At 39.1% G+C, this 144,179-nt stretch overlaps 2 pseudogenes; both read left to right on the forward strand.

Moving 5' to 3' along the window:
- The first annotated feature begins 11,514 nt into the window (after positions 1–11,514).
- LOC149222476 (U2 spliceosomal RNA) lies at positions 11,515–11,670 on the forward strand (annotated as a pseudogene).
- Positions 11,671–30,424: 18,754 nt separating this feature from the next.
- On the forward strand, positions 30,425–106,353 carry LOC149222477 (uroporphyrinogen decarboxylase 1, chloroplastic-like; annotated as a pseudogene).
- Positions 106,354–144,179: the final 37,826 nt, after the last annotated feature.

The raw sequence follows: 144,179 nt of genomic DNA on the forward strand, positions 1-144,179 counted from the left end.
CGGGCCTGAGCCACAACCTGGCATACTAGATTCAGAGTTGTAGCCAGAAACAAAGATGCCCCTGAGTACGCCTTTAGTTGGTAATCTAGGAAACTTCCTCTAGCAGAAGACTTCAGCTTCTTTCCAGTTTCGGAAGAATTCCAGGAACAAAATAGAGAACACTTTCTCTAGCAGAAGACTTCATCTTCTCGCCAGTTTTGGAAGAGTTCCAGGAATTCCATTAAGCATTCCAGAGTTGTTGGCCATCCTTAAACCATCACAGGTTGAGACTTCCCTTTTTAGGTTGAAGTTCTCCCTTTTATTCGGGGTGAGACCTCCCTTTCATGGTTGAAGGTTTCCCTCTTCAAATCAATAGGAGCACTTCCTCTAGCAGAAGACTTTAGCTTCTTTCCAGTTTTGGAAGAGTTCCGGGAACTACACTAAGCGTTCCAGTGTTGGTGGTCATCCTTAAACCACCGCCCTTTATACCAACATTTCAGAGAGCACATTCAGCCTAGTGCTGCCATGCATTTTTGCACATTTTGTATTACAGCTCTCTTCTTGGACTCATACATAACCCTTCGAATTAAGGGGGGGAATGTTGGACACCTAATCCTCAATGGGTTAGTGTGGAAGCCGAATAGACAAAAGGAGTCCAAGAGACCTTGGGATGTGAAACCCAACGGTCACAACATGTACTATAAATGTAAATCATTTGTTAATAAAAATGCATTCTCATGTTTTATCCTTCAGATTATTCTTGCTTCCCATGTGTGTTTAACATACTCCCTCATAGAATTAGAAAACATTTTCTCCTTATCATTGACTTTTGGTACCACCCCAAATGAATTTGTTGAAAATAGTTGTTATTGATGTCAAAGGTTGTCCAAATGAAAGATAAAATTACAAGGTCAAATAAAAAAATTTGAGACCTTTCTATCGATATGTGGCATACCTCCTAACTCCTCATGGTTGAGGAGAAAATAATTTTTGATTGTATTCATGTATATATTCATATATATTGCTAGTTGCACAAGTCAGTCTAGCAAGTGGACAAGTCGGTACGAAGACAACTTGACCCCCCACTTGTTTGGTATTAAGTGAGGAATAAGGTCTGAGACAAACCATAAATCCGAACTAATGGAGGGAAGTTGAGTTTGACACAAGAACCGAGCTAAGAAAGGAAAGGACTTAGTTGAGACTAGGTCAAGTTTGAGGAGTAGAGAGTACACTAACTTAGATAAAGGAAGTCGAGTTGAGGAGGGTTTTTGGCATAATCCTTGGGAAAGGGTTTCGATATGTTTTTAAGGCCTGTCGAGACCAAGTTTCGGTCCTAGTTAGGAGGTTGGGTTTTATCCTTGTTTATGGCCTATTTCTATTTAGGATGAGTGTTATTGAGGAAGCCAAATGCTGATAGAGGTGGAGTTTTGTTCTGGATGAGAGGTTGACTTTTCTCAAGGAAGCCTTTTGCATGCTAGGTATAAAGCGAGGTTGATCCCTATGCAAGGCCAAATCCTTATGTAGCAGGTTGAATGAGCCTTGGAACAGGCCCAAATTAGCCCTCTTAATGCAGGTCGAAGTCTCTCTTTGTTGCAGAATGAAGAAAAACTTTGTTGCAATGCTCATCCTAGGTTGAGACATCATAGGTGTTACAAGATAAGTATAGTTTGTTATTACAACAACTTGGATGTGGAGACCATAGTGGGGATTTGAATTTGTTTTTGGTTTGGCTTGGGAATCCATACACAATTCTTGAGAAGGATCACACTTAATACATATTGTTGCATATTTGTGAGAGAGTTAGTTTGAGAATCCACACCTAATCTTGGAGTAGGATACAACCTTTAATTGTTGGTACAATAGAGTTAGGATGGTGTTCTTAAATGAACGAGAATGCCCCTTTAGAAAGACACAATTCCTTGGAGACATAAGTTACAAATTTTGAAAATCCTGCTACGTGGTATGTGAAGTTTGGAAGAGGATAGTCAAAGACTAGCATAGTGAAAGATCAACTTGTGACCAACACAATGGAATACCAATGTTGTGAAGTAGTTATGAAGTAGCAAAAAGTTTTTTTCTATTCATTTTGACCATGGTAGGCCATCAAATAAAGGAAAATGAGAATTGATATTGATAGGTCAAAGGAACAAATTGAAGAAGTAGGAGAAGTTGTGAAGTATCTTGAAGAAGTAGGTTGGTGCCTACAAATTGTTGAGTTGGTGCTCAACTGAGGAGATTGGATTCTCATGTAGGTTGGTGCCTACAAAGTTGTTGAGTTGGTGCTCAACTAGGGGACTGAAATCTCTTGTAGGTTGGTGCCTACAAAAGTTGTAAGTTGGTGCTTACTTTGTATGAGGAAGTTTACAAAATATTTACAAAGAAAATTTGTATAAGTGTTTCTTATATAATGATCTTTGTTTTATGATTTATGTGCATCAAATGTTTTAAAATCTACAAATTGTTACTTGTAATGAAATATTGATTCACCCCTCCCCCCCCAAAGTATTTCCACCAATTGGTATTAGAGAGAGTTCCTTCAGACAAAGCCTAACAACTGAAAGATAGACCTTAGAAACATAAATGACAAAGTCAAGAAGATGTGATTCCAAACCCCTAAAAGAAGTATCCTCCATAGTTATGAATGCATAACCTTTTAAATAAGATGAAGTCAATTAGTAGATACAATCAGATCTAGAAGTAGGTTACACCATTGATTTTGAAGCAAAATATGTGGTTGCTCAAAAACAAATAATAGGTCTCAAAAAATAAAATACAGGGCTTAAAGAGTAGTTGTGAATCCTTGAAGAGAAAATTCATAAAATTGATGAAACATAAGTTATCCTTGTGAGATTTCAAGCAAAGGAAATAGAAAAGAGAGAAGAAATGTTTTCAAGTTAGTTGAAGAAAAGGTTGAGGATTATAAGAAGCTAGAAGCATAAGTTGATATAAAACATAAAGAGAAAGAGAAATGAATTGAAGAAGTAATATCCTTAAAAATCAAACTAGAAGAAGCAAAGAGAACAAAAGAAGTGATGAAAATCCAACTGAAAGAAAGAGGAGAAAATTGTGAAAATCTTGAAGCATAAATTATCTCATTAAGGATTGGAGTAGACAAGCTCAATACGAACTCGAAAAGTTCTCAAAATTTGAACATCATTCTCAATAGTTAAATATCACCATATGACAAGATAGGTCTTAGTTATGTGGGTGAGTCATCATACAAAAAAATGCAAGCTTTAAGTCACAAAAAATAAATTTGAAGAAAAACCTGAAGGTTATGCTAATATTATTCAAATCCCCAATCATAATGGAAGAAAGGGAAGAAATTAGGATGAGTTTGGAAGAGCTACTACACCAAGAATCTATGATGATGCGTTCAAGGGATCCATAAACAAAACAAGAAACAATGTAATATGAGGCAAGGATCAATAAAGAAGTGAATCTTCTCCAAATCAAACAACTTCAAAACAACTACTTCATCAATGCAATCCTACTAAGCCATGTATCAATCCATATTTCTTGTTCATTGTTTTTCATGTACAAACTTTGGATAAAAAGAAAGGGATTATAAAACCTATGACAAGGATGATTATAAAGGCCATTATCGAACCTCTAGAAGCAAAATTGCATGCGATCAAATAAGAGATGCTAGTGGCTACAATAATAGAAATCATAATTCATTTGCTTCCTTGTTCAATTACAATATATAATGCTAGAAATGCCACAATTTTTGGCATATATAATATGATTGTAGAATCAACATGAGATGGTTTCCTAAACAAACCAAAGAATAAAATATTTCTACCAGACACAAAGAAAACTATACGAAGGTACGAAAGAGAAAACAAAAAGAAAACAGATGCTTTGATTTGGCCGCTTGAAAATTTCGTCGCATTTGATACCATTGAAGTAAGGAAATCCTATAGAATTAGTTACAATGAAGACAAAGTATGGAAGTATGAGTGTGGATGAAAAAAAACTCATGTTAAATTTGGGAGAAAGGAGAAAGATTGCCTGCATAAGAGAAGTGTGCAATGGAACAATAAATGCTACATTGATGACATGGTTACTTGTAAAGATGAGGTGGACAATTTTGTACAATGGTTGTTGAGGTTTATTTCTCATGTCTCCACTCAGCTTGGGTATCACTCCAAGGACATAAACTTTTCCTACTAATGGACTGACCCTTCTATGGTTTGAATCCCAAAATAATACTTTTGAATTTACTCATTTTCTTGCCCAAATTCCAACTATCGTTTTAGAAGCTAGCCCATCTCTTAGACAACCTAGTCATGGTATTGGAAGTGATCTCCTAGGTAATGAGAACATGCAATAATAGCTAATTTGTGCTTGCTTAGTTCAACATTACAATGAATTGGGCTATTAGATATAATAAATCTCAATCATGGAATATGGAACCATTTATTGAGAATAAGATGGATGAAAACTTTAGGAGTGAATATATATTTAAAGAACAATATGGATCAATGCTCATGGTACATATGATTTCTCCTATAATATTTCATCATATTTAAGAAATATGATACCAAGAAAAGGAATTATGCACCATACAAAGTGGTGGTCGCTCAACTACATTGTAGTACCTGAAGGATGGGTGAACTGACACATTAGTAGTTTATGGCATTAGTTTGGAAAAACTTGAGATACTTGAAGGCGACACATGAGGTTTTATATAAAATTTTCAATGTGGGTAGGAGTGTTGGAACCAAGACTAGTCCCAAGAAAAAATTAACCAGGGGTCACTGTTATTTCTAATAGTTCAAGTACTAGAAGTCATGAGTTTGGAGCATTACCCAAAATAATCTCTTCAAATTTCTGATTGTGCAAAACTCAAGTTACAACTTCTTGAAGAATAAGAAGTTGGGCCTAGATTAGTCTCAAGGTTGGTTTTTAAAAGGTAAAATATTCACTAATTATATGATATTAAGTGGGTAAAACAAGAGGATACAACAACTTATGGTAGCACCATAGGGTGCCAACTATGCATATCTCATAATTAATATTTGAATTTTTGAGGTGGTAGATTTAATTTTGAATGTGAAATTTTAATTTAACCTTGCATGGAATACATTTTGTGGATGTTGAAGGCGTTAGTGTATGAAATGCAATTATTCAAGAAAGAAATTAATGGAATACTGTAGTGGTGAATTGGGCATGTTTGCTAAAAAAACCTAAAGCTGGATGGGGAGAACAAGAAGGCCCATGTGTTCTTTCTCTTCATCCACAATCCTCCTTCACAAAAAAATATTGGAATAAGATCTTCCTTTGATGTAGAAAGTAATTTGGATGACAGTGCTAAGTTATTGGAAACATGTAATCTCTTCAAGGGGAGCTTTGTAGATGTGAGGCACTACCAAGGAATGCATAGGCCGAAAGAATTTGATCAGGTCTAGAAAAATTCTTTGTGAATGCATTGAACTTTGAAGCCATAATAGATAAAGATGAAGAGTTTGATAGACAAGGGAAACAAAGATCTAGGCTAGAGAATTGCAATCTCATGATTAAGATAGAGGAGAAAACACACTAGTTTCCCTAGATGGGTCAAATTCTAGTTCCCTTTTGGTTACTACATGGAAGCAAGGCTGCTACTATTTTTATATGTGGGGTTCTTATTGTTGCCTCTAGTGGTTAAACCAAGAAGGTACATGTCCAATATGCATTTGACCCCATTTCAATCCTCTTGGGTTTTTCTTTATTGCTCTGTTTGCATACCAAACATTTTAAGGAAGTGATTGATAGGAGGAAGGTGACAATATCCTCCTCTACTCTACTTCATGAATTGGATAGTGTGCATATAGTATGGTGCTGACAAAGGTGAAAAATGTGCCTAAACATAAGCAAAAGTTGATGATGAAACTGCAACATCCATGACTGGCCAACAAGCCCCAACTTTATTCTTTGAAATACTTCAAATGTCGTTAAGAAGAACAAAGTCAGTAGGAGCAGTTCTCAGTCATAGAAAAAGAAGAACATCAATAAAAAGTGTTGAAAAGACATTGATAGGGGCACCATTTGATATTGATGCGAAAGGGGGGGATAATGAGGATAAGGGGAGCAAATGACAAGAAGTATGGAGAGAATGCAAACAGGGTGAGGAATCACTAGAAGAAGTGATATCAAAGTGTTTCTATCGATAAAAAGGGGGAGATTGTTGGATATAGTTGTTATTGATGCCATAGGTTGTCCAAATGAAGAGAAAATTACATAGTGAAATATCATATTTCGAGACCTTTCCGATGATATATGGCACACCTCCTAACTCCTCGTGGTTGAGGAGAAAATAATTTTTGGATGTATTAATGTATATATTCATATATCCTACTAGTTGCATAAGTCGGCTTAGCTAGTGTGTAGGTCGACCCCAAGAAAACTTGACCCCCCACTTGTTTAGTATAAATAAGGAAACTCATGTGGTTCATTTAGAAATCAACTCAATTGTGTGAGGAATAAGGTCTGAGACATACCATAGATCCAAACTGAAGGAGGAATTTCAAGTTTGACATAAGATTCAAGTCGAGAAAGGAAAGGACCGAGTTGAGATAGGACCAAGCTTGAGGAGCAACAAGTAGATTGACTTAAAGGAAGGAATCCATGTTGAGGAGGGTTTTTGGCATAATATTTGGGAAATGATTTCAATCTATTTTGAAGGCTTTTTGAGGCTCAGTTCTTCATTGTGTTGATGATGAATTCAACTCTATTTTGAGGCTAAGTTTTAATCATGGTTAGGAGGCCAAGTTTCAGCCATGTTTGAGGTCTATTTCTATTTAGGATGAGTGTTGTTGAGGAAGACAAATGCTGGCGGAGGCTGAGTTTTGCTATGGATGAGAGGTTAAGTTTTTTCAAGGAAGCCTAGTTCTTTGTGTTAGGTATTGAGGGAGGCCAAGCCCTATGCCAAGCCGAATCCTTGTGTGGCTACTTAAGTAGGCCATGGAATAGGCCCAAATTAGCCCTCTTAATGGAGGTCAAAGTCTTTATTTGTTGCAAGATGAAGAAAATATTTGTTGTAATGCTCATCCTAGGTTGAGACCCGAGTAGTGTTGCTATCCGACTATAGTTTATTGTTACAACAACTCAGTTGGGTGACCAAAGTGGGGATTCACATTTGTTTTTTAGTATGCCTTGGGAAGCCATACCTCAGTATTGGGTAAAACACCACACACACATTGTATTGTATTTTAAGGTGGTTTGAAAATCCATATAAAAGCCTTGAGAAGAATCACACTTAATATATATTGTTGCATATTTTTTAGAGAGTTGGTTTGAGAAACCAAACCCAAGCTTGGAGTAGACTATCACCTTTAAGTGTTGTTACAACACAATTAGAGTGGTGTTGTGATAACCCTTGGTTAATGCCCTATTATAAATATCTTAAATCATTTTGTTGTAGTTAAAAAGGCCCGAGGATTGGGACATAGATTCCAGTGCTTGGGGAGGGAGGTTGCTTGAGGAGGCTTAGTTATTTTAAATGCTAATCATGGAGGCTAACTGGTGTGATTTTAATAGGTTGACTATGTTTTTAATTCATCCGGAAAATAAGAAAGAGGCCATGACCCTCTTGGACAAGTCCACAAGTAAAGAAGAGGAAACAAATTCAATACCAAGAATGGGTTGCATTGACCAACAGACTCGTCCTCATCAAAGCACATGATGAGAGGGGGCCTTGGTTGGTTACAATGGCTTAGATGGAAGACATGTGAGACAAGCCACAATGTGGCAATGGCAAACTGAGCCAATGAATCTTGAGGCTGAACAGAGAAAACAAAAAGGGAGGCACGAAGAGGAGAGTCAAGAATTGGAGAGAAAGCAAGTTCGAGAGGAGCATAATAGAGAGAGGAGAATTCCTCATGAGAGGAAGAAGCAAATAAAATGGAAAAAACATGCAGAGGGAGTTCATAGGAAAGGAGAGATCTCTTATGGGAGCCAACTGGTGAACCTGAAAAGGCTTGTTACACAGTAATTTGTCACTGCCTTCCTGTCAGTCACCCTGCTGTGCCAATCACTAAGCTTCATGCCTTCTGAACTGGCCCAAAAACCCATTTTCCTAAAGTTTTATTCATCAGCGCGTCTGTTTTCAAAATACCCGCGATGACTGGCGCTCCATAGTGTATTCCGCGCGCTGCTAGCTCGGAAGGACATCACTTTTCCGTGCTGGTCGCTAGCGCGCCTTTCCCGTGTTCTTCCGCGCTGACATGACTGTCCTAGTTATGTAGACGCGGCGACATCGCGTCAGTTGCCTCATAATCCGCGCTGATCCAGTTTGGGCGAATTTGTTCAAACAACCAGCCTTCCAGATAACTCCAGGCTTGGTTGTTAGCTTTGTGAATGTCGACTCCCTTCTATGGCATGTCTGTTCGACCCTTTGCAACCATTTCGCTCAAGGATAAGCTCATCCTTCCACCCTTTTAGGAGGCTCCTTCTCCTACATATACTTCCACCATTACCATGAGCAGCTAGTTAGACATAGCTTGGATTGTATAGAGCTTATAGTGCTCAGATTGCTGCTACTATAGGTATTTGGTGTGCTAGGTGTGGAAGTGAATGATTGCTTAGGGAAGGTTGTTTTGTGTTGCTTGTGTGTGAGAGAGAGTTGTTTGTCTTGGGAGAATCATCCTCAAAGGTGAACGCTTGAGATACATGCTGACTGGCCCCTCCTGAGAAGTTTACCGACGTCAGAACATTTGGTTGTACTCTTCTCTATTCTGATTAATAATAGATGACTGCTATTATTGTTCCATTCTCATTTGTATTTGCAATGGTTAAATGTGAATTACATCTTTTCTGACTGATGTATGGTTGCTTTTACTAGATTTCACGCTTGCGTTTGTTTCCTCTTCGTGTGTGTAGGTATCTATTCGCGGAGATCGCGAAGGATTGTGACCAGCCAAAGCGAAAGAGCGAAGGCAACATCTCTTCGTCAAACGACAGCGCTGGAATCCAAGTAGGTGCTCTTTATCTCTTGTTTAATTGTAATTAGGAACATGCATAGCAGCATTGTTTGATTGTTGCTAGACCCTTGCTGGGCTAGTAGGGATCGCCTCTATCCGTAGAGGGGATTTACCTCTCCAACAAGGCTTGTTGGTCGATAATCACTGAGAAATGGCTTGCCTAAGGACTGATGAACCCAAAAAGAGTGAATTTCCTTAGCACTGGTGAACCTACTGGGAAGCTTGTGGATTGATGAACCTACTTGAAAGGATAGAGAGACACTCATGTACTTGTGGGGCTAATGAAACACTGGGTGTGGCCCTAGGCTGGGAACACTATTGCTTACACACACTGATGAACTACCTAAAGGTGATCTCTGTACTACCATGGTAGCTTATCTAGTTGATGAACCTTCCCATAACAACATAAAATTCTCCTTATGTGATATGAACAATGACTCTTTGTGTTTTCATGAACCTTGTTGTTGAGTAAATAAAAGGCCTCTATGGTGTAACAACTGAGAGCTATTGAGAATGCCTGGGAAAATGGATTGTGTTCACTATATGTGAGTAATGGTCATGAAATCCTATCTAAATCACTTCCTCAAGCTCTGAATTTGGCTCAGACGTGATTGGAGAAAGAAAGGTTGCAATGCAGACTAATCAAAGGTTGGGTTGCGAGTTGAGGTCTCAATCTCAATTGTCGAGCCCTTCATTACAAGATAAGTGCTCATTATGCTCTATGTGCAAGTGAAATTCACATGTATTCTTGTTGTGCTAATTGAATGTCGTTATGAATGTAAGAAATGTTTATCTCCTTATGTGAACAAGGTGTAATGTTTACCTCTTGTTTTACTAAGGATTAAAAATATTTCCTATAGAAATAATGAGAAATGATGCTTTCTATGTGTTTGCTGAGGAATGCCTAAATCTCTTGTTTATTTATGAGCTTGAAATCAATCTAAATGGCCTAGGTATGAATGATATGGGTGAATCTCCAAGATGATTGAATATTTGTATTGAGATTAAATGCATAACATACCTTAGAACAGACACACACACACACACAGAAGGTGTCTGCCATGGAAGTTTTTGTAGGGTGAAGTTAAAGTGATTCCACCCTTGGATGATGTCACCCAAGTAAATTTCCAAAAGTATACAGGGAGGAAGGCTCAAGTTTTTCAGCCTGGCGTGGGTCATATTTGATTATGGCCATTGATTTCTTCACTTGGTGAGAGCCATTGATTGTCCTGTGTGCCCCAATCCATGATGAGGTGGCATGGCTATGGTGGCAGCTACAAACAGAAAAGTGATGTGGACCCGCTTGGGGTGTGACATGGTAGAGACGTGAAGTGCCACATGGGCACCATCTGGGGACCACGTGGGTGCCATGTGGCAGAGCTAATGGTGTGGTAGGGATTAATGGACTAGACTTTAAATGGCCATATCTTTTGATATGGGGGTTGGATTGAGGTAAAATTTATATTGTCGAACATGTCTCGATGAGACAAATGTAATGACAATGTTTATTTTTGGTTATGAGGAGTTTGAAAAATGAAAAAAAAAATAGACCCCATTTCCATAACAAGACATTAGTGGTTGGGTCAATCATAGTAACACCTTCTTCTACCCTTAATATGGGCTAATGGTGGATGGGGGTATGTTACAAGTGTGATTAAATGAATGAGACTACCCCTTTAGCAAGAAACAATGCCTTAGAGTAGTAAGGTACAAACTATGAGAAACTTGCTCTGTGGCATGTGAAGCCTGGAAGATGACATTGTAAGACCATCATAGTGAAAGATCTATGTGTGACTGATGTAATGGAAGACTAGTGTTGTGAAGATTTTATGAAGAAGTGTAATGTTTATAGTTGTGCATATTGACCGCGGTGGGCCATCAAACAAAGGAAAATGAGAATTATTATTGATAGGTCCAAGGAACAAATTGAACAAGTAGAAGAAGTTGTGAAGTATCTTGAAGAAGTATGTTGGTGCCTACAAATTGTTCAGTTAGTACTTAGTTGAATTGATTGGAGTCTCCTATAGGTTGGTGCCTATGAAGTTACTGAGTTGGTGTTCAACTAAGGAACTAAAATCTCCTCCACATCCTTTATATTTTATTTTCTTAAAAGGATTCTTTATTCCCTAATTTGGTTTCCTTGTACACCATTTAACCTATATGAAATCAAATGTTTGAAGCATATTATATATTATTGTAAAAAAAGACATTCTTTCTCAAATTCAAATAAAATTTGAATATTAACCCCTTTGATTAATCTTATTGCAATTTGGAACATTTTATTAAACGCTTTTACACTTTTTTTCGCACAAAAATTGTAAACAATATTATTGATTCTATATAATTTTTTTATATTGCATGGCACACAATTTTTTGCTTTGCTAAGTGATGTGCGCATAAATAAATGCATGTACATTGTATTATGCACATGATACAACTTGAAAATGTTTCGTTATTTAAACTCAGAGGGACAAGGTTTGGAATCCAAAGCAATGAGGGGTCGTGATCCTCATTAAAGGGGGCTGTGTATTTACATTGTACGTGGTAGGAGAAGGAATAGAAATGATTTATCCCACATGCATGAATGGAGTATCTTTTCTTATCAGTTTATTATCTGATCCGTGGTTCGTAAAACCCCATGATATTAAATGTATTTTTCTAGAGGGGAGGGCCTCTCGGGCGTCGCTTGTGCGTTACACTACAGCACCAGCCTGGCGCACCCCACCAAGCCCAAATAAATAAATTGGTGAATGGTTGATTGGATTGAACTTGGCGCACTCCACCAAGACCAAATAAATAAATTGGTGAATGGTTGGTTCGATTGAACTTGTACGGGGAAGGAAATGAAATTTTGTCCCGCATTCGTCATATAGTGTTGTTTACAGCGCCCAAGTCCCGCAGGCATGGTGTATAACTGCCTTCATGTTCGGTGAATTTCCCTGACACGTGTTGCTTCCTGAGCTCGAAACATGCCTTCTATGTTTGGTGAATTAACTTGCAGTTTGTTGGTCGCTGAGCTCGAAACATGCCTTCATGTTCGGTGAATTGACTTGATACGCCTTCGTTGTTGAGCTCGAAACATGCCTTCTTGTTTGGTGAATTCACTCACGTGTGTCCGTTGTTGAGCTCACTTGAATTGACTCAACGTGTCAGTCGCTGAGTTCATGTGAACTGACTCAACATGTTTTGGCAGCTGAGTTTGAAAACAAACACTTTCATTTCTTGCGAATTGGAAAGTGATTGGATAAGATTAAACATCCTCCACACAGTTTTATCTTAAAATTTTTCTCAAAGTAATTGACTTGACATGTGTTGGTTGCTACCGCGCTCGAGCTCGAAACATGCCTTCACGTTTGGTGAATTGAAAATAAATTTAGGGGATGGGATAGGAATATAAAACTCCAAATTCTTTTATTTTTATTTTTCAATGTCCCCTCATTCAGCGTGCAACCTCCATTTGCAAGACCGTCGCCCTGGCATGTCGGTTGAAAAACCTCGAGGCCTGGAAGAAGGTAAGCCCATTGGAAACGAAGGGTCTCTTTTCGAATTCTTGCAATGATTGATGCCAACTTGCTATTTGCTATTCTTTTTTAGATCCCTTCATTCGGCATTGTGCCTCCATTTGCAAGATTGTTGGCTTGTCTGTTGAGAGGAGTGATGCCAACTTGTTGTTTAGTATTTTTTCTAAGATTCCCTCATTCAGTGTGGTGCCTCCATTTGCAAGACTACTGGCTTGTCGGTCGAGAACCCTTGGGCCCTGGAAGAAGGTAACCTCTTGGAAACGAACGGTCCCTTTTCGAATTCTAGCGATGAGTAATGCTAACTTGCTTTTAAGAGAGTCTTTTTAGGGTCCAAACAGTTGATAATTATGTTTGAATCGTCAATGAGGATCAACGTCCTCACTCTAGCTGCATAGAGCGATAACAATCCCTGAAGTAGAGCACACACCTTTGCCTGGATGCTTTTTGTTGTCCCTAGGCCCCACTCATAGTCAATTTCCCCCTCCCTGCCGAGAACAAGAACAAAGAAATATAGGAACTTGACAATGTGCTTACCCAAGGATAGTAGCATGGAGGAACGGATCCAAGAGGCTATGATCACAAGGAGCCTTCTACGGCGAATGGTAATAACAACAGAAACCCTCTCGAATGCTACAAATAAACTCAACCTCACTTCTAACATGACAGCCGGAGGGGACATGGCGACCAAGGATTTAACCTCCAATGCAGTTGGGGGAAGAGGTCAAGTGTTTTCAACTTGCAAAGCCTAGACCATAGATTACCATAAAACTATAGTGATAAAATTGCCCCTTGCCTCCAAGTCATGGGTCTACGGAGTGTTAAATTCAAAACTCCCCCGTACAAATTAGTGAAGCTAGGCAAGATTAAAAACCTCTGGTGAATAACGATACAAAAAGGAAAAGACCTGTTTAATTGAACAACCTATTCAAATAGAAATGGGGAAACCCAATTAAACAACCTATTCAAATAGAAATGGGGAAACCCTGAAACCCCTGATACGAAAGATATGATAAAAGGATAATTTTATTAATGACTCACAAATGACCCAAAGCTAAGTCAATGAGGATGTGGAAACCCGGAAAGGTGATCTCATTCAAGTCATCCACTAAATTAGAGTTGCTTACCGTGAAAGAAAAACCCTGTAAGGATAAAGGAGTTGTCTATAATGCGACTTTTTGGAGATTCCGGTGACGGAATCCGGCGGAAGAAATTGAGGTTAAATCTTGATTTGTTGCAGTTTTTTTTTTTTCAGAGGAAAAAAAACTATATTTGTTATATTGAGATCATATAAGCTGTCTGATAATTACATGATTACAAGTATGCGCGGGCAATAAGAGGCCATCGAGCATATTGGATGCATAAGCCATCTGAAAATTACCTGATTACAAGTATGCGAGGTCGATAAGAGACCATCGAGCATATTGGACGCATCGTAAGATATACAGACGATGGAGCACAATGGAAAGATATAGATCTTAACAGATGAAAAACAGATCAAAAACATGGAGCGAATAATCATTATATCAGATGGTATGAAGAGATCAAAAAACATTTGGAGCTGCCCAATGGAGAGACCGGCAGCCAAAAAAGAGCCGTCGACAGATGTAGGCTAATCTGGAGGCAAGAAACTAGTGATCATGGAAATGATGGACTGTAGATGAGGCTGGGAGTCCTGGAAAACACAACTGCATCTCCACTTCCAGACGTGCCAAACCGTGAGAAGGAAGATAGCATGCCGCAAGGGTCGCTGAGAAGACCACCAGAGAAAGGCGTCCTTAACCGTGGAGAAGGGAGGAACAGTAAATCCATAGCTAGATGATAACTCGAGCCAAATAGAGGTGGTGATGGAGCATTGGAAAAAAATGTGGATATTCGATTCCAACTCCAGCCGGCAGAAACAGCACTGACTTGGTCCCTGCCATCCTTTTGATTGAAGGACATCCCAGACAAGATTCCTGTTATGAAAGAGAAGCCATCCAAATAGAGTGGACTTGAGGGGGCAACTGGCTTTCCAGAGGATATGAGGGAAAGGGGAGGGATGGGGCGGGATGAGAGAAGAGAGGGCGGAGTAAAGACGTTTAACGGTGATGGGGTGGATATTGGAATCAGTGGAGCAGATGAGGGTGTCGTGAGTCCCCAATTGAAGAATGTTTAGGCTAGAGAAGTGAAGGGTGGCGGAGGACCAAAGTGGTCGAAGGGGGAGGGGAATAAGGAGCTGCAGATCAGTCTTCCAAATGGGCGATAGGGAGGACCACGAATCTATGAGACTTGACCAAGTGAAGATGCCCCTGGAGTGAAAAAAGGCGAGAAGGGCCGGGGAGATATGGGATTCGAGGTTGTACAGAGTAGGGTCGAGAGCAATATAAACAGACGAGCCAGAATAGAATGTCCATTTGAGAATGCTGAACAGAAACCGTTGATTCTTGCGGAAGCAACACCAGATAGGCGATCCATGACATATCCCAAGAGTGGATCTCCGAAGCCAGTATTCTAAATTCCGCCCCTTTAAGTACTTCTGTTTGATTAGTGAAGACCATAGGCTGTTCCCAAAAAAGGCTCTGTGCATGGATTTGCATATTAGAGCGTTGCCAAAACGCCTCATGTGAATAAGCCCCCATCCGCCATTCTTTTTAGGACAGGTGATGAGGTCCATCTTTGCAAGATGAAATTTCGATAGATAGGAGTGGCCTCCCCATAGGAAATTAGCGGCCGTAGATTGAATAATTTTATGAACTTTGGCAGGGAGGACGTAAAGGTGGCCCCAGTATACTGCAAGTTGGGAAAGAACCGCTTGGACCAGGACAAGACGGCCAGCAAGTGATAAGAGTCTCAATTCCCATCTAGAAATTTTGCTATAGAATCTATCAATGAGCCATATCCAATCAGCATATTTGTTATTTTTGACTTTGAGTCGGAAGCCCAGATAAGGGAGACCGTCGGATAGAAGAGCAAGATTGATGCCGAATCTATCCGCTACCCATCGGGCAGTGGCAAGATTGGAATTGTTATGGAAGAGCTTGGTTTTGTCACTGTTGATGAGAAGTCCGGTGGCGGCACGAAACTTCTGAAAGATAATGAATAAGCATGCCCAAGAAGTCTTGCACAGCATAGCAAAAATGAGGATGTCATCAACAAAGAAATTATGAGAGAGGGAGATATTCTTACAGATCTTTACGGCCATACACCTTCCCTGAGAAACAGCAAGATTGATATGCGAGCTAAGAGAGTTCATGACCAGTATAAATAGGAGAGGGGACAGTGGGCATCCCTGTCGGAGGCCTCTTTCAGCATGGAAGAAGGTAGAAGGGATGCCATTAATAATGACCGAGAAGTGGACGGATTCCACACATGCCATGATCCAGCTGCAAGCACGTGGCGAGAGTCCTATTTTTGCAAGAAGAACTCGGATGAAGCCCCAACTGACACAGTCAAATGCCTTTGATAGATCAATCTTGAGGGCAGCCGCGTCAATGTTTTTCGATTCAATGGCATATAAACCTTCTTGAGCAAGGGCAACAGCATCCAGTATAAGCCGGTCCTTTAAAAAAGCATGTTGCTGAGGAGATATATAAGCATTGAGAGTTTTTTTCAAGCGCTCAGCTATAATCTTTGAGATGATCTTATAGAGAGCATTGCACAGGGCAATGGGCCTGAAATCCCCAAAAGTGGATGGATTTTCTATCTTAGGGATTAAGGCAATGAAGGTGGCCGATAGCGCGCTGTTGATGTTCCCAGCTTGGCAGGTGGCATTAACCATATTGAGGAGATCGTCTTTGAGAAGATCAAAAAAGTGAGAGTAGAACTCTATTGGAATGCCGTCAGGGCCGGGACTTTTGTCCTTCTTGAAACCTTTTATGATGCCAGAGAGTTCGACCTCCGTAATAGGCCTGAGGAAGTGATCATTTGTAGCTTCATCGAACATAATGGGGAGGTGGTTAACCGCCCACATCATATCGTAGATATCACTGTGCTGGCGCTTATATTGACTTCTGAAGAATGTTGTGGCCGCAGCAGAGATGTCATGCTGAGAATTGAAGGTATTACCCATCGAGTCATTGATACTCCAAATCGAATTCCTACTTCTGCGCGCGCTGGCAAAACTGTGAAAGAACTTGGTGTTTCTGTCACCCTGTTTGAGCCAAAGGGCTCGACTTTTCAATCTCCATGTGGTCTCTTCTTTTAGGAGCAAATCTTGTTTCTTTTTCTCGAGGGACCAAAGGAGAACCTTCTTTTCAAAGGATAGGCCATCCGAAGGAATGGAGGACGAGATGTGAGAAATTTCCCTCATAATGCTGCTAAGTTCCTTAGAGTCAGATTCTTTTTTCCTGATTTGCCAAAATTTGACCCTTTCCCTGAGGCAGTCGATTTTTTCCCGAAAGGTGAGGAAGGGAGCGTCCTCAGCCTGAGTAATTTGTCCCCATGCGTCCCGGACAAAAGTCTCGAAAGATTGATCCTGTAAGTGCACAGTATTGAACTTGAAGGAGTATCCCTTCCTTTCATTATCAGTGACCCATTCAAGTGAAATGGGCTTGTGATCGGATGTTGTAGCATCTCCGGTTTTGGCAATGGGCATCCCCCAGTCATTGATGATAGAAGTTGACAGTAGGAAGCGATCAATTCGCTTGGCGATGTAAGCATTGCCCAATCTTCCATTGTCCCACGTAGGGGCCATGTTAACCGGAGGGATGTCGACAAGATCTTTGTTAAGGAGCATTCCCCGCATTTTTACTGTTAGACTGTCCATGGGCAAGCATCGACCCCAACATTCCCGTGAGCTGAGCGTAAAATTCAGGTCTCCTGCAATAATGAGAGATGGAATGTCAAGGATGCCTGTGAGGAGAAGAGAGTCCCAGAAGGGGGATCTGTTCTTGTAGGGCGCATATATATTGAGCAGATTGATGGGGCGGGGCCTTCCCCGAATATGTGCAGAGAGGAGGATGCCGGCTTGACATCTGTAAGCATTCGCTTGGACCATCTGTGGGTTCCATAATGAGACCAGACCTCCCGACAGGCCATCAGCACTGATCGCCGACATGTGCCAGGAAGGAAACATTTTCCTGAAGAAAGCAATTGAAGATGAGCTAGAGTGCATGGTTTCTTGTACAAAGATGATATATGGCCTTTCCGCTAGGAATGTGGCTTTCAGAGCCAAGTATTTGGGGGCCATTCCTAAACCCCGGATGTTGTAAGAGACGAGGAAGGTCATTTGGAAGTGCTGCCAGCCTGACCTGCTCTAAGAGGCTGTGAGGGGGAGGATTCAAGAATGGGAACGTCGATGAGGGGAAGATTGATGACACCCAATTCTGTGGCAATCGAGCGTCCTCTAAAGTGCCTGCTTCCACCTCTGGTTTTTTTACGGACAGTAATGTTCTTAGCAGAGGCGGGACTGATAGAAGGGAAGGCAGGCTTATGGATAGTGAGCGGTTCAAGAATGGGAGGGTGGCGGTTGAGAAGATGTTCGATGTCGTTGTCAGGCTCGTTGTGAGGGGAGGAGGCGGGGGAGTTAAAAGGGGTCGAGGAAGGGAGAGTGTCTTTGATTATGGGAGATGGAGGAGATGAGGAAATTTGTATGGGATGGGAGCCGACAACGAAATCTGCGACATTTAGTGGAGGCGGGGAGGGGATCGGATTTTCTTCCGGCTGTTCGGGGATGGGGGGGCAGGAGAAAGCAGCCATTTCCATAAGAGGGGGGGACAGCGGGGGGCTTTTAAAGTCAGCAAGGTTTGGCGTTTCCCCCTTGCTGACATGTTCAGAGGCTTTGAAGGTGAAGTGCTTCCCCGAGAGACTGTCACTATCAGAAAAGGAATGTGGATCTTTGATCTTCAAAGAACGTAGGGGCTTCTGGCGCCTGTATTTGCAGTCGGATTGGAGATGCCCTGTGCGGTGGCATGTGGCGCATCTGAAAGGGATGCCCCAGAAGTCAATTCTCTGATAGATGTGTAAACCTTCCCATATAATTTCTATCTGTTCGGGGTAGCCTCCTTTGTAAGGCCTCTCAATGAGGATCCATGCAATGCGCTTATCCTTTTCCCCTCGTATCCAAGGGTCGACGTAGATGAATTTCCCAATTGCGTTGCCAATTGATTCAAGTGATTCCTGCGTCCAGAGCTCGAGTGGGAGATTGGGGAGCTTTAACCAAATTAAGCAGTGGGAGGGAGTATTCTTTAGCGGGTCGAAACCCATGTACCACCTTGAGAGCGATAGGAAACTCCGTCCAGATACCCACGGTTTGTCCAGCACCCTTTGTAAATCCTCTTGTTTTTGGAAGTGGAATGAGTACCACTCTTTCATCATGCGGGAGATAATGGGGGTGTACCCAATGATGGGCTCCCACGATTTAGAAATCCATGCTCTCATATCCGCTTCAGCGAGTTCCGGGAAGAACCATTTCCCAACAAGAGCGAGTCTCTGGAGGCTGTCAATGCGCTCAGTCAAGGAAGTCCCCTTAATCGTGATCGCCTTTGGGGGAGGGACAATCTTGGCGGGAGCTTTGTGTTTGTGCCGACTTGACAGCTGTTGGTGAGAAGCGTAGAGGGGAGGGTCCCTTAGCCGAGAGGGAAGGGAATCTGACAGAGTGTCTTGCCAGCTAGGATTCCCACTAGCTGCAAAGATGGCCTCTTCAGTTTCAATGGCCGCCGCCAGAAGAGCCTTTGTACCGGGGGAGTCACTTTCTGCGGCCATCCCGAGACCTGAGAGAGATCCCGAAAGGACCAAGGGGAGATCCAAGGAGGGAGCCCCGTACAGACGGAAACTTAAATTGGAACCGTCGAAAAAGACACCGACGGAGAGAGATACCTGGATGGAAGGCGAAGGTTAAAGAAAGAGTAGGATTGAGGTACGGAGAAGTGACTGAGCGCAAGTCCCGACAAGGAATATGCCAAAAACTGACTAGGAATGATCTGGGTGACGTAATGTGACCGCCAAATTCGCAATTCCCATGCAAGGTGGTGAAGCAGAGGGGAGCAGAGGCTGCGGAGAGGAGTTATGAGGAGGTGCCGGAAAGAAAGGTTTTGAATGGGGCCGGAAAATACAACCGGAAAGTTCAGAGCCTCCCGGAGAGAGCGTTAAGCTTCAGAGCAGTTGTTGCAGTCAATGCAACAGCAGCAGCATTGTAAAACTATCCACCATTTCCCAATTCTGATTCTGAAATCTTGACATGGTCGGAAAACGTAAAAAGAGGCTCTAAATTTCTTTACTAGAGCGCATAGCATTATGACTGTCACCCTGGTAGTTGAGAGGAAAGGATGGAAAGAGCCGAGAGGATTGTTCCTCAAAAAACCCCAAGGATTGTTCCTCAAAAACCCAGTAATATTCGAAGACCCAGACGGTAAGAAACCATGGAATATTCAAAAAATTAAAGCTATAACAGGAAGACCTACACATGAGAGCCACTACAGAGAGGAAAAACCTGAAACTAAGCTAGAAAATCACAGCAAAAGGAAAGAGAGCATACCTGGAGTCGCGCAGAGTGAGCCGAGTGCAGCAGGCCTAGCCATGAACCATGAGCGCCGAGAGAATGAGAGGGGAGGCGAGAGCCTCCGGCCAGCAGGACCGGAGGAAGAAGAAAAGCCGAAGAGTGAGGCCGAAGGTTAAGTTATATAGCCGATAGTTCAAGTTGAGGTGAGGGCACGTAGTCGAGAACTCGGTCCAAGAGGGAGCCAAGTGTTCGGAGCTGTGAGTGCGGCTGTTACAGCCAATGCATGTGTTACCAGTGACTGCGAGTAGGACAAAAGACCGGCCAGAAGATTATTGGCCGAAAGAGAGGTGCGGAGCCAATTGCATGGCTTGAGTAGGTCGAGCACTTGTCATAGGCAAAAAAGGTGGCCTGTTAATGGCATATGGAAGGTCGTGGATGGCCAGCGAACGCCATGGCCAGTGCGAGCATCACACCCGGCGCGCAGACTCCCTTGATTTGTTGCAGTTAAAATGGTTTTTTAACTGCATATTTGGATTCAGCACCCTCGAAAACCCCTGGGACGCTTTCATTGTGCAGAAACTAGCTATCGAACTTGCCATTCCAATAAATTCCTGCCGGATTTCGACCAGAAAAACCCGCCGGAAAGACTTTCAAAAAGTCGCGTTATAGACAACTGCAAGGATAAATGTATACCAATACATTGACAAAAAGTCCTAGACATGGGAATATTTTGATGGACCCTGTGAAGGAGAGCCACCGAAGTTGGGGCAGCAAGAATTTCATATTTGGAGCGAGTTTCAAAGAAGCATTCGGAGAGGCTACAAATAACTGGGCAACCCTGATTTCTCTTTGATTGCTGATAGGGCTGGCAACAGGAAAAAGGAGTCTGCACATTCAAATTCTAAGAGAATCGAAGATAGGCATTGACCAGATTAATAGTAAAGTAATTTCCCTTACCCCAGTCTTGGAAAGCTCTTTCCAAGGAGATGAGAGAGAATTTCAATAAAGTTTCTTTTCAACACGTTTGTAGAGTTAGGAGGAAGAAGCAGAGTCCCAACTCTCGGCCACTGTCAGATGCTTATATGACTATCGGATGATTAACACCCAATGAGGAGACTAGCTACAGCAAGTGGCTAAAAACTGCATGACAGATGCTGATAGATCTGCGCTGTTTCATTTTTTTGGTTTTTCCACAGGGAAGATCTGGATCCAAGTTTTTGTTAGGAGAGCCTGTATGACAATTCTTTTTTATGTATGCAGTAATTGGGCTTAATAGCCCCCCTTTTTCCCCTTTTTGGTCAGGCTTTGATATTGAAAAAGAACTTTTCCTCAATGCTCAGGCTCATTGCAATGTATATATTCAAATTTCCCTTTGAAATAGTAAATATATCCTCTCTTCTTTCCCTTGAAAAAGGGGAAGCAGCACAAACAGTGTCCCCTTAATACAACAAACACATCATGAATATCCAACAGTTTACTACAACAAGAAAGAAACGTTTGCCGTATAACGTTTGACAAATAAATTCCGCTGCTACTGCTTGGACATAACCAAACCAGGATCTCTCAGGTAAGAGCCGAAAAAGTAGACTTTATAAACCGGAACAAAAAGTTCAGTTGAGCGTGGTGAAGTGTATATTGAAGAAGAGGTTGTAATTTAGGAAATTGGAGTTGTGGACAAGTCAATCTATCAATGGAATAGTGAAAGGAATGGCATCTGAACAACAAACAGTAACAAGAAGAAGATTAGCACGGAATCGCGTAGCATCCCTCTCCTCTCGGCTCGCAGCAGCAGAGCGCTCCGCTCGTCTCTCAACTATCCAAAGATGTAATCATGAAGTAAGACCACGTACCACGAGATGTCAAAAAATAATTTCCGGTAATTTATTCAACTGGAATTACATAATGTTTGATTTAAAGCTGCAGCTGCTAATTAATTTAACTGGAATTACAGAATGTTTGATTTAGATAAGTCCCCTAGTTGCATAATTTTGATTTGATTTTAGTTTTTGTGTGGAGGCCGCCTCCGCTGACACAAATTATTTGATTTGATTTTAGTTTTTGTGTGGAGGCCGCCTCCGCTGACACAAATTATGACGCGCACTCTCCTCAGTTGGAGATGCTGAGTAGACCCCCCTCCCAAGTGCGAGATGCTGGGTAGAGCCCCCTGCCAAGTGCAATGGAGGTGGCCATCGATCTTTTTGATCATCGGTTGACCCGCTTCCTTCCTTTCCTTCCCTGCATTCTCACTCTCACTTTGAATGTGGGATATATATATCCACCATACAATGTCTTAATCCATCCATAATTAAAATACATTACTGTTGTTGTTAATATTCACACTCAATTGGTTAATTTCATCTTTATTACTATGGGTGGTGTTAAAGAATTTCATCTTTATTGTTATTTTTTTTTAATAATTTCATCCTTATTCTTATTTGTGGTGTTGAAGGATTTTAATTTTATTGTTATTGTTGATAATTTCATTCTTATTATTATTATTTTTGGTGGTGTTAAAGAATTTCATCTTTATTGTTATTGTTGTTCTTGATAATTTCATCTTTATATTCTTCTTCTTCTTGATATTCAGGTTAAATTTGTTAATTTCATCCTTATATTATTCTTCTTGTTGATCATATTCATCCCCAATTCGTTAATTTCATCCTTATATCATTCTTGTTGTTGTTGATGTTATTCACTCACAATTCGTTAATTTCATCCTTATTATTCTTGTTGTTGTTCATCTCCATTAGTGAAAGTGGGTAGGTAACATGGTGCACTCTCAATTCGTTAATTTCATCCCTACTATTATCGTCGTTGTTGATATCCGTTAGTGAAAGTGGGTAGGTAACATGGCCTTCATTAAGGTTCAAACCTTGCTCGCTACTTGTTCTTACCATTGTGGATATGCATCCATGTACGCAATAATTGTTGGGGCTACGTGTAAGATATTGGTAACTTTGGAACGATGTTGTCGAGTAGGCCTTTTCAGCTTTAAAAACAAGTGTCTTTTGTATGGAACGATGTTGTCGAGTAGGCCTTTTCAGCTTTAAAAACAAGTGCCTTTTGTATGGAACAATGTTGTCGAGTGGGCCTTTTTAGCTTTAAAGGAAGCCATGTGCAATGCACCCACTTTAGTAGTGCCCAATTGCACTAAGACTTTTGTCTTGGAATGTGATGCATCAGGTAGGGGTTTGGGAGCTATGTTGATGTAATTGACAAAAACTTGGGGAAGTCCACCTATGAGAAATGCAATCTTTCGCGTAGTTGAGACTTGACACCCATATCTTATTTGGAGGCACTTCCAAATCGAGATCATCGTTACAGTTCGAAGTATTTTTTGGACTATAGGTTACCATCCTTGGAGAAACACAAATGGGTCACTAAGATGCATCAGTATGATTATGAGATTATATACAACAAAGGCAATGAGGAATCTCCTTTACTGCAGAAATATGAGGGGAAAGGATCTCTCTTTTCCTTATCCTTATAGTACTTGGTTGTCGTGTGGACACTTGTCAAGAATGGTTGGATATTGACATGGCAGTTCAATTCATCCAAGTGCTTTAGGAGAATCCAGTGAACCAGTGGTAAACTCAGCGCGAACCTACTCAGGACTTTCACGCACTCACGGCCTCAACAACAGCTTCCTTGCCTAACAACGGCCTTGGCGTCCCTTCGTCCCTTTGGTGAACCTCTGATGAATTTCCTGTGAACTTCGGATGAAAGCTCAAAATTAACTACTACCACAGCAGACAATAAAATGTGCAAGGTATTCTTATGTGGAAACTGGTGTACTCATATTATTGCAGAATGGATTTCAGAATTACAGAGAAGGATTACAGAGAGATTCTTTATCAGAGATTGACTATCTTCGCATTTATCGGACTTTATGCCGTTCACAAGGAACAAGCAATACCGAAGGCTACCTGGCGAAAGATAGGCTCTGCCTCAGAATATGACTAGACTCATATACAGACTCAAAGACTTTCTAAAATGATTCGGCCACTTTAGGTTCTCACCAGTGCCGAGCACATTGATGCACAGGCTCCCAAATCACCTAAGGACTTGAGTTCCTTTCGTAATGCAAGCAGATCAGATTGAATGTCTGCAGTTGCAGAGCAGAAGAGGTTCTCGACACAATGACTCTCTTAGATATTCTAAGACTCGATGCCACAACAATGAGCCTTACCCTCATTTTATAGGAATGAGAGGGACGAACATTACTGTAAGCCATCAGTAGATTGACCGAAAGATGGATGGAATCATTGCTTTCGGGTAACGCCAGAGCGACATCCGCACAAAGATTCCTGTCTGGAAAGCAAATACTACGGAAAAGTTTCCAACCAAACAAAGTGGATGCTTTTTCATTTATCAAAGCCCACGAGAAAAGACGTAACACATAGTGCATGAATTATCTACACAGTGGAGGCTTTAGTACAGCAAAGCCCACGGGAAAGCTGATCACCACTAAGTCCTGGTGACTAGACATCATGATTACACAATGGATGCTTTTTACGGAAAGCCCATGTGAACTGTCAAAAAACTATTAGTCCAGGGAATCTATCTCTTCTATACAACATTTCATCCCAGGGTTTTGTGTATATCCTGTGGACAATCATAGGTTTCCCCAAAACAATTTGATATTTTACTTTAGTTAAAACTAGCCACTCTAAATGTTCTCTCATGTATTCTTCGAGTGAATAGTTTAGATTATGAGATGGTGACCATTCACCTTCTGTCATTTCTTTGACAACTTTGTACATAGGGTGAAAGCATTCTTCAAGACCTTGTTCAATACATAAGTCACAATGATTTTTATGATATTGCTCGTGCCATACTACATAGGGTGAAAGCATTCTTCAAGACTTTGTTCAATACATAAGTCACAATGATTTTTATGATATTGCTCGTGCCATACTGGGTCCATTGCAGTTCTACTGACACCATAATCACTCCACCAATCTCTGAACCATTTGCATTACTGATATCCCTGGTAGTGGCCAACTGTGCTGAATTTCAACTTTGTATAATGTGTTCCTACTTTGTCATCAACATTGAGGAAATCCCACCAAAGTTGTTTATATCTTGCAAAATCATACATGGTATCAGGAAAAATAATTTTTGGGTCATTTCTTGGCCAACGAGCTGCAGGCTGGATACAAGTTGGCCAATGTCCTTGTTCATTCCAGAGATCTCTGGTTCTGTAGATGCAAATGTATCTTTCGTGTATCCCAGTGCTGGGTCCTCCATGGTACCATATGGCAGCAATATCATGAAAATTCTGTTCCAAGGCTTGTTGTGCAATTTTGGCATCTCTCCTTGCTTTTTCATATATCATATCATGAATCCACTTGCTTCCTTTAGGGTACACTTTTCTTTCTGGCACCAAGTGTTGGATGTCAGTGTGGGGTTGCAGGTTGGCATCCAATACTTTCGTATTTCTGAGCTGCCAAGTGGGTCTCCAATTTCTTTTGTACTCCTCCCAATCTTGATTGTCAGGGATTGTTCGTAAGACTTCTTGTCTCTGATTTTGGTCCCACTCAGTGACTATCATCATGACATGATTTCTTTCTTCAATATATTCCCTGTTGAGAAAATCAGGGAGACTGTTTTCTTCACCTTTAATATGCTCAACTTGAAAATCAAAGTTGGAAAAAACTGCTTGCCACCTAGCAAATTTTGCTTCTCCGGCTTTCTTGATGTCTTTTGTCAAAACTTTCTGCAAAGCTGATGCATCAGTTCTTAGTAAAAATGGTTTATTAACAAGATATACCTCAAACTTGCTGATGTAATTCCAGGCTGCTTTGACCTCTTTTTCTATAGTGGAGTAGTTCTATTATGCTGGGTTCCATACTCCAGATGCAAACTGAACAATTTGTTCAATGTCTCCAACTTTCTGCTTCAAAACACCTCCCCATCCAATATTGCTTGCATCTGATTCCACAATCTTGAATGCAAGATCATCAGCAACATATAATATAGGCAAAGTTTTTATCTCGGCTTTAATGTTCTGCACTGCTATTGTATGGGCATTTGTCCATTCTGGTGGGTTCTTTTTCAGTCTTTTATTTAGTATCCTCCTGTCACTTGCACAATCCTGATAGAAGTTACTGACATAATTAAGATAGCCTAAGAATCTTTGCAGTTGATTCTTATCTGTTATGAAATCAGGAAACTTATCTACAAACTCTAATGCATGTTTTTGCAATGAAATTTGCCATTAGAGATTGTGTGTCCAAGAAATCTGATAGTGGTTTGGAAAACTTCTATCTTCTTTTTACTAAGAACAAGACCATTATGCTTGACCAAATTCTTGAAGATACTTACATGCTTGAGATGGTCTTGAATGTTCTTGGAAAATATCAATACGTCATCAATATATACAATAAGCCAGTCAAAATAGGGCGTGAAAATTTTATCCATTACCTTTTGGAATTTGGATGGAGCATTCTTCAATCCAAAAGGCATTACATTCCATTCGTAATGGCTGGCTGGTATACTGAAAGCAGTCTTAAACTTATCTTCTCTGAGATGGCGACTTGCCAAAATCCTGCCTTTAAATCAAACTTGGAAAAGATTTTAGCTCCTGATATCCCTTTGTTTAAATCTCCTTTGTGTGGTATAGGATATGTATCATCAGCTAAAACAAAATTCAAAGGTTCGAAATTTATAACTAACCTTGGGATTCCTCTGATCTGTTCTGCTCTTTTGTTTACATAGAACCCATAACAGTTCCAGGGACTATCGGATTCTCTGATTAATTTTCTGTCAAGGAGCTGTTGGATCTCTTTTTCACAGAGATCTCTATATTCTTTACTCATGGGTATTGCTCGGCTCTTACAAGGCTTATTAGCATATCCTTCCTTGTAAGGGAGCTCAACTGTACGCTGCTTTCTGTGCCAAAAGGCATTGGGCTCTTCAGAGCAACATTCTTCTTCAATTTGCTTTTTCATCTCTTCAATTTTGTTTTTTACTTGGGGAAGTTTGAGTTGTTCTTCTATTCTGAGTGTGATTTTCAGATCTTTTAGATCTAACAATCTTTCTTCAGCTTTCTCCAGATTCTGTACAGTCTGAACCATTGTGGATATTCTCTAGTTAGACACATATGGCAATTCAATCTTTCTTCGAGTTCCTTTTGATGTAGGAACTGATATAAAATATCCGGCTTTCCCATTCCTTAACCTCACTGAGCCATGAGGTTCTACTGCTACTAAGAAAGCATTGCCACGAATACAGTCAATGGGAATGTGCAACTACAAATTTTAAATTGATACAGTGGTGTTCAAAGCATAAGGATGCCTTGGGTACTTCATAACTAAGCTTTTTGTTTTCTAATCCAACCACTTTTCTTTCTGCTGCAATCCAATATTTTGCAGGAATAGTCTTGATATTAAGAATGTTAATTTCTGCGCCTGAATCAATTAATGCAATTAATTCAAACATTTCTCCTTTAATGCAGATATTTACTTTAACATGGTGTTGCTAATATGAGATGTTCATGAGTCTCATTTCTTTGAAGCCAAAATTTGGATCTTTAAATCCTTCAGCAACTTCAATTTGATTATCGTTGTTGTACTGAGCAGTATTCCAAGGCTGATTTTCTTCTTCTTTTTCTTTACTAGCCACTTGTTTTCCTTTCTTCAATTTTGCAATTTGAGACTTCATTGCAGAAATTTCTGTTTTTAAAATGTGAATCTCTTGACTCACTTCTCCTAAAGTGAGATACCTCACTCTGCTAGGTTTTTGCTGATGCCTTTGACATGACTTAGTATTCTTTTCAAAAGAGGCATCAATAAATAAGGATTTCTTACCTGAATCTTTTGCAGTTCTGGACTTGAGCTGGTCCATGAATGCTTTAGTCAGGCGGTTCTTCATCTCTCCTTCTTCCATGCTGTGGATTTGAGCTAAAATCTTCAGCTCGTCTTCTTCAGTAGCAGCCATGAGGACTTTTTCTTTTTGTGGCTTAGGAGTTTCTTCTTCACTAGATTCACTAAAGAATTCTGAATCAGAATCATAGTGAACTTGGCAGGCACATTCTTCAGAATCATAGCAAAGGCATTCTAAAGAATCAGACTCTGAGCATTGCTGCATTTGGGCTTGTAGTTCTTCTTGAGATGAAGAACTGAAAGAATCATATGAAGATTCTTCAAATTGGTGCTATTGAGCTAGTTCTCTAATCACAACATTGGGGCAACGTTCTGTTTTATGTGTGTGAGAACCACATTTCATGCACTGTATTGGTCCTCGGCCTTCTTGCTTGACTTGTTTGCCTTTATGAATAAATGATTCTGATTTCTTACCTCTATTTTTCTTGGACTCTTCACCTTCTGGACATCTGGAAGAAGTATGTCCAGTCTTTCCACATAGCCAACAAGTAAGTTTATTCCATTTTTCTTGTTTGGCAGAATGCAGATGAATATCTGAAGGATTATAGTAATGTGTATTTGGAACATATCTATAATATCCCTTTTTTCTTCTGGAAGCTTGGCCTCGGGTTTGCTTGGGATATTTCTTTATATCCTTTGGATAATTTCTGCGATTTTTGTAGAACATTTCTTTGAATTCCCTTTTTGCTCTTTTCTTCGCCTTTCTCCTTTTCACCAAAGGATCATCTGCTGTTAGTCCATACTTACTGCAAATGGACTTCTTATCTGGTAATCTGGAAAGTTTTTCCAGAGATTTATTAACCTTTGAGTTGGTACAGAGGCTTACCAGGGTCTTTGTAATATGAGCATATATCTCCCCCCATGTATAGGACTCAAAAGGTAATTGGAAGACTTCTTGTAGTCTGATGTAATCTACAAATCTGGATGGAAGTGCTGCAAGGTAAACTTGTTTCCATAACAAGTTCTTGGAATCTTTGACTTCGTAGATTCGCTGCATCCAATCTCTATGGAAGTTTTCATACTGGGACATTTTAAGCACTTTAGATTCATAAGAATAACTTCATTTTTATCTGCAATTTCTGTTTCACTACCACAACAATGTTCAAAAGGATCATTGATGTCAATGCTCCTATCATATTTTTGATAGTGGTGCCATCTGGATTGTGTATGACATCTCCCTTTTCATCCTTTAGAACTTCTTGTTGCATTTGTTCAACAAGCTTAGGAGATGACTCTGTTTCCCACCACCTGAGAAGTGTTCCTGTAAAACATTGTATGATTGTCCTGCAAGCATCAATCTCACTCTTTCCTCTGATACACATGAGTTTATATTCTGTATACATCATATCAATAAGTTGTCGGATTTGACCAACACTCATGCTGTCTATATTCCATTCTCTGTGAGATTCTGGGAAAAATGTGTGAGCTTCAGGAAGCTTACCTTTACCTTCAATGTCAGGTGCTGGATATTTGCTGAACCTATGCTCAAGAGGTTCATAGATGGGAAAGATTTGTGTATCAAGATCTTTCTGTTCTTTCTCTTCTTCTTCCTCATCCTTAAATAAGGATGCAATTGTTATTTTTTCAGTAGCTTCAGCTCTTGAAGAACTGGCTACTTCCTTTGGAAAGAGCGCTGGAAACCCGTCGACAGGCTTGACAGGATCCTACATCTTTATATTTCTTTTAAACAAAAAGGAGTTAGGAACTAGTCTTTTTGGTTTTGACAGGTCCAATTTTTCAACTTTATTTGCTAGACCAGAAATAAGACTTTTAGTTGCATCCAAATGACCAACTAGTTTGTCTTCTACTCCTTCTATCTTGGACAAGGATTCTCTGGTATATGTTCTAATAATAGAAGAATCAAACTGTACATTATTCAAACATTTATTTACATCATTTATTGACACTTGAATAGTATCAATCTAGTCTCTGACTTCTACTGCTTTGGCTATGTTCATTTCTAAGCCTTTGATTGCTGTGTTTGTCCAGTTTATCTGTTCACTAGCCTTCTGTATTCTGCCATCAATGCCTAAGGAATTTTCATCTTTCTGGACCATAGGAATAGCTTTGGCTGCGTGTTGATTTTCTCCAATAACAATTCCTTTAAATGGAGGAAATGTCGTTGAAGTTTCTAATTTTCTTCCATCCAGAGCAGTCCAAGCATGTTTATTAGCTGAAGGGGATGATGTTGAACCAGTTAAAACATTTATGGGAGCAATATTATCCTTCCAAGAGTAAAAGGATATCCATGTATTATTTACTTCCATATATCTTTTCCAATCTTCAGCTAATTTCTGTTTCTCTTGAGGAGAATAAGTCTGATCAAATTCTTCTGCTTGGGGATTAGTGAATAAATCCCAATTAAGCATTGCTTTCATCCATTTGGCACTAATTTCAGACTTAAAACATCCATCCATCAGAGAAAAGAACTTATGCATTTCCATAACAACAAGCTTTTTACAATCATCAGGTACTGGACCAAACCTACATGGTGGTATAAGGCCTTTTGCTTGCTCTAGATATCCTAGACCATATCTAGGCTTAGTTGGTCTCATGAGACTCATCATCTCAATGAATCTTGGATCTTCATCTTCCAAAGTAGTGATCTCATGCATCATGAGCACATGGTCAGACTCTTGTTCATGGGGAAATGGGATGTCTGAGCATTTAGGATTTGGACATGGATTTACAGAGGTTGATGGAGGAGCTATGCCAGATCTGGGATTATGGTTGGCATGGATTGCTGTTTCGGCAAGCGTAAGTAGATTGACACTGTTTTGACATTCTAGACATTTAACTTCTAAAGAGGCAAAATTTACAATCTGTGCAAACTCAAATAAGGAAATATGTTTACAAGAGGAGCATGAACTGGAACAAGCAGTATCTACAATAGAGGGATCTCTGTAATATTTGGACTTTTTACAGGAAATATCAATACCTCGGCGGTCAATAGTGGATCTTCTGGGAAATGATTTGACTGCAAAAGATAAATTTTCCGTAATATCTGTTGAGGTGATTTTCTTTGTGGTGCTTGTTAAAGATACAAGGGTGAGATGGTGAAGAAGTGCCGCCACCGCTAGCAATATCAACCACCATTAGGAACGACATTTCCATGGAATTCACAGTGGACCTTCTAAAAACAATCAACCAATATGTCACCATGGTGTTCGTCAACCACGTTTGCAGATGTGCTCACTTTTGTACCCTAACAGACCCATTTACACCTTTTGTGGTTACCCATGTTTCCATGGACCCAATGTTTAAGTTACATGCCATCACACTTTCCACTGCATTGAATCGAGATCCCGCACTCACCAACAATTTCAAGCAAGATTCGTTTAAACTTTAGGGTACTCAATTGAAAGTGAGTACTGATCGTCATCCCCATAATTAAGCCAGATAGAGGTGGTCAATAAGTGTGTGGAAAGTTGTTTGAGATGCTTTGCCTCAAAAGGGCAACACCAATGAGCATAATGGCCACCCCTTAGAGAATTGTGGTGTAATACCTCTTATCATGATGCTATGGCCAAAATCTCCTCGCAATGGCTTCCTATTTACCGGGCACACCATAGCTACACAAAGTTGACTTCACGCTTCACACCAAAGAAGCCATTCATCGCACACTACGTGACAATTTGGTTTTGGCTCAAAATGGAATGAAGCGACGAGTTTACTAGCATCGCTCGAAGAATGCGAATAGGTGTTTCTAGTTGGACGAGGCAATTAGCTCTGATGTATTTGAAAATATAAGTTCCAAGTCTAGTGATTTCCAATTTTCTCATCTTACCTTAGTTTTAGTGTCATTTATTAGTACAAGGTCTCCATTCTTGAATTGCTTTCTTTTTATATTTGATCATGGCGGGATTTCGGTGCGTCTTTTATTTTTATAGGCATTGTAATGCATGTTGTGAAGTCCTTATATCTATTGGTATATCTTCCATGGACACCATCATGTCAAGTTTAAGAACGCATGTATTTTTTGTTGTTGAAGGCACCGAGTGCCACTGCTTTTTGTCCTTGCGTAATTTTAAATGGAATATGGCATGTTTATTTTTGTGGGTTTTCCCATGTGCTCATAAGAATCTCAAGTCTTTGTCATCCTATTTATCCCTACTGATGTTTCAAATTTTGGTCGGGCTCTTCATTGAAATCTCGTTGGAAGACGCTGCTACTCCTTTGGCCTAAGGGTGACAAAGAGAGCTCTTTATATGTTGAATGATGAATTCTTGCATTAATATCTTAATGGTATGACTTAAAAGTGGGTCCCTTGATAACTTATTATTAACAAGGGGCATCAAAACCTTATAATGATATTCTCATAAATAAACCTACTTGTTGTCTTTGTGATATAGTTCCATTTCTACCCGCTTTGTTCATGTCATAGTTCTACTTTTACGTCAGTCGCTTCAATCATCGTCCTCTCTTAAAAAATGGACCAAAAAAACTCAATTGCCCACATCTCAAATGGTGGCTATGGAAGAAGGGGTTATAATGGGGTCTCATATCTCTATAGAGATCTACCCACTCCTTGAGAATTACGTCAAGTACCTACACAAGTTCTATAGTCTTTGTAACCGAGGGGATTAGCTCGACCAGTTGTCACAAATTTTTTTGGGCATTCGGGTAGTTTTGTGCCAGCAGGTGCTCAGTGTGAATCCCCTTGGGCGAGGTGTACTAGTCTATGCAACGGGGTTACTAAGGAAGTCGTCCACAAATGTGAGGAAGCATCCTTTAGGTTTCCCTAAGAAGTCACCAAGGAAAAAAAAAAGGCATGCAATCTCTGTGCAGATTAGGCTACCACGTTATTACATGGGTGATATGGTTTGGATCATTATATTAATTTCCATCCATCTTGATGCTTTCAGAGTGGGAGAAGTGGAAGAATCAACTCACGGGACCATTTTTACGGGTGGTCCCATTTCGAAAAATTTCAAGTCAAGAACTTCTAGAGCCATTTTCATGCCTTAAATGAACACCTTTTGTGGTCCTGACCTTACTATGTGCCCATATTCCATAATATACATGCCAATACCTTTCCAATGGCGCAAGAATCGCCTCAATCGGAGCTTGTACGAGAAAGTTATGCAGGTCCGGTAATGTCCACCCGAAACCTCACCATGTGCTCATTCGTTGATGCCCAACTTTCATGACCAGGGACACATCTCCTCAAGGTATCATTCGCTCCCAATTGTACAAGTTTCCATGAGTCAATGTGTAGCAAACAACATTCAAAACGACGCACATGTCTTATGTTATTGCATGTCTAAGCTTACTTGGCTATCACAAAGGAACCATATCTACACTATATCCTTGTTACAAAACATTTTGTCACTGTCCCTGTACTCCCCGTTCCTTGATCTTGGAGGATCTCTACAATGAACCCCACATGCTTTGCCTTCATGAAGAAACTCCCATTGTGTCCCTTTTCATGAGCAGATAAATTCCCTTTTGCACCATTTCCTCTGAAACGTATGTTTTGCCTAGTTTACAAGGCTGGCGCTAATAGCCTTTGTCTCCCTTACGCCGATGTGCAGAGATTAGCACTATCCCTAGTGCCGACCGGAGTGACTGAGCTGTGTTCTAGTCCCGCTAGTCCTATTATGGAAAGTTTTTTAAATTAGGAACTGAAGCTTCCAGCTCTAGAAACTTCGTAACGGAAGTCTGGTAAATGGTTTGGTTGGATGGGGTCAAGGATGTTAGTTTGGGCTCCTTTCCCCTATAATGATGGAACTACCTCAAGGGATAAGCCCTTCTTCCATGAGAAGAGGATCCATATCCCATCCATTTTTCCTATATAAACCTCCCTTCTTCCCAAGCACACGCTAGTGTTGATGTTGGTGTGCTTATGTTATTTTGGTTTGGAGTAGACAACAAGCTATTACTAGTTGTAGGTATCTAGTTGTGTGAGGGAGAAGTGTGATTTGGTTTGGAGTGAAGCCTAAAGGGAAGAGCCTTAAAACTATTGTTGATTGAGGCCATTATGGAATGCTAGCAGAAGTGTGTGGGAACCTGGTCTTGTCAAAGGAGGAATGCAACGTCAAGATGAATGGTTGATATCTCTCTTTGATATTAATATATGCAACTATCGAATGATTTCCTACATGTTTTGTAATATTACATATTCATGGCTTAATGTTTCTTGACTTGTTAAGTAAGTTGAATTGCAATTTGTCTATTATCATGTTTGTTGTTTGTTGTTGTTTACTTGTTTTAGGTGTCTGAAGAAGGAAGTGAGAGATAGCTGGAGCGAGCAAGCAAGGACATCATCAAGCAGGATAAGCGGACCAAGAGGTAGGCCCTCTTGTTTGATTCTAACATAAGGAAATATTCCATAGAATGTCTCTGTTGTGGCTAGACCCATTATCGAGCTAGAGGAATTCATTCGTGTCCGCACTTATAATTTTACTTCACCACAAATTGGTGACTCCACTGGGGAATCCCAATCCTTTTGTTTGCCTTGGATTTCATGAGAACTTTTATAGTTCCACGTTTTCCCTTTGGTTATGTTTCTTTTCTCCTGCTTCTTGGTCTGAGTCTAAAGTTCATAGTAGCAGATCTCATCCCTGTTTCAATTTTTTTTCCTTAGCTCCCTCAATCAGCGCGCTTAATTTGCTGACAGTCATGCCAATCAATGTGAGTTGCTGAGAAACAGTCGCACCGATCAGTGTGAGTTGCTGAGAAACAGTCGCACCTGACCAACCTCTAGCGCTTATTGTCAGTTAGGCAGTCACACTAATGCCTGTAAGTGAAGATTAGAGCTTGACCCCAATCTTGGCCAGTGTGTTCTGCTCTTGTGGTTTTGATCCCGTAAGCCTTTTGGATTGTTTTCTCCCTGACTAGAAAGCTACTTTTCATTTGGTTTTGTTTGCTTGTTGGCTTATCATATTTCTGCTTGATTGATTGATTCATTTAGTGGCCAGTGACACTAGGGCATCTAGTTGGTCATCCATTCAACAATTTGTGAACTCAGTAAGTCGGGTTGTAGGTGTGCTTACTCTTTGCATTTTGTTTTTGGTCCTTTTTATGACTTTGACCTCTTTTTGCACAAGTTCGAAAAGTTTTCGTTTGCTTGCCTAAATGTTTCTTTTCCGGCATGGATTACATTGCTTGTCTTGTGTTTGGTAAAGTCAGTGTTTCATTGATCTGAATGAAATTCTCTTTTCATGTTTTCATTTGCTTAAAGAGCTTATTGTCTCAATTTTTTTTTTATTGAAAGATTTTATGCGAAAAGTTTGTTTCGTTGTTTCATGAAAAAGTATGAAATTATAGCTTGTTGCATCATTGTGCTACGATAATTTGCATCATTAAAAGACTAGAATTGCATCAACATTTGAAAAAGGAAGAGAACTTTTTTCTTTTGAAAGGACTAATAGGTAAGTGCTTGTCAGGAAATTAGGAATTATGTTGGGCGCGGGATCCCCCAAGGGCAGTTTTGGGGCTAAAAGCCCATATTTTGGTCAAATTTTGTAATCCAAGTGTAAAGACTCCGTATTTTGTAGTCGCGGAGTGCGTAGATGTTAAGAGTCATAGGGTTGTCTGCCCTTAGTTTGGAAATGTAATGTCAGTTGTAGAAGATCTACCCATGGTCCGCGGACCATGTGATTGTATAAATAGAGCTAAGCTCTAAGTAGTTTAAAGGCAGCAAATCGAACATATAAGAAAGTGATAACTCTAAGCAGAAGTCTAAGTTTTGGGTCGTAGCATAGGTAGAGGCTCTGCAGCTGAGTCTGCAGAGGCCTAGAAGTTTGCAGCTGAGTGCGCGGACCCCTACAGCTAAGTGCGCAGGGCGAGTCGAGTCTGTAATTGTTTGAAATTATCAATAAAGAGAATTATTCTACAATTTCTGCGTCTTTATTTTCTGCTTATGCATCTTGTTATATTGGGTATGAATTTCACTTATTATGCTTATATGATGCGCGAATATATGTAATTGTGTTAGATAAGTGACCACAAGTAAGACCATTTGTTTACGTGGAGCTAGCTAAGATATGTTAATAAGATAAGAAAGACACTTAGCTTAGTCAGGAAGATATCGTAGTTCGCTGCCCTAGCAGCGCGAAAGGACTTCAACCCTTGGTTAGGGCTGTGAGGAAGCCGATTGTACCCTTTCACGAAGGTACAAAAGGGTGGAACAGAGGGTTAAGCAACTTGCGTGAAGGCAGGTTAGCCAAGATAAACTGACATCACAACCATCTCAAGGGTGCGGAAACTTGGTTCCAGCATCTCCCCATACTGCTTCTGGTGAGACTTCAGTTCGCGCTCCATGGGTTGATGCCGAAAGCGCCAGTAGTGTAGGGATTTGTTTGGCTAGCTAACGTTGAACCTGGGTTAGGCCCCCTTAAACCAACAAATTGGAATGCATTTTTCATTAGTTTATTTTGTGAAAAAGTAAGGAAGTGAAAGATCATTTCGTTTTCAGTTTCTTGATTGTTTGCATTTGATTGAGTAGTTTCTACCCTCTCTAGTGTAGGCATTTCATCGAATTGAAAGGGTCTTGTATCATTTAGTTGCATTTAATTTTTTTCGAGTAGCATCGCTAAGACCTGAAAGCTGAAACATAACTCAAGATCAACTTTAAAATGAATTCAATTAACCTAAGGTGCATTTGACATTAACGATCATATCTAGAAGTTCTAGGCTAGAGATGTGTTTCGATGTCTTTAAACCTAGTAGTTGTCGTTAGCTTCAGCATTAGAAAACACTAGTACGGATTCAAGCTCCCTGTACCATCGCGTATTTAACAGGAGACCGTAGTAGGCTAAAATCCTTTTATCCTTAGGAAGCCGAGTCGACTGCCTTGCAAACATGATACACTAAACACAACATTTGGGGAGATTGCCTACTCGTACTTCTTTGTTCATTAGGAGGTATTCTGCAGTTCACGGTTGCCGGGTAATCTTGTTTAACTAGATCATCGAGAGTAGTCATTTGATCTTTTTGACTCATTAAACTTAAAATATCATTCAATCACTTGTCCTTTCGAGCTCATTTCCAATCGAAAGTGATAGAGTTATCTTTGTTTCTTTCGTGAATCTTAAAAAATGAAAGAGCATCATTCTTTTATGCGTCTTATTAATTGATTTCCCACGATCCAAAACACCCTGTTAGTATTTTTCTGAGATCAAACCGTGAGTTTCCTTAAAAGAACATTTTAAAGTCTTGAAGTTAATTGTTTTGTCAACTAAGACAAGGTCATCGTGGCTGAACCACTTGGTTCACCCAATTCCTCTTCCTCTCCTCCGTCTAAAAGATTGTTTGAGGAGTTGTTTCCTAAGTTACCAGAGTCACTTGAGGACCAAGATGTTGAACTCACAATTATTTTGAGTGTTCAACCATTGTCATCTCGTCCTCCGCCTACTTTCGATATTAGGTCATCTACTGATCTTGGCTCGGAATCTTTGGACAACCCCATTTGAACTCTAAAGAACTCGTCAACCACTCACAGTCAGCTTGGACTGGTTATCTACCCTCCAAACCCTCTGTTTGACCCTGTTGTGATATCACCGCAACGTCCTTACAGTCCATACAACCAGCCGAGTGTTCCTTTGGAACTATCCCCTCGTACTTGTTCGACCATTCATCGTCGTTTGTTTTCAAACATGGAACCCGAAGGTGATGCTTCAGTCACATCTTCAGATGAGTCTGAAGTTTCTACTCCACACACTGGTGAGGGGGAAGAATTGCAGTTTCCTCCCGAGGGTTTCCCCTTTTTAGAAGGTATTCCCTCTAGTTTTCCACCCAACTACATGTCTTTGGCGCAGTTGGTTTCAGGTACACCTAGTGCCTCATCATTTTACCCTAATCCTATTTGGGCATCAGGCGCCAAGCCTACTTCAGGTGCGTTCATTATAGACACGAGTTCCCAACAAGCTGTTAGCTCAGTCTCGGTGCAACCCACCGTTTCGAATACTCTTCTATCGTTAATCCCAGTTACCTGTTAGGCACAACCGACAGTTTCAAAGATTGTCTCTGTCACTTCCTCCATCCTTCTAGTCAATGGCCAGGATGTGCCACCGTCTGGGGGGCAGAACCTGAACGTCTCTATGGTGTCAAGTGTAACTAATGTGAGCGGCTCACAAGCTCACATGCTTGGTATAAACCAACCTTCTTCTGGTATTATTTATAACCCTGTTGATCCTACTGGATCAAGCAATGTCTAGTACCAACAGGTTCAGAATCCCATTGGTCCATCTGGATCGAGCAATGTTCAGTATCAGCAGCCCTATGGGGCTCAGGTCCAATACCAAAATCCTTACGTTCCATATGGTTCTCAAGGAATGGTTAATCAACCTTACACCCTCCAATCTGGGCAGTACATCCAGCCTGGCTATGGCCAGATTCAGTTCGGTAATTTCCCGGGCACTATTCAAGTACCCTTGCAACAGCAAGGACAACCTCTACAAAAACAAGGGCAGCCTTTATTACCACAAGGGCAACCTTTTTTGCAGCAAGGGCTCTTTGCACAATAGTAAGGGCAAATTATCCCACAGCAAGGTCAATTGCAACAACTGCAAGGTCAATCCTTACAACAGTTGCAGCAAGTCACGCAGTAGAAGATGCAACATGCTAAGCACCCCTCTCAACCCATGTCCTCACAGGGCCAACCTCTGCAGCCCCAGGAACAAGTTTTGCAACCGTAAGGTCAACCCTTGCAACAACAAAACCAACTAGGGTAGCAGCAACCCCTGTATACATATCAACAAAGCCAACCCTTGCAGGGGCAGGGTCAAGGTCAAGTCCTACAACAGCAGGCTCAAAATCATTATGTCCTAGGTCAACAGGTTCATAATCTTGTCGGTCAAGGGAATTAGGTACAAAATCCCTATGCCCAAGGGCACCAAGTGTATCAACCTTATGCCCAAGGACTGCAGGTCCAAAACCCTCTTGTTTAGGGACAACATATTCATCAGTTGTATGTTCAAGGACAACAGGTCCCATATCCATATGTCCAAGGTCAACATGCTCAACAACCTTTTAACTCGTATGTTTCTTATCAGCAACCTATGGCTGGACAATTCCAAGGTATTCAAGGTCAAAATCCTCCCTATGGTCAAGGTAATCCGCAATGGGGGTAACCTCAGATGCCACATGGCCAAAATCTCCCACTGTGGGGCCAAAATCATTACCAACAGGGATGGGCTCCTCCCTATGGGCCCGCTTATCGACCTCCTATGCCTTTTAACACCAAATTACCTTTCTTGGCTACACTCGAGTTACCAGATTTATCGCACCTTACGAATGATCTGATCCTTCATTCGCCATACTGGCCTCCGGTGCCATCCAAGATACCAAGTGATTGCCCAAAGTTTGATGGGAAAGATAAAGAAGATCCTCAGGCCCATGCAATGACATATCACCTTTGGTGCTCGTTGAACTCGTACGTGGACAATTCCATTCGTCTCTGTCTTTTCCAACGAATCCTCATGGGTGCTGCAGCGAAATGGTACATCGAGCTACCTTGAATTACTTACCATGACTTTAACTCTTTAGCCATGGCTTTCCTCACACATTTTTAGTTGTCGGTTCGCTATGAAACTGACACCTATTTGCTCACATCGCTTAAGCAAGATACTACGACACACATCTTTGATCACATCCATGAATGGAGATGTAGTCGTCGCCTGAAAAAATTTGAGATTGTTGATCAGTTGCTCATTGAATGGTTTACCAAATCATTCGTGGCCCCAATTGCTCGCGATATAGCTATGGGTGGGTGCGTCATTGAAGAGCAGGCCATTGCTCATGCCCAGTACTTGGATCTAGTTTACTCTCAGTCTGGCACTTTATACGAGTTATTACCCAATGCTCCGTGGCCATCATCCGATCCCACAACATCAAAGTCACTAGTTGTACCTCTCGTTGATGGAGTTATTGGTTCGGTATCCCAGACCCCCGCTAAAAGTTCTTCCAAACACAAGTTGATCTCAAATGATGTCCCTAATAGTTCATCCCAGAATCCACCTGGCCCTGGTAAAACCTCAAAGGTCAATGCTGTCCAGTCTACCGTAGCGGACAAATCCTTGAAAGGGAAAAAGAAAGGCAAAGGTAGAGCTAAAGCCAATGCCTCGAAACAGGGTCCCCCCCAAATCATCTATTGGCAAATCTTCACAACGGAAACCTAAGTATCCTTGCCTCATTTGTGAGGAAGATCACTACACCAAGTATTGTCCCCAACGATCTGAAGTTAGTCGCCTACTCAAAGGGACCCTTGCTGTCCTCAAAGAGTCGTTTCTGTCTCAGGAAACCCAAATGGTAGACCAACCCCAATCTACTTCCTCCAGATCTCAAGTGTTCATGATGAGTACGCCTATTAATGTGGCTACCCGATCAAAAGACTATTAAACTCCCGCTTCAGCAGCTGGGAAAGAGAAAGAAGTTGCACCTTCTTCTTCTACCCCGAGTTCTGATATTGAGCACCCTAACCCTGAGTCCACTGGGCAACCACCCTCTCGAGGTGTATTGCAGAAATCCTCGCATAATCCCAATGCCCAAGCTGCTCAACACTACAATATTGTTGAGGATTTGGCTCAAGCGCCATTAGCCACGTTGGCTCTCGAGGTACTCCAAAGCTGCCCATCACAGCAGAAACCTTTGTTGTTAGCTATCAGGGGCATCGATCCCACCGATTCCAATTTGATATGTTTTGATCTAGAGAACCATGTTCCACGACTCCCTCATCAGATTTCCTTTCACATTTAGGTAATCATCAATGAGAAGACCATCCACCGAACTATCATTGATGAAGGTGCTTCCACCTACAGCATATCAACTGCATGTTGAAAGGCTATTGGTTCCCCTATATTGAACCAATCTCCGAACATTTTGGAAGATTTCGATGAGCACGATTTGCGACCCTTCGGTGTTTTACCTAACCTTGCCATCACCTTGGAAGGAAAGACAGTGCAAGTCGAAGTAGAAATTATTGACGCCAATCTATATTATATTCTTCTACTCGACCGAAGTTGGACTCATGCCATGCATGTCATGGCCTCCTTTTTATTTCGCGTGATATGTTTTCCCCATCAAGGGAAGATTGTCACCATTGACCAGCTGTATTTATTTGCCTCTTCCTTCTCAGATGGCAATGTTCCGTACGTCAAGCGCATTGGTGCTCCCTATGAGAGTGTGGGTATAGGTTTTAACTCCGTACAGAAATTACCTGCATACGAATTCTAAAACACAGAAAATAAACAATGCGAGAGCATAACACATAAAACACATATACACAGAGATTTCCCCTGGATCCCAAAACCGGGACTACCAGCTTGATTTTTCATTATGTTCATTTCAATGTTATAATACATATTTATACATGCTGAAGCATCCAATACCATGGACCAAAAACCATCACATCCAAAAAACATGTGTGAAAATCATGCACAAAACCATAGGTGGGTCAACCCAACCTAACATAGGGTCCAAAACCAAAAAGTGGGGTTACAGGTACACCTCAAACCCCATGTGAACCCCCCCGCTACACAATTGGTGCAACGAAGGGGTGCCCCGCCCCCCCTCTAACCCCCCGGTTAACTATGTGGGCTAGTCATGGAAAGAATATAACACAACCCAACATTCTCCCACTTGTTGTTTTCTTTCCACAGGGGTCCACAAGAGAGATTGGTTATTTTTCTAGCCCTGAAACACCCATTGTCTCTCTACACCAAGAGAACTTCTCAGAGCTCACAGATTTTGTCAATGCATCTGCAGTATTCTTCAAAGTGTCCACCTTTACCAACAAAACCTTTTTGTATTCTATCATATCCCTCATAAAGGGATACTGAACATCAATGTGCTTTGTCTTTGAATGATACACGAGGTTCTTTACCAAGAAAATTGAACTTTGGCTATCACAGTCTGTCCTTATAGCTCCCTATACTAAATCCATACTTGAACACAACCTCTGCAACCAAAATGATTCCTTGCTTGCATGAGTGGCTGCCATGTATTCTGCCTCTGTAGTTGATAGTGCCACTACAGATTGTTTCTTACTCATCCAATTGACTGCACCTCCAAATAGGTTAAACACATACCCACTTGTAGATCTTCTCTGATCCAGATCTCCAGCCCAGTCTGCATCAACAAAGCCACGAATATCCAACACTCTATCCAATCCTGGTCTTCCTTGGTAGCACAAACCATAATCACTAGTGCCACGCAAATACTTGAAGACCCGCTTCACTACTGTCCAGTGCTCCTTCCCTGGTTTCGACATAAACCTACTTAATACTCCCACTGCATGTGCAATGTATGGTCTAGTACACACCATTGCATACATCAGGCTACCGAATGCACTTTCATATGGAACACGGGACATGTCCTCTTCCTCTTCTTGTGTCTTGGGACACTGTTCAACAGATAACCTCACACCTACAAGAATATGAACCTTCACCGGTTTACTATCCTGCATATTAAACCTCTGCAGTATTGTCTCGACATACTTCCTCTGGTTTAACCAGAGCTTCCTCTTTGCCTGATCTCTTTTAATTTCCATGCCCAAAATATAGTTTGCAACACCAATATCTTTCAAGTCGAATTTGGAGGACAATTGGGTCTTCAAATTCTGGATAATTTCTTTGTCATTTCCAACCAGCAACATATTATCCACATACAAGACCAAATAAATAACACGGTCACCAATTAATTTAAAATACACACAGTGATCTGCTTTGCCTTTGGTGAAGCCAAGTCCCCGTATAAATGTATCAAATTTCTGATACCACATCCTTGGTGACTGTTTTAACCCATACAGAGACTTATTTAACTTGCATACTAGTTCTTTCTTACCCTTCACTGCAAAGGCTTTAGGTTGCTTCATGTAGATTTCCTCTTCCAGGTCCCCGTGAAGAAATGTTGTCTTCACATCCATCTGTTCTACCTCAAAATCAAAAGCAGCAACAATAGATAAAAGTAACCTAATAGAAGTTACCTTGACAACAGGAGAAAAAATATCACCAAAATCAATTCCCGACACCTGGGAATAACCTTTTTCTACCAACCAAGCTTTGTATCTCTCCACATTTACTTCTGCATTTGTCTTCTTCTTGAACACCCATTTGCTACCAATGGGTTTCCTTACAGCCGGCAACTCCACTAGATCCCAAGCCTCATTTTTGTGCAAAGATGCCATTTCATCAACCATGGCCTCTTTTCAGAGCTTTCCATCCTCTGAATCTACTGGTTCCTTCACAGTTCTGGGATCATCGTCAGTAATAGATAAAGAAAAATTTGAACAGAAAACAGATGGACTATACCTTTCTGGCTGCCTTCTTTCTCGAACTGACCTTCTCACACCCGGAGTTTGTGGCTCTTCATATTCTGATTTCTCCTCTGTTGTAGAGTCTGATTCTTCCTCCTTAAGCTCAAACTCTATCTTCTCAGGTTCCTTTGGTTGGACTTCATGTTTAATAACATCTTTTACCTCTCTGAACACCACATCTCAGCTGTACACAACCTTTCGTGTGACTGGGTTCCAAAGCTAATAACTCTTTAAACCATCCTTATACCCAATAAAGATGCACTTTTCAGATTTACTAGCCAACTTGGTTCATTTCTCCTTTGGAACATGTACATATGCATCACATCCAAATACCCTTAGATGTGAAAGAGAGAGTTTTTTACCAGTTCATACCTCTTGTGGAGTCTTATCCTCCAACGCTGATGAAGGTGACCTGTTGACCAGGTAACATGCAGTATCCACCGCCTCTGCCCAGAATTCTTGTCCTAACTCGGCACCATTGAGCATGCTTCTTGCCCTTTCCATCAACGTCTTATTCATTCTTTCTGCAACTCAATTTTGCTGAGGTGTATATGGAGTATTCTTCTGCCGTGCTATACCACACTTCTTATGGAATTCTTCAAATTCCTTACTGCAAAACTCTCCACCGTTATCTGTCCTCAGCACCTTTATCTTCTTCTTTTTCTGGTTTTCCACTAGAGCCTTAAATTCTTTAAACCTGTCAAAGACTTCAAATTTCTTCTTAAGGAAATATATCCATGTATTCCTTGAAAAGTCATCTATAAATGATATATAGTACATAGACTTACCCAGTGATGGAACCTTCACAGGTCCAAACACATCACTGTGCACAAGCTCTAATATTTGTTTCGCCCTCTTACCACCAGAGGGGAAACTCACTCGATTCTGCTTCCCATATACATAGTTTTCACATAAATCAAAATCCAGAGAGCTATTACTCATACCTTTACAATACTTTTACCATGAATTATTCAAAGGCCCTTCTCTCCAATTTGTCCAAGCCTTGCCACAACATGGTCTTCTCTCCAGAGACCACTAGATTTTTTGCTCCACTTTCAGGGACCACAAAACTGTTGCACCCATCAACAACAGTGCTACCTTGAAGCTTGTATAGAGTTCCAATATGAACTCCCCGCATCAATCCCAGTGCTCCCCGAACCATCTTACAGGTATCCTTCTCAAACACCGTTTTTACACTTGCATCATCCAGCTTGCTTATAGAAATCAGATTTCTGGCTAATGTAGGAACATGCAGAACACCCGGAAGTGTTCTAGCCCTTCCATCTTGCAACTTCAACTTTACTTTTCCACGACCAATGATTCTAGCCTTCCTGTCATCCCCCAAGAAGATATCACCACCATCATATTTCTCATACTCACAGAACCACTCTCTATGGGGAGTGAAGTGAAAGGATGCACCTGATTCAATCAACCATGCCTCATGATCTACATGTGTACTTGAAGAAGCCAAGTACACATCCCCACCTTCATCTAAGGTGGTTTTCACCTCTGCAGAAGGAGCATCATCAGATCCCTTTCCTTTATCAGGGGCTATAGATTTATAGTCCCTTTTGTACTGCCCTTCCTTTCCGCATTTCCAGCACACCACTTTTACAGGTTTCCCTGGAGATTTAGATTTCCATCTAGATTTAGATCTCCCACTCAATGACTTATTTTTGTTTCTGTTCTGGGACCGTCCTTGTACAGACAAGGCATCACCATTCTGGCTCTCCATATTTTTCCGTCTCATCTCCTCCATCAGCAAGGCTGAGACTATTTCATCAAACTGTAAGGCAGTTGCGTTGCTACCTATTGCAATAACTAGACTATCCCACGAATCTGGTAGAGAACACAAATTGATGCACTTATCTTCATATGAAATTTTAATATCAACAGATGCTCACTGACTTACCACAGTATTAAATGCGTTCAGATGCTATGTCACCGAGTCTCCATCTTTCATCCTCAGGTTATACAACTTTTTCTGTAGGAACATTTTATTCACTAGAGACTTAGATTGGTACAAAGTCCCTAACTTGTCCCACAAAGCCTTTGTTGTAGCTTCCCCTGATACATTCAGCAATACTGAATCTGAGACACACAATCGTATTGTGCTCTTTGCCTTTCGATCCAACTTCTTCCATTCTTCATCGGACACTCCCGTTGGTTTAGTACCCGGATCTACCACGATCCACTGATCTTTATCCACCAACAGATCCTCCATCTTGAGTTTCCACAACTCAAAACTCTGACCATTAAATTTCTTGATCTCTATCTTTCCATTGCTCACCATCTTCTTTCACCACCAGAATCGATCTCGTAGATCTCCCACTGAACAGGGTCTACCACAAGCCCGAGCGAAACCCCTCAGCAACAAAGGCGTCCCCTTAAAGCCAAAACAACTCTAATACCAAATGTAGGTTTTAACCCCATATAGAAATTACCTGCATACGAATTCTAAAACACAGAAAATAAACAATGCGAGAGCATAACACATAAAACACATATACACAGAGATTTCCCCTGGATCCCAAAATCGAGACTACCAGCTTGATTTTTCATTATGTTCCTTTCAATGTTATAATACATATTTATACATGCAAAAGCATCCAATACCATGGACCGAAAACCATCGCATCCAAAAAACATGTGCGAAAATCATGCAGAAAACCATAGGTGGGTCTGCCTAACCTAACATAGGGTCCAAAACCAAAATTTTCCAGGGTGTTGCCTCGGACCCCATAAAGTGGGGTTATGGGTACACCTCAAACCCCCTATGACCCCCCCCGCTACACAATCAGCGCAACCCTGGTTAACTATGTGGACTAGTCGTGGAAAGAATATAACACAACCCAACAGTGGGGGCAGGTCTCTTCAAGATTCTGCCTTGATGAGAATTTTTCCACTCCCACCTCCTCATGTTACCTCTGTCAACATGATGTTAGTCAAATCTAATCCCTAGGTCATACCTGCACCAGATCTTGTTGATACTTGGGGAGAGGTTATGCCGCTTAGTCCTGCCAAAGTCAATTACATGGAAATTGTTTCAGCTTCTGCATCCTCTGATTCTCATATGTCGAAGACCTCTCTCGATGCATACTCTCAATCCCCTTGGCTTGGCACTTTGGAATCATCTGATCCCTTATCCGAGACCTTCCTTGCTGATGAAGGTATCATGGAAATCATGTCTCTCAAGGAGCCACCATGGATCGATACTCCTCATCGATCCTTGTTCCTTCCTCGCCCAACAGTGATGTCTACCGTTTTCGAAGAGTCCTCCTCTCCACTGTCTCTTGACATGTCAGTTTATCCTGATATGGTAAAGTTCTTTCAATTGAGGGCACCTTTATCCCTTCATGGATTCATGATTTTCTACCCTTCCTGAGTTTTCACCGATTGTCCTCTGACTCGTAACCCTCCCTCGCCCAGGGGAAATGGGGCCAAAGCCTTATATGAGTTCTACTCTATTATTTGGCTAAGTCGATGCTTACTCGTCAAACTCAAATGTTCTCCTAAGTTGATTGATTACCCGAGTCCCAACATGGACTCCTACCTCAAAAAATACTATGATTAGGTCATCTTGCATGGTTACTTATGTACATTAGTGTGTGATTAATTTTTGTACAGCGTGGTTTTGTGTGATAGTTTTCAAACAACTTTCCTGTTTACTATGCTTTTCTTGCTTTGCATATGTTTGCGACTCCCCACGTTGGTTTTTCTAATGGTGCTTTCCATAGTACCCGAATCCTATCATCCGTGCCATGGGCTATTTATGACCCTAATGGTGAGTTGATTGACCTTTAAGGTATCTGTCTAGGTCACACAACCAACGACATTGCTTAATTGTTATATACCTAGGGGGGATAATATGGGGTACAAAGGGAGGTACCCAAGGGAAGAATGTAATAATGGGATGGGCCATAGTAATAAATAAGGTGGTTAACCGTATCATGAAAGGGACCACAAGTAGTTAGTAATAATGTTACGGGCCCATGGTATTAGATAGATGGTATTGAGGGAACCATGGTAATGACCTATGGTATTGTATGTATGAGGCCTATATAGAGGCTAGAGACTCCACATTGAAAGATGTCAAGGAATATTGTATGAACAGGCATATGGCTTGTGGAGTGTTCTCCTTCCTTAAGGAGTGAATGTATGGTGTTGCCCTACCTGAAGGGTTTGATCTCAATAAAGTGAATCATTTATATCTATTTCTATGTGTTATTTCTTGGGTTTATTTATATTATCATATATCTTTTGGTTAGATCTATAACAAGTGGAATCAGAGCACTTTCTTGGGCAAAACTGGAGAAAATTTTTAAATTTTTGCAGGATTTCTGGGGTGGAGAGTTTGTAGATCAGATCTGTAAGTTTTTGGGAAAAATATGCTAAATCTAATTATAGATCTGGATTTCTTGTGAAAAAATACCCAATTAAAAAAAAATAAAAAAATCGGCCGAATCAGAGTCCGGATGAAGGAGATATCGTTGATCTAAAAATCAGTGGTGTTGTAGACAATTTTTCGGGGCAGCGAGTTTGCGGTGCAGATCTAGATGTCCTGGTGCAAGATCTGCAAAATCTAATTGTAGATATGGATTCTTTGTGAAAAAATACCCAATTTCAAAAAAAATCAGTCGAATTAGAGTCCAGATGAGGGAGATATCGCTCATTTAAAATCAGCTCTTTTTTCAGCGTTTTTGGTGACGGTGAGAGAATTGCAGCGCAGATTTGAAATTCCAGTGTCTGGATCAGGATTTCTATCACATGGGAAGATGTAGAATGGTTGTTCCATTTCCAAAAACAGGTCATAATAGGGATTCTGAGCAATATTGACTGAACTGTGGCCATTTCAAATTTTCGCCAATTTTTTTTGTGATGGCGGGCCTAGATCAGAATTTGAGGGACTTGTATAAATTTGATGGCTCTCATCCAGCCAAATGGCTAGCACAAATGGAGAAATATTTCAAATTGAATTACATCATAGATGATGCGACTCAGCTGAGTGTGGGAAAAATGTACTTGGACCACGAAAGATGGCAATGGTGGCAGTGTCATAAAAAATTCCATCCAAGGACAACTACTTGGCAGATGTTCGCAAAATCTATTTGTGACCACTTTGACCATAAATCTAATTTTGTGGGTCCTCTTACTAAGCTCACATAGACCGACACACAACCTAGCAAATATTTTATTGGTACAGGAAAGAAGGAAACCAAGAAACCTAAAGGGTTATTTTCTGCTAGTATCTCCTTATTGCAGGTTCATGGATTGATTCAGAAGGAGAAGATCATTGTGTCTATAAATCCGAGTTGTAAGAAAAATCTCATAAATGTCAAGTTGGCAAAAAAATTGCAAGTGCCAGTGAACTACATGGAGCACACACAGGTTAATAATGAGCAGGTGCAAGTTTATAAAGATTTGAAGATTTCTATGGACAAGTATGTATTGCATTCTGATTTTTATGCTTCAGATATGGCTAATGAGGATGTTGTTTTGGGATACCCGTGGATGGAATCGGTGGGTACTATAAATATTAACGTGCAGAAGAAATTCTTGAAGCTCTGGTATAAAAAGAAGAAAATTACATTATAGGATATTTCCATCAATAAACAGGTAGAGTCCACGGAGGCTGAAGCAGAAGATGTTCCAGGGACTGACATATCAGATGATGAGCCATTGATGATTGACAATCAAACACAAACAAAGGCTGAAGAAGAAAAGGATACAGGTGTTGATACATCAAATGAGAGCTCAGTGGTTGAAGTAATATTGGAAGATAAGACACCACAATAGGCACCACAACATGCACCAGATAACAATCAGGCTCCAGTAAGGGGTGAATTAAAGAAAAAGACACCGTGGATTAAAACTTCAACATATCATCACCCACATCACCCCGCAAGACAACAACCAACAAGATGACAACCAATTAGCCACAAGGACAACAACCCCCGCAGGACAGATAGAAAGGAGCGAAGATCCACCTACTACACATCAACACAGAAGAGATGCCACGGTCAACTTCCATCTCAAGCGAGCGAGGCACCAGCTAGATCGAGGGTTCACCTTTCTCTTGGATGGCTATATGCACGTGCATGGTACCAGTGGACTACTCTTTTGAGTATATCTTATTATTTGTGTTCTTCACATGTTTCGGGGACGAAACATGCTAAGGGGGGTGGAATGTTATATACCTAGGGGGGATAATATCGGGTACAAAGGGAGGTACCCAAGGGAATAATGTAATAATGGGATAGGCCATAGTAATAAATATGGTGGTTAACCCGTATCATGAAAGGAACCAAAAGTAGTTAGTAATAATGTTATGGGCCCATGGTATTAGATAGATGGTATTGAGGGAACCATGGTAATGACACATGGTATTGTATGTATGAGGCCTATATAAAGGCTAGAGACTCCACATTGAGAGATGTCAAGGAATATTGTATGAACAGGCATATGGCTTGTGGAGTGTTCTCCTTCCTTAAGGAGTGAATGTATGGTGTTGCCCTACCTGAAGGGTTTGATCTCAACAAAGTGAATCATTTCTATCTATTTCTATCTGTTATTTCTTGGGTTTATTTCTATTATCATATATTTTTGAGTTAGATATATAACATTAATACTGTGTGGTCATTGAACTATTTTCAGAAGCCATTGCTCTGGGCATCAGAGAGTTGGTCGTCAACTTGGATTCACAGCTTGTCGTCCTTCAACTCAACGGGCAATATTTCGTCAGGAACCCTCAAATATTGAGAATGTATCTTCGTATTCGTCTATTGGAAAGACATTTTGATTACATTACATATCATCATATTCCTAGATGCATGAATACATTGACATATGCATTAGCTAACCATGTGTTGGATAGACATTTACGAAACATGTAAAAGATAAAACAAACCATTTGTACCATAGTAGATAGTAAAATACAACATATATATATGGTGATAATGTTTGATACATCAGAACACCAAAAAATAATATGTGTGTCTAAAATAACATCGGCGACTCGCAGGCCTCATATATCCATGGCATGCAAGCCTCAAAAAATATGTAAGTGCAGGAACTAATTAGCATGGTGATCATGGTAGCACGATACATCTCATGCAACACGAGTCAGAAATCAGTGGATTTGATCTGAGACTCCCATCGTGTGTCTCTGGTACTGACATGGAATGTCTCCTACTCGAGCATACTTCGAGATACCACGATTTAACCCCTCAAGGTTCCTCGTGATCTCCTCCTTGTTGTCACTCCCTTCCTGATAAGGGGCAATGTTTTGGAGAATTTGGTATCTACGGATAAATACTAATTCCCTATATAAGTAGCCATATCTAGAACAATAGTTTAAAGCACTTTAGCCTTTTCGTATAAACAATAAATAAGACAAAGAAGATGAGAAGACTTACTTGTAGTTCCGCTTTCCTCTTGTCTCCTTTGTATCGATCCTATCGCTCCTTCCCGTACTTAACACGCTTGAGAAGTACCTGTAAACATCAACAGAAGACAAAGAACCATTCAAAGAAAAAGATATATTGAATACAAGTAAATGGAATCAGATACATTCTCACATATAAGCATCATATAATAAGATAAACATATGGGAAAAAGGTTAAAATACTTTATTGAATAGTAGAAGGAATTGCAACCATCAAGTCTGATTCGAAGGCACTCCTCCAACTTGGATCCCATCCACATCACATCAAAAGCATGACAAAATTTGGTATCTACGGATAAATACTAATTCCCTATATAAGTAGCCATATCTAGAACAATAGTTTAAAGCACTTTAGCCTTTTCGTATAAACAATAAATAAGACAAAGAAGATGAGAAGACCTACTTGTAGTTCCGCTTTCCTCTTGTCTCCTTTGTATCGATCCTATCGCTCCTTCCCATACTTAACACGCTTGAGAAGTACCTGTAAACATCAACAGAAGACAAAGAACCATTCAAAGCAAAAGATAATTTGAATACAAGTAAATGGAATCAGATACATTCTCACATATAAGCATCATATAATAAGATAAACATATGGGGAAAAGGTTAAAATACTTTATTAAATAGTAGACGGAATTGCAACCATCAAGTCTAATTCGAAGGCACTCCTCCAACTTGGATCCCATCCACATCACATCAAAAGCATGACAAACTTGTAGCATAACAATAATTGTCTCAAAGTCAATTCTCATAGCAACATTATCTCCTTACAATTCAACATAGTCCAACCCTTGATCACTTAGATGAGTGTTCAATTTATAGGAGGATGAAGGAGGTTATGTCATAAATGGGGGTATTGAATGGCCTTCCATACTTAGAATTAGTTCCATGGAGGAAGGGATGAGAGGATAGGATGCATCTTAACTCATTCCTCATCCATTTTCGAGCTCATAGGAGTTGATAAGTGAGGGAAACTTTTAGATGATTCCAAAAGATAAGAATATTCCCCAAATCCCATGTGAATTTCGCTCAATCTTGCCTAGCGCAAGTGGAAGAGGGCCTAAGTGCTCTGCAGAGCACCCTGGTATGGATTCAACTGCTCTGCGCCGCACCTTTACATGGGCCTACCTACACTGGTCCCTTTAGAGGTCATTTCAGGATGTCTTTAAGTCATGAAGCTGTCTGGGAAGGAGGCATTCAAAAGGGTGACTTGTTTAGGGCATGTAGCAACTGAAATTAAGGTTTGATGAGCCCTAAAACATTGATCTGGATGATGGGAGTGACCAAATGGATCTGTAACAGCTGCCCCCTAAAGCATGAAGTCGAAAACTGTTAATGTCGAATGAAATGCTTTACGATGTGATGAGGAGGTTTCGAAGTGGAAGGTGACCTGAATCAATTACAATACATATATCATGATATTTTGATTTTTTACATGAATTGCTGAGGGAAGGCATACCCATGCTCAACATATAAACTTTCATTGCATGTACACAGACAATCCTCTAGAAATATAGACCCATGATCGGAATGACCATCAATGTAATTCCATTGTACATATGATTTAGTACTCCTGAAATCGCAGCCCAAATGGATGAAACTAGATCCGAGGTCTTCTATCTCATTCAATCGTTCGCTCAAGTATGAGTCTAACCATGTGAATATGGGATCTGAAGTCAAACATGGGAAGACATCGTCTGATTACCAGCTAATGATCTAAGCTGTTAACAGACGTGAAAGAAATCACCAATAATGATAATGATCCTCAAGGTACTGCAATACATTCTGCATGGTGTCAATGGATGATTTAATGTCGAACACCATACGAAGTCTTTCGGTCAAAGGCCAGTGATGTCAACTTATCAGGGGAAGAGAGAAACCTACCATTGATGTATGCAAGCCTCAAGGTACTAGAAGGGTGTTTCTAAGTCAACTTCTTGGATAATGTGCTGATGTCGACAAGAAGTGACTCGTCGCAGGAGGGCCTTGATGTATCCCACATCAATGACACGAAATGAGTGTAATGATTTTGGAGATGGAATCTGACTGATGACACAAGGTTCAGGAATGGCGGTCATGAAAATGAAGGTTTATGGTACTGCAAAGGATGAATTTAAACTAAATGACTTCTCTTGAACATGTCGGCGACACTGAAATGAATTGGTAGAATTGACCCAAAACAAAGTGATGGATGGTATGATAGACCAACGGTATGATAACCATCAAGCTGATAACCCAACCCAAGTAGTCACGGTGATGAAGTGAAAGTGTCATGTTCAAGAGTGACCTGCTACCATAAAGTGATTTACCCCTTTTTCCCTTTTCCCCAGTCATTGTTGACCAGTACCTCTTTATTTTTTATCAAGCTTGAGGAGGATAACAAATGCTTGTTGCATAATTACACCCTTCGGGTGAATCCATCGCTATGTGATGTTTTAATGAGTGTAGCGAAGGTGAAACTCGATGTTGTCTAGATGGACAAGTTTGTCGCTATTTGATGTTTTAACGAGTTCAACGACAAATATAACTCGGTCCTTTTCATGTTTAGAAGTTTGAAAAGGGACAAAAAGAAAGCTCCACAATTTCTTTTTCATTGATTTGTCTCTCAAGCCCAAAAAAACATAAAACAATACGAGAGAGAACCTATTGACCATGTTCGGTCAACGTATTCCTTTTTCGTAGTTAATCTATCTCAGCCTAAAAAAGGATTAAACTTATACTGAGTAGATGTTGTTTCCAATTCGTTAACGAGCTAAAAAGGAAAAGCGCTCGACAATATTTTCATGTTTAGAGAGTCTGAAAAGAGCTTAAAGAGGACTCTAAGGGGGTTTCTTTTTCGTTATTTAAAAGAGCTCGAAAAAGAGATAAAAGTATGCTCTATGGTCAAAGGTACAATTTACAATCAAGCACTTCAAATTCTGTAAGTCAGTTGTAAAACCTGCAAAAAACACCACCAAATGGATTAAAAATACCTGTTTCATAGGTAAAAATAGGTAAATACTACTAAGTGCTCTGCAGAGCACCCTGGTATGGATTCAACTGCTCTGCAGCGCACCCTTACATGGGCATACCTGCGCTAGTCCCTTTAGAGGTCATTTCAGGATGTCTTTAAGTCATGAAACTGTCTAGGAAGGAGGCATTCAAAAGGGTGACTTGTTTAGGGCATGTAGCAACTGAAATTAAGGTTTGATGAGCCCTAAAACACTAATCTGGATGATGGGAGTGACCAAATGGATCTGTAATAGTTGCCCCCTAAAGCATGAAATCAAAAAATGTTAATGTCGAATGAAATGCTTTACGATGTGATGAGGAGGTTTCGAAGTGGAAGGTGACGTGCATCAATTACAATACATATATCATGATATTTTGATTTTTTACATGAATTGCTGAGGGAAGGCATATCCATGCTCAGCATATAAACTTTCATTGCATGTACATAAACAATCATCTACAAATATAGACCCATGATCGAAATGACCATCGATGTAATGCCATTGTACATATGATTTAGTACTCCTGAAATCGCAGCCCAGATGGATGAAACTAGATTCGAGGTCTTCTATCTCGTTCAATCATTCACTCAAGTATGAGTCTAACCATGTGAATATGGGATTTGAAGTCGAACATGGGAAGACACTGTCTGATTACCAGCTAATGATCTAAGCCGTTAACAAACGCGAGAGAAATCACCAATAATGATAATGATCCTCAAGGTACTGTAGTACATTCTGCATGGTGTGAATGGATGATTTAATGTCGAACACCATACGAAGTCTTTCGGTCAAAGGCCAGTGATGTCAACCTATCGGGGGAAGCGAGAATCCTACCATTGATGTATGCAAGCCTTAAGGTATTGGAAGGGTGTTTCTAAGTCAACCTCTTGGATAATGTGCTGATGTCAACAAGAAGTGACTCGTCGCAGGAGGGCCTTGATGTATCCCACATCAATGACACGAAACGAGTGTAATGATTTTGGAGATGGAATTTGACTGATGACACAAGGTTTAGGAATAGCGGTCATGAAAATGAAGGTTTATGGTACTACAAAGGATGAATTTAAACTAGATGACTTCTCTTGAACATGTCGGCGACACTGAAATGAATTGGTAGAATTGACCCAAAACAAAGTGATGGATGGTATGATAGACCAATGGTATGATAACCATCAAGCTGATAACCCAACCCAAGTAGTCACGGTGATGAAGTGAAAGTGTCATGTTCAAGAGCGACCTGCTACCATAAAGTGATTTACCCCTTTTTCCCTTTTCCCCAGTCATTGTTGACCAATACCTCTTTATTTTTTATCAAGCTTGAGGAGGATAACATATGCTTGTTGTATAATTCCACCCTTCGGGTGAATCCATCGCTATATGATGTTTTAACGAGTGTAGCGAAGATGAAACTCGGTGTTGTCTAGATGGACAAGTTTGTCACTATTTGATGTTTTAACGAGTTTAACGACAAAGATAACTTGGTCCTTTTCATGTTTAGAAGTTTGAAAAGGGACAAAAAGAAAACTCCACAATTTCTTTTTCATTGATTTGTCTCTCAGGCCCAAAAAAGCATAAAAAAATACCAGAGAGAACCTATTGACCATGTTCGGTCAACGTATTCCTTTTTCATAGTTAATCTATCTCAGCCTGAAAAAGGGTTAAACTTATACTGAGTAGATGTCATTTCCAATCCATTAACGAGCTAAAAAGGAAAAGCGCTCGACAATCTTTTCATGTTTAGAGAGTCTGAAAAGAGCTTAAAGAGGACTCTAAGGGGGTTCCTTTTTTGTTATTTAATAGAGCTCGAAAAAGAGATAAAAGTATGCTCTGTGGTCAAAGGTACAATTTACAATCGAGCACATCAAATTCTGTAAGTCAGTTGTAAAACCTGCTCAAAACACCACCAAATGGATTAAAAATACCTGTTTCATAGGTAAAAATAGGTAAATACTAATGTTTACTCAATTAATGAACATGAAATAAACATAAAACAAGTTTATTTCATTAAAATAAATAAATAAAAAAATAAATAAAATAAAATAAATACTTATATATATAAATAAATAAATAAAATAATTAGTCATTTGTAAGCCGACTATAAAAGAAGACATCAAAAAGTTTTTTCAATTAACTATTAATAAGCTCCAATATAATCTCATGCTCTCTCTTCTCAAAATACAAATCCCATTGCCCTGATGATGGACTCACTAAGCTAGTTCGAAACATTTATTTCAAAACTGTTCACAGGTTTTCCATAAAAAAATAAAAAATAAAAAAATAAAACAAGTTTTTACCATGTAATTTTTACCATTTGATACTTACCATTCAGTTTTGTGATATGGGCTAGTTTTTAACCTCAAACTTCATCAGCTAATTGCGAGAGATTATATGGACCATTTCTCGTGCCTTCTGGACTAGGTAGGATATCTACCCCTCCTCTTCCTTTTCAAATCATTCTTTTACTATTTCATGCAAGTTTTAGGGTTTTTTGGCGCCTATAGGGTTTGATTTTTTCGCCCTGGGATCAGCGCAGGCTTTCACATCGAAAATTGTGCTGAAGAGCACCCTGATAGAAGGTTTCCTGCTCTTCAGTGCACTGTCTCTGTGCCTGGGCTGCACTGGGCGAGTTTCCCAAATTTGATTTAGCTGTTTGCTCCAAAATTTGTCCTTTTTTTGCATGGAAAGGATCCTAACTAAGCTTATGATTGGATTTCAGGCTTTCATCAAATCAGAATGTCGATTACATGGCGAGAAAGAGAGCATGAAGAACAAGACATGGTTGCCCTAAACAATCTGGGTACAGTTGAGGCCCTAAAAAATTGTGGGTTACTCAAATACTTCAAGTTGTCCGGAATGAGGAAATGAATAGAACTATTGCAGTTCCTTGTTCATGCATGGGATCCAACAGATCATACTTTTCACATAAGGGACAAAATGGTCCCTATTATCATTGATGATATTTACTTTCTTACCGGACTGTCGAGGCGAGGTGACGCCATCTCACTTTCTGGATTTTCCGTGGAGGTGAATCAGTGAGGGATTACATTCAACAATTTTGTTGGCCAGGTACACAGCCTAGCAAGGATGGGAAAATAAACATCAGGGATGTAGGTGATTTGCCTTTGAGAACGATCCTCTTCACAATCACAAAGTTGGTTGGCAGTGTGACACTTCATTTGGCGAACAAATCATATATGCAGTATGCACTTGAGTGTCTAGAACCAAAAGCATTCAACTGGTGTGAGGCCATACTTTCTTCATTGAAAGAACAATTGACCAAGGTAAAAAGTGGTAAGACAGGATTTATGCTATCGTTTGATCTTAATCGCTTTTACCTTAGAGAGAATCCCATTGATGCAACCACAACATGTATTACTAGGTTACTTGGTCCTAGAGATCCACGTATGCAGAGGTGGGTCGAATTGATGGCTCGACATGCGGGTCAGTCAACAATCATTTTTTCCACTACATTCTTCAGTTGGCTCGATCGACAACACCTTGTCATTGAGGAGCATCCATACTCAGGGATGGATTTCCGTGGAGATCAAGACTTGATTCTACCAGTTGGAGCACAATGGGGTGCTATAGGTAAATTGTTTGACCAAAGTGTTTTTGGTTTTTCAAGTTTCTACATGTTTTTGTGTTTTTAACGTTCCAATACTAAACTAAAATCATTCTCATGCATGTAGATGTGGGTACTGTTCGACTTGCGGGACACCAACAACGTGCAAGTGGGCCAACGTGGAGAAACATTGGGAGAGCGGTCCTCCAGGATTTGGATTTGGCTGAGACCTTCGTAGAGTTGCAGGATCACATAGAGGGATTAACCCTTGCTATTTTGGATGTCCGGATTGAGGAGTTACCTATGAGGCTGCAACGCCACACTATTGGTGTTCCTAGCCATTGGATGAGGCTTTTGCGTATGATAGCACAGGCTGTGACCTGTTATCACGAGCATCACTCGGTATACTTAGGATATTTTGCATGCATTTTGAGTTTTTGGGTCAGATGACCAAACTTGTCTTATACACAGATTTTGTAAAAACTTTTAAAACATCTATTTATTTTACTTCTAGATTTTTCTATCGTTATGTGCAAACCTATTCAACTAATGATGTGAACTGAAAATGTCACTTTTACATGTGTCACAAATGTCTATTTAACACATAATTCGCTAGAGAATCAATTAATGTGTTAAAATTTCTGGAAATATGTTGATACTGAATGTATTCAAAATGCCTTTCCAAAATACGAACTCTAAGGAGCATACAAAGAATTGTTGGGTTTCGGATGGTATACACACTTGTAAGTTGTAGTACGACGAGTTGTGTGTCTAGCCTAACAATGATTCGATGAATACCAAGTGAAATGGCATTAGAGAGAAATTCGATCAACGCGCTATACTCAGCGATATTGTTCGTCAATCGACCGATACAAATCCCTTGAAAATTCACTAACTTACCACTTTGAACGAAAATAGCCCATGCTGCAGAGGATAGGTTCTGCGTACTACGACTAGCACCATCGGCATAACCAACAAATGGTTCTGAAGATTCTGACATCTGCAACAAATGCAAAGTGGATTACTAACCAGATAAAAACTCTAAAAGACACACACACATGCAATGAAACAATATATACTGTGAGTTTTACTACACTCAATTAAGCATAGTAACGTTTGAGGTACAACCCGTTTCGGGGCTGCGACAATGGAATCCCATCATAATCTACTAACTCATAGGCAACTTTTGCCAAAACACGCTTGACAATATAAGGACCCATCCACATCGGTTTGAATTTCTCTGCTCCAAGTTTATCAGCTTCCTGATCGTAAAGCAAGACCCGGTCTCATTCTGAGAAGATACGAGGCTTAACATTTCTATCATATTGCACCTTGATTTGTTTCTTATGCGCTTCGTTAGCCAATGCGGCATCACAACGGGTTTCATCCAAATGGATAAGTTCCAAGAAATACACTTCTTCTTTGGAAGTGTCAAGTAACAGGTCAATCGCGAGTTTGAGAGATGAAATTTCACATTGTATCGGTAATATTGCTTCCAAACCATACACCAACTGAAAGGGTGTGAATCCAGTTGCATTTCTCACCGAGGTTCGATATGTCCACAAGTCAGAGTATAGGATTAAATGCTAGTTTCGTTTATGAACCCCTATCATTATTTGCAACATTCACTTTAGTACTTGGTTGATGGCCTCAACTTGTCCATTCGTTTGCGGATAATAAGGGGTGGAACTATCATGTGACAGTCCTAACTTAGCAGTCAACTCAACCATCATGTGATTGTGAAAATGCGACCCATGGTCTGTAACTATGGCTTATGGTACACCAAATCGGGCAATCACGTGGTTGAAAAAGAAAAGAGCAGCCGTTTTTCCACTATTGTTTAATGTTGGGATCACCTCGACCCATTTGGTAAAATAGTCAACGACGACTATAATATACCCATGCCCCCCAGCTGAGGTGGGGTTACATGTCATGAATTCGATGCCCCATTTGGCGAATGGTCCAACAACAACGATTGGATGCAATGGTGCAGGTGGTAATCTAACTTTATGGTCATAGATCTGGCATGCATGACAGCTTCTGACGACAATTATGCAATATTTGAATATACTAGGCTAGAAGTAACCAGCACAGAGAATTCTCTGTACGGTAGCATAACTAGATAAGTTTCCACCACAAGCACCTAAATGGCAATCATTCAATTCTTTCTCGGCTTCCTCATGTGTGAGGCACCTCCATAAAACTGTATCAATACCACGACGGTAAAGAGTGTCGCCAATGATCAAATAACCTTTGTCTTGGTATCAGATACGTCATTGTTGCGAGCGAGAGGTATTAGGCCGGAAAGTTTGGGTATGGAGATAGATCAATATATCTCCATACCAAGGGTCAGATGACGATATCAGGAACAAAGACTCATCCAAAATCGATGGTTCAGATGTGTAATCAATGGAGGTCGAGGCAAGGTCACAAAGTAGCTCGGCGAAAACTAGAGATTTCTTTGATTTGGACTTGATGAATTCCAGATCAAACTTCCGCAAAATGACTATCCATTTTGAGTATTTTCCCCCAGCAATTGACGTGACAAAATATATGTCATAGGGTTGCAATTCAAAATGACAATGGTCTTTCGAAGTAGGATGTAGTGGCGAAATCTCTGAACATATTGCACAACTGCGAAAGCTAACTTCTCGACATAAGAATACTTACTTTCTGTATCATTGAGATTGCGGCTCAAATAATATATCAGATGTTCAATCCCATTTTCCTCTTGGACTAAAACCATGCCAATGGTTGTATCTGCAGTGGTGAGATATAGGTAATAGTCATTTTGATAATTCAGAGAATACATTAATGATGCTCTAATCAAGGTATCTTTAAGAGCATCAAAGGAAGCTTGTGCAACTTGATCCCAATGGAAGGGTATCCCCTTTTTCAAAAGAAGTGTAAAACCTTTAGCCATTTTAGCGTAATTAGGAATGAACCTCCTCAGAAAATTAGCCTTCCCTTGGGGTCTCTTTAACTGTAAAAGATTTGAAGGTGGAGGCAAATCAAGAATTGGTTGAACCTTTAATGGATCGAGTCAAATTCCATCTCTAGACACTACGAATCCAAGCAATCAACCAGAACCAACACAAAACACACATTTGTGTAGATTGGGTCGTATCTTGTAGTCAAAACCGTAAAAATATTGCTCTCAAATGTTGCGGGTGATCAGTCCGATTTCATGAATGAGTAGGTAAATCGTCAAGGTAAGGTTGAACAATGTGCTTGATGTTATGGAAGGCATAGTTCATTGCCCTCTGAAATGTGGCCCCTACATTCTTCAAACCGAAAGGGAGTTTCCTATACACGAATGTGCCCCATGGACAAATAAAAGTTGTTTTAGATTGGTCTTGTGGGTGGATATTGATTTGATTGTAACTGGAAAAACCATCCATAAATGAGAAGATTTTGCATCCAGCACATTCATCAATTATCTGGTTGATAAAAGGAGTAGGATAATTGTCTTTTGGACATGCCTGATTTACATCCCTATAATCGACGCACACTCAAATTGTCCCTTGTTTTTTCATGACAGGAACAATGTTGGAAACCCAGTCAATAAGAGGTACAGGGTAAATGAAGCTAGCACGCAAAAGATTTTCAACTTCTGCTTTAATGGCAACGAATTTCTTTGGATGAACAGGTCGAAGCCGCTGTCATACTAGTTTGACATCAGGATTCATTTTGATTTCATGTTTAACAATACTATAATCTATACTTGGAATATCCTCATATGACCATGCAAATATATCTCGAAATTCACGAAAGAGAGTATGGTAATTATCAAGTTCTAATGGAGAACAAGATTTGCCAACATGAATGTTTTCTACAACATTCGGTTTGGTGAAATATTAATAGAAATCGTTTCTTCAACATTTGACAAGTTTCACTTAGAATCTACTATGCCTATGAAAACATAATTCAAAAGAAAATCAACAGAGGGTAGTTAAGTTCATTTGAATAATCTTTAATGTCATCTAGAAGATGGGAACGATGATGATAATCTTCCCAAGGTTCTTCTCCTATCATCATTGATTGGACGATTCCTTCATCCGTAGAAAATATACGTGAAAAAGGATCCGAAGAAGTACCATATTCTAATGAATGGTCTACCCATACAATTGGTGAAAGTGGATTTGGGTTTTCCGCACAAGCCAGAAAAATTGATTGCTATGCAACCTCAATGGGCCTAGCGGCATAACTTCAGTATTACTATCAACTTTAGAATTGTTGGTAATCCTCCTTAAATCAGATGAGGTGGAGGAAATCATGTTGCAAGTCTCTACTCTTGCCACTTCCGCCAAATCAGATGGTGACGATAGCATAAAAGTACCCATTAGGGAAGGATCTTTAAAGAGACCTACACCAACACTTTGAAGTGACAGCGGGGGTCCGTGTACCAATGGAATGCTTCCAGTAGCCTGAGAACTAGATGCAAAGAAGGCAAGCTGATCGATAACTATGATTCCACCTTTATGAGGGAATGAAATCATACGAAAGTATGTGGAAACCACAACAACCATAGCATATACCCATGGCCTTCCTAGTAAAATGTTGTAGTCGAGGGGTCTGTCAACTACCTCAACTTCAACAGTAATTGTTTTTCCCCCTAGTTCAATTTGCAAGTTACTCAAAATCCCACAAGGTGTATATGTTCATTCGTCAAAAGCTTTTAACATTGTTGGTGATCATGACAATGGCGGTGAACCAAGTGTTTTCCAGCAGCTCATTGACATAATGCAAGTAGATTCCCCCTTGTCAATAATAGTTCGGTGAACATTTTTATTGAGAGCCTTTACTTGAATTAGGAAAGCTAATTGTGACGATAACTATGGTGTATATCCGCATGGTTAAAAACCACAAGATTGGAATCCGTAGGGTCTATTCCACCAATTGCTGACAGTAAAGCCTGCTTCTGGGAGGGACAGTTTTGTAACACCTCGAGCGTCGACATAGCAGAAGGTGATTAAGCAAGGTCTTCTACTATGTTATAATTTTGCGCTGCTTGAGCTTAAGGGTTAAATGTCGATTTATGCACAACTCCCTGTGGTGGTTTTATTGTCAATTCTGGCGCAATAGGTGGTGGAACATTTTCCCATGAAGTCGAAGTCGAAGGATTAGGTTGATTTGTGGCATGATGATTCAACGATGACAATGGAATTCCATAGTCTTTATTTCGTTTTGACACCAAAACTTCGTTTTTAGGCTTTGCAACGGATAACATAAGTACTTGTGATGTGGAAGCATGGTATGTTGCAACCAAATGTGTCTCCGAGTTTGGAAACGGTTCAGTCAACATTGCAGATGTGTTATAAGTATTAAAAGCTTAGAGACTTCCGAGCGGTGTGGACAATCTCTTGTAAAATGCTCGTCATTACAGATTAGACATGGATAACGAGGTTTCCTTGCCAAAGTAGAGGAATTAGATGATTTATATTAAGGGAGATTATCGTGTTTCTTCTTGTTTTTACCCTTCTTCTTGCCTCCTGGTTGCATTTGATTCTTGCCTTTGTCAGATGACATGACATTGACTTCGGAAGCAAGAGTGTTTTCTAATGCATTGGAAGTTTGATTGGAAATGGCAAGTGTTTGACTAGATGCTCTACTTGCCATTTGTGTGCTCGAAGAACCAATCACACCGTTGCCGACATGAGATTCCTTACTCGATTGTGGAGGAGGAGGAACAATGAAAGCTGGTCAGGGTGCATTTAGAATCTTGTCATAGAGTGTGTCGAATTGTGTATAAATCAAATCCAAATATTGGGCACAAGAAATTACTTGCTCTTCTGTGACAACTCCACCTTTCGCCACATCCTCGGTGATTGATGGTAGAAAGGATTTTATAAACCACTCAACCAAAAGCTGATCAGGAACATAAGTCTTAACCATTCAACAATGACGCTGCCACTCATGAATATGATCTGATATATGAGTAGCAGTAGTCTATTTAAAGTTGGTTAGGAGTTTCATTCCAGTCTCGTATCTGATAGGTAACTGGAAGTGGGTCAAAAATGTGGTGGCTAGAGTCGTAAAGTTGTTGAAAGAAGCTCGTGGTAACTCAATGTACCACTTCGCAGCCAGACCAGTAAGCGTTCTTTGGAAAATACAGAGTCTAACTGAGTCATCATTTAAGGAGTTTGATGAACACCACAAATGAAAATTCATGACATGATTTAATGGGTCTTCTTTGGGATTTCCATTGAATTTCGGAATGTTAGAAGGTAACTTATGTGGAATCACCGACCACCAAGGTGCATATAAGAATGGATCATTAGTGAGCCAGTTTAAATATGGTAATTCAAGAGTTGCCACAAATGGAAATTATCGATTCAAGTCAGGTTGAGCATACCTAGGATATGATGGAATTTTCTGAGAAATAGGTCTTTGCATACTAGCATAGGGCATCTATATCTGGTAACCTTGATAAGGTGGTCATTGAACAAATCTGGTATAAGGTGGTTGTTGATAACCAGGTTGAATTTGTGGTTGTCCATAACCAACAAAGCCTTGTTGACTAAGACCTTGGTAAGCTTGATATTGTCCAAACCCAGGTTGAGATTGTTGAGTAGGTCCAAATTGGGGTTGGAATTACTGGAATTGAGGTTGTTGATATTGGGGCTGCCACGGTTGTTGAATAAACTATTGTTGTTGTTGGTACAACTAGTGTTGATTTAATGGTTGTTGTTGCCCAGCAATGTAAGGTTGACCAGGTTATAAATAAAATATACCAGTGTAAGCCTGAGTCACTCTGGATAAAGGTACACTAACATGAGGTTGTTGGACCCAAGACACAAGTGGTTTTGTATAACAACCTAAGAAACTTGGGCCTTTTGACCGAAAACTTGTGATTGCGAGGTAGAAGGACCAACTTGTATAGGTTGAGATACAATTGTTTGAGCTTGTGACTGCGGTACAGTGGTAACAACATGTGTATTAGGAATACCTTACACATTTTACATTGGTTGTGTTGGATGCACAAGCCTTGGTTGAACTGGCATTGTTGGTTGCCATTGACAGACTCGCATTCCAGACTGACTTGAACATGATGGGATACTGCCATATGATGGTCCTCCAGGATATGGAGGATAAGGTGAATAAGCATATTGTTATCCATATGGTGGCAATCCAGTATGTAATGGATACATAGGTCGTTGTTGACTAGATTGTCCAATTTGATGTTGATATGCATGATCAAACTATTGAGTTCCCATAAATGAAGAACCAGGAATATTCCGGTTGAGGACATGGGTGATGACCATGGTGTAGAAGTAATCCTGAGTGGGTTCCAGATAAAGATTGGTAACCAACTAGGATGGACGATTCACCATATAGGTGTGACTCAGGAATAGTAGAAAACATCGAAGAGGTTGCGACAGAAGATTCTGTCACAGATGATACAATCTGGGATGTTGACAGTTGTTCAGACATAGTTAACTGACCCAATAGATGTCCTAAAGAATCAAGGGTACTTGAATAGAAGCAAGATCAAAAGGAGCAATAAAATGAGGAGTATAAGGATAAAGATAAAGCATGGTTCCAAAATGGAATGGGGTTCCAGGTGTAGTATCTTCTTCAAATTCTTCCTCAACAACAATTAAATTAGGTGGAAGAACTTCATCGTCAGGTCCGTAATAAACTTCTGGTGTTGGTAAAGTAGAAGTTTTAGTAGTTACTGATGTTTGATGTTTAACCAGTTGATCGTATTCCGGTAAAGTAACAACTTCTGAATGTTCAAATTTGAAGCCCAGATGTTTTGGTAAAATAACAACAGTTTCAGGGAGAGGTTCCTGAACAACTTCAAGTTCAGAAGTAACTTCTGTTTGAACTATGATAGGTTCTAGATTAACTTTTGGTTGAACTTATTCAAGTTCAAAATTAATTTCTTGTTGAGAAACTTCAAGTTGAGGATCAAATTGTTGTTGAACAACTTCAGTTAATGTTTCACTAGTATCAATTATAGTGTGCTCAGGTAATTGTGAAACTTCTTATTCAGTAACGGATGTACTAGAAATAGTTGGAGTAATTGGAGTCTCATTACTTACTGAAGTGGATGATTTTGGTAATTCAGATGAAGAACCAAGAGTTCTTGATGTACTTGACTTAGTTAAGTGAGATCGCTTTGACCAAATAGGTGTAGCTTCGAGTGTCAAAAGAGTTTTACTCGCTGTTCTCTGTGAACGATGGGGTAAGGGTTGATGTTCCTCCATGATTGCTGATTAATTTTATTACAAAAAAGAAATAAACAAAAAGGGGTAAGCTCAACAAAAGTTAACCAAGCAACTGTGAACTGCAGAATACCTCCTGGTGAACCAAGAAGTACAGGTACGCAATCTCCCCAAGTGTTGTGTTTAGTGTATCACAGTGTATAAGGCAGCCGACTCGGTTACCTAAGGATGGATAGCAACCTAGTGTTTTCCTCCCATATATACCCGAAAGTATGTGGAGGCCCCGTCCGTATAAGCGTTGTCTAATGCAAAACCGCACAATGACAACATTCCCATATAATTTACGTACTGTAACATTGCCCTATATACCCGAAGGTACATGGATGAGCTACGATATACTCACGTACATGGGATGAGGTATCACACTCGGGATGTATTGCAGATAAGTTAGCGACAACTACTTTGTTTTATGACACCGGAACACGTCTCTAGCCTAGAACCACTAAATTCTTTTCGTTAGGTGACAATGCTCCATTAGGTAAATTGATGTTAATTTTAAGTTGATCCTGCTTAGGAATTTTCATTTCAAGTTCACCACATGATGTATTATGAAATTCCTAGGAATGAAACTATTATGATAAGCATTCTTTTCATTCAATTTAACAATGAAAATCTTAGCTAGTAGGGATATAGCAATCGGATTTCTTTCGATCAAGAGCAAAGAGCACGATCTAATGCAATTTCCATAAACTATTCCTATGAGCACACACAAACTTTTTCAATGCAAGATGCATGTATTTCTTTTTTATTTCCTTAATGTGAATATGAACAAAAGGAAACTAATGCACATACAATCAATCAATCTTTAACAAGAACGAAGACTTTACGACAATTTTGTTTCGAAGGAAAAGAAGACTTTTACGACACTTTCTTTTGAACAAAGATTAATCAACTATAATCTAACTTTGAATATGGATCAATAATGACAAAGAAAAAATTTAAGAAACATTAATCAACCAAGTCAAAGTAGGGCTAGCAAAGGAGATAAAAACTTGTTTTCTAAGACATGACATTCATTGAGCAATCAACAAGAAATAAAACAGAGGAAATTTGGAAAAAACTTAATCTAAAGGTGGGAAACTGACCCTAGGAGGATCAGTGTAGCCCTGAATGGGAGATAGTGCACTTCATAGCACTGTCCCTAAGCCAAGGGTGTTGTACAGTGCACTGTGTCCCTCACAAGCCTGCGCTGGTGATAATAAGCCATTTCAAGAGGAAATTTAACACAATTTTGACCAAAATTCAATGCAAAAGAGCTAAAATACAATCAATGAACACAAGTAGGGTCTGCAAGAGTGTCCTAGGAGGTGGATAAGCTACTAGAAAATATGATCTATCCCCAGTGGAGTCGCCAATTTGTTTTGGATAATTTGGTATCTACGGATAAATACTAATTCCCTAGATAAGTAGCCATATCTAGAACAACAATTTAAAGTACTTTATCCTTTTCCTATAAGAAATAGATAAGACAAAGAAGATGATAATACCTACTTGTAGTTACGCTTTCCTCTTGTCTCCTTTGTATCGATCTTGCTGCTCCTTCCCGTACTTAACACGCTTGAGAAGTACCTGTAAACATCAACAGAAGACAAAGAATCGATCAAAGCAAAAGATCTGTTGAATACAAGTAAATGGAATCAGATACATTCACACATATAAGAATCATATAACAAGATAAGCATAAGGGAAAAAGGTTCAAATACTTTATTGAATAGAAGAAGGAATTACAACCATCAAGTCTGATTCGAAGTCACTCCTCCAACTTGGATCCCATCCACATCACATCAAAAGCATGACAAACTTGTAGCATAACAATACTTGTCTCAAATTCAATTCTCATAGCAACATTATCTCCTTACAATTCAACAAAGTCTAGCCCCTAATCACTTAGATGAGTGTTCAATTTATAGGAGGATGAAGGAGGTTATGTCGTAAATGGGGGTATTGAATGGCCTTCCATACTTAGAATTAGTTCCATGGAGGAAGGGATGAGATGATAGGATGCATCTTAACTCATTCCTCATCCATTTTCAAGCTCATAGGAGTTGATAAGTGAGAGAAACTTCTAGATGACTCCAAGAGATAAGAATATTCCCCAAACACTATGTGAATTTTGCTCAATCTCGCCCAGCGCAGGTGGAAGAGGGCCTAAGTGATTTGTAAAGCACCCTGGCATGGACTCAACTAATTTGCAGCGCACCCTTACATGGGCCTATCTGTGCTGGTCCCTTTAGAGGTCATTTCAGGATGTCTTTAAGTCATGAAACTGTCTAGGAAGGAGGCATTCAAAAGGTGACTTGTTTAGGGCATGTAGCAACTGAAATTAGGGTTTGATGAGCCCTAAAACACTAATCTGGATGATTGGAGTGATGTGCCCAAATGGATTTGTAATAGGTGACATCATCGATAGGGCGGGGGACGCGCCTGACTATCGGGGACATCCCAGCTCGCCGCTCTAGTCCAATGTTTGCATTAACAAGAAATGTTTTAAGCACATATATACCAAAAACAATTAAAAAAATCTCAAAATTAAAAATTTGGTTTTTTACCTTCGTCATCGAAGTCCTCTCCATTTGGTAAGGTCATGTCTAGATCTCCACAGAAATCAATGCTATTGTATGGCCATTCCTCCATGGTGATCTTCTGCCATTGTAGCCATGAAAAGAATGCAGGTCGGTATGACATGTGCTGACCCCCAGTGATCCTGGGCATCAAACGACTCTAGCGGGCCATCCACGGATCATGTGGCATAGGAGGATCCACCTCTTTCAGTTGATACTAGAACATTGGTACTCGTTCCAGGAAGAAGGTCACAAGTATAGATTCGAAGCAAAATTTCTTCACATTCCCCGCCTTAGCTTTGGATAGCTACCGCTTGATGTTCATCTTCATGGCCTCTGACCAGTTGAAGATCGTAGGAGCTGTGCAGTCAATAACATAAAGGAACTTCGACTTGTTAGTCTCATGTTCTGCCTGGGACCCTGCCACTCTGTTGATAGTGAACAGAAGCACCCTTAGCGCCAGATCTCACACACTCGAAATCTCTATCTTCCCACTCTTGGATTTCAGGGCCTCAGGGCAGTGTTTGGCAACTAAGGAAGATATGCTTGCCATAATTGGACGTGACCCATATAAGTTCACCGACTCCCCTCTGTGAGACAATCTAGTGATGAAGTATATACCTGAAGTTTCCAACTCCATCTCCTAGTTGCCAATGACAAAAATCTCCCGATTAATGTCCCAAAGGCTAATCAGGTGACAAAGCAACTCGGGCTGGGCCTGCATCCCTAACGTAAGAAAGAATTTGGGGAGACCGCAAGTCCTCAAATATTTTAGGCAATTTGGGTCATTCAATGCCTAGGTATCAATGTCCTCATGTTTCCGTTCTTTCCAGTCCACCATTTTCAGCGATTCTCTCCTGCAAAAGCCATTAATTTGAGTCAATAATCATCCTTGGCATATAAAATTTAAGTTTAAACTGCTAATTTTTGAGAAAATAGGGTTTTGCCCTATCCACGGCACTGACGCGCCTATTTTAAAAAATAGTTGTGCTAATCAGCACAGATGGCTTTGTTAATCACCCTCGACCGCCAAGATTTCGTGCCCGAAAATCGCGCCGACCAAGGGCGAAAAATATTTTCAAAAACCTCCTCAAAAATCTAAAAAAGTGGCTAAAAGCATAAATAAAGAACATAAAAATGGAACTCAGGGCTTTGGCTATTACCTGGAACTGGTGGCTCGTCGATTGACCTCCTGGATCTCCCATAATCTGCTGCGAAACAATTAGGGCAAAAGTGAGTAAAAAGCCTTCACAACAAAGGTAAAATGGTAAATGGTAAAAATATATTTACTTTTACCCTTTTTATTCATTTTTCCATGAAAATATCAAGTTTTTTTAAAACATTTTGACCTATTTTACCTCAAGGAATCGATAGTACACTTTACCTTACTTGTGCAGCGACAGGTGATGGATGTTTGACAATGGTGATGAGTCACATTTTAGCTCTTTTCTCGACTCGTTAAAATCATATGAAAAGATTGCCAAGTATTTTTTCCCTTTTTGACTCGTTAAAGAGAATAAAAACGGGGGGGTCCACTTTGATCTCTTTTTTGACCCTTTAAAAGGAAAAAGATGGTTGGGTCCTTGTCGTTTCAAACTTGTTAACAAATGTGAAACGTCATGTGCCCAGTATAAGTTTACCCCTTTTTCGAGCTAGGAGGCACTATTTACGAAAAAGTTACTCCTTGATTGAATTGGTCAAGCGATTCTCTCAAGTATTGTTTTCTACCTTTTCGGACTTGAGAGACACAAATGTACGAAAAGGGACCATGTGGAGTTTTCTTTTACGTGTCTTTTTCAAACTCACTAAACATGAAAAAGATACTGAGTTACACCTTTGTCAGACTCGTTAAACTATTAAACGACATCGGATTCGTCTCCATGACAACATGAACTTCTCCTTCCTGGGGCTTGTTAAACTTACTAGGTTGGATTTGTCCGAAGGATGAACTTACAATGCAAGCATATGTTATCCCCTTCAAGATTACGATTAAAAAATAATTGGGGTACCTACCAGAAATGGTGGGTGAAAATTTTGAAATCTATCAGTCGTGTCAACAGCTCACCCTTGAACATGACACTCTTTGCTTCGTGTCGGGTTAGGATATCCTCCTTTGTATCATTGACCTTCCTGGGTTTGGGCCGTTCATTTTTTGCCTTCCATTTGATCTCTGCCACGTCATCATGACTCGTCATTTTTTGTGGGGAAAGTATTCTAAATGGATCATCATCCTGCAAGAATTCGATTTGGTCTTCACTACAACCAAATCTAAGAAGTCACTTGAATTCGTGAACAAGGGTCTGAGCATAGTTCTTTGTCTTGTGTCAAGCTCGTTAAAAAATGAAACAAGGGTCCGAGGATAGTTCATTTATTGTGTCAACCTCGTTAAAAAATGAAGAAACTCCCTTTTCCAAATCGAGCCTTTGATTAAGATCTCGTAAAATCCCAGTCGGGTCTTTCCAAGATCTCAACAATGAACCTTCTCTCCATCCACCTAGTTGGCTGAAATGAAGCTTGGTTGGCATGTACTTGGATTGAGTCATTATGCTGGGGGGCTTGCAAAATTATAGCAAGCATAGTTTTTCGTTTCAAGCTTGTGTAAACATGAAACCGAATCCAAGCAGAGTTCTCCATGGTTCAAACTTGTGTAAAAATGAACCCATGCCCAATTTAGATCTCATGATTTCCGTTTTTATCATCTAATTTATGCTAGACTGAAATGGTCAAGCGGTTCTCTCAAGTATTGTTTTCTACCTTTTTGGACTTGAGAGACACAAATGTACCAAAATGTTATCTCAAATACTTGGCCAATGTGTTCTGCTCTTGTGGTTTTGACCCCGTAAGCCTTTTGGACCATTTTCTCCCTAATTAGAAAGCTACTTTTCATTTGGTTTTGTTTTCTTGTTGGCTTATCATCTTTCTACTTGATCGATTGAGTCATTGAGTGGCCAACGACACTAGGGCATCTAATTGGTCGTCCATTCAGCAGTTTGTGAACTCAGTAAGTCAGGTTGTAGGTGTGCGTACTCTTTGCATTTTGTTTTTGGTCCTTTTTATGACTTTGACCTCTTTTTGCACAAGTTTGAAAAGTTTTTGTTTGCTTGCCTAAACATTTCTTTTCCAGCATCATGGAATGCTAGCAGAAGTGTGTGGGAACCTGGTCTTGCCAGAGGAGGACTGCAACGTCAAGACGAATGGTTGTAATCTCTCTTTGAGTTTAATGAGGATAGTTATTTTTCTTGTGTCAACCTCGTTAAAAAATGAAACAACGGATGAGGATAGTTCTTGCTCTTGTGTCAACGTCATTAAAAAATGAAACAAAGGGTCCAAGCATAGTTCTTTGTCTTGTGTCAAGCTCGTTAAAAAATGAAACAAGTGTTCGAGGATAGTTCTTTTATTGTGTCAACCTTGTTAAAAAATGAAGAAACTCCCTTTTCCAAATCAAGTCTTCGATTAAGATCTCGTAAAATCCTAGTCGAGTCTTTCCATGATCTCGACAATGAACCTTCATTCCATCCACCTAGTTGACTGAAATGAAGCTTGGAGAGCATGTACCTTGATTGAGTCATTATTGGGGGGCATGCAAAATTATAGCAAGCATAGTTTTTCGTTTCAAGCTTGTGTATACATGAAACCGAATCCAAGCAGAGTTCTCCATGGTTCAAACTTGTGTAAAAATGAGCCCATGCCCAATTTATATCTCGTGATTGCCATTTTTATCAGCTAATTTATGCTAGATTGAAATGGTCAAGCAATTCTCTCAAGTATTGTTTTCTACCTTTTCGGACTCGAGAGACACAAATGTACGAAAAGGGACCATGTGGAGTTTTCTTTTATGTGCCTTTTTCAAGCTCTCTAAACATGAAAAAGATACCGAGTTACACCTTTGTCAGACTCGTTAAACTATTAAATGACATCGGATTCATCACCATGACGAACATGAGCTTCTCCTTCCTAGGGCTCGTTAAACTTACTAGGTTAGATTCGTTCGAAGGATAAACTTACAGTGCATGCATATGCTATCCCCTTCAAGCTTGCGGTTAAAAAAATTTGGGGTACCTGCCAGAAATGGTGGGGGAAAATTTGGAAATCTATCAGTCGTATCAGCAGCTCATCTTGAACATGACACTCTTTGCTTCGTGTCGGGTTGGGATATCCTCCTTTGTATCATTGACCCTCCTGGGTTTGGACCGTTCATTTTTTTCCTTCCATTTGATCTCTGCCACGTCATCATGACCACTAATCCTATGGATCCAAAAGCTACCAATCTTCCAGTTGTGTCACCAATATGTTCAAGAGTTTTCCTTCTACAGTTACACTTACCTTTGATTCTTTGTATCATCCAAAATCATTTTGCATCCTCTCGTCTCGCGTCGATGATGTGGGATTCATTATGGCCCTCCTTCGACACGGTTGCTTTCTGTCAACTTCAACTCATTATTCGGGAAGTTGACCGAGAGACTCCTTTCCGGTACCTTAGAGCTTGCATGCCCTAATGGCAATTTCTTCACACTCGATGATAAGTTCACATCATTGGCTTTCGATCGAGTGATTTCACGGGTGTTCGACTTTAGTTCCTCTATTCACATTTCATGGATTGTGCTGAAAGTACCTTGAGAACCATTGTCATTATTGGTGGTTTCTCTCGCGCTTGTTAACAACTTACATCATTGATTGGTAGTCAAGTGACTTTCTAGCATGTTTGACGTCAACACATCTATTCACATGCTAGGATCTGTACTTTGATCGAGTCGTGTTGGAGCGCAAGACCCTAGACTCAGATCACAAAAATTCTAGGTTGCGAAGTGATGTGACATGGTTATGATGATATGCATGTCTCTTTCAGATGGCTGGCCTCAACTAGACCATGAGTTATCATATGTGATCCTTCTCATTATAGGACGGCTGCGACCATACCTTGGTTTCGTTATGATCCTCTTTGACAGATGGTTGCGCCCATACCTAGATCCATTTACATGATCATTCTCTGGATGGCTACGTCCATGCCATGATTCATGTATCATTTGACAGAGATCTCAGTTTATGTATATGTATCTATACTTGCTTGTAGGTTTTTTGATTGTAGTCCAGTTCCCTGCACTGATTTATAAAGCATTTCATCCCTCACTCCAGCTCGGCCTTCACGCTTTAGGGGGCATCTGCTACATAGCATTTTGTCACTGTCCCTATAATCCTTGTTCCTTGATCTTGAAGGACCTCTACAGTGAAACCTGCATGCTTTTCCTTCATGAAGAAACTCCCATTTTGTCCCTCTTCATGAGCAGATAAATTCCCTTTTGTACCATTTCCCCTGAAACTTCTGTTTTGCCTAGTTTACAAGATCGGCGCTAATGACCTTTGTCTTCCTCGTGCTGATGTGCAAAGATTAGCACTAATACTTGCGCCGACCGAAGTAGCTGAGCTGTGTTCCAGTCGTGCCGGTCTTGTTTTGGAAAGTTTTTGAAATTAGGAGCCGAAGCTTCTAGCTCCACAAGCTTCGAAACAGAAGTCTGGTAAATGGTTTAGCCGGATGGGGTTGAAGATGACAGTTTGGGCTCGTTTCCCTTATAATTATGGAACTACCTCAAGGGATAATACCTTCACCCATGAGAAGAGGATCCATCTCCCATCCATTTTTCCTATATAAACCTCCCTTCTTCCCAAGCACAAGCTAGTTTTTGGCTGAGTGGTGATGTTGGTGTGCTTATGCTAGTTTGGTTTGGAGTAGACAACAAACTATTACTTGTTGTAGCTATCTATTTGTGTGAGGGAGAAGTGTGATTTGGTTTGGAGTGAAGCCTAAAGGGAAGAGCCTTAAAACTATTGTTGATTGAGGCCATCATGGAATGCTAGCAGAGGTGTGTGGGAACCTGGTCTTGTCAGAGGAGGATTGCAACATCAAGACGAATGGTTGTAATCTTTCTTTGATATTAATATATGCAACTATCAATTGATTTCCTACATGTTTTGTAATATTACATATTCATGGCTTAATGTTTCTTGACTTGTTAAGTAGGTTGAATTGCAATTTGTCTATTATCATGTTTGTTTTCTATTGTTGTTTACTTGTTTCAGGTGCTTGAAGAAGGAAGCGAGAGATAGCTGGAGAAAGAAAGCAAGGACATCATCAAGCAGGATAAGCAGACCAAGAGGTAGGCCCTCTTGATTGATTCTAACCTAAGGAAATATTCCATAGAATGTATCTGTTGTGGCTAGACCCATCATCGGGCTAGAGGAATTCGTTTGTGTTGGCGTACCCCAAGCCATTGTCACAGACCATGGCTCCCATTTCAGAGATTACATGATGGTTGAGCTGACATCTGCATTGGGCTTGCACCACAATGGTTTGACCCCATATCACCCTCAGTCCAACGGCCAAGTTGAAGCCATGAATAAGGTCTTGGTCACAATGCTTCAGCATACTATTGGGATGCACAAGTCCAATTGGCATCTGATGCTCTTTTTAGCTCTGTGGGCCTACCGAACCTCAACCAAAGACACAACTGGTTTCACACCATTCCAGCTAGTCTATGGTCTAGAAGAAACATTTCTGATCGAATGCGAGATTCCTTCACTCAAGTTAGTTGTTGAACTCCTCCCTGAAACGTCACCTCAAGAGGAACACCTCTTATACTTAGAACGACTGGACGAGACTCGCCGTCTCGCTGCCTTGGTCATCGAAGCAAAAAAGAAATGGGTCAAATCCCATTTCGATTAGTTGGTCTCCCCTCGTGCGTTCTCTGAGGGTGATTTGGTCTTATTATACGACCAAGCTAACGATAAGCTAGGGGCAGGCAAGTTCGAACCTATGTGGCATGGGCCCTACATCGTGAAATGCATTTTGTAGAAAGGAGCCTATGAGCTTATTGATTATGAAGGAAATCCTTTTGATAAGCCCCGAAATGGGCTTTACCTCAAGAAGTACTATTCTTAGATCATCTTGCATGGTTACTTATGTACATTAGTGTGTGATTATTTTTGTACAAATTGGTTTTTGCGATAGTTTTCAAACAACTTTCCTGTTTACTATGCTTTTCTTGCTTTGCAGATGTCTGCGACTCCCCACGTTAGCTTCACTAATGGTGCTTTCTGTAGTGCCCGGAGCCTATCATCCACGGCATGGGCTATTTATGACCCTAACGGTGAGTTGATTGACCTTCAAGGTATCTATCTAGGTTGCACAACCAACAACATTGTTGAATATAGTGCAGTCATCGAACTGTTGTCAGAAGCCATCGCTCTGGGCATCAGAGAATTGGTTGTCAACTTGGATTCACAGCTTGTCATCCTTCAACTCAACAGGCAATATTCTATCAGGAACCCTCAAATATTGAGAATGTATCTCTGTATCTGTCTATTGGAAAGGCATTTTGATTACATTACATATCATCATATTCCTAGACGCATGAATACATTGATAGATGCATTAGCTAATTATGTGTTGGATAGACATTTACGAAACATGTAAAAGATAAAACAAACCATTTGTACCATAATAAACAGGAAAATACAACACACACACACACACACACACACAGATATATATATATATATATATATAGATATATATATGTATATATATATATATCTATATATAGATATATGGTGAAAATGTTTGATACATGAGAACCCCAAAAAATAATATGTGTGTTTAAAATAACATCGGCCGATCGCAGACCTCATATATCCATGGCACACAGGCCTCAAAAAATATGTAAATGATGGAACTAGGAACTAATCAACATATTGATCATGGTAGAATGATACGTCTCGTGCAACACGAGTCAGCAATTGGCGGATCCGATCCGAGACTCCCACCATGTGTCTCTGATACTGACAGGGAATGTATCCTACCCGAGCATACTCTAAGATACCACAAGTTAACCCCTCAAGGTTCCTTGCGATCTCCTCCTTGTTGTCACTCCCTTCTTGAAAAGGGGCCACAACATCGATAGGGCAGGGGATGCACCTGGCTATTAGGGATATCCCAGCTGACCGCTATGGTCCAACGTCTGCATTAACAAAAGAAATGTTATAAGCACATATATATATAAAAAAAAAAATAAAAATATCAAAATTAAAAAGTTGATTTTTTACCTTCATTGTCAAAATCCTTTCCATCTGGTAAGGGCATGTCTGGATCTCCACAAAAATCAGTGCCAATGTATGGCCAGTCCTCCACGACGATCTCCTATCATCGTAGCCATGAAAAGAATGCAGGTCGGTATGACATGTGATGAGCCACAGTGATCTTGGGCATCAAACGGCTCCAGTAGGCCATCCACAGATTGCGTGGCATAGGAGGATCTACCTCAGTTAGCTGATATTGGAACAGTGGTACTCGTTCTAGGAAGAAGGTCACAAGTACAGATCCAAAGAAAAATTGCTTTATATTTCCTGCCTTCTCTTTGGACAACTGGCGCTTGATGTTCATCTTCATGGCCTCTACCCAGTTGAAGATCGTAGGAGTTGTGCAATCAATAGCATAAAGGAACTTCGACTTGTTAGTCTCATGTTCCGCTTGAGACCCCACCACTCTGTTGATAGTCAACAGAAGCACCCTTAGTGTCAGATCCTGCACACTGCAAATCTATATCTTCCCACTCTTGGATTTCAAGGCCTTAGGTGAGTGTTCGGAAAGCAAGGAAAATATGCTCGCCTCAATCAGACATGACCCATAAAATTTCATCGGCTCCCCTCTACGGGACAGTCCAGTGATGGAGTATATATCTGAAGTTTCCAACTATAGCTGTTGGTCGCCAATGGCAAAAATCTTCCAATTAATTTCCAAAAGACTAATCAGGTATCGAAGTAACTTGGGTTGGGCCCGCATGCGTAAGAAAGAATTTAAGGAGCTCGCAAGCTCTCAAAACCTCTAGGAAATTTGGGTCATTCATTGCTTGGGTGTCAACATCTTTATGTTCTCGTTCTTTCTAGTCCACCATTTTCAGCGATTCTCTCCTACAAAAGCCATTAATTTGAGTCAATAATCATCCTTGGCACATAAAATTTAAGTTTAAATGGTCAATTTTTGAGAAAATAGGGTTTTTCCCTATCCACAACGCCAACGCACTTATTTTAAAAATAGTTGCAGCGATCAGTGCAGATGGATTTGTTAATCACCCTTGGCTGGCGCGATTCCGTGCCCAAAAATCGCGTCGACCAAGGGCAAAAAATATTTTCAAAAACCTCCTCAAAAATCTAAAAAAGTGACTAAAAGCATAAATAAAGAACATGAAAATGGAGCTCAGGGCTTCGGCGGTTACTTGGAAATGACGCCTCGTCGATTGACCTCCCAGATCTCCCACAATCTTCTCTGAAATAATTAGGGAAAAAGTGAGTAAAAAGTATTCACAGCAAAGGTAAAATGGTAAATGGTAAAAATATATTTACTTTTCCCCTTTTAATTCATTCTTCATGAAAATATCAGGGTTTTAGTAAATATTTTGACCTATTTTACCTCAAGGACTCGATAATACACTTTACCTTTCTTATGCAATGACAGGTGATGGATGTTCAACGAAGATGATGAGTCACATTTCAGCTCTTTTCTCGACTCGTTAAAATCATATGAAAAGATTGCCGTGTATTTTTTCCCTTTTATACTCGTTAAAGAGAATAAAAACGGGGGGTCTGCTTTCAGCTGTTTTCCGACCCTTTAAAAATGAAAAGATGGTCGGGCCCTTGTCATTTCGAACTCGTTAATGGATGCGAAACATCATGTGCCCAGTATAGGTTTACCCCTCTTTCGGGCTGGGAGGCACTATCTACGAAAAATGGTACTCCTTGACTGAAATGGTCAAGTGATTCTCTCAAGTATCATTTTGTACCCTTTCGGGCTCGAGAGACACAAATGTATGAAAATGGCCATGTGGAGTTTTCTTTTACATGTCTTTTAAAACTCTCTAAACATGAAGAAGATACCGAATTACATCTATGTCAGACTCGTTAAACTATTAAACGACCCCGTATTCGTCACCATGACGAGCATGAGCTTCTCCTTCCTAGGGCTTGTTGAACTTACTAGGTTGGATTCATTCGAAGGATGAACTTACAGTGCAAGCATATGCTATCCCCTTCAAGCTTGCGATTAAAAAATAATTGGGGTACCTGCTAGACACGGTGGGGGGGAATTTGGAAATCTATCAGTCGTGTCAGCAGCTCACTCTTGAACATGACACTCTTTGCTTCGTGTCAGGTTGGGATATCCTCCTTTGTATCGTTGACCTTCCTGTGTTCGGGAGTTCATTTTTACCTTCCATTTGATCTCTACCACATCGTCATGACCACCGATCCTATGGATCTAAAAGCTGCCAAACTTCCAGTTGTGTCGCCGATATGTTCAAGAGTTGTCCTTCTACAGTTACACTTACCTCTGATTCTCTGTATCATCCAAAATCATTTTACATCCTCTCATCTTGCGTCGATGATGTGGGATTCATTATGGCCCTCCTTTGACACGGTCGCTTTTCGTCGACTTCAACTCATTATTCAAGAAGTTGACCGAGAGATTCATTTCCAGTACCTTAGAGCTTGCATGCCCTAATGGCAAGTTATTCGCACTCAACGACAAGTTCACATCATTGGCTTTCGATCGAATGATTTCATGGGTGTTCGACTTCAGTTCCTGTATTCACATTTCGTGGATTGTACTGATAGTACCTTGAGGACCATTTTCATTATTGGTGGTTTCTCTCACGCTTGTTAACAGTTTACATCATTGACTAGAAATCAAACAACTATCTAGCATACCCAACGTCAACACCTCTATTCACATGTTAGAATCTGTACTTTGATCGGGTTGTGTTGGAGCGCAAGACATTGGACTCAGATCACAAAAGTCCAGGTTACGAAGTGGTGTGACATGGTTATGATGATATACATGTCTCTATCAAATGGCTGGCTGCAACCATACCATAAGTTATCATATGTGATCCTTCTCATTTATTGGATGGCCGCGACCATACCTTGGTTTCGTTATGATTCTCTTTGACGGATGGTTGCGCCCATACCTCGATCCATTTACATGATCACTCTCTGGATGGCTCCATCCATGCCATGATTCATGTATCATTTGATAGAGATCTCAGTCTATGTATATGTATCTGTACTTGCTTGCAAGTTTTCCGATGGCAGACCGGTTCCCTGCTTTGATTTATAAAGCATTTCATCCCTCACTCCAACTCAACCTTCACGCTTTAAGGGGCATCTGTTACACATGATTTTGTCACTGTCCCTATACTCCCTGTTCCTTGATCTTAGAGGACCTCTACAGTGAACCCCACATGCTTTGCCTTCATGAAGAAACTCCCATTGTGTCCCTCTTCATCAGCAAATAAATTCCCTTTTGCACCATTTCCCCTGAAACTTCTGTTTTGCCCAGTTTACAAGATCGACGCTAATGGCCTTTGTCTCCCCCATGCTGATGTGCAGAGATTAGCACTATCCCTAGCACTGATTGGAGCGACTAAGCTGTGTTCCAGTTGCGCCGGTCCTGTTATGGAAAGTTTTTTAAAATAGGAGCCGAAGCTTCCAGCTCTAGAAGCTTCGTAACAGAAGTTTGGTAAATGGTTTGGCTGGATGGGGTCGAGGATGTCAGTTTGGGATCCTTTCCCTTATAATGATGGAACTACCTCAAGGGATAAGCCCTTCTCCCATGAGAAGAGGATCCATCTCCCATCCATTTTTCCTATATAAACCTCCCTTGTTCCCAAGCACAAGCTAGTTTTGATGTTGGTGTGCTTATGCTATTTTGTTTTGGAGTAGATAGCAAGTTATTACTAGTTGTAGCTATCTAGTTGTTTGAGGGAGAAGTGTGATTTGGTTTGGAGTGAAGCCTAAAGGGAAGAGCCTTAAAACTATTGTTGATTGAGGCCATCATGGAATGTTAGCAGAAGTGTGTGGGAACCTGGTCTTGTCAGAGGAGGACTGCAACGTCAAGACGAATGGTTGTAATATCTCTTTGATATTAATATATGAAGCTATCAATTGATTTCCTACATGTTTTGTAATATTAATATTCATGGCTTAATGTTTCTTGACTTGTTAAGTAAGTTGAATCGCAATTTTTCTATTATCATGTTTGTTGTCTGTTGTTGTTTACGTGTTTTAGGTGCCCGAAGAAGGAAAAGAGAGATAGCTGGAGCGAGCAAGCAAGGACATCATCAAGCAAGATAAGCGGATCAAGAGGTAGGCCCTCTTGATTGATTCTAACCTAAGGAAATCTTCCATAGAATGCATCTGTTGTGGCTAGATCCATTATCGGGCTAGAGGAAGTTGTTCATGTCTGCACTTATAATTTTACTTCACCACAATCCTCTACGAAATATTTGACTTCGACTACATGTGCACATGGAATTCCATCATCTATACCGTTGGTTCTTCTCTCAGGTTCATTCTTAGCAAGTGGTCTAGCTTGAGGTGAAACTTACGTGTCTTTGCCACAATTTGAAAGTTGAATTCTTGGAAGAGCAAGAGCCACATGGAAAGGTGATCATGATGCACTCACTTGTTCACTAGGTACATCTATGTAAATTGATAGGTATGGACGATAAAAGAGTGTTGCGACATGTAATGTTATAACCCATGCAGAGAGAGTGACGTTCCAAGGCCACCTCTCTTTATCATCAAATAGTTCCTTTCTACCTTATTCATTTTTTTTATTGACATAACAACGTCGATGTCAATATTTCCCTCCTCTGTTTGAGGTAGGATGGCACAAACAACGCTATTTTTGGAATCAACTTGCGCACTAAACAAATTATTTCAATCATGAATTCTTAGAATAAGAACCTTGACTAATTTTTTTCTTCAACAAATCAAGAGATTCTTGGGAATCGTTTAAGAATGAAAGCTCAACATTTTGTTGGGGAAGTTCATCCATAAATAAAGTGATGTCATAATGACACCTTATGAACTTCCATAATTTGTTTCGTTCTCGATGATATTCAAATTTGCTTCGGTATTGTTGGTGTGATCTTGATGTTAGCCATGTCATATTCTAAACCATCCGATTGCACCTGGCACGACCAATTTGGATGCCTTTGGATGTTTTTTTTTTATCAACAAAGAAAAAACTAACAACGTTATATTAAGATGAGGTTATTTACATGTAGCATGTGTGAAAAGTTCACCATTTCCAGTATACATCCTAATCCACAAAAATATATCCCAATCACAGATCTAAACTAGCTATGTTAAAACAAACACATTTGCTCAAATTTTGTCACTCATACATCATAACAATAGAAATCCATAAAAAACAACTCTAACGAGAAAGCAAAAATATCCCCATCATGACAAATATTAGCTTATGTGACATAGATATATACAGAACCTTGAAATGTGTTTCCTGTGAAGGCCGAGTATAAGATCTTCTTGGGAAATTGGGAATGTCGCTACTTAAACCGTGCATCCTCAATTCTATTTTTCTCCATGTATATATGAGAGAAGTTCACACCCTGAAAAAGTACCTCCATCCTTCAAATTCTTTTTAACCAACTTGTCATTAATGGAGGATTGGAATAAGACTTCTTTTCTACCCACTCAATATTCACCTTAGAATCCCCAAATACCTCCAAAGTCTCATTAGATAGCCACTTAGCACAATATAACAATCCCCATAATGCAATAATCTATGAACAGGTGTTGGAAACTTCACCCCCATGCCAACAAAAATGATAATGATGTGCGTGCCACAACCACATATGTTATTCTTGGCAGCACCACCAAAAACCCACCTAGACAACAACCACTGATATTCCTAATTTATATGTCTCTAAGAGGCCTTGTCAAGAATAGGCACAGATTCTTTGAAATAAGAAACAATTTTTTAGCATATATTATTGATATTATGAACCTGACCTTAAAAAACTGATGAATTTAGACATCTCCAAATACCCTAGATGATAAATAAAGCCAAGGAATGATATTCTCTACATTCAGACATCCATTCCTACAAGCATAATTTCAATATATATGAGTTCCAATCAGCGAAAATGTTTAACATATGCATCACACCAAACCAGATAGGCAACGCGAATGAACATTTTAGAAAAATATATGCCACGTCTTCCAGGTCCGATTTGTGCAAGGTGTATCTGATAAGACCACATAATCCCCTCCGATAGAGATTGTCCAAAGTGAAAATCTTGTTAATCCAAGCTAACCAACCAAAGAATTTGAGCTTTAATGGAATGTTCTATCTCCATATATTTTTTTAACCATCTTTTAGACATTGAAAATGGAGACATCGATGTGATATGAAAATATTCTTCCTCAATCGATGCTTGTCCCGGTAATTTGTTTCCATCCCATGAATAGATATCCTCATGCTCACTTAAAAATATCTCAGTCATATTAATATTGTACACACATCTGTCCAAAGCCATAGCTAGTGTACCAAATAAGCACAGGTCCCACGAACTAGGCAACATAGGATGCAATATAAAAGGGCTAGTTGAGGCCTACAATTGGTTAATGTAATAAATCCCCAGATTGTGAAGAGGTTGAATGAGTGGGAAAGGTAATGTATGGTAACCGAAAAAACCACAGATGGGATCTAAACCAATATCCACCACAAAACTGGACCCAATATGCCATTTTATGTTCCCCAAGAGCCAATGTTTAATTTTCATCTTGCTCCAAAAAATATATGAGATAGCTCTTGGGACACGAGCCCCATCCTTAATCCAAGTTACCAAAGAGTGATTTTTCAGATACTTATCCATGATTATTCATTGCCAAATACCAACACGATTTAAAGAATGCCACAGACTCTTCATTGATAAAACCCAATTGGACCTTTCAATATCCATGATTCCCTGATGGAAAGAGGAATTTTGGGGGTTAATCAAAATCCCTTTCCCTTAAAAAAATAGATCTTGAGGCCTGTGGGTTATGGCCCACAAGCCTTATCGGAAGCGTTAATATAGGCCTTAAGCCTTAAAATCATGAACCATTCAACTATCGGAGCTTTTTTACACTATCGGAAGCTTAACATATTGGCGTTCAAGCCTTAACCTTTCGCAACACAGATTACAAAATACATGGGGAAAACCATGAAACCCCACTCCGGAATACATACCCGGACTCCAATTCTATTCACTCGCCTTCATAACTATCGGTGGGTCTGCCCCTCTGTATTAACTCCTTCCACTGCTCCGACGCTGACCTCCGACTACCGACACCTTCAGTCGCTGATCGACGCATATCAGCGATATTTCCATATCACTCATCAGCTTATCGGCATTCTGCCACATCAGCGCTATCACACTGTCCCATTAACTTCCCTGATTGCGATCAACGATTTGTTCGCAACCATTGATCCTGGATCTGATCCAACGGTTGTCGTTCAATTGCAATTCGCTATCGCATCATCGTTTCACTCCGTTCTGATATCATTTCAATGATTCCATCGATGCGATATGGGCTCTCTGCACCCTTGCAAGTTGATCCAAGCCATTGATCTAACAGATCTAATGGATCCTGTGTATTGTTTCTCTAGCCTCCTCTTAGACTTAATATCTTTCAATTGATGAATTTTACGCCTTTCTCGGGCTTTCCTCTATCACACTCCGTCAACACACGACACAACAGTTACATATATATAACAGAATTTAAAGGGAACATACTACACAGACATGCAGGAAACCCACAAAACACATATTTATTATACGTAGCACGGTTACAATTCTAAGGAATTTCAGCCTTAGCACGAGTTCTCCTCTCGACTACATTGTGGTCACTCTCTGTTACACGATTTCTATTCTATATCACTCTGCCTCCTATATTGAACATGCAGGTTCATCACACATATATTTATATGGAAACATTGGATCGGATCACTATGAAGGATTTGATCACATCCTTTCCTTGAATCACTCAACTAAAGCCCTAAAGCTCGCTACATGCATACATATGTGGCAGATAAATTCTTCTAGAGACTTATTGCTTCCATCGATTAAGCTCTGTTTTAAACAGAAAGTCCTCTTGTTCAGCTCTATGGTCCACGTCCTCCTCCTTTTTTGCTTTGGATTCCTCCTTTTGACTAGGAGTGCTAGATGATCCTGTATCAAACTCCCGAGGCACAAAAATTTATGACCTCCTGGTCATATGCTTCTCCTTGTCCTTAGTAATTCTACCCACTGCATTTCTTCAGTGGAACTACCTTCATGGTCTTCTGTGAGCTACAACCAAACCTCTGTAGTAACAGTCTCCTTCTGCTACATGATACCTCACCAAGCTCTCCTCACTCAGTCTTTTGGCATCCTTCAGGTTCTCTCCTATAGAACCATATGAGCACTCCATGCTCTAGGTTTGCTGCAATCTTCTCACCTTTGGCTGTCGTTATCTGCATGATAGTAAGACCATAACTCTCCATACTTTAACCCATTGTACCTCCTGCTCCTTTTTCTTTCTCTTAGGACATTCTTTAATCTTCCTTTGCACGCAAAATATTCATCTGCTCTGATACCAAATGATGGAAAGAGGAATTTTTGGGGTTAATCAAAATCCCTTTCCCTTAAAAAAATTTGATCTTGAGGCCTGTGGGTTATGGCCCACAAGCCTTATCGAAAGCTTTAATATAGGCCTTAAGCCTTAAAATCATGAACCATTCAAATATCAGAGCTATTTTACACTATCGAAAGCTTAACATATTGGCGTTCAAGCCTTAACCCTTCACAACACAGATTACAAAATACACGGGGAAACCATGAAACCCTGCTCTGGAATACATACTCGAACTCCAATTCTATGCACCCGCATTCATAACTATCGGCGGGTCTGCCCCTCAGTATTAACTCCTTCTGCTGCTCCGACGCCGACCTTCGACTACAAACACCTCCAATTGTCGATCGATGCATATCGACGATATTTCCATATCGCTCATCGGCGTATCGACGTTCCACCACATCGGCGCTATCGCACTATCCCATTAACTTCCCTGATTGCGATCAGTGATTTGTTCGCAACCGTCGATCCTGGATTTGATCCGACGGTTGTCGTTCAATCACAATTCGCTATCGCATCATCATTTCACTTTGTTCCGATATCGTTTCAATGATTTAGCTAATGCGATATGGGCTCTCTGCTCCTCTGCAAGTTGATACAGCTCGTTGATCTAACGGATCCTGTGTATCGTTTCTCCAGCCTCCTCTTGGACTTAATATCTTTCAGTTGATGGGTTTTACGCCTTTCTCAGGATTTCCTCTATCACACTCTGTCAACACACGACACAACAGTTATATATATATATATATATAGCAGAATTGAAAGGGAACATACTACACAGACACGCAGGAAACCCACAAAACACATATTTATTATACGTAGCATGGTTACAATTCTAAGGCATTTCAGCCTTAGCATGGGTTCTCTTCTCGACTACACTGTGGTCACTCTCTGTTACACAATTTCTATTCTATAACTTTGCCTCCTATATTGAATGCGCAGGTTCATCACACATATATTTATATGGAAACATTTGATCGGATCACTATGAAGGATTCGATCACGTCCTTTCCTTGAATCACTCAACTAAAGCCCTAAAGCTCGCTACATGCATACATATGTGGCAGATAAAGTCTTCTAGAGACTTATTGCTTCCATCAATTAAGCTCTGTTTTAAATAGAAAGTCCCCTTGTTCAGCTCCATGGTCCACGTCCTCCTCCTTTTTTGCTTTGGATTCCTCCTTTTGACTAGGAGTGCTGGATGCTCCTGCATCATTCCCCAACCCCCATCCTCCCTACTTAAGGTGATATCCTCCAATCAAACAAGTTGAATTTTGTAACCATATTTAGTACAAGCCAAAATGAACTTAGATATAATGGATTTAATCCTCCTGGTGATGTATTTGGGCATCATACATAGATGTAACCAATATATTGCAATACTTTGCAAAACTGCCTCCACGATAATCAACCCTCCACCAATTGTAAGCCACTTGTGTGGCCATGATGACAACTTATTCTCAAATTTTCCAGTTAGCCAACCCCAATCTTTAATGCCATAATTATTAGGTGTAAGGGAGAAATCAAGATACTTAAACCCTTCGTTGAATGAAACTTTCTCAACATCAAATAATCTCGTTGTCTCCAAAACATTGGCCTTTGCCTAAGACAAAGAAATCAACTTAGATTTAAATTTTCTCATGTATAGACCTGTGGCAACACCAAAAGTGAAAATAATATTTTGCAATACATGGCATTCCATAACAGAAAACATCCCAAATATGAGGGCATCATCCACACAAATGAGATGCGTAATAAAAATGTTTCTAGTAATCCCCAAACTCGAGAATGACCCATGGGACTGTGCCACCCAAATCATTCTGCCCATGCCTTCAATGACAAGGAAAAATAATAGTGGAGAGAGTGAGGCCCAAGATGCCTTAGAAAAGCATGAAGGCACCCCATTGGTTAAGAAAACAAAATTTGCAGCAGTTATACAAGCCATAATCCACTCAATCACCAATCTAGAGAGGCCAATCTTATGAAGCTCTGAGTGTAGAAACTCTAGATCAACAAAACCATATGCCTTGTGAAGGTCTAGATTCAATAATAAAGCATCATTTTTCTTCGTTTTGGTATAATTTAAACATTCTTGGGGCAATGGCCATGGCATCCTATATTTGACGATTTTTAAGAAACTTGAATTGTTTCGACGCAATATGTTTTGACAAGGTAACTTTCAACTGGTTAGCAATGATCTTAGAGATCATTTTATACACAATGTTGCACAAGGCTATGGGCCAATAGTCCTCAAAATAAATCGGGTTCGAGACCTTTGCAATCAACATGATGAATGTAGAGTTTAACGCACCATATATGAAGCAAGTTGTTCTCAACTCCTCAGCTAAAAGAAGTAAATTTGGCCCCATAATATCCACAAAATGTAAAAATATTTCCACTGACCACCCATCGAGGCTGGAGCTTTTATCCCTTGCCATTTATTTTAAAGTAGACTCCAATTCTTCCATGGAGATTGACCTCCCCATATTCTCATTTGCCTCCTCATCAAACATAACCGGATATGACTGAATGACTTCCAGTTGTTTTTCAATATCCACCATATCCCTAGCCTAGTATGATTAAAAAAGTACTGGACAAGCTCCAAATGTAGATCCATGAGTGAGGATATACAATTACCAGATGCATCCTTTACTTCCCATGTAGTGTTTTCCCGCCTCATGTTTGTAGCAAAATTGTGAAAAAAATGGTGTTTTTGTCAACCCCAGTGATCCAAATGGCATGGATTTTGAGCCTCCACTCCTCCTCTTGATACTTAAGAATTTCCCTCTTTCATCCTTCCAGGTCCAAAGCCAATGATTTATGTGAAACCGAGAAATATCTAGGTAGAGTAGGATCAGACAACGCTAATAATTTTGCATCAATATCAGTCAATTCCTCAATGTTTCTTCTCTCTTTTTTTCTTCTCCCATCTGCACACCACCAACTTTAAATTTTTTAATTTCCGAAATACAACCTCCATCTGAGAAGACCCCATAATGCAAGCCTGATCATCCCATGTGGCCCTCACTAATCCCGTGAAATCCTTATTACCAAGACATGAATGGTTAAATTTAAATGGGAATCCATTCCAGTCACAATCCCTGCACCAATGGAAAAAGATAGGGTCTTGATCAAACATACTCGATGGAACCACCCAAGAAGCATACTCGATGGAACCACCCAAGAACGAAGCATGCCAATCCTTTCAACCAAGTTTTCATGAATTAGAAACCGGTCCAAGTGTTTTGCAATCCCCTCCATGCCAGTTTGGCAATTCCAACAAGCTGGTCTACGAGGTGCCGACTATATATCAACCATATGATTATAGCCAAAAAAATACTTAAAATAGTCTCCCATAATATCCAACTTACATTTTGTACCCCAAATCTCATTAGCAACCACATTGAGATTAAGGTCTCCCGCCATAATAGGTGAACCCATCCTCATCAAGCCGCAACAATCCATCCGCTCCCAGAAACTCTTCCTAATAACATATGGATCATATATATTTAATTTATGAAACATGAGTTTAGCATCCCTGGAAAATCCCGATAGTAAAATACCCGCAGAATATTTATAGGCCAAGAAGTTAACAACCCAAGGATCCCAAAACACAACCAAACCCCCCGATTGTCCTAAAGCCTCTGTAGCACAAACCCTCCACCCGTGACAATTTTTTAAGAGTAAAGGTTAGGCTTTATCACTAGGCATCATGATCTCCTACAAAAGAATGACAAAAGGATGATGGAATTTAATAAAATATCCCAGGTATGAGCCCCCCAGACCCCGAATATTCAATGACAATATTTTCATATTGGAAGTTTATTGACGGGCATGAGATCTCTAAGAGACTGAGTAGGTGAATTCACGTGAGAATATGGGAAGGTAGGATCCTAACCCTCCGAAAATTTAAAAATATGCCTGCAAGAGCAACCCCCCAATACCAACCAATTTATGATTTTCTCACCTCGTCTTTCTAATAGTAACATTTAGGCGAGAGTGGGGGCTAACAATCACCCCATCTGATGGTGGAACTTTCAAGTGGATGGCGAGAGGCTCCAAATCAAGTGTCATCAACCCCCAAATGACCAATAAAATCCCTATCAGCATGACTAGCACCCAATGTGGGGAGGGTGGAAAAAATAGAAGATACTCTGGAATTACTGACGCGGATCATAGGAATAGTACAATATGTTGAATGGATATCATCCATCACCACAAAGTTGAAGGTAGATAAAAGGATGGCTTTGGATGTTGCCAATATACACTTCTTGTTTCTCAATGACAAACATAAGCCCGATATTTGGGTTGCATTGCCTTGAACAAATTCAATCGACTAATTTATTAAACTATCGATGCAAACAAATTACAAAATTCCCCAATTTTTTGAATCTAAAACTAAAGCGTCCCTAGAATTACTTCCAGTTATATTTCAATGTTTTCTTTCTTGTATTTTAGTTGAATATGATACTCATCTCTCATCTAAGAGACACGGGTTTAAGTCCAGCCAAGATAATTTATTTTGAAAATGCTTTTACAATAATAAAAAAAGATGTTCCTTTTAGAAGCTCTTACAACAAGGAAAAAATTTAATCCAATGCTTTTGCAGTGACTGATAACTCTTCTTTATTAAATTGTTTGGGGATATGGGAGCCTTTTCTCCCTTTGTCTTCTTGTAGCAAATAGTTGGATGACGATGATTTTCATGTGTTATTAATGGGATGTCTATTGTTTGTGTTGGATATAAATCCTACTAAGGGGGACTTTGAATGACCATGTTCATTGTTTACTTCATCATTTTTTGTTGTCAATGTGTTGTATCCCTTAAAATGCATTGTTTTTTTAAGGTTAATTTGAACTTTTCCATGTCACTGAGTGTGCACTTACATTTCACCCCCAAAAGCATATTGTGGGAATCTGAGTCTCGATATTGAACATTGTTCTTTGAGAGTTCTATGTGAGTGATAAACATTGAAGGGGTCTTTTACCTCTCATAGCCCACTGATTTTATCTTCCCCTTTGGCGCATTTTCCTTGAGTCCATGGGATTTGGATGCGGCAAGTCATTCGATGATGGATTCCTTTGTGTCACGGCCCCACGTTGTGATACCTTACGATCACCGTGGGCGGCGTGCTGCATGAGTGATATTTTATTGTAGTTGTACAACTACTCTAACCCTGACTATGCCTAACTTCTCATTCGCTGCATAATTAGCCAATTTTCATTAAAGTGTTATTATATTCATTTATTTCATTGAAGAGTTATACAATTATATGATACCGTAACTTCAATACAAGCAGCGAAATAAAACTTCATTAATAATCTACGCTATCATAAATAACAATATGAACAAAAGTATTTGCAATAGGAGGGGGAAACTCCCAAAACAATTCTCCCCTTTACTCTTATACTTCAAATAACATTTACAATAGAGAGACAAAGGGGCCAACCATGTCCAAACGCATGTGCTACCCAAGTACATGCCCAACCCAACACACTAGCCAAAAGTGCCAAGTTTCGCAACCAGGGTGTGCCCTACCCAAAGTGTGCACCTTGCCCAGCAGAAACCCCAAAAATGGCGACCCAAAACATCCCAGAAAACCAACCTTCGACCTTGTCTAGAAACCAACTCGCTTGGGCGAGCTCTCCTCCTTCTGCGACATGCCTTAGCTACATTTTCAAATTCTATGATGCGCGCCCTGTAGTTTTGTGATATTGCACCTCTTACATTTCAGTGATATCACAAAATTCGTCCTTTTTGTGATTAAGTTTGAGATATTACTTATCTTGTGCGAACTTTCTTACTTCCTCCTCCAAGTGTCAAGCTCCTCTTCTTATAGACACTACTCATTTGATTTTATACTTCTTGAGCCGACCCTTCATCTTGTTTGGGTGCACCCTTGGGTCAACCTGCTTGTGGGCGTGCGAGCGCTCCCAACCTAGGTGTTTCGCCTACCGTGCTACACACGCTACCACTGTTGGTCACTTCTGTGTTGCACACTCCACATTGTGTTTCCAGCTCGCTACGTCTCGCCAGTCGCAGTCGCACTTCCGCTACGTCAGGCGCCCCTCATTGGGTGCGGTCTCTCTCGTGGGCTCGGGTCCATCAAGTTAGGATGTCACTACATTGTGATGTGTACGTTCTCCCTTGCACGCTCTCTACTATGGGTGAGCACTCTTCTTCATGCGTCATTTGTTATACCACGTCGCGTGGGTTAGCGCGTCCTCGTATCGTGCACGCTACATCTCTCTCGGTGCTCTGCCTTCGTGCAGGCGCACATTGATCCGAATTTAAATAGGAACGTAACAAATTACATATAAAACCATAAATACAAAGACGCAGCAGAAATAACACTTCATTTCATTACTATCAAATATTGAAATATGCTTACAAACAGAATGGAAATAAGACTGGCTCAGCCGGTGGTAGCTTATCTCTGAGAAGAGATGTGGCAGCTACATGCCTTTGAACTATGTTACAATGAGGCTCAAGGGCCTATTTATTATTGAAAAACATGAGAAAACCCTAACCCCAGGAGATGTAACGCCAAGAGTTTATGGGCCCCGTTAGGGTTAGTTGGGCAGCCAACTTCTAGGGTCATAAATTGGTCATATTATCTCTGTTTGGCGCGTACGATACCTTGTTGGAAAGGTCTCTCCGAGTACTACGAGTTTTTCTGTAGGTCCAATCATATGTTTTCAATATTGTAGAGGACCTCAGAAAAACGTCATTTAGGGGGTCAAAACTGCTCCGGAAGTTCGAGACTTGAAAAATTGCTAAAAATAGTAAATGCTGAAATAAACAAGGAAACATATGAAACCGACTAGAGGTCTAGGTGGAATAGGTGGGTGGCCACCAATATACACCTGGATCATACCTCCCCCCTTAGGAAAAAATGGTCCCCATTGCGTGCAGAGCCTCCATGAGGTGAGGAAATTTCTGCTGAACCTGGTCCCTAGTGAGCCACTTGCCTTGGTGCAGGAGTTGGCCAACTTTGACAACCTGATATAGTTGGATCTTCTACTGGCGAGTTTTCTTGACCTAGGTGTCCATAATCCGATCATTTGTGGCCTATTCCATGCAGTCTGGGTTTAACTTTGTTGGTGTGAGTTGTTTTACAATGCCTGATGTGTCCAACGATGGTGGGAAGTATGGTCGAAGGCAGTCCACATTGAACACTAGGTGCAGGACAAGGAATGGGGGCATGCTGAGCTCAAAATCATTGTCTCCCACAACCTTAGTAATGGTGTAAGGACCATATTAGAGTGGTCTGAGCTTCCGATAGGCTCCATTAAGGCATTCTTTTTGCAAATGCAACTAGAATTTATCACCCACCATAAACTTGTGTTACACCCGATGTTGATCATGTTGCTGCTTGTACTTGGCATTTGACTTCTCTAGGATGTCGTGAACCTATTGGCAGATGTGTTGGATGTGTTCAATAAATTCGGTCTCTTTATCAGCCTCAGACAATACATATTTGGATTTTGTCTACGTAATCGCATGAGGCATGGCAACATCAATAAGAGACATGACATTACACCCTCTATTCTTTATTGTTAAAAATTGATGTTTGAATTAATAAAAAACAACCAATGGTCAGCTCTACGACTGAGAGACTGAACAAGGAGAGTCTGGCTCTGTTGAACGCTCTACATTGTCCATGTACATTACACATTATATAGTAATCATAGATTTAGAGAAGTTAGAACCATGACCTAAGAAATAGAAACTAATTCCTATCCTGAGGTCTCGTGAACCAACTCTCAGTATTCTAGGATATTCTTCATTATCTCTAACACTCCCCCTTAATGGAGAAGGGGTTTACAAATATGCCTAACATCTCCCTAAACATTTCAAACTTAATTTTGCCATGGCAAAGTGGAATTGTGTATCAATGTGTTTAGTGTTCTTGTGAAACACCGGATTATTAGCAAGTTTGATTGAACTCTGATTGTCACATTTGATTGTTGTTGCATCTTTTTGTTCTTCCCCAACATTCTGGAGAAGTCTCCGCAGCCAAACTCCCTCACATGTTGTTGCGCACATGGTTTGATACTCTGCTTCTACTGAAGACAAGGAAATCGTGTTTTATTTCTTGCTGCTCCATGTAATCACCCCAGATCCAATGCTGAATGGCGTAGCCTGTTATGGATCTGCAGTCGTCTACATTTCCAGCCCAGTCGGAATTTGTATATCCTGTCAATCTAACATCAGAGGAATCATTATAAATAAGACCATAGTCTACAGTACCTTGTAGATACCTCAAAACACATTTCGCTACATTCCAATGACTCTCAACTGACTTGGACATGTATTGACTTAGCACACTAACTACATAAGCCAAATCTGGTCTAGTAGTGGTTAGGTAGATTAAGCTCCCAACCAACTGTCTGTAAAGTGTCACATCTGCCTCTTTAGAGCCATCCTCACTATGAAGTTTAATGTTCTGCTGTAATGGTACTGTTGCAGCCTTACACTGATCCATCTTGAATCTTTCCAATAGACCTTTGACATATTTACCCTGGGACATAAAAGTTTGTCCTGAATCTCTCCAGATCTCAAGACTCAAACAACATCTTAATTCACCAAGGTCTTTCATTTTGAACACATGTGACATTTGTTGCTTGATTTTTTTTATTAGAGCAATAACATCACTTGTAATAATTAAATCATCTACATACAAAGAAATCAACACTATGCGCCCCTGTTCATCTTTCATGGTATACAAATTAGGGTCATTTTTACTTCTGTTGTAGCCAAGTTGCAGAAAAAATGAATCAATCTTTTCATACCAGGACCTGGGTGCTTGCTTTAGTCCATAAAGAGCTTTCTTTAATCTACAGACTAAATGTTCTTTCCCTTTCTGGACAAACCCCTCAGGTTGCTCTAAATAAACCTCCTCTTTCAATTCTCCATTTAAAATGCAGACTTTACATCTAGTTGGAAAATCATCAAATGTTTCTTAGTAGCTAAAGCAATTAACATTCTGATGGTATTTAGTTTAGATACGGGGCAAAGGTTTCTTCATAGTCAATGCCTTCTTTTTGTGAATACCCCTTTGCTACCAATCTAGCTTTTAGTTTATCTATGGTTCCATCTGCATTAATCTTTGGTTTATACAACCATTTACAACCTATGGTTTGTTTCCCTTTAGGAAGTTCAACCAGCTCCCAAGTGTTGTTCCTGATTATAGATTCATATTCCTGTTCCATAGCTGTTTTCCATTCACTACATTCATTTGCTTCCTTATAAATAGAAGGTTCAACAACATTCATCATACTAGTTATAAAAGCATTTTCCTTGTATCTAGCAGGCAATTGAGTCTGCCTACCTGATCTTCTGAGCGTTGGTGTAGCTTCTAACCTATTTTGAGTTTCCTTTGTTGGACTTGGCTTGACTGCTGCATCATCTTCTTTTCCTTCCTGTTGTTGCTACTGCTATTGCTGCTCATTTTCGTTACCTGGTTCATCACTTCCTTCTTCCACCAAGAACGGAATATCCCATTCCTCATTGCGCTTATTAGATTCTTCATGATCCTGCTCATGGAATATGACATCTCTACTAACGAAAATCTTGTGAGTAGAGGGATTAAATAATCTATAAGCTTTATATTGTGAACAATACCCTATAAAGGTACATCTGATGGCTTTTGAATCTAGTTTTCTTCTGTCTTCCTTTGGAATATGGGAAAATGCTTTAGACCCAAACACTCTTAAATGTTTTACTGCAGGCTTAAATCCATATAATGCTTCATAAGGAGTTTTAAACTCAAGACTCTTTGTAGGACTCCTATTTTTCAAATAAACTGCAGTATTCAATGCTTCAGCCCAAAAACCATTCAAAATATCCTTACCTTTCAACATGCTCCTAGCACATTCCACCAATGTTCTGTTCTTTCTTTCCATTACTCCATTCTACTGAGGAGTATGGGGTACTGTGAATTGCTGTAATATCCCATGGTCTTTACAATACTTGATAAGCTCATCCTTCCTATATTCTCCCCCTTGATCGGAGCAGATAATTTTTATATGCTTCCCTGTTTTCTTTTCAATCATGTTTCTGAACTGCTTAAAGTATTCAAATGTGTGACTTTTCTTACTCAAAAAATATACCCAAGAAATCTTTGTGCAGTGATTAATAAACAGTAAAAAATATAGTGCACCTCCTAATGACTTTGTTTGCATGGGTCCACAAAGATCTGTGTGCACTAATTCAAGTATGTCTCTCTGTTTCTTCTCTACTCGAACAGGGAATTCCTCTCTATGCATCTTTCCTAATGTACAAGCATCACAATCATTATGCACTTGTTTTAACATAGGAAGATCTCTTACCATTTCCTTTTTTTGAAGTAACAACAAATCATTGTAGTTGATATGACCAAATCTCTGATGCCACAGCTCTTCTGTAGTCAAACTCGCTACTGTCAAAGCTTGAACTGGTGTTGGTCTTACATCCAATTTGTACAGACCTCCTGTTTGAATTCATGTAGCAATAGTCTTCATGCCATCTAACAGATCTTTAATATAACAATTAGATTTAAAAAATTCAACTTTAAGATCTTGATCTATAATCATGGATAAAAATCAAGTTCTTTGTTACACCAGGCACATACATGACATTATGAATTTGTCTTATAGTACCATTAGGTAAAATGGCAGAAATTTTCCCACACCCTTTGATCTAATGACTTCTATCATCACCTAGGTAGATTTGTGCTCCATAGTTGATTTCTTTACAATCTTTGAACCATTGTCTGTTCCCCGTCATATGTGTTGATGATCCCGAATCTACATACTAGATGTTTGCATCAACATTCTCATCAAAGTCTACCATGAACAATCTGAAGTTCTGCTCATGATTATCATTGCGAGATGACCTACATGTCGTTTCTGCTTCTGCTGTTATTCATGATATTTCTTCTTCCTGCACTCCTTAGCTATACGACCAATCTTTCCACAATAAAAACATTTAATTTCAGAGTTGTTTCTATTCGGATGCATACCTTGAGTCTGATTTTGTCTTTTTTTGTGACTTTCCTTCGTTTTGTTGTTGCAGATTTCCTTTTCCTTTGAAGTTCTTTTTCACCATCAATGCAATATCTACACTTGGACTTCAGAGTCGATCTTCTTTATTCTTCTTGCATTATATTCCTGTTAGTTTTTCAAAATTTGGGATTTTCTCTTTCGCATTTATCCTAGTGATAAACATTTGGTAGTCATCGAACACACCATTCATGGTAATGGTTACTAGATCTATATCTATAACTGTTTCACCAATGTCCGCCAATTTGTTCTTCAGATCTTTGATCCTCGCTATGAAGGAAGCAATTGTTTCATTTTCTTCAATCTTTAGGGATAAGATCTTTCTCTTCAGGAGCAGAAAACGATTTTTATTCCTGATCTCATACAAATCCTTCAATATTCCCCAAATTTTGTTTGTTGATTTACATTCTCTGATATGTGGTATGATGCACTCTTTCACTGACATCTTTAGCAAAATCCTTGCTTTACCTTCTCGCTTCTCCCAAACTGGGATCGACGCTGATCCAAATGTTGGCTTCTGCTCATCCCCATTTGCAATCGTCCAAGCACTCTGCACTTCTAGTAGAGTATGCATCTTGAATTTCCAATTCGCATAATTGGAGCCATCGAGCTTGTTACGCTCATTCAAGTATGCTTCAATCATTTGATTATTCATCTTGGCGATTAAAAAAATTTGATAAGTTAAAAAATATGTATGTTAGATCTACCCCAGATTTATGTCAAAGACAGAAATCGCTGATCTTCGTGAGTCCGATTTCTGGTATTTTTAACAGCCTCTAGCACTCGCTGATCCCTTGCAGTCTACACGCCCTCTCCATGCGGATTCCATGCAAGTCTCCACCACACTGCACACTCTCCACGATAGTCCTGTGAGGAACCACGTATAGGGTCGTCGCAGCCTTCTTTTAGCAGACCTCGGCCTCCACACAGCCTTCTCTCGGCAGCCACCTTTTTTTGTTTGCACAGTCGACGCGATTTAGCATCACGGATTTGTGACAGTGGGCGCAATTGTACAACACAGATTCGCAACGGTCAGAAAAATAAAAACATGCGGAAGTCTCAGTGGGATCAATGCGATTTTTCCCCCTAACCACGTGACGATTTTGTTGGAAATAACACTGAGGGGGGGGGGGTGAATCAGTGTTATCAAATATTTCCTTTTTCAACTTCAGATAATATACGCTACTTCAGTTCATAAAAACCGCGTATATACGCAACTTCAAATAAGGAAAACAACGTATATAAAGCAAACTTATAATTTGATTTATCTTTCAGATGTCAGTTATTAATATGTGAATCGGAAGCAAATAACAGGTTTAGAACCAGTGAAACATAGCAGAAGACAGTCATACACATGAACACAAGATATAAGGAGGAAACCCAATGTGGGTGAAAACCCCCTGCTGCAATTCGTCTCTATCTTCTTTTTAATTAGAAACTTCTCTTTACAATGTTTTGCACTGGTGCAGTCTTTACCAGTACACAGGCTGCAACCTGCAGAGAGCTACAACTCTCTCTCGTTCTCCAGCTTTCTTGGAAGGGAGCTCCAACCCCCTTATTTCTTGTACTAGCTTGAGATACTAGTACGCAGGCTCCTACCTGCAGAAGGCTGCAACCTTCTCTCTGCTTTCAGGGACCTCGTTTCATTAATTTTCAGACTAGATCCACAAGTAATATCAATCAAACATCAAGTATTTCTGCATCAACCAAACCCTTTTCACCTGATCCGGATTTAAACAGGAACGCAACAAATTACAGAGATAACCATATACACAAAGATGCAGCGGAAATAATACTTCATTTCATTAATGGAAAATACTCAAATATGCTTACAACAGAAATGGAAATAAACTAGCTAGGGCGATGGTAGCTTATCTCTGAGAAGAGATGTGATGGCTACATGCCTCTGAACTGTCTTACAATGAGGCTCGGAGGCCTATTTATTGTTGAGAAACAATAGGAAACCCTTCACATTCCAAAACCTAACCCTAGAAGATGAAACGCCAAATTGTGGGCCCCGTTTTTGGGTAAGTTGGTACATCAACTTCCCGGGGTCGCGAATTGGTCATACTATCTCCGTTTGACGTGCATGATAGCCCGTTGGAAAGATCTCTCCGAGGACTACGACGGAAAAGACGATTTTTTATCAGAAAAATCGCTGGGTAGATTTCCCAAAAAACGTCGTTTAGGGCCTCAAAACGGCTCCGGAAGTTCAGGACCCGAAAAACTGCTAAAAATAGTAAGTTGTGCTACAATTAAGGAAACTGAAAATGCTGAGAAAGACAATGGTGGGGGTCCAGGTGGACTTGGAAGGTGGCCACCAATATCCACCTGGATCATTCCTCCCCCCTTAGGAAGCAATGGTCCCCATTGCGTTGAGATCCTCCATGAGATGAGGAAACTTCTGTTGAACTTGTTCCCTGGTGAGCCACTTGCCCTGCTGAAGGAGTTGGCCTGCTTTGACAACTCGATACAGTTGGATATTCTGTTGGCGAGTGTTCTTGATCTGTGTGTCCATGATCCGATCAGTTGCAGCTTGTTCCATGCAATCTGGATTTAATTCTGTGGGTTTGAGCTGTTCTGCAATGTCGGATGTGTCTAGCAATGGTGGAAAGTATGGCCGAAGGCGGTCCACATTGAACACTGGGTGCAGGCCAAGGAATGGGGGAATGCTGAGCTCAAATGCATTGTCTCCCATAGCCTTAGTAATGGTGTAAGGACCATATCGGAGTGGTCTCAATTTCCGATAGGCTCCAGTAAGGCGTTCCTTTTGCAAATGCAACCAAACTTTGTCGCCCACCTGAAACTTGTGTGGCACCCGATGTTGATCATGTCGCTGCTTGTACTTAGCATTTGATTTCTCAAGAATTTCATGGACCTGCTGGCGAATATGTTGGATGCGCTCAATGAAGCTGGTGGCCTTATCTGTTTCGGACTGGACATGAGCTGAATTCAGGTGAGTAGCTGCAAGTGGCATGGCCACATCAATGGGGCATAGTGGCTGGAATCCCAAACCCACCTGAAAAGGGCTATGGCCAGTGGAGCTGTGAAGAGCTCGGTTGTAGCTATGCTGAACATAGGGGAGGCTCTCGTCCCATGTGCGTGGATGCTTTGAGTTATACATGCGCAGAATGTGCACAATCATCCTATTGACAACCTCTGTCTGGCCATCAGTTTGAGGATGGAAGGCTGTGGACTTCGTGAGTTTGGTGTCCAGCATTGACCAGAGACTGGACCAAAATGTGCTGAGAAACCGACTGTCCCGATCTGAGATGATAGACTGTGGGATCCCAAAGTGCACCCACACTCGTTCAAAGAAGAGTTTAGCAGTGGCTTCTGCTGTGATATTCTTCTTGCAGGCCATCATAATGGCCATCTTTGAGAACCTGTCGACGACCACAAAAACACAGTCATTTCCATGCTTAGTGGAAGGAAGGCCTGACATGTAATCCATGGAGATGGATTCCCAAGGTCGACTAGGGGTAGGCAACGGGGTGTAGAGGCCTTGCTTCTTAATGGTCGGTTTGGCAATGGCACAGGCAGTACATGATCGGATGTACTTCCCAACATCCTGTCGAAGATTCGGCCAATAGAAATAATTTTGTAGTACTGCCACTGTTTTCTCAACCCCGAAATGCCCAGCAGCCCGACTGTAGTGTGCTTCCCAAATCATCTTGGCACGCTCGCTTGAAGGAACACAAAGGTGACCGAGGTGGCATAATAGGGCATCCTGGAGGTGAAAATCTGCAACCTGCCGACCCTCCAAGAGTGTCTGGTATGTGTGGCCGAATTCTGGGTCGCTTTTGTAGAGAAGTGGCCAATCAGAAGTCTCGTGCCCGCAGAGTTGAGCACGGTGGTTAGCGCCATGATCGGTGGTCGACTGAGGCAATCTGCAACATTATTGGTGCTGCCCTTTTTGTACTTGATATTCAAGTGAAACTGTTGCAGGTATGTAGACCACTTCTGATGGCGATCATTTTGCAATTTCCCTTGGGTCTGTATGAACTGCAGAGGTCGGTGGTCTGTGTGGATGACCGTTTCCTTCCCCAAAATGTAATGCTTCCATTGTCGGCAGGCCTGTACAATGGAATACATCTCTTTATCATAAGTGGGGTACTTCCGGACTGTGTCTGAAAGTGTTTCACTGTGATATGCCACTGGATGTCCATGTTGAGTAAGGACTGCCCCAATAGCATAGTCAGAGGCATCTGTCTCGACCTCAAATGGTTGTTGTAAATCTGGTAACGCGAGCACTGGTGCCGTGCAGAGGCGATCCTTCAACTCCCTGAATGCCTTCTGTTGAGATTCAGACCAAAAGAATTTTGCTTTCGCCCCGCCCTTGGTGACTTGACTCAAGGGCCAAGAAATATGAGAAAACCCCAACACAAACCTGCGGTAGAAGTTGGCAAGACCTAGAAAGCTGCGGAGCTCTGTTAGAGTGGTTGGAGAGGGCCAATCCCGAATGACTTGGACCTTGGCTGGATCGACATGCACCCCCTGTTCATCAATGATGTATCCCAGATACTGAACCTCGGTCATGCCAAAAGTGCATTTCTTCAAATTGGCACATAGCTTGTGTTGCCGCAGTGTTTGGAGAACCTGTCGGATGTGGTGGAGGTGCTCTTCCCAACTCTGGCTGAAGATCAGAATGTCATCCAAGTATACTACTACAAAGGAGTTGGTGAATGGCCGCAAGATGTCATCCATTAGCCTCATAAAGGTTGCAGGAGCATTCGTCAATCCGAAAGGCATGACCAACCATTCGAAGAGGCCCTCCTTGGATTTGAAGGCAGTCTTCCACACATCTGAGGGTTCGATTGGTACCTGGTGATATCCTGACTTCATATCGATCTTGCTGAAATATTTCACCCCCTTTAGTTGGTTTAGGAGGTCATCAATCCGTGGGATCGGGTACCTATTACGGACAGTGATCTTGTTCAGCGCCCGATAGTCAATACAGAGTCTCCACGTCCCATCCTTCTTCTGTACCAACACGATCGGGCTCCCACAGGGCGATGAACTCGGACGGATGTGACCTTTCTGCAGGAGCTCCTGAATTTGCCTCTTGATTTCATCGTTCTCCAGAACGGAGCGCCGATAAATTGGTCCATTGGGTAGCGGTGCACCTGGGGTCAGATCGATGGAGTGCTTGACTTGACAGTGCAGAGGAACCCCTGCCGAGGAGGTGAAGATGTCCTCGTACTCCACAATCTTGTCCATCTGTAGTTGTCGTGCAGAGGGCCCCCATTTGGAGGCCGCGGCCACTGTCTTCTTCTTTCCTTGAGGGCGTATCATCAGGAAAACAAATTTCCTGGTTTTGGAAATGATCTTACTGCATTGTTTTGCAGTAATCAAAGAGAGGGCGGCAGGTGGTGCTACCTCTGGTATCCTGAACAACTTATTTCCCAATGTAATAATAACTGCACGGGGCCTCGATTCATACACAGCATGTCGCTTCCACAAGTATGGTTGTCCTAGTAATACATCACAAACTTCAAGGGGAGCAATGTCACACAATACCTCATCCGTGAAGGGCTTGATGTTGTATGGAAGGCGACACTGCTGGCTCACGCGAAGATCTCGTCCTTGGTGAAGCCACCCAATGGTGTATGGTTGTGGATGTGCTGTGGTCGGTAAGCCCAACCGCTTCACGACCTCTGCCGAAATGAGGTTCTTTTGACTCCCGCTATCAACAATGAACTGTATCGGGGAGCCCTTTACCCACATCTGGGAGTGGAAGAGACGCTCCTCCTCCTCTGGATCTTCGGGTTCATTTTTCTGGATCTTTGCGGTAGCAACAGTGGCGCTGGGGTCCGCATCAATGATCTGCTTCCCTTTTTCATACCCCTTATCGGGTTCTGACTCCGAGTCGGAACATGCATCTGATTCTGAAACCTTTAGCTCAGCCACCAGTGACTGCTTGGCCTGACACTCACTTGTGTTGTGAGTGGAGCTCTTATGGAACTCGCACCATTTTCCAGTGTCCTTTCTCGGCTTCGCGGCGCTGTTCTTTGCTTGCAGCTTCGGCTGGTTGTCTTGGGTTGTCCCGCCTTGGATTTGTCCTTTGTTCTGTGGTTTAGGGGCACCTTTCCCCTGCTTTGGATTCGCAGATCCAAAGTCTCGCTTCTTTTGTTTAAACTTCTGCTCGACCTTGACGGCATACCGGTATGCTGCGCCGAGCGAGGGGATGTTTAGGAATTGTATTTCTTCCTGGATGTACTTGTGCAGGCAGCCACGGTATTTGAGTATCAAATGTTGCTCTGAATCCTTGATACCCAACTTTGTGCGAAGGGTATGGAAAAGATTGGTGAACTCCGGCACGTCTTGGTCCCTTCCCTGCCGCAACGTGGTCCACTTTATGTATTCATCCTCATAGCTCCCGACAGGGTAGTACTGCTCCTTGATAGCATCCCGGAACGAATCCCAGGTGGGTGCGGCTGAAAATAGTGAGCCAGTACTTTCATCCTTCTGCTCGCAGTAGGTTTCCCACCAGTCCTTGACGTGGGGGGCTGCTTTGAGGAGAGCAAAAACAATCTTTTCCCGACTCGAAAATTCATGAACAGAAAAATAACCCTCTAGCAGATTTAACCATTTATCTACGGCATCTGCGTCTATCTGACCTTCGAATATGGGGATTTCAAAATTAACTTGTACCTTAAAGGGTGTGGCGTTTCCAGAGTAGCTGTTGGAAGCCGATGCATTGCTTCTCGGTAGCCGCTGAAGGATCTGGGCAAAACTGTCCATCATCGCGTTCCGTTGTCGCTCGAGGGCTTCTTCGAGCAAGATTTTGATGGGATCTCCTGCCCCCTCGTCTTTCTTCTCGTCCGCCATGGGAGGTCGTCGGGATTTGCGAGGCTGGTCTTGCAAAGGTTCAACCAGTTCAAGCCCTAACTCCTTATATCCCGACCTTGTTGGGGACATGCAAAGAAAAACAGAGAAAAAGCAGACCGCTCTGATACCACTGATCCGGATTTAAACAGGAATGCAACAAATTACAGAGATAACCATATACACAAAGATGCAGCGGAAATAATACTTCATTTCATTGATGGAAAATACTCAAATATGCTTACAACAGAAATGGAAATAAACTAGCTAGGGCGATGGTAGCTTATCTCTGAGAAGAGATGTGATGGCTACATGCCTCTGAACTGTCTTACAATGAGGCTCGGAGGCCTATTTATTGTTGAGAAACAATAGGAAACCCTTCACATTCCAAAACCTAACCCTAGAAGATGAAACGCCAAATTGTGGGCCCCGTTTTTGGGTAAGTTGGTACATCAACTTCCCGGGGTCGCGAATTAGTCATACTATCTCCGTTTGACGTGCATGATAGCCCGTTGGAAAGATCTCTCCGAGGACTACGACGGAAAAGACGATTTTTTATCAGAAAAATCGTTGGCGGTAGATTTCCCAAAAAACGTCGTTTAGGGCCTCAAAACGGCTCCGGAAGTTCAGGACCCGAAAAACTGCTAAAAATAGTAAGTTGTGCTACAATTAAGGAAACTGAAAATGCTGAGAAAGACAATGGTGGGGGTCCAGGTGGACTTGGCAGGTGGCCACCAATATCCACCTGGATCATCACCAATCAAAAACTGAATTAGATAAACACTTCTCTGTCAGCTGTACCGAGAACACAATAACTGTAATCAAACACCAATTCTGAACCCAGAACACTGCAGCAATAAAACAGAAGCAGCTAGAACATAAATCAAGATATGTACGCTACTTCACTATTCATCAATCTGCGTGTATACGCTTCTGTCCCATAACCAACCTGCGTATACGCTTCTTTCATTCACAGAAAAAGCGTGTATACGCACCTGCACTTCACTGAACCTGCGTATAGATCTATAAAGGATAATTTATTCTTTTAAGCATTCAGACATTAGCTAACCCGGATTTATAGATCAAGAGTGCGCCACATATAACAGATCAAAATCATACAGAGATACCAATGTTCAAGCCTTGAGATTTTGATCCATCAATAGTCCTTATCCTTCTTGCGCTCAGGTTCCTCCTTCATTCAGATCTAGATCTGCACCATAACCCAATCAATAGTATTCCAGATCTAGCGCGATATCAGATATTCAATAAATCAGATATTCAATAAATCAGATATTCTTTGCCACATGATCTCCTTCCTCTTTTATAGTTTTAGCCCTTCCACAATACCATGGTCCAAAACCATAATAAACCAATACCAAGGGCCCAAACCTGGGGTCAACACTTCTGACGAGATATCATGGTTCAAAACCATAGGTTCAAATTCCAAGAACTAACAACCACGGACCAAAAATAAGTTTCCCACCATGTATGCACTTTTCTGTGCATAAAAGTGCGTGTATACGCATACGCGACTTTTGAACGTATAACCTGCGTGTATACGCGTCTTCGGCAAGGTGAACCTGCGTATACAAGATTTCCTTCATTCTGAGCGCCTGAACTGAGATCTGTCACCAAAGTGAGTTGCCATCAAGGACAACACCTATACCATATTGCCACACTGGTGTCAAAATGCCAACAGATTTCGCCTTAGTCGCACTGGGCAAATCCTTCATTCAGCATACAGGTTCCTCAACCCTATCACTCTGATACCATGTTAAAAAGTGATGTTTGAATTAATAAAAACAACCACTGGTTAGCTCTACGACTAAGAGACTGAACCAGGAGAGTCTGGCTGTGCAGAACACTCTACACTGTCCATGTACATCACACATTATATAGTAATCATAGATTTAGGAAAGTTAGAATCATAACCTAAGAAATAGAAACTAATTCCTATCCTGAGGTCTCAGAAACCAACTCTCAAGATGGTAAGATTTAGTTAAAAAGGCATTAGTGGCACAAGCATTGAAAATTTCCATGAAAGTTCAGAGAAAATTGATATGATTGTGGAAATCCCTTTGTAGCCTCAAAGATCATTCTATCCTGATGACGTTATTATTATTTAGATATACTCACTCCATTGCCAGCTTTTGGAGTCTCATTTGAAATTGACGATGTGAAGGGCCCTATTATTCCCAATCCAATTCGTTCAAAAGAGGGTTTGAAAGTATTGCATCCTATTGAGCTTGAAAAACTTCTATTTGTTGGGGAGTCTCTGAACATTTTGCGTGCGGAGTTAAATCCCATAGATTGGCAGCACAACAACAGTGTTGGGCTTTGTGGGGGCAACGTGGACCATTGCTACATATAGTGTGGAAGGTGGAACCACTAAAAAATTTACAACAATCAATATAATGTGCCTCAGATCCCCCACTGTATTAGTGGCTCTTTTTTACCAACTTACGGAAGCAAAATCAGAGTGCAACATTTTTCAAGTCGATTCCGATGCATAATGTGTACACATTTTTTATTCATGTGGGTGGACAACTAATTACAGATCAGTTGGGATTGGTCCAAGATGTATATTAAAAGGTTGTGAGCACTGTTAAGGCCAGGTGCCCTGGTGTTCCTTTTGTCTTGTGCCTTAATGATAATGGTGGATTGCTGGATCTCATGAGAGAAACAAGAGTTGATGCCATTGGACTTGAATGGACTGGTGATATACCTCTGTCGGCTCTTTGCTCATGCATTACACCCTCTATTCTTTATTGCACCATTTTGTCTCATTCCCAGCGCATCAACGTGTAGTATGTCTTTCCTTCCATGTTAGTGATGTTCCTAGAGCGTATGCTGGTTGGATGTGCACAGTCATATAGAAGCCTTTTGCAGTCATTCTATCGGTTGGATTTGTGAATGCGTTTTGAAAGAGATCACAAGTTGAAATGTGACTTTGAGGAAGGTCGCAGGTGGAAAGTGCGACCTGTGGGAGGTCGCTGGTAGTCAGGTCGCATAATATATGAGATCACATATATCGTTAACCTTTACAGGTGCAATTTTGCAACTTCGTGACTTGTAATCTTAATATTGAAGAAGGTCACAAGTGAATATTGTGACTTGAAGAATATCACAGATGAAATTGTGACCCGGTAGCAATTGTGGACACTGAAATTCAAAATAGCGACTTGAGGGTGATCACAAATGAGATTGCTACCGGAAGGGAAAACAAACTCTCAAAAATTCACGAAATTCTCCGTACCCACACTTAATTAGCCCCCTTTTAACAATGGAATCCTTGTTTACTAAAGTGGGCACTTAAGAGATTCTGACTAACTAATTCTTAAGAATAACTTTCCCTTCCTATGTAAAGGGGAAATTGAAGTGGGCTAATCGCAAACAACCACCAAATCAAAGTTCTCAATTTATTCCAATAGATCACTGACTAAACTGAACACTTTTGCCAACAACTACGCAAGGTTTTCCATCTAAATTTTCTTGAAAGAAATTCATCCTCTCCTAGAAGAAAGTGATTTACATGTCCGTTTATAGAGTTTGATTAATTCTTTACTAGTTGCACTTTTAGTGGAAATTAATGGAGAAATTTTGTTTCACGGTTGTGTGTGTGTCTTAGATTAGAGTTAGTTCCTATTTTCTAGGAGATAGTTTTGATCTCCATAAATTGAATGTAAACTTATATATTTCTGATTTGATGATTAATGAAATAGAGCGGTACTACTTGGGCAGTCTCCAGGTGTAGCTTTGCTCACCTGTGAGCTGCTAGTTTTAGTTTGTAAGTTTCATTCTAATTTGTCTTTCCATTTTTTAACATGGTATCAGAGCCTTGGTGGCTAGATTGAGAGCCTTGGTGGCTGAGTTGGGTCTGTGTTGAGCCTTGGTGGTTGAGAGCCCTTGTGGCTGAGATTGGAGAGCGTGTAAGCCTTGGTGGTTGGTACAACTTTTTTTTGTGACAGAGCGCTGATATTTTGAGTAAGCCTGATTAGTGTGACCCCGACAAGGAGAAGTCATGCTGATCAACGTTGGCCATACACAGTGAAAGGGTGTTGATCAATGTTGGTGAACAATGTTACTCTCGCGCTGATGGCCAAAAACTTATGAGAATTTTGGTCAGCGTGACCTGCAACAAGGTGGACTAGCATTGTTATTTTGTGCATGTTAGAGGCAACCCGAGACCAGATGTACCTGTGTTGGTGGTCCTCTCCAGCATTTTATTGGAGGATCTGGAGTTAGATCCATAGATCGGTTGTTGCAGGATCTGGAGTTAGATCCGCAGATCAATTGCTAGAGGATCTGGAGGTGGATCCATAGATCGACTGTTGGAAGATCTGGAGTTAGATTTGTAGATCAATTGCTAGAGGATTTGGAGGTGGATCTGTAGATCGACTTGTTTTGTCACAATGAATAATCACATTGCAGAGACGTACCTTAATGAGAGCAATAAGCTCGATGGGTCAAATTATGCCCATTGGAAGTTCAAGTTGCAGACATTGCTCGAGGGTTATAGTGCGTGGACAATTGCAAACGAAGATGAAGCAAATCCGACTACAACTGGTGGTGCCACAATCACATCAATTCAAGATTAGGAAAAGAGGGAAAATAAAGCGAAGGTGTTGTTGAAGATGTCGGTAAAAGACAACATAATCCCTCATATCCGAGAATGAAAAACCGCTAATGACATTTGGGTGACACTCAAGGATTTGTATGAAACAAAAAATACAAATCGTTTGTTGTTTCTGAAGAGTAATATTCTCTCCATTAGAATGGAGGAGAATGAATCCGTTGTTGCATTAATCTCATGGATCAAAGAACTAAGAGACAAGTTGGGCGACATAGGGGAGAAAGTGTCCAACACTAATCTCGTCACGATTACCTTAAATGGCATGACAGAGGATTATTAGATGTTCATTACAGGGCTTGCGGCGAGGGAGAAAACTCCCACCTTTGAAGAGTTGATAGGGATTTTGATGTAGGAAGAAGAGAGGTGTATGAAACTAAAGCCTTACAATGCAGATCTGGCATTGGTGGCAAAGAAAAATTTCTTCAAAGGGAAACTAGGAGGAGGACAGAAAAGTAGTGGTCCATCTCAAAAAATCCATTTCAAGGTATGTCATCTGCTAGAAATGATTTAGGAATTAAGTGTTTTTACTATGGCATAACTGGTCATATTGCTAGAGATTGTTATAAAAAGAAGATTGATGAAACCAGACATAGACACAAGAGGCATACAGGGCATTTTGTTGGTGAAGATCAGAATCATGATCTTAAATTATTTGTGTTTGATGCTGCTCTTTCTACTGAGACCGATGAGGCTGAAACTTGGTTTGTGGATTCTGGAGCATCCACTCATATGATAGGTAATAAACATTGGTATGAAAATTTTAAGGAGACCAACAATGGTGCTAACATCTACCTTGGAGATGACAGAGCATATTAGATTAAAGGGTATGGAGATATTCCTGTGATATTGCCTAATGGTAATATCAGGCACATCTAGAATGTCATGTATGTACCTGGTATTAAAAATAATTTGATCTCTATCTCCATGATTGCATATCAAAATTTAAAGGTAGATTTTTTCAAAACTTACTGTGTTATAAAATATTTGTTGAATCATCAGAAGCTGATTGCATCAAAAGTACGAGTTAGAGACCTGTATAAGTTTAATGTTACAAGCATGCCACATCAAGCTTTAACTTCAACGACTATGACAACAGAGAATCTTTGGCATCAAAGGTTTGGTCACATCAACCTTCATGACTTATTGTTGTTGCAGAAACAAGGTATGGTTGATGGAATTCCTATTTTAAGAAATGAACATATTGATTGTGAAGGTTGTGCACTTGGAAAAATGCACAGGGATGAATTTCCCTATAGCTTAAACTGGAGAAAGAAATACATACTTGAACTTGTGCATAGTGATAGTGATATATATTTGTCGAAGGATATTCATGCAAAATCTCTCAGCCACTTGTTAAAGATTTTTATCATTTCTTAGTAGTTCCTCTCAGGTTGGGCACAAAACTATGTAGCTTGAAATTCACTCTATTTTGGGCATTCCTGGTCAGTTGGAATTAGCCCAAACAATTTCTGGGTTTTGCTGGTTTGAGTGTGAGGAGCCTATAGCTAATTTTATAGAACTTTACAGGAAATATTCATGCCGAAATTGTGTCTTCTTATTGCAGGGCATATTGCTAGTTAATTAGACGATTTGCATCACATTGTGGGTTTGATTTTGAATTGGGGTTAAGCCAAACTATTTCTGGGTTTTTATGGGTTTGGCGGGAGGAGTTGTGCATTCAATTTTCATAAATTTCTGAGTAGTTTCAAGGGCAGAAATTCCAATTCTTCTCCAACAACATTAGCAACAACAACAATATTTTTTGGGTAATTCACACTTTTTGGGGCTTTTAGGGTCAACTGGAATTAGGTCAATATGCTTGGTCAATATTTGGGTTTGGATTTTGGTATTCACGTCCAACATCAGTGGTAGTAGAATTTCTGGGTAGTAATTCACATTTGTAGCTTATTGAATTCCAATCCTATTTTGGACACCCGATTTATTATTGCAGCATATCTTTTGTGGTCATCACTACAAGTATTTCTATCGAAATCTTTGTATGTAATTGCTCTAATAATAAATAAAGCTACTCAATTATCCACTTCTTGTGTTATTTGCAATTGTGGCATTTCTGGGTTTATTTGGAAATGTTATTTTATTTTTGCCGCAATTTCATGGTTCTCGTTCTGCAATTGCTTGGAGAAATTTATGGTAGAAATTTTTAAGTAATTTCCTAAGAAAATTAGGAAAATTGATAAACCAGGACATTGCATTCTCGCCTTTCTTTATTGGATTTCCCGCTTGTTGTGAGAGGGGGTTCCATTGCATTCGAGGAGAAATATTTTTTAGCTTTGTCTCTTATGCATGTTTTTGCATGAGTTGCTCTAATTTCAATAGATTCCTTGTAGAACTTTGGCATATACCACTTCATCTATGCAAGAGCGGAGGGTATCAACTCCAATGCCTTTTTCTCAAAATATGGGTTTGGACCAGGAGAGTTGACTTCTGAAGGGGGTTACTCTTTCTTTTCCCCGAACTCTTCTGTATTTCCCTGATCTTCATTTGGGGCTTCCTCCATGGGGGAATCTTCTTCTTGTTCAGGGTCTTTAAGAGCCTTAAAAGAGTTTTGTCTGGAGGAAATTTCCAGGATTGAATCTGCTACAACATATTTCTTTGGGTCTACAAACATGCTCTTTTGATTCCTTCTTTTCTTTTGTGCTAGTTGGAAACTCGTCTCTTTAGAAGCATGGGCTTGGACCTGCTCATCTTTTTGGTTGTGGGCAATTTTTTGCAAAGTGCCTGTGAGAATGATAAATGAAGCATTTAAAAGGAATTTGTTCATAGTCCAATTCCTGGATATGAGTCCATTTTCCAATATTTATCATTAGAACCTTCGATAAACCTTCATTAAGGTTTACCTCAACACAAATGCAAACACAAGAAAGTTGACCGTCTTTTGGTTATGCTTTATCTAGATAGTGGCCCAACTTGTTTCTAATGTCTTTTAGTGCAACAGGCCCCCAAAGATGGAGAGGGAAGCATGGCAACCAAACCCACACCAACATGGAAATGATCTCAGAATTTGGATTCAAATCAAGAGTCCATGGAGTGATAAAGAGGCCTATGGACCCCATGAAATACATACCTGATCTGAAAATCAAATCTCTTTCCAATTTATTGAGAAACAAAAAGACATAGAAACCCCTTTTAATTACAAAGAAAGTTACTTGTCCTTGAATCTTGGCGGCCCATTGTTTCACAATCTAGGTTTCAACAACTTTTGGATTCAGCCACAAGCCCATAAACTTGTCGACCAATGATTTTTTTGAGAGAACTAAGGCTCTCTTGCATGGATCTGAAGGGGAGAGATCCACCGTAGGGATCTCATCTAATTTATTTTCATTTTTTTTTATTGGAGAAGAAGTCCCTCAAAGTTTTTGAGCCTGCACCAGGGATCTAAAAGCTACAACCTTCTCCATGTCATTGTGAACAGAATGCATAGCAAACACAGGCGATCGCAAAAACGAGAGAAGCTACGAGTTTGCAAACACAGAGATCCACACGTCTAAACCATCCAAACGAGCTCGAGCAATTTGCAAGGAACCTTTGACTGTTAGGGAAGCCCTAGCCGCCAGATGCTGTAATCAACATAGCTCTCCATTGAGTTTCTTTATAATTTTATTTTCATTTATTATATTAATAAACGTATAATTAGGAATAAAAATATTTTAATATATAAAGATGTGAAAATGTCGATTGGGGTTATCGTGGGTGGTTGGGAGGAATGAATGAAATCCTCTCCACCTTGGTTCAATTTTTGCAAGTGACATGACAAATGTTGACATTATTTATAGTATACACAGTGTTGTACTTGTTATATATATATTAAGACCTATTATACCATATAATTTAAAATAATGATTTATATTTGTGATCATTATATTTTAGAACTTCATATTTACGTGGATAAGCATATATATTTTGAAATTGGAAAGGAACTTCTAGATCAAAAGATGGAGATATCTTTAATCATCATCCCTTTTAATTCTTTTAATTCTCACCATCCAATAGTAAACTCACATAGAATTTAAGTTGCTTACTGAAACTATTGCCCAAGAGAAAGAGACATTCATTAAAATGAAATTGCATTTCATAGTTGCCTAAAGGAGAAGAGTAGTGAGTACTTCCATAAAGAAGCCACAAGATAAGATGTTTTTATGAGGCTTACGTGGCTTTCTCTTTGAATTCCTACCGATGACGACTAAGATGGTCCACGCCGTTTGACATGTCTCTGCGCCAATACACCGATCAATTTTTGTTTTGAAATACACCGAAATTAAAATGAAATGAAAGATTTTGACATTGGATCACATTTCACATAAAATAGATTATTTCATAAAGATAAAGGTTTGAAGTATCAAACTTTAATTGAATTGAAATGAAGGAATTTTAATGACTTCCACGAGACCCAGTTGTCTAAAGGACTTATAAATCCAAACCAAACAAAGCATCACATTCTTAGGTTCCCCTCTAAAGCAACCTTTTTGCCATGAATCTTGATCAAGAAATTCACAATTTTGTGAGCCTTGCTTCCTTAGACAACTTGCTCAAACTTTTCACCTTCAGATTACTTTCAAACTGATTACGAACATCCTCATAAGCTGAACATTCCATGATAAAGTTCCATTTGGTTTCAACTGCTCCTTTCCTACAAAAGATACATGTTCTTTCTTTTGATTCTTCCTTAAGTAAATTAAATGGTTAGATGCACTGTTAGGGTAGCTTGTTTTCCAACGGTAGCCTTGGATCGAGTGCACCTTGTTGCTTACGATGCACTTGCATGGGAGATGGATGACTTTATTGTTAATGCACATGACTTTAAGGTTTGGTTTCATGTGACTTTAGTTCTCTTTACCTTGATTTTGAGAACTTTTACCTTGAGCTCTTGTTTGAAGAAATAGAGGTGTTTGGATGATTTGAAAAAAAAAACATTTTTTTTTATTAGCCATATAGTTGTGCTAGTTAAATATAATTAATAAATATAGAAAAAATTAACATAAATATTTTAAATATATGCTCTCTTTATAAAATTAATTATTATACTAAAAATTCAAATTAATTTTTTTTTATAAAACATGTCAAATAAAAATGCCAAGCTATTATATATATATATAATTTTAACAAAATAATAAACCAGAATATTTCTAAAATAATAAACAAGAATATTTCTAAATACAGAGATATAAATTTTTATAAATATAAATAATATTATTAAGAATCAAAATAGATCCATCTTAATTCTGAATCTACTAGAATTTGATAGGAATCTAATATTTCGAGGTGTAAATCTTTCCTCAAGTTTTGCACTAAAAAAATGTTTTACATTTTGAGAAACATGATTGTTAGCAATGCTCCAAAATTAAGATAGATATATGTTGGTTAACTTATGAATGAGGATAAACATGAGAAAAAATACTGGACAAAATTTATACCAGCCTAGATCCATCTTAACTCTTGATCTGCCAAGGGTAGATAGGGATCAAATCTCTTTTCATTCTAGAAGAGGTTTGCATCTCAAGAGATTTCAAATATCTTTTCACTCTAGAAAAAGTTTGCATTTCAAGAGATTTGATCCCTCTTAGCTTGGTAATCCAAAATTAAGATGGATCCGGGTTAGCTTAATTATTAATTTGATCTAGTATTATGTAATTTGACCTAGTTAAAATACATTATTGATAATTATAATTATTAATTGCTATATTTTATTTTTATTTTAACTAAGTCAAAATATTTATAAGACATTACATCTTTACCATATTAAATTAGATAATTATTTGATAATAATGTATTAATTTAAAATATTAAAAAATATATTAATATATTTTGAATTAATATAAATATGTATAATATAAATTTAATATAAACTTTATTAAATATACTATAAAATATAATTTGGACACAAATGGAATTCAATATTATAGAAATAATATAATATTAAATAAACATTTTGGACTTAATCAAAATAAAAATAAAATCAAATCATATATGTAAACTCTATTACCAACTTTATACATTTAATTATTTTTTTAAACATAAAACATCATATATAATATTTCACATGATAACATGATTTTAAGTTTTCCAAAGCTAAACTCTATACACAATCTGCTCTAAGGAAACTCAGGGAAAATCAAATCATCGATAAAATAAAAATGTTTAAAAAAAATACATCATAGGCTGTCCGGAGGCTTTAGTCCTTTTCCTCGTGAATGGGACGCTTCTATATGAACTAAACATATCTCTCGCGTTTTCATTGGGATTTCATAATACAATAATTTTAATTATTAATATTACAATTACAATTTTAATAAACTATACTATTCTATATATATATAATATTTTATATAATAATAATACTTTATATTATAATTTTAATTTTAATAAATTATTATATTTAGCTTATGACGTGTAGTTTAATTGGTGATAATTGTAATATAAAGTATTATGTAAATAAAACGATTCAAGGTTCAAATTCTTGTGGATCAAATCAACAAGACAAAAAAAATATCATTAAATATTTATATCAAATATGGAAAAATAAATATAATTATATCATTATTAATGAATAAATGAATAAAGTTTATCTTAATATTAATATAAATATTATATTGAAATGTTGTAACATGTGTATAAATATTGTAAAAAATATATTTTTTATTTTTATTTTAGCCAACCTAGATCCATCTTAACTTGGGATCTATTACGGTGTCCATACGGATTGGGAGGAGAGTGTGAGAGTTTGTGAGGAACTAAATTATCTTGTAATCTCCTGTTTGATAATAAAATTTTGCCGATGCCTATGTTTGGTGGACGTAGCCCAGAATGGTTGGGTGAACCACGTAAAACTCCTGTGTCATTTATGTGTTTGATTTTATATGTTGTTTGTCTCTGTCTTGCTTTTTAGCTGCGCACTGATTGCTCCAACAAGTGGTATCAGAGCATGTTGGAGGAGCACGCAGCGGAGGAGTGACGGGTCCAAAGTTTGCTGGAGGTGCTGTGAACGTCCTGCGTGCAGTTGGAGCTGTTGGATCAGGCAACGGTGGTGTTGGCTGAACGGCACTCACAAAACACTGCGTATGCCTGCGTTGGTGATCAGCCTGCGTGTGTGATCAGGCTGTTTGACTGTGCATAGCGATTGGGCGTATGAAGGCTGTTTGAAACATCGTTAAATTTTAACACTCCACGTGACTGCGTAAGGATTACACCATGCTAGATGCGTAACTGTGGACCTGCGTGTTATGCGTGGATTAAACGTACGTTGAATGGTGGATTAACCATTACTTCAGTGGCTTTGCTGCGGTGGATTATTTTGTGCGTGAGAATGGCGTTGAGTTATAAAACTGCGTTGCAGAACTGCTGGTGAGTATCGGTGTGGATGACGCGTTGAGTATCGGTGTGGATGACGCGTTGTTTACGGTGTTTAGAGAGCTCCGATCGAACTGCAGCGCGACATCAATTCCTCCAGCACGTGATTGGAGCGTATTGCGTTATTTTTTGTTTTGGGATTGGCGCGAGAAGTGATAAAACAGGCGCGCCAATAACCAGGATGGCGCAGAACCGATTTAATTAAGAGCGCCAGTGCGCCAAGTTTCAGATCGGTGCAGGATTTAGAGGTATACACGCGCCAGTTATAAACACTTACACCGTTTTTTCATTGGCGCGGATCTTCTGTTCTTGAGCAAGCGCCAAGTCCCTTTCTGGTGCGTGTGTTTTGCTTCCGGCGCGGGTTTTTCTTCTGCATGGGCAGCGTGAAGCATTGGTTGTTTTGTCTTCTAAATTGTAAGCTGAAATTCAAACAGCAAAGGGGTTTGTTTTTTTTTTTAATATAGAGTAAAAGCAATATACAATAAGGCATAGGCATTTGTCATATATAATAACTTCTTTTTTTTTAAAGTTGGATTTGGAGATTGTTTGAGTTTAGCGACGAGATGGCGAAAACTCAGAGTGCCCGGTTTGAAATCGAGAAGTTTAACGGCAAAAATAATTTCGAGATCTGGAAGGTAAAAATGCATGATCTGCTGGTACAACAAGGCGTGGCGAAGGCATTGTTGGGCAGATCCAAGTTGTCGTACCCCGTGACAGATGATGAATGGAATGAATTGGATGGAAGAGCCTTGAGTGGTATTCGACTGTGTTTGGCTGATGATGTTTTATTTAACATCGTGTCAAAGAAGACTTCTGTTGGTTTGTGGACGAAGTTGGAGAAGCTGTATATGACAAAATCCTTGAAAATCGGATTCTCCTAAAGCGACAGCTATACAGTTTGTGAATGAAGGAAGGTACTTCTATTACTGATCATTTGAATGTGTTTAATACTCTAATGGTGCAATTAGAAAGCATAGAAGTAAAATTTGAATCCGAGGATAAAGCCATAACTTTATTGAGCTCGTTGCCTGAGTCATGGGATCATTTTGTTACTTCTATAAGTCTTAGCTCATCCGAAACCATTGAATTTGATGATGTCGTCGGAGCTTTGTTGTTCGAGGAGACCAGGAAGCGGTCGAATGCTGACACCTCTACATCAGAGGCAATGATGGCTAGAGGTCGTTCTAGAGAAAGACGCTCTGGTAAGCGCAGCGATTCGCGTTCAAAGTCAAAAGGAAAGAAGAGTAAAGTAAAGTGCTGGTTCTGTGGCAAATTGGGGCACTTGAAGAAGGATTGCTGGAAGCGACAACAAACTTCTAAAGAAGCTTCATCGACAGAAAAGAAGGAAGCGAACACGATTGATACAGGTTCAGCATCTGGTTCAGGTATGAGCGACGAAGTCTTATCAGTTAATTTTTCAAATTATGATCAACATTGGTTGTTAGATTCCGGTGCATCAAACCACATGTGTATTCATAGAGACTGGTTTAAGACATATAGATCAGTGAATGATGGAGTCGTGTACATGGGTAATGATGTCACATCTAATATTGTGGGAATAGGGAGTATACAGTTGCAAATGTTTGATGGGACAACAAAAATGTTAACTGATGTAAGACATGTAACAGATTTAAGGAAAAAATTGATTTCACTGGGGGCACTTGACACAAATGGATATAAAACTGTCATTCAAGGTGGAGTAATGAAAATTTACAAAGGTATTTTACTAGTAATGAAAGCTAAGAAAGTAGGAAATATGTTTCAGTTAGAAGGAAGAACAGGGTCAGTTCATGTGTCTACGGTATCTGAACATGACAGTAGTTCCATTCGCCTATGGCATCAGAGGTTGGGCCATATGAGCGAAAGAGGGTTAAAGATTTTGGCTGATCGCAATTTACTTCCTAATCTAAGGTCTGGAAAGTGAGATTTCTGTAAACATTGTCTGTTTGGCAAACAAAGTAAACAAAAGTTTAAAACAGGCAAACATACTAGTAAAGGAATACTTGATTATATCCATTCAGATGTTTGGGGTCCAGCACCTACAGCCTCATATGGTGGCTCGTCATATTTTGTATCGTTTATTGATGACTTTTCTAGGAAAGTGTGGGTCTACATGTTGAAAAGGAAGTCTGTTGTTTTTACAGTTTTCAAGCAGTTTAGAGCATTGGTAAAACATCACTGGTAGAAATATAAAATGTTTACGAACTGACAATGGTGGTGAGTTTACTTCCAAGGAGTTTGAAAAATATTGCAAGGATGCAGGGATCGAGAGACATAAGACTACTGTGTATACTCCTCAGCAAAATGGAGTTGTTGAACGCATGAACAGGACTCTTTTGGAGAGAGCAAGGAGTATGCTGAGTAATGTTGGTTTGCAGAAGGAGTTGTGGACAGAAGCAGTGGCTACAGCTTGTTATGTGATAAATCGATCGCCATCGACAGCGATAGGTTGCAAGATTCCTCAAGAGGTATGGAAAGGACACCCTTGTGATTATTCTAAACTCAGAGTGTTTGGTTGTGATGCATATGCTCTAGTGCCTAAACATCAGCGAACTAAATTAGATCCGAAATCAAAAAGGTATATCTTTGTTGGGTATGGTGATGGAACAAAGGGATTTAGATTGTGAGATCCTACTACCCGCAAAATAATCATCAACAGAGATGTAAAGTTTGATGAATCCTCTCTTGTACAATTAGATGTAGATAATAAATTGAAACAGGATGATGTATCTGATTTTCAGCACATTCAGTTTGGCAGCACTTCTAATGATAGTCATGATGACCATAGTTCAGATTCTAGTCATGAACAAGTTTCAGAATCAGATTATGAACAGGGTTCAGATGTAGGTCATGAACAGGTCTCAGATGGTGATCATGAAGAAGTTCCTACAGATGGTAGTCAGCCAATTGTGGAAGCACCGGAAACATATTTAAGGAGGTCTACAAGAATCAAACGCCCTCCTAGAAGGTATGATGATTATGTTACTTCAGTTGCTTTGACTGCTAATGATGATGAACCTTTGTGTTATCAGGAAGCTGTAGAAGGTTCAAAGAGTGACAAATGGAAAGCAGCCATGAAGGAAGAAATGATGGCCTTAGGTAAGAATGACACATGGGATCTTGTTGAACTTCCCAAAGGCAGGAAAACTGTGGGATGTAAATGGGTCTTCAAGGTAAAACGGGGTGTGAATGATACAGAGGACAGATACAAAGCGAGGCTGGTTGCAAAAGGGTTTTCTCAGAAAGCAGGCATAGACTTTCATGAGATATTTTCACCAGTTGTTAAAATTGTTTCAATTAGAATTGTGTTAGCGTTAGTTGCTTTGCTTGATTTAGAATTACAGCGACTAGATGTTAAGACTGCGTTTTTACATGGTGATTTAGATGAGGAAATTTATATGGAACAACCGGAAGGGTTTGTTCAGCATCGCAATAAGAAATTTGTCTGCAGGCTCAAGAAGTCGTTGTATGGTCTGAAGCAGTCGCCTCGATAGTGGTACAAGAAATTTGTTTCTTTCATGTTGAGTCAAAAATATATAAGAAGTGAATATGATCATTGTGTTTACTTTAAGCAGTTAAGTAATGGCATGTTCATTATCTTAGTGTTGTATGTTGACGATATGCTTTTACCAAGCAAAAGCATTGAAGAAATCAACAGGTTGAAGACTCAGATGGCAAGGACATTTGATATGAAAGATCTAGGAGCAGCAAGACAGATTTTGGGCATGGAGATTTTCAGAGACAGGAGCAATGGTAAGTTGTAGCTATCACAACAAAAGTATATTGAGAAAATACTTATGAGGATTGGTATGAACAATGTGAAGCCTGTGTCAGTCCCTTTAGCTTCCCATTTTAGGCTTTCTTCTAGTTTATGTCCTAATACAGATGAAGAAAAGGATTATATGTCTCGAATTCCATATGCTAATGTAGTAGGATGTTTGATGTATGCGATGGTTTGTACTCGACCAGATATTTCACATGAAGTGGGGGTTGTCAACAAGTATATGGCAAACCCGGGTAAAGAACACTGGTCAGCAGTGAAATGGGTGCTTCGGTATTTGAGAGGCACAAGTAGTTATTGTATTACTTACAATAAGAGTGGTGAATCTGTTTGTGGGTATGTTGATTCTGATTTTGCAGGTGATTTGGATAAGAGAAGGTCAACTTCAGGGTATGTCTTTACTCTTGCAGGTGGAGCTATTAGCTGGATGTCAAAGCTACAAAACATTGTTGCTTTATCCACTACTGAAGCAGAATACATTGCTGCTTCGCATGCTTGCAAAGAAGCGGTTTGGCTGAAAGGTTTGCTTGGTGAATTTGGTAGGTTACAGGACAACATCAAGTTACTTTGTGATAGTCAAAGTGCAATACATTTGGCTAAGAATCTGGCCTATCATAGTAAATCAAAGCATATTCCAATTAAGTACCATTTTGTAAGACAGGTTATCACTGAAAGGGGAGTCTCTCTTGAAAAGGTGCATACAAAGGAAAACTGTGCAGACATGTTCACGAAACCAGTTTTGTTAGAGAAGCTGTGTTGGTGTTTGGCTTCTCTTGGCTTGCAGAAAAAATAAATAATAAAGAAACAGGGCATCAGGCTAATTGTTGTCAAGGTGGAGATTGTTGAGATTTTCGGTTTTGATAAAATGGGCAAAAATCTCAGTAGGTGACAACAATCTGATTTGGTTGCTATATTAGCTCGATTTTGTTTTGGAGAGAGTTAATGCATCCTATATTTGCTGTAAGAGGATTTATGAGGCAGTTAGATCCTCTTAGCTATAAAACAGGTGTCCATATAGATTGGGAGGAGAGTGTGAGAGTTTGTGAGGAACTGAATTATCTTGTAATCTCCTGTTTGATAATAAAATTTTGCCGATGCCTATGTTTGGTGGACGTAGCCCAGAATGGTTGGGTGAACCACGTAAAACTCCTGTGTCATTTGTGTGTTTGATTTTATATGTTGTTTGTCTCTGTCTTGTTTTTTAGCTGCGCGCTGATTGCTCCAACAGAAATCAATGCACACTATTAATCTAATTACTTTGAAAGCAATACAAATCATCTATCTATTTGCATTAGATCATAAATGTAGATCTATACTGAAATCAATGCATCTAGTGTAAACAATTAAAATGGAATATAAATCAACATATATATTGAAATTAATGCATTTAGTGCAATCAAGGGAACAAGATTAGAAATTAATGTCAACATTGAAATCAATACATCTATTCCAATAAAGAAAAAAATATTAATGTCAAAGTAATCTAAATTAGAGTTAGGACCTTACATATGTCTTTACCCCTTTAATTGGTGAAAATTTTAATAATAAGATTATGTTTAATATTATAACACTGTTTTTAATATAATATAATATTATATAATGTAAATATTTCTTTATGGTTAATTAATATTATAATATTATAATTTATTTGATCTAATATTATAATACTATTATTGTATTATATTGTATTATATTATTATATTATACTATTATATATTATTATTATTTGGTGAAGCCAAACCACTTTTATTACCTTAAAAAAATGATACAAACAATTATGTTCTATTATTGCTTTGATAGTTGGAAACCATACTAGTAGCATAATTTCAAAGCTTTTAAATACTAATTCTATGTGCTATCTAATAAACGGTCAGAATGAAACTATGACTAGTAGAGAAATTAAACTCTAAACTAATAAACATGCTAATAATATTAACAATAAAGAGATATTAGTCAAGGTTGTCATTGATGTCAATATAGCATTATTGGAGATGGAAAATATTCTTGTGATGTCAATGAACCTCATGCAATCCCTAGGTGCTAAGGTTGCTCTTACATTATGAAGATGTCAAGACACTAATGAAGAAGTCTAGTCTAAGATGCCCATGATGCTCTAAAACATGAAGATTGATGTTCATAGTGATCTAGTCTTTGAGTGTCAATTATGTGTCCAATATACAAGCCCTAGAACTATCCTTGTTGTGGGAATATGATATCCTTGCTCTTGATGAAGAGGCCCTAAAACCATGATGATGTCCTTGCTCATGTGAAGAAGCCTTAACCTAAACATTTAATAAGTTGATGACTTAGATGACTATACATAATGACATGGATGGAGACCACATGATGATATGGAGGACCATATGATGACATGGAGATGATATGATGACATAGTTGAAGACATGATAGTGGAGATCATATATAACACAACACATATAATAAAACCCTATCGAAGAAATATCATATCGACGTTTTTATTGTGTGTCACCACTCAAACCCTCCGATCTCTGATATGTGATATCATATGACCCCTAATTTGCTTTGACTTCCAATATGTAGAGCCGACTTGATTTAAGTTAATGATTTAATTATCAAATCACATCCACCACTTTATCAGAACTTTTGAAATGACACCTCCGATAAGACCTAATCTCCGATTGTCGATATGGTTGCGGACCCGATTGGCTTTATCATAACGTTTTAATATAATATCGCGTCTGTTGCATCGAAACTTTACTACATCGCAAGTTTTGAAGGTTGTGTCATGTTAAAGCTTCTAATACCCAAAACTATGATACCCATCCTCGTTCGCCACTGATGACAATTGATTTTTTTTAAGGTCATATGTCTTATTTTTATAGTCTAGCTGACCTATACCCTGTCTCTCAAGTCGGCTTCCTCCATAGGTCACGTCTCTTCACTTCAAGGTGAAATCCATATATATATGAACTCGGATCTTCATTTCAAAATAATCTTTAGTTATCTAACACAGAGAGTAAGATACAATTCACAACTCGTGAACTTTACAACACCGAGGAAAGGAAGCTTAAGGCCGAGAAGAGGAAGCAAATTTTGGTTGGGTTAAAAATTGATGAAACAAAATCTCTCGGACCTGTGAAACATTCAGACCAACAACAAGGAACAATATGCTTGATATATAACGAGGCTTTGTAAACCTTCAAGACGTATCTGAAGAAATCTCAGACCTCTTGGATCAGAACTCAGAAGGCCTTCATCCATTGAGAATGAGCAGTATCTGAAGTATTCCAATACTAGTTGATAATTTGTAAACGAGCAATATCCGAAGCATTCCATTAATAATGAGACAATTTCACACAAAAAACGATTACTACAGTACCCAGAAGAGATGAGGAGATCATAAGGCCCGCATCCATTGAAGCAAAAAGGTGGTCATCAACAATGATCTACCATACCCTCAGACCTGTGGTCAGTAACCAAGAACTGAAGCTCGGATTATAGAGGACCTATAGACAGCGATAAGAGGAACCTCATATCTGTGGTGACTATTATGGTAACTCACTCTAGTGATTGAACCCATGATAAGTAAATCTATGGAGAGATTACTCTCAGTGTTATTGAAGATTTTGAATAGCGTGGAATCTACCTAGTGCAAAAGTTTGGACAACTATCTTTGATCAATGCTCAAACTTGTGGAGAGGTGTTTGGATAGTGGTCTGTGGAGCTTGGATTACAGATCCATTGTAGCCTGGAGGCCTGTATTATATAGCACGTCATCAACATCGATTGAAGGCCAACTTGTAGGTATTGTTTGAAGGGATAAGGAGCTCAGACAAACTAGTTCACAAGTGCCTCAAAACTTGTTGAAGAAGTAATTTGAAGTACTTTATTGAGGAACTGTAGTGGAGCAAGACCTTGGGATTGAACCAGTTTGAAGTACTCTTGAAGGAGGGTTGATTTTGAAGATATTTTTGGAGCAGGCTTAGTGTAGCCTGGTGAAGACATCTTGTTGAGAAGCTTTAGCTGATTGAAAACACCATGATGCACTGCTGAAGGCCCTCATGATGTAACCTTGAAGAAACTTGTGTGGGTAACATGAAGAGCAGTGGTGACACCTTCTAAGAAGACAAGGTTTTCATTGATGAAGTGATTTGGAGGAGGCATTGCTGAAGATAGACAAGGCTCGTTGAAGAATACATTGGGAGCCATGAACAATTACTAAACTTATCTTGATGAATTGAAGCAGGAGGTTGGAGCCTCATAGAGACAAGGTTGGTGCCTTGGGAGATAGGGTTGGAGCCCTAGAGGTTGGTGCCTCAAAGTGACAAGGTTGGAGCCTTGGGAAGATAGGGTTGGAGCCTCGTGAATTCCAAGTCGGTGCTTGGAAAAATATAGGTTGGAGCTTGGTGGATTGAAGATTGGTGTCTTCATCTAGGGTTGGAGCCATAATTATTATTGTACTTGATTTAGCATAAATAAGAGGATTGGAGTCCTTGTTATCTATTATTAATAAAAGTATTTATTCCTACTGTTCATTTTGTGTTCTAATTATAAGTGATCTAACTGGTAAAAATAACAATTGAAAAGAAACACTGATTCACCCCCCTCTCAGTATCTCCAACAATTGGTATCAGAGCTAGTACCTTCACTCAAAGCCTAACATCTTGAAGGTTTATCCTTAGAACACAAATGGAATAGCCAAGGAAGAAAGCCTCCAATCCTTCTAAAGATTACTCTTCCTCATCTGTGAAAGCTGAAGATAATCAATTGGAAAAGTTCCATTGTTCAATGGAAACTTTGATATATGGAAGATGAGAATGAAAAATTTCTTAATGGCTCAAGGCATTGAAGTCTGGGAATCAATGATTACTTAAAGAATGATGGAAGGAGAATCCAAGGAATATAATACAAAATTGATGGAGGCAATATTGAATGGCCTACCAGATGTTATAAACACCAAAGTGGAGAAATGTTCATCGGCAAAAGGTATGTGGTACAAACTTCAAGATCTTCACTTGGAAGGAGCATTGTCCATGATTACTAGTCAAGAAGATGACAGAAAGAAATAAGGAAATCTAGAACCCATTAAGGAAGCTGAAAACAAGAGTGAAGACATCAAGGCCAAGGAAGACCTAGAAGATGAAGAAAATAAAGATGACTTCGAAGAAGATCTCACGTTGAAGCTTGTAGCTTCCCTAGAAGAGATTAATAATTTGAAAAAGGAAAATTAAGAGCTTAAGAAGAAATTACAAGATGGTGACCATAGTCATGACAAGACAAGGAAGGAAGTTGACCTATTTAAGATTCAGGTACAAGAAAAAGATAAGGATCTCACCAAGGTAAAGGAGGATTGTCATCAAAACAAGAAAAGACATCATGAAGAAGTCATATCCATGAAAAATCAATTAGATAAAGTAAAGAAAAAGGAAAACACTTTGTCAAGCCATCTTGAACAAAGGCACGAGGACTTGAACAAACTTGAAGAGAAAATTGGTCAATACAAGGAATAGGTCTCCTCCCTTAAATCTCAACTAGAAGAAGCAAAGAAACAAGCACAAGGAGCTGAAAAGGTGATGGAAGTTTTGACCCTCTTAGAAGGACAAGTCGATGAAGCAGAAAAGGAAAGAAATGCCATGACATGCCAACTTGAAGAAAAGGATGAAGATATCTCCAAATTAAAATTAGATGTCACCTCATTTAAGGCCCAATCATGTGAAGCAACCAAGATGAAGGAAGAAATGGAGAACAATCTAGCAAAGAAGGATGAAGAATGCAAGATGATGAAATAATAAATTTATCTCCTAAAGAAAGAACTTTATCATCTAAACAAGAGTCTAAAGAGATCTCAAACATTATTTGACATCTTAAGTCATCAAAGACATCCTCTTAATAAATCAAGGCTTGGTTATGCAGGTGAACCCTAAAAAAAAATGATGCAAACCCTAATGCATCAAACAACAAGGACATGGAGAAGCTTGGAAGAAATATTGATGCCCCCAATTCCAGCAAAAGCAAGGAGAAGAGTCAAAATGTCATTGGAAGAAACCCTCCTCCAAGAAGATATCCATATAGTGTCGAAGACAGAAGAGGCAATGGATATCATCAAAGGATCCCAAGGCAGAATAAATTTAGAAGTACATCAAGACAATCTCCATCCTTCAGGTATCAACAAATATTTGTTGGTTATTGACATGGCAAAGGATTGTAGTTCATACCACAAGGACAAATATAATGGTCCCCATCAGTCTCCCAAAAGAAACTTTGCAGGAGGAAATTATGCTTCCTCATTTATGTACAAAACTGAATGCTACAAATGTCATAATATTTGTCATATGGATTGTAATTGTAACTTGAATTGGGTCCCTAAACAAGATAAAACCAAGACTACCAAGCATGAAATGAAAGTTACACAAGTATGGAGAAGGAAGAAAATTGGATCAGAAAATGTCTTGAACACTCAAGGCATCAACCCATGTTGTTGATCTGATAAGTACATCTTTGGCGTCTATATTCCAAGTTTTAATGATGAGACTCTGCCAAAAAGGAGACCATGCATACTATTAGGGGGAGCTTTTGATTCTCGAACATTCTTGCTGAAGTTATCCAACCCTTGATGAGTCACACATGGACAATCATCTTTTGATAGATCATATCTCATGAGCAACTACATTGAAGAATATAATCCTTTACTCATCTGATGGATCATTGTTGAAGATATCTTCCACTTAATCACAAGGCAACAATATTTCTTGAACAAAAAGAAGTGCTAGAGGAGTTTATGAAGGCAAGGAGAGTTGGTGGATCATCTACCTCTTCCATTTCCATGAAGACATTTGAAGATGTCTTCCACTTGATCACAAGGCAAGCAATTTTTTCTTTTCTTGAGCAAAAAGAAGAGTTAGAGGATTTTATGCAGGCAGGGGGAGTTGGTTCATTGCATGAAGAAATGAAAACACATCTATCATGGACCACATTGCCAGAAGGAAGAGCACCTTGACAGGGGGAGCAACATATCTATCACAGAGAACTATCATTGAAGAAAATACAATGGGAGCAACATATCAAGAAGCATATTGATAGGGGGAGTACTTGGGCACCCCATTTTCCATTGATGTCAAAGGGGGAGAGAATGTTGGAAGGGCAAGAATATTTCCATTAATGAAAAAGGGGGAGACTGTTAGTCAAGGTTGTCATTGATGTCAATATAGCATTATTGGAGATGGAAAATATTGTTGTGATGTCAATGAAGCTCATGCAATCCCCAGGTGCTAAGGTTTCTCTTACATTATGAAGATGTCAATACAATAATGAAGAAGTCTACTCTAAGATGCCCATGATGCTCTAAAACATGAAGATTGATGTTCATAGTGATCTAGTCTTTGAGTGTCAATTATGTGTCCAATATACAAGCCCTATAACTATCCTTGTTGTGGGAATATGATATCCTTGCTCTTGATGAAGAGGCCCTAAAACCATGATGATGTCCTTGCTCATGTGAAGAAACCTTAACCTAAATTTGATAAGTTGATGACTTAGATGACTATACATAATGACATGGATGGAGACCACATGATGATATGGAGGACCATATGATGACATGGAGATGATATGATGACATAGTTGAAGACATGATAGTGGGGATCATATATAACACAACACATATAATAAAACCCTATCAGAGAAATATCATATCAGTGTTTTTATTGTGTGTCACCACTCAAAACCTCTGATCTCTGATATGCGATATCATATAACCTCTGATTTGCTTTGACTTCCAATATGCGGACCCAACTTGATTTAAGTTAACGATTTAATTATCAAGTCGTATTCACCACTTTTTCATAACCTTTGAAATGGAACCTCCGATAAGACCTAATCTTCGATTGCTGATATGGTTGCGGACCCTATTGGATTTATCATAACATTTTAATATAATATCACATTTGCTGATCAGAACTTTCCTATATCGCAAGTTTTCAAGGTTGTGTCATGTTAAAGCTTCCGATACCCAAACCTATGATACCCATCCTCATCCTCCACTGATGACAATTGATTTTAAGGTCATATGTCTTATTTTTACAATATAGCCGACCTATACCTTGTCTCCCAAGTCGGCTTCCTCCAACCATCTTCGGTTATGCAACACAAAGAGTAAGATACAATTCACAACTCATGAACTTTACAACACCAAGGAAAGGAAGCTTAAGGTCGAGAAGAGGAAGAAAATTTTGGTTGGGTTAAATATTGATGAAACAAAATCTCTCAGACTTGTGAAACATTTGTACCAGCAACAAGGAACAATATGCTTGATATCTAACGAGGCTTTGTAAACCTTCAAGACGTATCTGAAGAAATATCATACCTCTTGGATCAGAACTCAGAAGGCCTTCATCCATTGAGAATGAGCAGTATCCGAAGTATTCTAATACTAGTCGATAATTTGTAAACGAGAAGTATCTGAAGCATTCAATTAATAACCGAGACAATTTCACACAGAAAATGATTACTACAGTACCTAGAAGAGATGAGGAGATCAAAAGGCCTACATCCATTGAAGCAACAAGGTGGTCATCAACAATGATCTACCATACCCTCAAACTTATGTTCAGAAACCAAGAACTGAAGCTCGGATTACAGAGGACCTATGGACATCTGCAAGAGGAACCTCAAATCTGCGGTGACTACTGTGGTAACTCACTTCAGTGATTGAACCTGTGGTAAGTACATTTGTGGAGAGATTACTCTTATCCTATTGAAGATTTTGAACAGTGTTGAAGCTACCTAGTGCAGAAGTTTGGACAATTATCTTTGATCAGTGCTTAAAACTATGGAGAGATGTTTGGATAGTGGTTTGTGGAGCTCGGATTACAAATCCATTATATCCTAGAGACCTATATTATATAGCATGTCATCAACATCAATCGAAGGCCAACTTGTAGGTATTGTTTGAAGGGATACAGAGCTCGGGAAGACTAGTTCACAAGTGCCTTAGAACTTGTTGAAGAAGTAATTTGAAGTACTTTGTTGAGGAATTGTAGTGGAGCAAGACCTTGGATTGAACCGGTTTGATTTTGAAGATATTGTTGGAGTAGGCTTAGTGTAGCCTGGTGAAGAAATCTTTTTGAGAAGATTTAGCTAATTGAAAACACCATGATGCATTGCTGAAGGTCCTCATGATATAACCTTGAAGAAACTTGTGTGGGTAATATGAATAACATTGGTGCCACCTTCTAAGAAGACAAGTTTGTCATTGATGAAGTGATTTGGAGGAGGCATTGCTGAAGATAGATAGGGCTCGTTGAAGAAGACATTGGGTGCCATGGATAATTACTAACCTTATCTTGACGAATTGAAGCAGGAGGTTGGAGCCTCATAGAGACAAGGTTGGTGCCTTGGGAGATAGGGTTGGATCCCTAGAGGTTGGTTCCTAAAAGTGACAAGGTTGGAGCCTTGGGAAGATAGGGTTGTAGCCCTAGAGGTTGGAGCCTTGCGAATTCCAAGTCGGTGCTTAGAAAAATACAGGTTGGAGCCCAGTGGATTGAAGAATAGTTGTATTCATCTAGGGTTGGAGCCCTAATTATTATTGTACTTGAATTATCGTAAAGAAGAGGATTGGAGTCCTGTTATATCTGATTAATGTTATATCTGATTAATAAAAGTATTTATTCTTATTGTTCATTTTGTGTTCTAATTATAAGTGATCTAATTGGAGTGATCTAACTGGTAAAAATAACAATTGAAAAGAAATACTGATTCATCCCCCTCTCAGTATTTCCAACAAGATATTCTGCTTCAAGAGACTTGCTTGCTTAGTTTTACGCTGTAGGAGAATGCACCAGTACTGGTGGCTAAGGCTCACTGTCATTGTCATAGGAGGAAAAGTCAATATTTTTCAGGTTCTTGATGAGGGTTGAGAAATTTTTATTGAGCTTGTCAACTTTATCCATCAATTTTTGCCATGCATATGACCAATTCTTGTTGGGTATCAACTTTGTTAATTAAGACTCTTCCCATGAGTGTCTTGGCATTCTAGTAGAGGTTTATGGTATACATATAGGAGGTTTCTCTTGCCCTGGTGGAGTTCCCACCCAAGGGATCCAATCCTTAATGTCTCGTTCAACTTGTATGTTTGGTATGTAGCGCCTGGAATTTCTAACCCTCTCATCTACATTAGAGATGGCCCTTTGAACCATTGCATAAATGATATCCCTATAGCACTCCATAGTTTCTTGCATTGCGGCTTGGGTCTTAGTGTGTTGAAAAAAAAGGAGGACTATGCTTAGTTGCCAAGGAGAAGCTACATTTTCCTCTTCTTCCACCACGTTGAATAGTAGTTAGTCAACGCCTTACAATTGAGCCTGAATTAATATAGGGGTAAGAAACAAAGAGTAATGTGGGTGATGGGAAAGGGAGAATGGCTACGCAAGAGCTGGGAAGGAAGATTGAGAGAACTATACTTAGAAAACCAATGTGGGAGAGCAATTTTTTTTTCCAAATGAATTAGTGTTGGCTTAGGAAAAGATAGAAAGGGGAGATTAGAAAGGTGGTCAAGAAAATAACTAGAGAGAGGTCAAGAAGTCAACGAGTTGAAATGAACATTCCCCCCGTAATTAACAATCCCATCTATGGAAGATAAGACATAAACAAATAATCCCAATTTTCAAGCTCAATGCTACTAGCAAAACATATTCAATTGAAGCACAATCCTAAATTGATATGATAGGTAAGCCAAACCTAAATTGATAGTGTTTGTTGTGAATTACGTCGAAGGTGGAGCTTCCTCATCTGACTAATTTCCAATTGATAAGCACTGTAATACCAACATGCCTCAGATCCTCCATGAATTAACTTTCTAGGACAAGCAACTTCGTAAAACCTCCCAACAGTCCATGAAGGCAGATTCACCCCATGAAATCTTCGTCGAACATGGAATATTTATCCTTAGCAAGCCATCCAGAGCTATAATGCTGCATCCATCCACCATAATTGTCAATATAACTCTTAAAATTCCCTTGCAAGTTGATTTATGGGTTAATTGTCCTTCCCTTGAGGTCTGTACATTTGGTAATATGAACTCTACAAGTTCCCACAGGCTAGATTTCATGGTTTCCAGAGTGTGGTGTACGAGTATCCATGCAAGCTTCCGTTTGGAGGGAAACTTTCCCACTTCATTTATATCATCGACTCTCATCATGAGCGGATGAGGGAGACACTTCCCATGAACACCATAAATGGGGATGATTATATTATTACTATTTTATGACTAGAGGAATCAACAACTAGCCCAGTTTCGTAATTATGTGACACATGGTCGATTCCAACCACTACCACTATAACCTCTAGGTGCCTATGTACACCCCTTTCGTAGACATAGGTAAACTAGATCGATTTGAACCTTGAATCTCTTGGTACATAACACTTCATTATCACGATGATTACTAATTGAGCTGCCCTAGGGGGATATTATATATATATATGACAAAGTGATTTGAGATGGGGAGTGAACCCTAAGCGTGTGCATCAAGTAAGAGAGTGTTCTACTAATTTTTACATATAAAATCTCTTCCCATATATCTCAAAATCGTATACATCCTCTTCCTTCGCTTCTAACATGAAAACCTTTCCATGCAAAATATGAAAATGGAGTTAGATGGTGTTCTGGAATATGTTGATATGTTGGTTCTAGAATTCATTTACGATCCAATTTGATTTTCTATGAAATATGACCCTTTTCAGGTGCTTTACAATCACATGATGCTCGAGAGGATTTGGGACACCAAACATGACGTTAATCGATACACTCACTAGTGCTTCAACATTAACAATATTGTCTCCTCGGTTGAGCTAAGGCAACAAATGTGTTTATACATTCTTGAGAACAAAACACGAACCCTAAATCTATGCCTTAATGTTATACCTGACTACACCAATGTCTTGAGCATGAGAGACATTGAGAATCTCTTAAATGAATCGAGTTTTCATTATCAATAATTAAATTTTCATTGTTCAATTACTATCATTGAGGAGAGAATGAGAAACATGCATGTAGAGAAGTACTGGAAGGGCCTGTGGAAGAAATTGAATTTGCTCCATCTTTATTTTCACTATATGGATGAAACTAAGGAGAAACTTTTGTCATCAAGGGATATGCATTATTATTCATCATAATTGATGAACTTAATTTATGACATGTAATGATTTATCAAAGAAGCTAGCTGATAACACTCTGAAACATTTAGACATGTCGCTTGATAATAACCACATTTACGTATTCAAAGTAAACAAATTTTTATGATAAAAAAATGAGTTGTATGTGCATCATTGTTGACGTAATTAGGATCCATGGTACATACATTTCCAACGAGGCCAATTGCCATTCATTATGTTATGTATTTTCAATTAACCAAGAAAGAAAACCCGAATAGTCTTTTGTTGTGATCAAGTGATTTGTGCTCCTTTCACAAAAACTTTAAACAATGTTAGAATACCTTCCAACTGAGAATAACACTGCCTACTTAGGCATTTGCTCTAAATGTTTCAAGCTAGTTATTTGTATATACATTCTAAATGTTACAAGCAAATTGTTTATATATACATTTATAAAAAGGTATAAAATAAATGTACAAACCTACAAAGATTGGAAAGAATGATAATATTTCTGAAAACATATTTAGTATCACAACAAAACATTAATATTTAATTAAAACATTCTTAAAACCTAGAAAAATCATTGTGATTAATTTAGGTTCAATATTATATATTTACTTAAATTATATATATATATATATATATATATATATATATATAAATAATAAATTAATAATTCAAAATAATAAAACTATTCAATCATATTGTAATAGTTATAATTATTACATCTCAATTGTTTACACAGACTAATAATAGTGCATATTAAAAATAAATATGATTTTTAAATTACTTTAACTATTAAATATTATAACCATTAACATTAAAATTTATTATAATAATTCAAATTAATCAACATCTCATTCAATGATAAATTTCCCCATCTCATCCGTATAATTTCCAAAAAATACTTATTTCAAAGATACATATTTTAATTAAAAATGAAAAACACAACATAGCTGTGTCCCAGAAAAAAAACACATCACCTCTGCCGCCGCACTATAATCTTTGGGTTAAGGTTTGATAATTTTATAGGGCAATATCTTTGTATCTGTTTATTACATTAGGGCTTTGGCTGCTATTTCTTATTTGTTGGGTGGATAGGAGCTTCTACCCCACAATCTGGTGCAAGAAGTAATTCTCCTTTAGTGTATTCTTTTTGTATTTGGACGAAACACCTATCATATTTTTGTATTGGAAATTATAGAGAATAGAACATGGGTAAATAATAATTACTTAATGTTAAAATGTGAAGAGTTATATACTTGAAAACTCTCAACAATATTTATATATGTTTTAATTTTTTAATTTTAATATTTGGGATGAATTTTTGTTATATTTTAGTTTTTTTTATTTAAGTCATATTTAAATGTTTATATTTATTTACAATTATTATAATATTTATTTTTTTCGTGAGGCGTTTTTTAATACAAAAAATAAAATAAACTCATCAAGGTAATTGTAAGATTTGAATTTATGCAGAGGGAATAACAATCAATCATCTTAATTTTAAAATAAAAATTTTAAAATATCTAAAAATACAAAAAAACTATATTATTAGTAAATTTAATTTTTAGATCCATAAAAATATAAACTTCTATTCCATTAACCAATTACTAATTATAAGAGGACGGGCTTGTCGACATGAAACCCTTACTGCCACAACCCTCAGTTCTCCTCTTGCTCTGGTTCGATGATGCCACAACCCTCCGTCGGATTGGCTCGTTGCCCATTGTTGTCCTGGATGTTGTTGTTGCCTCTTGATGGTTCATGAATAGGGTTACAGGGTTATGGTAGCCTTTCTGTCTACCTATTGTGGCTTTCTTCCGGTGGAGCCTCAGTTTTGAGAAGGGAGTTGAGGGAGCGAGGTTGAGGCTTAGTCGTCTTGACTCTCAATTCGAGCCAATTTTTTTATATTGCTGATGTTGTGGAGTTGGAAGTTGAGGAAGCAGGGTTGCCATGGTTCCTTTGTTGTTTTTGGCCCCAGATACATGCCTCTTTTTCTTCGTTTGCAGAGGATCTGACGCTGCTGTGGATGTTGCCTTTCGTTTGGCATTTTGGACGACTTGTTCCTAGGTTTATTCAACTGGAGTTTCAGGATTTCTTTACTTCCCTTTCTTCGTTTTTGGTGGCCATGCTTGGCCTTTTATTTTTCCTCAGACCTTGTCCTAGGGTTTGATTTCTCTAGGGTTTTTTTGGGGATTTATTGGGGTCATCTGGGTGACCTGTGCCCAATATTTTATAGATGTTTTATGGATTTTCGGAGGATTTTTCATATGGGAGCTTTGAGCTCTTCTTTGTGGGTAGGCTTTTGATTCATGTGATTGTAATGCCATCATACATCTACAAAATGTAATTTTTTCCTTGTTTTCAGATTGAATAACATTAATATTTTTTCCATAGAAAAAATAAATCAATTACTAATAATAAAACAAAAAAAATGTTAAAAGAAAAAAATTATCACATTGCCATCAACACAATCTATTTTTTTCATTTACATCGATGATGAAAATCAAAATACTATAACTATCAAGATTTCTCACAATAAAAAATTATAAAGATTATATAATATGTATTCTTTCAATAATGGTTAGAATTAATACATAAAAGAGGATATACACCAAAATAAACTACTACGTCCATCATGAAAAATGAAATAATATAACTAACAAAATTTCTCACAACAAAAAGTTATAAAGATTATACAATATGTATTCTTTCCATAATTGTTAGAATTAATACATAAAAGAGGATATACACGAGGACTTTGGTAAAAACAACTTTGTATATATATATATATATATAATTTTTACATTAAAAACAATATAAAAGAACATTCTTCAAATGCTTTTGTATGTAAAAAAATTTCCACTGTCACACTATATTTTCATCTAAGAAGCTATATTATTCATACCATTCATATTTAACAAAATATAAATACTTTTAAATATAACCAACTATATTTTTATATTTGTTGACATCATATTTTAAAACTAATAAAGTGAATGAAAGTTTCAAACCATGAACTTCAACTTCATAATTTTTTCTGAAACTCATGAGTCTCAACCTCAAAAATTTTCACCATATAGGTTTCTCCAAAGTGCATAATTGACTATTCCTTTGATAGGCATTGACATAGTGATTCATTTCCTTAAATACGTGACCAATAGAAAAACATTCAAGCATCGAAATTACTCCCTTCAAGTTGAGCACTAGATCATGCAAATTTAGATTATGATTATGTTGTTTACCTAACATCTAGTTGACCACCAATAAGGCGTCCCCAAAGACATTCAAGGCTCTCAAACCATACTTCGAGGCTCTTCTTAATATAATTTTCAGCACTAGCAATTCCATTAGATTGTTTGTGCCCTTGCCACAATTTTCCTTCAGAGTAAAATAATGAGAGTTTGAATATATAAAACACCCCCCAACCCACAAAGCAATTGAGGCCCCTGGCACATCCCATCAAAGATTTCCCAACTACAAATTGTGTTGACTAACAAGTCACTGACTTGTTGAGGAAAGGCTTTGGAGAAGGATCTTTCTTTACAAAGAAAAAGGAGCCTCAACTTGTGAGAACACATGAAAATTGGAACTTATTTATTAGCAAATAACCTATGGTTGCAAGATAAACAAACACTCCATAGAACAAGAAAAGGTAAGACACTAAAAAGATTTAGTTATGTCCTATTGAACTAGCACTAGATACAAAGTGTAATCTTCTTAATGCCATAGGTCCATTTGGTTCAAAAAAATTTTGATGTCACACCAAACCTATTAGATAAAATGACACTGCACAAATAAATGATGAGTTATTTCCTCAACCTTCCTATAGAGCACATAGAAACTTGGTTCATTTATATTCCTTTACCATTGAGCCTCCCAAGTCAGCACTTTGTTCCACAATACTACCCACATAAATATATCATTCTTCTTTGGCAACTTAACCTTCTAGATCCTCTTCCACCATGAGACCATGGGTTCTTGTGACATAATCATCAAAGATAGGTAACCTACTTTTACCACATACAAAATTTTCACCTTGTTCTTATCCAAATAAGACCATCGAGGTCCTCTTGATTTCTAATATGGGTTCTTTGTAATTCGTTGGTGAAGGTTTCCCATTTTGATCCATAATCTGCCATGGATATTCTATTGGATAGTTTGTCACAACATATATGATAATATTATATTTCAAATATGAAATTCTACACTATTACAATTTTATTAGATTTCTAGATATGTAGATTTTACTGTAAATAGTTCATGCATGCAAATAAAACTTATGCAGAAAATAGAGAATGAAAACATAAAATCTCATACACACATTTGACACAAGATTTTCTTTGGGAAACCCTTTCGCAAGAAAAACCCAGCTGGAAGGTGGGGCCGCTTTGATCTCTTTCTTTGTCTGGAAATATGGCTGCAAAGGAGTATGGCCTGTGGCCCGTGGGCTGCTACAATGCATCAATCCTATCTATGTGCTCTATCTCCTATACCTCTTGGCTATTTTTGCTCAACTATGGAACAAATGCACTTGAAAGAATATAATGCCTCTTCCTCCTTGTGGCCCAATTATAACACAACCTGATAGCCTACTAGTGGTTAAGTTTGACTACCTCAACTCTTAACCATAGTTACAATATTGACTCTTCTAGAGTATTTTACATCATAATCATGTGGCTATCCCATTTTCCATGAATAATAGGGGTTGATGTGGCATCCTCCCAAATTATGGGTGTGAAAACAAGAAGGTCAACTTTTGAGTGGCAAAACTTTCACATACAAATCCGATTAACGCACTTCATGCGTCGTTATAATAATCTATGTGTGTAGAATATCATGAAAATGTGTCGTTCGAAAGAGAAAAAAATTTACCCCCAAAAACATATCGTTTGATGCCTCAAAACGCTCCTGCAAGGTTTCAGACCCTGTTTTGCCAAACTGGGTCCCATCAGTAAAAATGGTCTCGTGATTTGATTCCTCCATTTTTTCCACTTCGAATGCATTGAGATGGATGAAAAATAATATATTGATCCAATCCATATCACGTTGCTTCTTCCAATCCTCTTTTAGACCCAAATACCTATCCATCCTCGAGGTCTATGTCCAATGGCAATTCTAATAGGGTCACAAAAATCTTTAAGAGTTTGAATATTCCATCCCTATAGAAACTATACAAGTTTGACTGATAATATTACCTAATACCCACAAATCATAATAACGTCAATGGCTCCCCTCCTCCCTTTCCAACCTTCCAACCTAAGAACCTACCTACCATTGGGAAAGAGGACACTAACACCTTCTAATGTGCTAAGCCATTTTTCCAATTTCTATCCTCTCTTCTTATCCAAGTTAAAGTAGAGTTAGGCTCCAAATACTTTTGATGAGTTAATCTCTTTAATAGATTCTCCTTAATTATCAAATTCAATATTAACTTTCTTTCTTGCACTGCTCCAAAGACATGAATGTTTTTGAGCCCCCATCCCCCCTCATCCTTTGGTCTTGAAATAAATTTCCAAATTTTCCAATGGATTCCCTCTTATCCTTCTTTACACTCCAAAGACAACTAAAACAAAATTTCCTAATCTTTTCCATAATGCTTTTGGGTATATGAGCCAAACACTTCTAATAAATTGGGATTGCTTCCAACATTGCCTTCCCCACAGTCAAATGACCAACTCTTGGCAACCAACAATTGCACTTGAGAAGAATATGTTTCTCAACCTTTCCTAAAATAGATCTATAATGTTTCTACTTATAAGTATTAGGTCTGAGCATATAGCGAAGATACTCAACCCCTTTAATAAACTCATAATCCTGAAAGTGAAAAGTATCTAATGGTTCCTCTCTTGTCCTTTCATCCACACCATTAGCATATAACATTATGTTTTCCACATTAACCACAATGCCCACGTATTTAATATAAAGGCACAAAATATCTTGCATAGAAACCCTCTCACAAAGTTCCATTCATGAACAATAGTACATATACAAACAACAAATGAGTCAGTATAAACTCCACTTCCATCTTGATTACTTTTTACCTACCAATTCTCTTGGCCTTTCTTATTGCACGACTTAAGCCCTTCACCACTAGGGGAAAAATATAAGGTGATAGTGGGAATCCTTAACACATACCTCTGCTTAGGGTCAAAAAAGGAGAGGAAACCCCATTCATCAACACCACAAAAGAGACAGACATCACATAGGCCCTATTTTAGTTAACCATATTTAAGGAGAACCCCATATGAATTAGAAGCATTCTTAGATATAATCAACATATATGATTATAAGCCTTTGAAAGATCCATCTCTACCACCATAACACTTGACTTCTTTGTATCTATACTATGAAGTCCCTTCTAAGTTTCACTTACCATGTTAAGGATTTGCCTCCCTTTGAGGAATCCAAATTGCTCTAGGGATGTGATAATGTACATCAATTTATTTAGCACCATTGCTAGGATTTTTGCAATGATTTTATACATGTAATTGCAAAATGAGATTAACCTAAAATCCTCAAAATATTTTGGCTTGTAAACTTTTGAGATCAAAGCAATGAAGGTAGAATTAAAATTTGGAAGAACCCTACCCATCCTTCTTAATTATTCAAACACTCTTAACAAGTCCTTTCTCAATAAGTCAAAAAAGGATATAAAAAGATCAACCATTCAACCATTTGAGCTTGGAGTTTTCCCTTTCAGAAAAACAATAAACCCCCTACTAATTATTCTAAATTTATTTCTTCAAACAATGCTTCATTATCTTCTGATAAGACCAAACATGAGAGAAAGGAGCATACCTTCACTAACTCCACAAGATTTCCAACTTTTAGTTCTTTATTGATATTAACAAAATGATGAACCCCTGCTTGTGCTAGCTCCTTAAAACCTAGAAGTTGGACCCCTTCATCATTAGATAGTTCCTAAGTGGTGTTTACGTTCTTTGGATAGTTGGTAAATCAGTGAAAGAACTTTGTATTTTCAACACCTAGCTCCAACCAAACAACATTACTTTTCATATGTAAATCTGCTTCCCTATCACCAAGAAGCTTCATGTTTATAGCCTTAAATATTTCCAACTCTAATGTTTCCACTCGGAGAAAACACTCTCTGAATTATTGTTATATAAGTTTTCAATTACAACCTCTACTTTGTTTTTAACAACCTGTCCTTATTCTTGACTATAATAGCCTACCACTCCATTATCTTCTCATTTAATTTAAGCAAATAATTTGCAAACTGTCTACTTACCAAACCCCTTAAGTTTTGACTAAACCCTTTGCATGAAATCTATAAATTTCTCCTCCTCAAGCTAAATCAGATTAAACTTAAAAGGGGTTAATGGCTTATCTTCTACCTTTGATACCTCTAAAAATATTGTATTGTGATTTGAGACTCCCCTTGTTTTGACTCGATTCCTATACTTGCCCATGCTGCTTGAGAACCAGTTTACCACCAAAAAAAGATCCAATCGTTTATAAATCCCTACCAAGTAAACTTAAGTTTTACTGGCTTCACATCCACTAAATGATGCTCCTGATCTAATGTAAAATTTAATATGACTGCACATCTACGTGAGCCATTATACCCTAGAGATAACCTACTCAAAGTTAAGTTCAAATATCCATTGATTAACAAACTGGCCTCTTCTAATATGGATAATGAAAACACACAACCCCATAATCTTTTGCTCCTATTGTGGAGCCCATATAGGTTAAACAATATACTTTTGGGAATCCAAACCCTCGCATCTAAGCTTTGTGCATAGTCTTGAATGCACAAAGAAGACTTTTATCAATTTTATGTTCGATCTCCATCCTATTAGTAATACTCCTAACATTCCATAAACATCCACCCATTAAAAGTCCTAGGTGTTAAACAACTTCTTTAGACTACCAATAATTAGATCCCCTCACACATAGTTTCTTGTATAAGATATAGAAGAAGGGCATCGAGTTTCTCTTTCTCAACTCTCTATAGAGGACAAGTCTTTTGACATGGATACCCAACCCCATAACAATCAAAGAGATAAAACTCATTTTGTAATCCTGATAGAGGGTTTCCCATCTCTAAGAGCCCAGTTTAAAGTTTTTTGTTTACCTTGTAATATTTCCACAATGGCCTTATTCTGTGAATGAAAAATGTGTGATTTCCTACTTGCACTCCATATTTCCCATAGATCTTTTAGGGTCCAACCCTAAGCACTTGAAAAATGAAGAAACATCAACAACTAGTGGCCCTTTTGAACTAAGTTGGTATGAGTTTCCAAAGTTTCCTCCATTGGCGATGGAAGATTGAAAGCTTGAAAGGGTCCCATCCCTCTTACCCAACAATGAGGAAGAATATCCCTTTGAGTCCTTAGAATATGTGTTGTCTTGAGATGAATTCAAAGGAAAATATAACCTAGGGGATTCTCCAACACATAAGCATATGCAATGCTAGACTTTCCCCCATCACCTCCGTCATGAAAAAGTTTAGAGCCCTCAAAAAAATTAAATTAGTAGAAGCCAAATCATGTCTTCAAGGCTTACCAATACAAGATAGTGAAATAAGAGAGATGACCTTGGTACCTTCCCCATATCTTTGGCGCTGCAAATGGTATCCTCCCAATAGAAATATTCAATGTTATTCCCTCCATCTCATCACCCATTGTTTGCACCTCTTCCACCTCATTTTTCTTGCTATCTAATAATGATGTGGATTCTTGTAAAACTCTAAAATCCTCCTTAATCAACTTAGAAATAAAAGATAGGAAATCTCCATGATTCTTTGCATAAACATTTTCTTCCTTAGAGCTATTAAGATCCTCCCCATGTTTTGAGGAAAGAGAATTGGCCTTCTAAGGACTTAACTCAGTTCCTACATGGCTTAACGACCCTAACTATACCAAGGGAATCCTTCTAGCCTCTTCTTAGAAGTATTATTGTTATTGTCAGGCCCCAATCTCCTACAATAAGTGCTTTTAGGTTGGTCTCTATCCTTTTTCTATGAAATCCTTTAGCAAATGGTATAGAATAGTCCTCTACCACATGTCCAACCTCATGGCACCACATACATATGAAAGGAACATTTCCATAGTTTAGGACCACCCTTTAGAAATATTTATATCCACTAAGAATTTTGCAACAGACCTTTGCAATGAATGCTTAATACAATGGGTCCACCATCAAAGTCTTCCCCATATATTACCCAAGGTCCTAGAGGCATTGTTTGTTCCAAAGTTTTAGGGGTAACCCTATAAGTTTAACCCATATGGGAGATGTCCACATCACCTCTCAATAGGGATCAAAATAAGGGTGCCACAATTTTAAATTGAGCAGATAGGTGCCCCAAAACCATTGGCCTCCCAACAGTTTTACAACATCCTCCTCATATTTAAAAATAAAATAGAACCAACTTGTTCTAAGGAAATGCAATAAAAGACTATAACCCATAAATCCTTCCCAATAATATGCTACCCATTCTCGAATATATCCCTTCATAAAGGATATGCCAAAATAGCGACCCACCAAGATTTTCTCGACATAGTTGAGAGCTTGCTCCACCCTAATATCCTTGGAAATTGTAATATTAACCTTTTCCTCCCACTACTTGATCATCTTCTTCCACCTATTCAAGTTCACCAACTTGTTCTTTGCCCCAATCTTCTCTATAGAGAACTCAATGAACCTTGCCATCTCTGCTAAGTATTCCCCTCAAAGTCTCTTTTTGAACCAAGTCCTAAATCCTATTTCCATGACAAAAGCAAGCATATTAGGGACCAAAACCTGATATTTATGGAAATACCTCTAGAGAACGAAATCCTAAAGGGGAAAAATTACCATTACCAAACTTAAGCATTGGAGTAAATGGGAGAGCATCTATATGCTCAACATTATCAGAGTTTCCATTAAATTAATCCCCTTGGGGATTTCCCCCTCCAACTTGGGCAGCCAAGCTACCTTGAATTCCTTCTCCACCTTAGCTTTCATAACATCACAATTGTTAGATGATGACCAATTAGCTATCACCTCATTATAAGTTAGTAAAGTCATGATCACACTCAAATTATCACTTACCACATCCTTAGATACCAAAACCTTATTGTCCACCACTAAGACCTCTGACCCCTGAACAATTTGTGAACATGTTACAAAAGGGGTCCATTAAATAAAATTGATTGGAACTATAATATACTCACTGGCACACGTGAAACGATCTAAATCCCTTTCTTATCCAAGGTATTATGTAGAGACCCATTGATCCCAAAGTTTTTGTAGACTATATATCAAATCAAAGTATTCAAAATTTATATCTTTCCATGAACATTAAATATTATAAATATAAACTTTACTATTATACTTTAATTAAAAAATATTATATAATATCTTATTACATTTAATAATATTTGAAATAATATTTTAGTAAACTATTACTACATAAAATTTATTATCTATTACACTATGATATTCTAATATATATATATATATATATATATATATATATATATATTATAATATTTTTCATATAATACACTTTGATGGGCTCATAAATTTCATTGTATTTTAGTTGACTTAGAGGGTCTTGTGTTTTCAAGGAAGTTGGTTCCCTGGGTATTAAATTAAAGTAATTTTAATGTTTTTAAAGTAATTTTATGAGAGATATTTAGAATAGGATTTAATTAAGTATTGTGAGGCATATTTGTAAATGTTCTCGAATAAAGGAGAACATGAGAGATTTAGGCTAGTTGAAATTTCACAGGGATTGAGAGATTTGGAAATTAATTGTAAATCTTAGATTAGGAATTAGTTGATGATTTTGCGGATAAAGAAAAGATTTTAGGAATTGGTTGAGGAGATAGAGGATCTGAACTAGAATTGGTTAACAAAACCTTTTGTATATAATTGTAAGCCTAAAAGGAATAAGGGAGATAGAGAAATGATCCTTAGATAGGAATAAAGAGGGTGGGATTGTAGCCTACGGGCAGTAAGAAGAGAGAGGCCACTGATTAGAAAATTAGGCCAGAGAAAGAAAACCCTCTGTAAATATTCATTTATACATATATAGAGATTCGATTTCTGAGTTGTGCAGAATATGGAGTATTTCCTATTGTTTTAAGAATTATGTGTGTGTGATTGAGGTTATTTCCACATAATATATATGTGTAGGGAGTCCAAGCAGAACCAGAAAAGAGGACAAGCGTGCAAAGAGGAGAATAGAGGTGAATTTTGGATGCAGTGAATGAATATGCAATGGTATTCTCGCTTGAACATTTTAATATTGAACTTACCGAGGTTCAACACTGATTGTGGGTTATTAATTGATCTTGATGAATTCTGTGTGAAGGGGACCAAAATATCATAATAATAAAATGAGTGGTGTGATCAGTGCATTATGTTATAGCTACATTGAAAGCTGTGACTTCAGAGACAATTCGTAATTGGGTTTTGAATGTAGAAACCGCACATTACTTATCGAGATCAGTTGCAGGAGAAGTAAAGTATGATGTCAAGGGTTAGAAATGGTTCTGTGCTTCAGAATTTCTCTCAGAATGCATGGGAAAGGTAGAGGACATACTGCATTGAATTGTGAAATTAATATATTTGTTGAAGGAGCCATCGTGTGAGCCTGTGTAATTAAATCAAGCTCGTTGTTGAGTTATGATTGGGGTAAAGTTGCCGCATTTGAAGATTGCAATGTTTAAAAATGGAGGTAGTCATCCTTCAGCTCACCGTCCATCGTTTCAAGAGACCAAACGATTAGGAGAGCCTAGATTTGTTAATTTCTGTGTGGAATGTGATGCGAATTGCATTAAAATTGTGTCAAAGAGAATTGAAGGTAAGAGGAGCACCTCTATTCGAAATTGAAATACTTATGATCATTGGTTGAAATAGAACGCAAACCTTTTTGTTCATTGTGTAAATGCGAATTTAATTTATGGCCAGTTTATTAACCAAGTTTGTGACAACATTGAATGAGGATCATTGGATCGACACAAGTATACTCAGCTACGTGTAAAGTCCTCCTTGAATATAGTTTGCGGCTAAGAAGAAAATGGCTTAGAAATAAAAGGTAAGGAGTAATGTGTGAAGGGTTGCTGTGTGAATTTGGGTCCATTTCATTTTTAAATACATCTGAGCATGAAAATGTAGGTGTAAAGAGAGAATAGTAGTTTTTGCAGAGTGGCGCAGCGGGAGCGTTAAATGTTGAAGTTCTGCATCATTTATTTGTTTATTAATGTGAAGTGGAGGAGCAAGTTGTGGGTAGTGCAATGAATGGTTGATTTGGTGTTGGCAACCATATTGGCTGCACCACACTTTTAGGTTATAATTAATATTTAATTATTTCAAAACCACATTTTATATGAGTGTATATGAATACTTAATAATACAAATAATAATGTTTAATAACATATATCAATATTAGTGTGTTGAGATGCACTGTACAACTCAATATGGGGTAGATGTCATGTGTAAATGTTTGTCATTTAACAAATTTAATGTAATTGATAATATAGAGTCGAGTATGGTGGAGATGTTGTAATGTAAACATTTAAATCTTGGCTCAATTAATAATAAAAAATAAAAATAATAAAAATAATAAAATTCAATTTGTTATATTATAATTTAGTTTTGTAGGCCAGCTTAGAAATTATGCTCTAGGAAAAATTGCATAAATAATTATAAGTTACATTGGTCAATGCTAAATTAATATGGTTGATAGGAAAATCATCCTATAGTATTTCTTTGGCAGTAAATAATAAATTGATATGGGAAGCGGATAAGTAAATTGCTTGGTCAAACAAAAAAAAATTGCACAAATTTTGGTGGGTAGTAAAAGTCTACACATTTACAATTTTACTTCTACATAAGTGTTAAAGAAAACATAAATAATGGTGGGAAGTAACTTTTGTAAGTATATTTTTTACATCTTATTCCTATCCAATTTTATGCAAATACCCTCTTAAATTATGGTGGGAAGTAATTGATGGTAGATATGTTATTTACTTGAGTATAAGTTATTTTCAAATATTTTAATTTTGAACGGTTTTCCTACAAAGCTTAAGAATAAAAAATCACTACACAAATATCTAAAAATCATACATCAATATTGCAACAATATCCATAGATTATGACATAAATATGTAAGCCAATTATCCACATGACATTATATTGTGCAAATGCTGCAATAAGGCCTTCAAGTTATGGTCCAATTAAATGTTTGAGAATGATTTATTGAAAAATAAATATTTATTTTTCAAAGTTAAACATTAGAATTTGCATTAGTCAATGCTAAACTAATTGTTATCTTGCCTTGGCAGGGACTAATAATGATTCCATATCCATATTTAAATTTAATTAATAAGCACATAAAAACTAATGCTTACAAGAAACCTACAATATAACAAATTTCTTAACCATGGATATCCACCCCCACTTTACCATAGATATAGTTAACTTGTAAGTAGGTTTTGCTACAATACCATGAGTCAATACGATGTTTTATCAATACCACATGCGGAAAAACCATAACTCATTAATATTTATACATCACATATAGCATTGATTACATAGAGAGACAGAGAGAGAGGGGGCAGAGATAGAGAGAGAGAGAGTCATGGGTAGGGGAGAGAGGCAGAGATGTGTTGTTGAAATATGTAACTAGGTTTGGTCTTCATAATGACATATGCAATCATGTTTTTATGTATTTAATGAAAAGAGAAAAATAAATTTGTAATTGTTGTTCTTGAGGCATGGGTTTCATGCTCAAGAGGAATTTATTTTATGGTTCAAGCTCCCATTAAGAGCTTCTAGGGCTTTTCATTGAGTCTACAAGTCAAAAGAGTCAATGTCATGTATGAGAGACCCTTCTTAGACATGTTACATCTTGTAAAGAATATTATTTGAGTAAAAAAACCCTCCAAGACGTTGTCATGATACAATGAGCAAGTTGGCCTTCACGAGCAACAAGTCGGCATAAAGGCAGTTACAAATCAGCCTATGAACATGGACATGAAGCCTATATAAAGGAGGACTTAGCCTCATTAAAGGACAAAGATGAAACACACAAGTTCAACTAAGAGAGAAGA

Source organism: Pinus tabuliformis, chromosome Q (assembly GCF_031772625.1).
Source record: "Pinus tabuliformis cultivar Carrire ecotype Pingquan chromosome Q, CPIR1, whole genome shotgun sequence".
NCBI lineage: Eukaryota > Viridiplantae > Streptophyta > Pinopsida > Pinales > Pinaceae > Pinus > Pinus tabuliformis.